Genomic DNA, 144179 nt, shown 5'->3' on the forward strand with positions numbered 1-144179 from the left:
CGTGAATATGCATGTTCCAGCTCATTACTGTTTCAGAATGGCGGCACTTAACCCCTTTCTTTTCGGTTGTAGCTTTGTTGAGAGAATCGACTTGGGACCGGTCGGAGTAGTTGGATTTCATAGCTCGGGTTTAAAGGTCGAGAGTAAGGGAGCGATGCGGTGACTGAAAGAGGTCCCATTCGCAGATTTGAAATGGGCACCAATGAGGGAGCGGCGCGTTTTTTAAATTGAGCGGCAAAGAAAGAGAGAATGACACTAGTTGGATTCCAACACATCCACGTATTCACCTGGACCCTCACCCCTAAATTGTTTGACCTCATCACCCGGATTTTCTTGATTATGAATTGCAGCAAATGATTAGCCAGTAAGTCGGACTTTCTTATTTCAGCGACAGTCATTTTACTCTTATAAATCAATGCTGGAAAATCCTACCCCCTTCCTTCTCCACCACACACCTCGACCCACGTTCGTAATCAGAAAACGATTTGGAGTTCAGGTACTTGCTTTAGGGAGCAAAATGTGGCTGTGGACTGATCCTGGAAGTAATTGCAGGCTGCGTATTGGAACGCGTTCCTGGAGTTCAGTAAGCTGGAGGAGAAGAGAGCACACAGGTCGCCGCTGCTCTTCAGGGCCTGGCCAGGAATTAAATGACATCCCTGTGGTTCACTGCTGCGTTAAAGTGCGATAGGTTTTTGGAGCATTTAGAGACACTGGATTCAGTTCTACGTTTGGAAGATGATATTAGGAAAGGGCAGTCCAGTTGGTGGCGGTAATTCACCTTTAAATTGGACTGCCAACTGCCATTAAAAGACCGAAGAAGTCTTGTCGAGATTTTACCAAAATGACAGCATCGCGACGCTCTCTGCTTACCTCCGTACTTGTCCTTAAAGAACACTGCCGTTTCGTCTGCCGCCGGAAATGAGCAACTTTTATTTAGTGTTTAAGTATAGCTTTCAGCCGTGATGTTGGCATTTAAGCTCCAGTTTGAAGGTTTTAGATAAGGCCCTGCGTTTGGTTTCCTTCCCTTTAATTTCTGCAAAAGTTTTAATTAAAGTAAGCGAACCGTCGACTCGCTTCAGTGTGTCTCTTTCCGCAACCGGGGCCAAATCCGAACGTCCCGACGCTCAGTGAAACGCAGAACTTCTAATACAACTTTCCTTCTAATACAACAAATACGCACCTCGGTCCTCTACGCTGCTCTCCCAATCGGCCAGTAACTGTGGTTCATCAGCAGACTTGTATCTACCAGCATCTCGCAGATCCTCCTTTCAGCTGACGCGACAACCTCGGCCACTAATGCACCACTTCCAGAGCCGATTCCCATGTCCGGGAGGACACTCTGGTGACCCCTGGCGGCTGCAGAAATTTTATTACCCAGTGTCAGCTGACCTTCCAAACCCAGTCAGGTCGGTTTGGTGATCGGTTTGGTGACGATGCGCGTAAATTGTCGTGTAGTGTAAATCTCCACATAGCCTGTTCAAATCTCTAGGGGAGCAAGGTACCCCTTCAGCTGAGTCGTTTCAACATTTTGTTCCCGAGTTATGGTGAGATTTCTAGCTAGGAGGGTTCAGAAGGTTGCTTACCGGCTCCTGGACTTGCGCCAAGGCTGAGGGACGTTGAGAGCCTTTGCAGTCAACTTCCGCACGCTTGCTGTAGAGACAGGATAGAATGAAAAATTCCTCGACGCTGCGTTTTAGCGCGGACTGAGCGCCGTGGTACTGCACGAGGTCGCTGTCTGGCTGGCTTGATTAATCAGGCTAGTCGAGTTGATGAGGGGGTAGCCGAGTGGCGCAGGGAAAGGATGTCCCGAGCTTCCTACTCACCATCTCATTAACAGTCTGTCACCACACTCTTCCCTCATCACCCATTCAAGACAAGACAAGTGGGGCTCTTGCTCCGATCTCAGGAGAGACGAAATTGGCGCAGGAGAGCAGGTTCCTGCCTCTTGTGGTGATCCAGGACATTAGCCGAGTTATGTCCCAAACATCCCGTAAAAGAAGATACCCATCAGTGGGGAGGGGATTACTGACTGCCTTCCACAGCTACCTGTGGCAATGAATTCCACAGAATCACCGCCCTCTGGTGAAAGTAATTCCTCCTCATCTCCGTTCTATATGGCCGTACCTGCATTCAGAGGTTCTGCCCTCCGGTGCTGGACTCTCATCCTCTCCACACGCACTCCATCTAAGCCAGGGGTTCGCAGCCTATTTTTATGCCAAGGAGCAAGGGGTCCTTGAACCCAGTTTTTGAACCCTTGATCTAGTCCTTTCAACATTCGATAGGTTTCAGTGAGATCCACCCCGACCCCATCATCATTTTAAATTGTAGTGAGTACAGACCCAGAACAATCAAATACTCTTCCTATGATATGCCTTTCTTTCTAGGAATTATTTTTATGATCCTCATTTGAATCCTTTCCAATGTCAGCACATCCTTTCTTAGATAAGGGGCCCGGGACTGTAGCCGAATATTTATTCGTCTGATAGTCTGATAGATTGGCTGGATAAGTCACGGTCAGACTTGCACAGTGAAGAGTAGGGCTCTCAAGCAGGTGGTAGAACCAAGGGATCTGCTCATAGAGATCAACAATTCCTTAAAAATGCTGTCACAAGTAGATAGGGTTGTAAAGAAAGCTTCTGACACATTTGCTTTCATAAATCAAATTATTGAACATAGGACTTGGAACCGAATGTTTAAAATAAGAAGTTCACGAGTTGAACTTTGGGGTATCATGTGCAGTTGTATCACTTACCTACAGGAAAGTTGCCGCCGAGATTGAAAGTGCACAGAAAAAGTTTACAAGGATACTGCTTAGACTTGAGAACCTGAGTTATAAGCTAAGATGGAACAGGTTCCTTGGAGAATGAGTGCAGATTTGACAGTGGGATACAAATTTATGAAAAACATATAGAGGGTACATGCAAATAAGCTCTTTCCTAGTGAGTTTGGATGAGACTACAGTTGGAGGTCATAGTGTAAAGGTGAAAGGTGAAACATTTAAAGGAATCTGAGGGGGAAAATACAGTACTTCATTCAGTGCATAGTGTAAATGAGGAATTTGATTTTTTCTGTTCTATGTAAATATAAGGCGGCGAGATCTCTTTTCTCAGAGGGAACTTTCCTCCCCAGTGGTGAGGAGGGCAGAGGATTTTTGACCCAGGGCAAGGTTAGGCATATTACAGAACATAAAGAACATGTGGATGCTTACTGGGGTATCGGGAGTGGGGGATGAGAATACACTCAGGTGAGCCGCGACCATAATGATTGGAGAATTAAAGTGGATGGGCTGTTTCAGCCTCTCAATTTACGTTTGTACGTCTCCCAATACGATTTCCATTTTTAATTCCTCAACCTATAAACAAAGGCTATGCAGTCTGCCTTCAAACTGAGCAGGCAGAATCCCCAAGAGGGCCTCTGAAGATGACCATTAGGAATGGAACAGATTGAAGGTGACCACACACACAGCAGGAGTTGGAGATTTGGAACTGATGGCCTTTAAAACAATATCTCCTTTGCTGGAGGAATGCCAATCACAAATTACATCCCGAGGTACCGTTACCATTTCCATTCTTTGTCATTTCACAATTAATTCATTGAATTAATCGCAATCTCTCACCATGGGGGATTCACTTTACTGATGTAATCGGTTTGTAAATAATTTAGAAATCTTCAGTTTAAAATCTGTTGAAATCTTTCTACAGGGAGATTGTAAATGGTATTATAAAAACTGGGAACGATCTCCCAGAACATTTCATTCTGAGAGATTGCCTGTAACACAGGGAACACATCGCTGGGCGGGGAAAATGAATGATATGGTGTATACGTACCTCAAAGTGGAGAAAATATTCTACATCCATCAAAGTTGCTGGTGAACGCAGCAGGCCAAGCAGCATCTATAGGAAGAGGCGCAGTCGACGTTTCAGGCCGAGACCCTTCGTCAGGACTAACTGAAGGAAGAGTGAGTAAGGGATTGTATCCCTTACTCACTCTTCCTTCAGTTAGTCCTGACGAAGGGTCTCGGCCTGAAACGTCGACTGCGCCTCTTCCTATAGATGCTGCTTGGCCTGCTGCGTTCACCAGCAACTTTGATGTATGTTGCTTGAATTTCCAGCATCTTCAGAATTCCTGTTGTTTGCGTTAAAATATTCTACATGTTCATTGCTGTCATTGGAGTTCCTGGTAAGTGAGCAGAGCAATTTATGTTTGATATCTCTGTGTTAACCATTGTGAACCTCTTTATGATGATTTTACAAGCATCCAGCTTGATATTTGCACAAATATCCATCAGTGATATCCTGCCAATATAGTATTCTGACTTTTTCTCATTCCTGGACAATTGAGATTAAAGCTAGCTTTTTGTGATCTCTCAGGATACACTCGAGTGTTATATATGGCTTTAGTGGCACTTTGTTCACAGGTGTACCAGTGCTAGGGGCAGGCAGATTTCTGGAAAAGTGTGACTGGGCGTGCTTTTCAATTGAATTGTCTTTATTACTTGCATCCTTCACATCAGGAGTAAAAATCTCTATGTTATGTCTCTGTCTAAATGTGCAATTTATAGCAATTTGTAATAAATAGTATGTACAACAGGACTAGAAATACAATTGCATCAGCGTGAAGTAATCAGTCTGATGGATGGTGGAAGGAGCTGTCCCAGAGCCTGCTGGTCCTGGTTTTTATACTGCGGTACTATTTCCCGAATGGTAGCAACTGGAACAGTTTGTGCTTGGGGTGACTCGGGTCCCCAGTGATCCTTCCGGCCATTTTTACACACCTGTATCTGTAAATGTTCTGCATAGTGGGACATTCACATCTACATGTGCACCAGGCTGTGGGCTCCACTCTCTGCAGAGTCCTGCAATAAGGGAAGTACAGTTCGCATACCAGGAAGTAATGCAGCCAGTCAGGATACTCTAATTCTGCCCCTGTAGAAAGTCTTTCGGATTTGGTGTCCCATACCAAACTACTTCAACCATCTGAAGTGAAAGGGGTGTTGTTGTGCTTTTCTCACCACACAGCTGGAATGAACAAGTCACATGAGATCGTCGGTAATGTGTATGCTGAGGAACCTAAAGCTGTTCACCCTCTCAGCGCCAGATCCATTGATGCCAATAGGGGTTAGCCTGTCTCCATTCCTCCTGTAGTCCACAACCAGCTCCTGTGTTTTTGAGACATTGAGGGAGAGATCGTTTTCTTGACACCACTGTGTCAGGGTGATGAGTTCTATTCTGTAGGCTGCCTTGTTATTATTTTTCCCATTATGATATTCACTTTCTGAGTTATTGATCAGATTGATAATCTGGTACTGTGGACACATCTCATTTTGGATTCTGTCACACTTGAGTTCAACACAATTGTTGGTCAATAATTGTCCAATCTCCCGAACCAGTGATTCTGGATGTACTAGCCTGTGTTATCAAACTAAGATGCACTGTGAAATTAATCCATTAACAGAGCTACTCCAACACTGGTTACCAAGTACTCCTTGCCTTCCCTCTGAAAAACTTCTTGGTCCCATTGGAACTTGAGTTTCCAGATTCCATGTTGGTCACGGTTAAATGAGTTTATCCAACCCCATCAACAGCTGCAATCAAGAGTAGCCACCTAATGGAGAAATACGCCACCTACTGCTCTTGGCAGTGTGTTGTGTCAGATGTGGGAATTCTGGGAGACCTTCATCCTCCCAGAAGAGAGAGAGAAGGTTCTTGGGGAAACTGAAAAATCTGAAGGTAGATAAGTCACCTGAACCAGATGGTGTACACCCCAGGGTTCTGAAGGAGGTGGCTGAAGAGATTGTGAAGGCATTAGTAATGACCTTTCAAGAAACAATAGATTTCTGGAATGCTTCCAAAAGAATGGAAAATTACAAATGTCTCTCTTCTATTCAAGAAGGGAGAGAGGCAGAAAAAAGGAAACTATAGGCCATTTAGTCTAACCTCAGTAATTGGAAAGTTGTTGGAATCGGTCACTAAGGGTGAGTTCTCAGGGTACTTGGAAGCACATGATTAGATAAGGAAAATAGGGAAAATCTTGCCTGACATATCTGTTGGAATTCTTTGAAGAAATAACAAGCAGGATAGACAAAGAAGAATTGATTGATATTGTGTACTTGAATTGTGAAAAGTCCTTTGACAAATTACCACACATGAGGCTGTTTAACAAGCTATGGTATCACATGAAAGATTCTAGCGTGGATAAAGAAGTGGCTGATTGTCAGGAGGCAAAGTAGGGGCACAAAGGGAGGCCCTTCTGGTTGGCTGCTTGTGACAGGTTTTTTTCTACTACAGTCTCTTTTGCGACCAATTCTTTTAAGCCATATGTCAATGATTTGGACGAGGAATTGATCACTTTGTTGCAAGGTTTCCAGACGAGATGAAGATAGGTGGGGAGCTGGCTGTTTTGAGGAAGTAGAGAGGCTGCAGAAGAACTTAGTCTGATTAGGAGAATGGCAAAGAAGTGGTAGATGGAATACAGTACCAGGAAGTGTATGGTCATGCACTTTGGTAGAAGAATGGAAAGGGTTGACTATTTTCTAAATGGAGAGAAAATGAGGAAAAAACTAGGGGCAATGGGACTTGGAAGACCTTGTACAGGGTTCCGGAAAGGTTAGTTTGCAGGTTGACTCTGTGGTGAAGAGGGCAAATGCAATGTTAGCATTCACTTCAAGAGGACTAGAATACAAAGCAAGGATATAACGTTGAGAATTTATAAAGCACTGGTGAGGCCTCACTTGGAGTAATGAGCAGTGTTGGGACCCTTATCTTAGAAAGGGTGTGCTGAAACTGGAGGATTCAAAGGAGATTTAATAAAAATGACACCTGGATTGAATGGTTTGGCATACAAAGAGTGTTTGATGGCTCTGGACCTGTATTCACTAGAATTCAGAAGAATGAGGGGTGACCTCATTGAAACCTATTGAATGTTGAAAGACCTTGATCGAGTAGATGGGGAGAGGATGCTTCCTATGGTGGGGAGTCTAAGACCAGAGCGCACCGTCTCAGAATAGGGAGACATCCTTTTAGAATGGAGATGAGGAGGAATTTCTTTAGCCAGTGAGTGATGAATCTGTGGAATTCTTTGACACAAGCAGCTGTGGAGGCAAAATATTTTTGTTTATTTAAGGCAGAGGTTGATAGATTCTCGACTGATCAGGGCATGAAGGGATATGGGGAGAGGCAGGAGATTGAGGCTTAGGATGTTGGATCAGCCATGATGAATTGGCACAGCAAACTTGATGGGCCAAATGGCCTAATTCTGCTACTGTATCTTTTTGTCTTATGGTCTCCGAGATAATCACAGGAGCATTGAGTTCTCTGGTGCTGGGGGTCAGAAGGGAAGTAGGGGAGAGAGGATTACAGTAGTGATAGGGGTTCAAAGTTCAAAGTAAATTTTATATTCAAAGTACATATATGTCACCATATATAACCCTGAGATTCATTTTCTTGTGGGCATACTCAGCAAATCTACAGACAAGTAATGAGAACAGCATCAATGAAAGATCAACCAGAGTGCAGAAGACAACAAACTGTGCAAATGTAAAAATAAATAAAGAGTAATAAATAACAAGGGCATGAGATAATAAGATAGAGTCCTTAAAGTGAGATCATTGGTTGTGGGACATTTCAGTGATGGGGTAAGTGAATGTAGTTATCCCTTTTTATTCAAAACCCAATGGTTGGGGGGTAGTAACTGTTTTTGAACCTGCTGGTGCGAATCCTGAGGCTCTTGTACCTTCTACCTGATTGTAGCAAAGAGAAGAGAGTATGACCTGTGTGGTGGGGATCTCTGATGGATGCTGTTTTCCTATGACAGCATTTCATGTAGATGTGCTCAATGGCTGTGAGGACTTTCGCTGTGATGTACTGGGCTGAATTCACTACCTTTTGTAGGATTTTTCATTTAAAGGCATTCGTGCTTCCAAACCAGGCCATGATGCTGCCAGTCAATATACGCTCCACTACACATCTATAGAAGTTTTTCAAAGTTTTACATGTCATGCTGAATCTCTGCAGACTCCTAAGGAAGTAGAGGCACTGCCATTAGAGTACACACAAGATTCTCTGGATGCGATTGAGACGCCCAGATGGTATGTTGCCTCCCAAGTGCCAGGGTCAGGGTCATAATTAGTTTGTAAATAACTTAAAAATCTTTATTTTCAAATGTGTTGAAATCTTTGACAAGGTGCCACACATGAGGCTGCTAATCAGGGTAAGTTCCCAGGGTATTATTGGAAAGATAATCAGAATTAGGTTTACCATGTTATGAAGTTTTTCACTTTGCTGCAGCAGTGCAATGCAATATATAATAATACAGAGAAGAAAAAACTCCACGTGAGGCATCATTGGAACATTGACTGGTTGGCAGAAGGCATAAAATGGGAATAAAGGGATCCCTTTTGGATTGGCTCCCATGACTAGGGTCTGTTTTGCGACCGTTTCATTTTATGCTGTATGTAAACGATATGAATGATGAGATTGATGGCTTCTTGGCAAAGTTTGTGGATGACGTGAAGATTGGTGGAGGGGTAGGTGGTTTGTGGAAGCAGAGAGGCTGCCGTAGGACTTTAGCAGATTAGGAGAACGGGCAATGAGGTGGCAGATAGAGCAAAGATATACAGTGTGGGGAAGTATATGGTCATGCACTTTGGTAGAACGAATAAAAGGATAGAATATTTTCTAAAGGAGGAGAAAATTCAAAAATCCAAGGTGAAAAAGACTTGGGAATCCTGATGTGGAATTCCCGAAAGGTTAATTTGCAGGCTGCATCAGTGGCAAGGAAGACAAATGTACGGTTAGCATTCAATTCTGGAGTACTGGAGTGTAAAAGCAAGGATGTAATGCTGAGCCTTTCTGAGGCACTGGTGAGGCCTCGCTTGGAATATTTTGAACAGTTGCCTGTCCCTTATCTAAGAAAGGATGTGGTGATATTGAAGAAGGTTCAGAGCATGTGCACCAGATTAATTACAGGAATGAAAGTCTTATTGTATGATGAGCGATTGATGGCACTCAGCCTTTATTTCCTGGGATTTAGAAGAATGGGGGGGATCTAATTGAAGCTTATTGAGTGTTGAAAGGGTTGGATAGAGTGGATGTGGAGTGAATATTTTCTATTGTGGGGGAGTTCAGGACCAGAGGGCCCAACCTGGGAATAGAGAGACCTCCATTTAAAACAAAGTGAGGAGGAATTTTTTTAGCCAGAGGGTGATGAATCTGTGAAATTCATTGCCACAGATGGCTGTGGAGGCCAAGTCCTTGGGTAGATTAAATTCAGAGGCTAATAGGTGCTTGATTAGTCAAGGCATAAAATGTTATTGGGAGAATGCAGGGGATTTGGGTTGAACCGGTCATGATGAAATGGCAAAGAAGACACGATGGGCTAAATGGCCTAATTCTGCTCCTACATCTTATAGTATCCTGGTCGTCTACTCCTCCCGTTGTCTTATATTGCCACCACTGAGGCAGGTAGGTTGGACACAGTTGAACATGTGTCCAATATTGTTGGATTTGCTGCCAGTCACCGAGTCCAATGCTTCAGATTCCATAAAACCAGAATCCCTGTTCAGACTTGGAGAATATGTTCAGTAATACCCAGTCTCTGTTCTCTCCTCTCTTCCAGTGAATTTAGTGGCGATTGTGATCCTATCCCGGGGGAAGTGCGGCCTCTCCACCTGCACCACTCGCTACCTGGTGGCCATGGCAGTGGCGGATCTACTGGTCATTGTGGTTGAGGTCATTTTGTATCAGATCAAATTTCATTACTTTCTGGGGAGTTTCCTGGACATCACCCCCGTCTGCAGTGTTATCGAAGTAATGAAGTACGGAACCACAGATTGCTCCGTCTGGTTCACCGTCACTTTTACCTTTGACCGGTTCATCGCCATTTGTTGCCAGAAGCTGAAAACAAAATATTGCACCGAGAAAATTGCGACTGTGGTTCTAAAAACAACCGGAGATTTTTTCTATCTGAAAAATGTACCCCGTTACTTCATACAGGAACCCCGAGAGATAATTGACAATGTACCACGCTTCTGTGCATACAAGGACAGTTATTTCACTGACCCCGGGTGGGTGGGGTTTGATTGGTTCGACATGATTTTAACCCCATTCATCCCTTTCGCTGTAATTCTGCTGCTCAACACTTTGACAGTTCGGCACATTCTAGTGGCCAGTCGGGTCCGTAAGGGGCTGAGGGGTCAGGGCAGGGGGGAAAATTACAGCGACCCGGAGATGGAAAGCAGGAGGAGGTCTAAAGTTTTACTCTTCACCCTCTCTGGCAGCTTCGTCCTCCTGTGGATGCCCCTGGTGGTGTGGGTAATCAGTTATCAGATTACAGGATCTGGAACGAATTTTAATGATGCTGGGTGGATCTTTGACAACATCATCTTTTTGCTGAGGAATTTCAATTGCTGCACGAACAGTTTTATTTATGCAGTGACTCAGTCAAATTTCAGGGAGCAGGTGATCAGCGCAGTGAAATATCCAGTCATCTCAGTGCTTCAGTTCATTAATAAAGCTGTGCCCTGAGTTCAAACCAGGGGAGGCTGTAGAGTTTTAAGTCCACGCTCCAGTTCCTCATATTCATGCCTGGTCTCCCAGAGGGATTGTCTCATTGACTTCCTGGACATCAGGAACAACATTGGGGCCGGTCAAGTGTAAACTCCTCACTGGGACCCGTAGTTGTGATTCTCCTCCAGTGGGGACCAGCGCAGATGTGGTCCAATACTGTCATAGTGTGGGCGCTGGGAGGTGTACCCAAATGCAAGACACAGACACTGAAGTACAAGGAACAAGAATGGGTTAGTCAAGAAAGCAAGGGAAGTGGGGAAGAAAGGACGCTGGACAAGGTCCCCAAACCTGGGTCTTGACTTGGGCTCGGACCCCGGGTCTAGGTGAAGACATGACGAGGTTTGGGTTCTTCGAGGCTAGGGTACTTTGAGGCTTGGGTATGGACTCCGAGCCAAAGACTGGGCAAGGACCCAGAACCTGGAACTTGACTCGGGCTCGGTCTCTAGAACTAGACGAGGACAAGACATGGCTTCAGGACGAGGAGAGGCAACAGGACTGGATATGAGACTCCAGGACAGGACAAGGGAACCCCAGCACGGGGCTGGGTGAGACACATGGACAAGACAAGAACACAAAGCAATGGCTTGGACAGGGCAAGGATCTTGGATCATGGCTAGGACTGGACGAGACCCTGAAGCCTTGACTAGGTCGAGGGAGAGACAGGAATGTAGAGCCTTGGTCGAGGGAGAGACAGGAAAATGGAACATAGAGCCAGGACCCCTCCTTGGAAACAGGATGTAGGGCCGGGACTCATACACAGAACACAGAGCCAGGACCCCTCCTTGGGTACAGGACGTAGGGCCGGGACTCATTACACGGAATGCAGAATACGATGAGATGGTTCCTAACACTAGGTAGCGGCAGACGGCCGGACCTACCTAGCGAAGGCGAAGACACAAAGACAGATCCCAACACTAGGTAGCGGCAAACGACCAGACCTACCTAGTGAAGGCGTGGACACAGAGACAGTTCAAAACAGCGATAGACAATTCCTTATCTTGTTCCGGCGATAGAACTTGACAGTGGTGCAGGCGAAGGTTGTCAGGCGAGGGTTACAGGCAAGGCAAGGCTCCAGACAAGGCAAGGCTCCAGGTGAGGCGAGGCGAGGCAAGTCTTCAGGCACAGGTTGCAGGGGCATGGCAAGAGTTCAGGAGGAAGGGGCAGAGAAGGGATTCAGACATGGGGTTAGAACAGGAACAATCCAGCAACCAGTGGCTGATCCTAAAGCTATTTATGAAGCCAGCACAAACGAGAATCAGCTGCCTCAACAGAAACTGGGGAAAACTGGAAAACCTGGAATAAGGAACATGGAGCAGACCGTGAAACGGAATGTGGATTTCACGGACCGGACCAAGACAAATACAGGGGAAAAGACATATCATTGGAATCGACACTTCAAGGATACACCTGTATGCAGATTTGGGAGCATTGTGTACACATCAGTATACAGAATGACATTGTTGGATGATGTGTGCACCCACTAGACACCAGTTCTCAGGGAGTGGGGCAGTGCTGGAGGTTGTGTTTACATACAGACAAAAATACACATTGCATAGTGTTGGAAGATGAGGTAGTGTTGGAGACAACACCTTATATTCTTTCAGGGTAGACTCCAACTTGATAGCATGAATATTGATTTCTCGAGGGGGTAATTGCCCTCCACCCCACCGTTCACATTCCTGTTTCCCTCTCACTCCTCATCTCCATCCCTGCCTATCACCTCCCTCTGGTTCTCCTCCCCCTTCCCCTTCTTCCATGACCTTCTGTCCTCTCCTTCCAGATTCCTCCTTCTCCAGCCCTTTATCTCTTTCACCAATCAATTTCCCATCTCTTTACTTCACCACTCCCCTCTCCCAGTTTCAGCTATCACCTACCACCTTGTACATCTTCCTCCACACCCCACCCCCAACTTCTTGCTCTAACTTCTCATCTTTCTTTCCAGTCCTGATGAAGGGTCTTTGCCTGAAACATCGACTGTACTCTTTTCCATAGATGTTGCCTGGCCTGGTGAGTTCCTCCAGCATTATGTGTGTGTTGCTTGGATAGAGTTGGAAGGTGAGTTACGCACCTGGGAATTGTATACACAGCATCAGAATACAGGGCATGGTCTTTGAAGGGGCGCATACACCTCATATATAGTATGCAGTAGAGGGAGTTGGGATACATGTGTTTACACATGAGATGCAGAACAAAAGGAGGACCATGGTGGAAAGTACCTGTACACTCTGGAAACTAGTACACAGTTCTGAGTACACACCTGCCACGAGTATACAGGGGGCTGTGCTATTAAATATAGGTATAGTCCTCACAGAGTAATTCACAGGATAAAGGATTTTGTGTGTGTGTGTGTGCACACAGAACCAAGTTTTCTGAGGCTGAAGGTGTCACAGGAACGTGTATATACTGTACACATGACACGATAGCACATAGAGAATGGTGTTGGGAGGTGTATGTACTGTACACACGACTCGACAGCACACGGGGAGAATGGTATTGGGAGGTGTACACATGCCACAACAGCATGAAGGGCGAATGGTGTTGTGCAGTGTTTGAATGGTATACACGACTCAACAACACACAAGAGGAATGGTGTGAGTGTGTGTACACCAGTACACTTGGGAACTGTTAAGATTTTTGTGCACAGAAGGAAAACAGTTCAAAGGCAAAGAACAGGGTGTGAACACACACCACAAACCAGCGCCAGCACACAGTGGAAAGCTGTTGGATGGTGTATGTACTGTACACTCCAGACGAAAGCACTCAGTGTACGTTGTTGGGAGGACTGTGTACACAACAGGTAAAAGTACCAACGGGGACAGTGTGTACAGATCAGACATCAATATGCAGGGGGTGGTGTTACATCATGTGTGTACACAGCAGACAGATGTATACTGAGCAACTGTCTCAAGATGTTTGCATACACTGGGAGAACAGGACACATGCCAGACATCAGCATAGAGGTGCCGGAGTTAACACCACCACTACAGAGTGGACAGTTTGGGAGGTGTGTCAACACACCAGTACACAAGGGGACAGTGTTGGGAGGTGTGTCTGCACACCAGTACACAAGGGAAAAGTGTTGGGAGGTGTGCTTACACACCAGTTATCTGGTAACCTTGTCAGGATGTTTGTATACATCAGTAAAACAAGTTCAAAAGGAGGCGTATTGTGTGTGTACTCAACACAGCAACGCACAGGCGAACTGTTTTAGAAGGCGTGTGCACACACAAAATACAAACAAGCGATTCCCCATGAAGCAGCTCTGCCCAAAATGTTGGCCGTATATTCCTTTCCATAGACTCTGCCTCGCCTGCTGATCTCCTTCAGAATTTTGTGCTCACGCAAGATACTTGTACATAAGGGGCCATTTTAAGGAGTTGTCTGTGGTGTACAACAACAGACAACAGTACACAGCTGAAAGCGCATGGTGCTGTGTTACCACACCAAACACCAGTACACATTAGATAATCTCCGGAGGTGTGTTAACATACCAGACACCAGTTCACAGGGAATGGTGTTGGGATATGTGGACTCATAGCAGATACCTGGGGGACTGGGCACATCAGACATTCCTACACAGGTGATGGTATTGTCTGGTGTACGTACACAGGAGAGCATTGTTGGGAGGTGTGTGAACACTGGAGAACTGGACACAGCTGACAGTGTTGGTATGCTTGTACACTTACTAGACACCAGTATAGTGCAGGATGGTATTGGGAGGAGTGTGAAGTGGACAGAGGACAGTGTGACAAGAGACCTCGGCAAGGATGGTTGGGCCCAAGTGAGGATGGAATTGAGGCACAATGCAAGAGGGAAAGGAGACGAGAATTTGAAACGAGACACCAGAAAATAACCCAAGTTGAACTACGATTGAACACTGAGCCTCTGTACATGTATTACATAAATACTGAATCCTGGTGCCAAAACAATGCTGCCAATTAGTGAGAGGGTTGTGAGTCCTTAAAGGGACCGTGCCAGTCATCCATATTCCGGGAAGGAAGAGCATGTAAACCGTGGAAGCTTGTGCAGTCGAAATTTATTCGGAATTTCGCCCGATTTGGGTGTTGTCATTTCCTCCGATCCTTTCTATGAGGACGACTCCTGTGGTTCCTTAGCTGGCAGAGGCGATTCGACAGATCTCAGAGGCGCCCTCATAGTCTACTGCACTCGCTGAAATCGGAGTCTAAATTCTCGTCTGTACCCCGTATCCTCAGACGACGGTAACAAAGTGTTACAAATGGCCCCTGTGCCTCTGGGACTAGCTCCATGGCTGGGAGTCTATCCTTTAGTCGGAACCTGGAGATTGGATCACTTCGGCTCAGCTGCTGGAGTTCCAGACTCCTCGGGCACCTCCTTGGTCTGCTCCTGAACTAGACCATCACCTCTCTCTAGTTCCAGCATGCCCCCGAATCAACAGGGTTGCGACGCGCACAGCCCTGCGTGGATAGAGCCAGCCCGGTTGTCGCTGAGGGCAGGATAGAGTCTCGAGAAGACTTCAGGTTAACCCGAACTGGTCTGCTCCCTCGTCGGTCGTTGGTCTCGGGGGAGTCTGGAGGTCGGAACACGGCGCTGTAAACATACCCTCCCAGACATCCCACCCTGCAAAAACTGATTTCAGGGAGGTAGCACCATCAATTTGCGGGAGACTTCCAGGAGAGTTGGGATGTCTGCAATAGAGTAGCTCCTTCGCAGCCAGCCAGCTAGTTCAAATAACGTTAGCTATGCTAATGAAGGAATGACACCTGTTAAACTTACCTCAACATGTCTTTTACAGTCTTAACCCACCATGGGCAATAGAAAAGTCACTGTTGCGAACAGCGCAGTGAACAACATTGTCATTATTTTTGACCCCTATTAGGCAGGGGTACACTTTAGTGTAGTCTGGGGTGACGTACGTTTTATATATTTTTTTGGAACACTCTGCCATGGCGCGCGCGCTCTCTCTCTCTCTCTCGTGGTCGCTCGCGCGCTCTCTCACGCTCTCGCTAGCTTGCTCTCGCGCTCTCTCACGCTCTCGCTTGCTTGCTCTCGCGCTCTCTCTCTTTCGCTCGCGCGTTCTCGCTTGCTTTCTCTCTCGCACTCGCGCTTGTTTGCTCTCGCGCTCTCTCTCGCTTGCTCTCTCTCGCGCTCGCGCTTGCTTTCTCACTCGCTCTCTCGCTTGCTCGCTCTCGCGCTCTCTCTCGCTTGCTTTCTCTCTCCCGCTCTCGCTTGCTTTCTCTCTCGCGCTCTCGCTTGCTTGCTCTCGCGCTCTCTCTCGCTTGCTCTCGCTCGCGCTCTCGCTTGCTCTCTCTCGCTTGCTCTCGCTTGCTTGCTCTCGCGCTCTCTCTCGCTTGCTCTCTCTCACTCTCTCGCTTCCTTACTCTCGCGCTCCCTCTCGCTTGCTCTCTCTCGCGCTCGCGCTTGCTTACTCTCGCGCTCTCTCTCGCTTGCTCTCTCTCGCGCTCGCGCTTGCTTACTCTCGCGCTCTCTCTCGCTTGCTTTCTCTCTCGCGCTCGCGCTTGCTTTCTCACTCTCTCTCGCTTGCTCGCTCTCGCGCTCTCTCTCGCTTGCTTTCTCTCTCCCGTTCTCGCTTGCTTGCTCTCGTGCTCTCTCTCTCTCCATCGCGCGCTCTCAAAAAATTGATTTCCGTGATATTGTATATAATTTGCGGGCATCAGGGAGCCGCTATATGCGGGAGACTCCCGGAACTTCCGAGAGAAATGGGATGTCTGCCCTCCTGCAGTGATTGCGCCAAGAAAGGATCCTCCCTTCCTTTCAGTTCACAGTTCACGGAAGGATTATGCTGGGACAGCAAGGAGTGCCCGAGGATCGGGAGCATAAGGTGAATTGATAATATCTTCCTCCACCTCAACCCCCCATCTTCTTCCTCCACTCCCCCCCCCCCCATCTACTTGCTCTAACTTCTCATCTTTCTTTCCAGTACTGATGAAGGGTCTCGGCCTGAAATGTCGACCGTACTCTTTTCTATAGATGCTACTGTCACGTTCCCCGTGACGGAGTCCAGTATTGCTATTAACTAATAATATTTATTAGTAACTACGCAATACAGTAACATAAATGTAGATAAATCAAACAAGTTAGCAATGATTATATATATAAGTAAGTATATCAGTAAGTGTGGAAATATATGTATGAAAAACCAAGCTTCTTTAAGTCTAGGGGTAAAAAGATACAGTCTTATGATAATGAGTAAAGTTCAGTTCAGTTCAATTTGTGGTATGGAGTTGAGTAGTGATGGAGAGAGAGAGAGAGGGAGAGATTTGAGTCTTCAGGTGAGCTACGCCGTCGATCTTCTCGTTGTCCTTTGAAATCCTTTAAAAATCACCGACTGTGACTTCAACAAAGGGGACCAGATTTTCTGTGGTGCAGCTATCACCCAGGCGAGGGTGGACTCATGGACAACTCCCCACCAGTCAACCCCTTTCCTCTTTCCACTGCAAGAGCAACTGATCGATCCTCAAAACCCCACTTTTTCTGCGGGCACAACAATGCTCATTCAGTGTCCAAGACATGTGTCTGAGGTCTATCATCTGGCCTCCTATTTCATCTTCCCGTGCTGAGCATCAACTGTCATTCAAATAACTCCTCCTTCCTCTCTCTGTGTAAGAAGATCAGAAGCAGGCGAACTGTCCTTGAGAAGTATCAACACACTGCCGAAAATGATAGCATCGAGTGTCCATTAAATAATGCCGCCTTTGGTCACCATAGCAACTTACGAGCTGCTCGGTGCCAGCTCTCTCCAACTCAGCAGAAATCCAAAAGTTACTTCCAGTGCCTTAAAGTGACAGTCCAAAAGTTAGTCTTCATCTCTCTCTATCTCTTTTAAAAACAAGCTGTTGTTGTTAAATAACTCTCTCTTTCTCTTTTCAAAAGCACAGTTAATAGAGGTAAACGAGCACAGTTCATAGGGGTAATTCAGGACCCTGTCACACTGCCTACCCTGCTGAGTTCCTCCAGCATTTTGTGTGTGTTGCTTGGATAGAGTTGGAAGGTGAGTTGCACCCGGGAACTGTACACATAGCATCAGAATACAGGGTATAGTCTTTTAAGGGGTGGATACACCTCATATATTGTATGCAGTGGAGGGAGTTGGGATACATGTGTTTACACACGATATGCCAGAACAAAAGGAGGACAATGGTGGAAAGTAGCCGTACACTCCGGAAACTAGTACACAGTTCTGAGTACACACCTGCCACTAGTATACAGGGGGCTGTGTTAGAAAGTATACTGTATGTATAGTCCTCACAAAGTGATTCACAGGGTTAAGGATTTTGTATGTGTGTGTGTGTGTGTGTGTGTGTGTGTGTGTGTGTGTGTGTGTACACCCAGAACCAAGTTCTTTGAGGTTGGGGGTGTTATTGGAACATGTATGTACTGTACACATGACACAATAGCACATAGAGAATCGTGTTGGGAGGTGTATGCACTGTACACCCGACTCGACAGCACATGGGAAGAATGGTATTGGGAGGTGTACACATGGCAATAGCATGAAAGAGGAATGGTGCTGTGCAGTGTGTGTAAGGTATACACGACTCAACAACACACAAGGGGAATGGTGCTGTGTGGTGTGTGTACACTAGCACACTTGGGAACAGTAAGGAGTTTTGTGCACACAAGGAAAACAGTTGAAAGGCAAAGGACGGGGTGTGAACACACACCACAAACCAGCGCCAGCACACAGTGGAAAGCTGTTGGATGGTGTATGTACTGCACATTCCAGACAACAGCACTCAGTGTACGTTGTTGGGAGGACTGTGTACACAACAGGTAAAAGTACCAACGGGGACAGTGTGTACAGATCAGACATCAATATGCAGGGGGTGGTGTTACATCATGTGTGTACACAGCAGACAGATGTTTACTGAGCAACTGTTTCAAGATGTTTGCATACACTGGGAAAACAGGACACATGCCAGTCATCAGCATAGAGGGGCCGGAGTTAACACCACCACTACAGGGTGGACAGTTTGGAAGGTGTGTCAACACACCAGTACACAAGGGAAAAGTGTTGGGAGGTGTGCTTACATACCAGTTATCTGGGTAACATCATCAGGATGTTTGTATACATCAGTAAACCAGTGCAAAAGGAGGCATATTGTGTGTGTACTCAACACAGCAACGCACAGGCGGACTGTTTTGGGAGGGGTGTGCACACACAAAATACAAACAAGAGATTTCTGATGAAGGGGCTCTGCCCAAAATGTTGGCCGTATATTCCTTTCCATAGATTCTGCCTCGCCTGCTGATCTGCTTCAGAATTTTGTGCTCACACAAAATACTTGTACATAAGGGGCCATTTTAGGGAGTTGTCTGTGGTGTACAACAACAGACAACAGTACACAGCTGAAAGCACATGGTGCTGTGTTACCACACCAAACACCAGTACACATTAGACAATCTCCGGAGTTGTGTTAACATACCAGACACCAGTTCACAGGGAATGGTGTTGGGATATGTGGACTCATAGCAGATACTTTTGGGACTGTATACATCAGACACTACTATGCAGGTGACTTTGTTGACTGATGTATGTACACAGGAGAGCATTGCTGGGAGGTGTGTGAACACTGGAGAACTGGACACAGCTGACAGTGTTGGTATGCTTGTACACACCCAGACACCAGTATAGTGCGGGATGGTATTGGGAGGAGTGTGAACACACCAGACCTTGGTACACAGAGGACGGTGTGACAAGAGACCTCGGCGAGAATGGTTGGGCCCAAGTGAGAATGGAATTAAGGCACAATGCAAGAGGAAAAAGAGACCAGAATTTGAAACTAGACCCTAGACGATGACCCAAGTAGAACTGACGATTGAGCACTGAGCCTCTGTACATTTGCTCCTTAAATACTGAATCCTGGTGCCAAAAAAACAATGCTGCCAATTAGTGAGAGAGTTGTGAGTCCTTAAAGGGACCGTGCCAGTCATACATATTCCGGGAAGGAAGAGCATCTAAACCCCGGAAGCTGGTGCAGTCGAAATTGAGTCGGAATTTCGACCGATTTGGGTGGTGCCATGTCCTCAGAACCTTTCTATGAGGACGACTCCTGTGGCCCCTTAATTGGCAGGGGTGATTCGACAGACCTCAGAGACTCCTTTATAGTTCACTGGACTCTTCCATTGAAACAGTGGCCAAATCAGAGTTTAAATTCCCGTCCGTACTCCGTATCCTCAGACGATGGCAGCAAGGTGCTACAAATGGCCCCTGTGCCTCTGGGACTAGGCTCCATGTCTAGGAGTCTATTCTTTAGTCGCGATCTGGAGGCTGGATCTCTCAGGCTTAGCTGCTTTAGTTCCAGACTGCCAGGGCACCTCCTTGGTCTGCTCCTGAACTAGACCATCATCTCTCTCTAGTTCCAGCACGCCCCCGACTCGACAGGGTTGGGACGCGCACAGTGCTGTGTGGATGGAGCCCGTGTGTCGTTGAGGGCAGGATTGGGTCTCCAGAAGGCTTCAGTTTACCCCCAACTGGTCTGCCCCCTCATCAGTCGTTGGTCTCAGGAGAGTCTGGGGGCCGGAACATGATGCTGACAATATACCCTCTTTGCAGTGACTGGGCCAAGCAAGGATCCTCCCCTCCTTTCAGTTCACGGAAGGGTTATTCTGACATAGCCAAGAGTGCCCGAGGATCGAGAGCATGATGTGAATTGATAATATAGAAACATCACAATCCGTGGGGTTGGGAGTCGTGACTCCCGACACTGGATGTTATTAGCAGTTCTTCCGATGGCTGCAGCTTCTGACATTCGGCTCACAGATTAGCTGCTGCCCTGCAGCTTCGACTCCAATGCTAGGACCTCTCTTGGTGGAGAGTCTTGTGCAGTCGAATCCTTAGCAGGAGACAGGCTGGTCTTTGTCTGAGATCGGAGAGTGGAACTACGATGTATTAAGGCCGGGCTTGGGCAGCCCTCTTCGACTTATTGAAGTACTCCCACTTACACTCTGCCAGACGATTATCGAGACGATGGGCTGGTTGATCGGAACTTCTGCTGGCTCTCCCAAGGCGAGGAAATCCCTTAATTCGCCTCAGAGTCCGTGGCGATATAGAGTGGTCAAAGCTTCGCCATTGCAGCCACTCTCTTGGGTCAAAGTCCGAAACTCCACAGTGTAGTCGGCCACTGACTGACTGCCCTGACGCACAAGACAGTCGGAGACTCAGCTTGCTCTGCTGGGATGGTGGAAAACCTTTCTCATGGCGGCTATAAATTCCTCTAAATCTGAGCAAATCTGACCTTTGTCCCCAATGTGCAGTGGCACAGGTCAGGGCTCTCCCAGTCAGGAAGAGATAATGCAAGTCATCTTTCCGCGCTCTGAAGAAAACGGGGACGGCTAGATTTCAAACACCAATGAGCATTAAGTGAGGAAGCCATGGCAAGAACCCAGGTCACCGTCAAATGTCTCCGGGGTCAGAAGGTGTACTGGCTCCGCAGAGTGAATGACAGCCTCACCTGAGCGACTTTGGCTTCCCCGCTGTGGAAGTTGGTTCACGGCGATCCGGCGGTGGTGTATCTCTAGGCTCTGTCTAGAAATCGTCTTGCCGTAGCGGGTCACAGCAGACAAAAGACTCTGATACGCCACTGGGTCCATGTCTGGCTCAATTGTACTGTGACGAGGATAGTTGAACCCAAGTGCTGGAGTCTCCGAGTCTGAAATTGGGACACGATAAGAGACTGAAATGAGCCAGAATACTAAACTAGATGATAATCCAAGTAAAACTGCGATTGAGCTCAAAACCTCCGTTAAGGTGCTCCTTAAATATTGAATCCTGGTGCCAAAACATGGCTGCAATTAGAGAGGCGACCCTGAATCCTTAAAGAGACCAGGCCAGCTATCCATATTCCAGAGTGTTCGAGCGGTTAAACCGCGGAAGCTGACGCGGTTGAACGTATAGCATAACAGACGTTGGGTTGTGCACAGGGGAGCCCCGTTGGGAGGTGTCTGTATGCAACAGACATCAGTACAGGAGGATACAGAAGGAGGACACTGCCGGAAGGTGTGTGAACACACCAGTCACCATTACACAGTGGAGAAGTGGTGGGAGTTGTGTCTACACTGGAGTACACAGGGTTAAGGCGCCCTGATTTGCATGTACATCTAGGAACCAGCTCAGTGCGGAGCGGGTGTGGGTTGGGATGTGACTGTGTGTACAGTCCACACAGTAATAGACGGGACTGTTGTGTTAGGATGTGTGTGTGTACAAACCCAGAGCGCAGTTCACAGCGGGACAGGAGGCAGTGTTGTGTGTGCATACACACCAGTCAGCAGGGGCAGTGGCGTTGGCATGTGTGTGGAAACACCAGATACCTCTACACAGAGGACAGTGTTTGAATGTGCATGTGATCCATCGGGCACAAGTATGCACACGGAAAGCTTTGGGTGGTGTGTGTTCAGACCAGTTAACAGTACACATGACTCATTGTTGTAGGTGTGTGTACACACAATATTAGTATACAGAGGAATGGCGTTGCGAGGTATTTCTGCAGAGCACACATTAGTACACAGGATTAATGTAGTATCAAACAACAGGAATTCTGCAGATGCTGGAAATTCAAGCAACATACATCAAAGTTGCTGGTGAACGCAGCAGGCCAAGCAGCATCTATAGGAAGAGGTACAGTCGACGTTTCAGGCCGAGACCCTTCGTCAGGACAGTCTGAAGGGTCTCGGCCTGAAACGTCGACTGTACCTCTTCCTATAGATGCTGCTTGGCCTGCTGCGTTCACCAGCAACTTTGATGTATGTTGCTTAATGTAGTATCATGTGTGTTTACCTAGATCCATTAGGGGGCGGTGTTGAGACGCATGTATAGACACCGGGTACCGGTATTCAGCAAATGGGTTATGACTCGATGAGGTACTGTATGTGTGCACACCAGACAGCAGTACACTGAGGGACAATTTGGGAGGTAACAACGCTATAATTAAAGCTATAAATACACAACCGTCACTGTTAGAATATTTGTATATACCATAAAACCATTACACTGGTGGACGGTGCTAACAAGTATGTGTACACACAAGATACCAGCACACAGGTGTTAAACTTGCAGACACCTGTACAGAGTGGACCGTCTTGGACTGTGTGTATACACATCAGGGTCCAGTACACAGGAAAATACGGTATGTTGAGCATTGTGTGCACACACCAGACAACAGTAAACTGTGGGCAGTGTTGGCTGGCATGTTTGCACACCAGTCACTTGGACACAGTGGGACGGTGTTTGGTGTTGTGCGTACACACCAGTCACCTGTACATAGTGGGATGGTTAGGACATTGCTTGTTCACGCCGGTCACCTGTTCACAAGGGGCGATATTGGGAAGTATCTGTACACACCCTACAAACGTGCTCAGGGTTACATTACTTGCGTATATGTGAGAGCCGTAACGTTATAGAACTCTGCAGTGCAGGATAGGCCCATCGGCCCATCTGATCCCTGCCAATCCCTTATACTGTCTAGTCCCATCAATTCACACCTGCATCATAGCCCTTCATACCCTCTCTATCCATATCCTTATCCAACATTTTCTAAAATGTTGAAATTGAACACGCAGCCACCTCTTCCACTGGCAATTCATTCTGTATTCATACCACTTTCAGAGAGAAGACGTTCCTCTTAAATATTTCACCCTTACCCTCTAATTCTAGTCTCACTCAACCTCAGTGTAACCTATTTGCATTTACCATATCTACTGTATATCCCTCATAATTTTGTGTACCACTATCAAATTTCCCCTCATTCTCCTCTACTTCAGGAAATAAAGGCATAACCTATTCAATCTTTCCACATGACTCAGTTTTTCAAGTCCCAGCAACATCCTTGTAAATTTTAACTACACTCCTTCAAGCTTACCGAAATCCGTCCTGTAGGTAAGTGACCAGAACTACACACAATGCTCCAAATTGGGCTTCAGTAACATCTTACACAGCTTGTACAATTTACACAATAGGTTCCCAGCGTTTACTCACAGCTCTCAACAACATCCCCCTGTGTACCTGTGCTTTTTGTATACACATATTATTTCTTTAATTACAGATACAACATGGCCGTTTGAGCAATCCTCAGTTTAACTCACGCCGAATCAAAGGACAAATACGATGACAAATGAGCCTTCTATTCGTTACGTCTTTGGAGTGTGGGAAGAACTCCAAACTCCGCCCTGAGATGTAATACTGTCATGCTAATCGCCGTACCACTGTGGCACCTCTCAGCTCCGCCACTCCCCCTGTGTACTGGAGCTTGATGAATATACGAACCTGCTAACACCAATTTACATAACGGTCCAGACCATTTGGGCTGGGAGAGTGAACAATGATACAGGTTCCACAGGCATGTCAGTGTTACAGAGGTATGGCTACACAAGAGTGTAATGTAGCCTTTTTATATGAGGGAAGACTTAACAGCAGTACACAGAGATAACAGTCTTGGAGATCAGCCAGTGAGGACACATGTGTACAACTTGGAAAAAAGCCGTTAAAGACAGAAGTCAAAGTAAATTTATTATCAAAGTATGTACATGCCATCATATATTGCAGGTTTTTATATGAAAATAAGGAAATACAATAGAATTTATGAAAACAATACAGAAACCAACAACCTGTGTACAAGGGAAAATAAATACTGCACGGAAATAAATAAACAGATAGATAAATAATATTGATAACATGAGTTGCAGAGTCCTTGAAATTGAGTCTGGAGGCTGTGGAGTGAGCTCAGTGTTGAGATTTATGAAGTTCTGGAGCCAGAAGGTTGTAAGTTAATAAGTTCTTGAGCCTGGTGGTGTGGGACCTAAGGCTCCTGTACCTCCTGCCTGATGATAGTAGCGAGAAGAGTTCATGGTCATAATGGTGGGAGCCCTTGCCCCTTGTAAATGTGCTCAATGGTGGGAAGATTTTGTCTGTGATGGACTGGGCTTTATCCACCAAGTTCTGTCGACTTTTTCATTGCTGGGCACTGGTGTTGCTATACCAGGGCATGAGGCAACCAGTTAGAATGCGCATCTATAAAAGTTTGTCAGAGTTTTAGTTGATGTGCTGACTCTACGCAAACACCTAAGAAAGTAGAGGCGCTGTCATGCCTTCTCTATGATGGCACTTATGTGCTGGCCACAGGACAGGTCCTCTAATATGATAATGTCATATTAGAGTTATAAATGAATTTGAAGTTACTGACCCTCGGTTTCTGTTTCATATGATACTGTTTCTGGATTTCCATTTGACATTCAACTCTATTGTCCCACAGACCTTGGTACAGTAACTCTTACTACTCAGTCTAAGTACACTACTGTGCCCTACTCCTTGGTCTAATGTGCAACTGGGTGTTGGAGTTCCTAACCAAACGATGCCTGCCTGTCAGCAATGCTCAACTGCTCCTCCTTCCCACCATCCTCAACAGCGTAGAGCCCACTGCAGTACACTCTGCTTACACATGACTGCACTGCTGAACATCCAGGCGATCAGGTTGTCAAGTTCACTGATGACACGACTGTGATTAGGCTCACAGAACGGCCTATGAAAGGAGGTGGAAGAGCTCGAGGCCTGGTACCATGCAAATAACCTCTTCCTTAACGTCAACAAGATGATCATGGACTTCTGAAAAACTGGTACCACTCACCACCCCCCCACCCCCACTTGGCATCCAACCTTTAAGTTGGACTGCCAACTGCCATTAAAAGACAGAAGTAGTCTTGTTGGGACTTTACCAAAAGTACAGCATCGCGACACTCCCTGCTTACCTCTGTACTTGTCCGCAACGAGGACTGCCATTCCATCTGACGCTGGAAAGGAGTTACGTTCATTTAGTATTTAAATATTACTTTAACTTCCAGTTTGAGGGTTTTAGAACGGCCCAGCTGGCCCTAGTGTTTGTTCTCCTTTTCCTTTAAATATTGCAACAGTTCTCATTAAGGTCAGCGAACTGTCAACGCGATTCAATGTGTGTCTCTCCATACCCGGGGTCCTGACACTCAGTGAAACAGACAACGCAGCAATCTCTCTTTTCCCTCCAAAAGAGCAAACTTGCACTTCGGTCCTCTACCTTGCTCTCCCAATTGGCCAATAGCAGTGATTCGTCAGTAGATTTGAATGCGCCAGTATCTTGTAGATCATCCTTTTCTGCTGACCCCACAACGCCGGGCACTAATGTCTCACTTCCGCATGTACATGAGAACTGACTCCGAATCCGGACCAGAACTAAGTATTCCACCACCGGGGAAATACTCTGGTGACCCCCACTGTTACATAAATTTCATTACCGAGTATAAGCTGACCTTCCAAGCCCTGTCAGTTCAGTTTGGTGATGATGCACATAAGCTGGCGTACACAGCAAGTCTCCTGGATGGATCTCTGCTTAGCTTGCTCAAATCTCTATGGGAGCAAAGTACCCTTACAGCTGAGTCATCCCGAAAATTTGTTGTCGAGTTAAGGAGAACTTTCCTGTCAGGGAGGCTGCTCACTGACTCTTGGACTTGCGACAAGGTAGAGGGACGGTGAGAACCTATGCAGTCAAATTCCACACGCTTGCGGTAGAGCCGGGATGGGACGAAAAATCCCTCGACGCTGCCTTCCAGTGCGGACTGAACGCAGTGGTCAAGCACGAGATCGCTGTCCGTGATGAACAGGACAGTCTTGATGACCTGATTAATCTGGCTAATCGAGCTGACGACCAGGTAAATAAGTGGTCCCGAACTTCCTACTCAACCTCTGATCACAGTTTGGCGTCACACTCTTCCCTCATCATCCAGCACCCAGTCTTCAGAGCAACCTATGCAAGTGGGCACATGCACCTATCTCAGGAGGGACGAGATCGGCGCCGGAGAGCAGGTTCCTGCCTCTATTGTAGGACATTTCCCGGCATCATGACTCAAGCGTCCAGTAACAGAAGATACCTGTCAGTGGGGAAGGGATTCCTGACTGTTCATCTCTCCCTGCAATCAGCTTTCCCTAATTGTTTAAAGTTCCCAGCTTCTTTGTCGTGAGGGTTTCGGAGCCATGAACTTAGGGCATTTATTGACTCTGACGCTGCCTGGAATCTCGTGGATACCCAACTGGCTCAAAGATCGGAAGTTTGGACTTAAGAATGAAGAGAAAAGATCAACGTCAAAGACCTGGGTGGTCGACCGCTCGACACCTGCCCGATTTATCTTTCAACCGAGCCCCTCCAAATGGAAGTGACCATAGGGAAGAACTCTCCTGCTATCTGGTTCTTTCACTGGAACTGCCACTGGTGCTTGGAGTACCCTGGTTATCCTGACATATCCACGGATTGATTGCTCTCTAAAATCACTTCAAGCGTGGGGACTGGCATGGCTGTCCACCTGTTTGATTCCAGCTCAGTTTCCCTTCCATGAATCCCTTCCTGTGTCAGATAAAAATATGGTCCTGTCTAGGATTCCGACTGAATATGCCGATCTTCTTGGTGTTTAGTAAAAAGGCCACCCTCCAGCCTCCACACTGGCCATAGGACTGCGCCATTGACCTCCTACCCGGGGCCGGCTCTTTCCACATTCTCGTCCTGAACGGGCGGCCATGGCCATGGAAGAATACATCTAGGAGGCATTGGCCTGGGCGTTTACCCGTCTGTTAACTTCTCCGATCGCAGAGGGCTTCTTTTTTTGTGTGCCTGTGAGCAAGAAGGAAGGCGAGTTCCGTCCCTGCATTGATTATCGGCCTTTAAATAATATCACTGTGAAGAAACACTATCCTCTTCTCTTGTTTTCTTCTGCGTTCGAACTTGTCCAGAGAGCAACCATATTCTCCAAATAAATCACAGTCATAGAGGAATAGAGCACAGCTCATTCAGATCTATTCCCGTTCTCACCCGGAACACGTCCACCATGTCCGGAGGGTTTTCAGACGGCTCCTCGAGAATAAACTGTTCGCCAAGCTAGAGAAGTGTGAGTTTCATAAAGACCAGGCATCGTTTTGGGGCTATATACGTACCCTTTCCAGTGTTCAAATGGACTCGAGTAAAGATCAGGAGGATACGGAGTAGCCCAAACCATCTGCAGTCAAACCGCTTCATCCGAAATTTCAGCTCTACGCGGCCCCAGTTAATGTGCACTCACCAGGAAGAACTCTGCGGGATTTCACTGGACGAACTAAACCGACCAAGCATTCTCGGAACTAAAGCGATGCTTCGCCGCTGCCCCAGTGCTTCAACACCCAGACTTGTCTCGGCTAATCATTGTCGAGGAAGATGCATCTGATGGCGGCATTGGAACTGTACTCTCTCAGTGCTCTTCTGCGGATAGCCGGCTGCATACTTGTATCTTTCTTTCCCGTCGATTGTCTCCGGACGAGAGTAACCTCTATGTCTGGAACCGAGAACTACTGGCTGTCAAAGAGACCCTGGGAGAATGGCAACACTGGCTGGATGGTGCAGAGCATCCTTTTTTAGTTTAGACAGATCATAAGAACCTTTCCTTCATTGAGGACGCAAAGGGACTCAACTCCCGTCAAAAATGTAGGCTCTCTTTTTCATGTGGTTTAATTTCATCCTCACCTCTCCTCCCGGCAGTATGAAGGCCACCGCTCTCGGCCGGCAGTTTGACAGGTCTGAGGACAATATCAATCCAGAATTCTCGTGAACTGCTGCTCCGATGATTTGGGGGCAGTGGTGAGGGACTCCCAACAGTCGGATCCAGGCCCGGTTGGGGGACCTCCCGACCGGCTATTTGTCCCTGCTATAATGCCCTCCAAAGTGTTGGAACAGGGTCACCCCTCCCGTCTGGCTGGCCATCCGGGAACTCAATGGACCCGGGAGTTTATCAAGAGACGATTTTGGTGGCCATCTATGTCCCAGGATGTCCACAACTTCGTCTTTGCCTGTCCCACTTATGCTCAAAACAAAATATCAGGCAAGCGTCCTACCGCTCTGTTATATCTGCTGCCTGTGCTCCACTACCTGGTCCCACCTCTCAGTGGAGTTGATCACAGGGCTGACCCCGTCTACTGGTTCAATGTGGTTCAAGCCGTGTGGCTCCCCTCAGGACATATGCCTGACTGAGGACCACTGTTCGCAGTGGGTTTTTGCAAGGCTTTCTGTTATCTTGTGGAGCCACAGCCAGCCTCTAGTCTGGTTTCTACCACAAACTAACGGCCAGACTGAGAGAGTGAACCAGTAGTTGGAAACAACCCTGCGCTACCATGTCTGTTCCAACCCCGCCATCCCCTTGGAGCTCCCAATTGGCGTGGGCAAAGATTGCTCACAATAAACCACCAGTTTTCTCCTCTGGTACGTCCCCCATTTGAATGCCAGAAAGGATTCCAGCCATCTCTCTTCCCTGACCACGAGATGGTGTCCCAACCAGGGATTCGGCAGCACAGTAGATACTGCAATTGCGATTGTGAATATGCACGTGTCAGCTAACTATTATTTAATCGTGATTGTATTTAGCTCCATTCTTGTCGTCGTAGTGCTTGTCGAGTCTTGGACAGAGCATAGCAACACTTCGCCGCCTGTTTGCATTCCGCTTTCCCTGAGAAATTGGACTGTCGAGTCAACTGACTCTGAAGACTAGCGGTATTCGTTTAATGTTTAGATGTTCTTTTCAGCTGCAGTGTAGGTTTCGTTTTCCATTCGAGAGTTTTAGTTAACGGCCCTGTTTAGCCTAGTGTTTATTGTTTATTTTCCCCTGTAACACTGTTCGCATTAGAGTATGTGAACTATCGACCTGCTTCAGTGTCCCTTACTCCGCACCTGGTCATATCCGAAGCTGGTAACAGATAGACATGGGAGTTCCTACTGCTGCACAGCTGATCCAAAGCTGCAAGCACACGAGGAGACAAGCCAGGCGTTCTGTGCTGCGCGCTCATAAGCAACATACCCGGCATGCTGATCAGCGACGGGCGAAGTCTCTCATACTAGGAGAGAAGCTTTGGCTGACATCAAGGGATCTTCCCCACAAAATTGAGAGCCGCTAGTTTGTAGTGGAAAGAGCTAGCAACATCATTGTTGCGCCTACCATCATCAATGAAGACTCGCCCAGTATTTCATGTTTCCCAGCCCGAACCGGTTACTACTTCCTATGGGGCTCTCGCAGGCGGGCTGCGAGGCAGTCAGCAATTGCGCTCCTGAGTATGCACGCTCCAGCTCATTACTATTTCATTATGGCGGTACTTAACGTCCTACCTTTCGTTGTAGTCTTGTCGAGACTTGACCATGAGCACAGCTTCGTTATGCTCCCTGTTCACCCTTGTACTTGTCCAGGGAAAAAGGACTGCCGTTTCGACTGGCGCTGGAAAGGGGCGGTTTTCATTTCGTATTTAGATATTGTTTCCTGCCGCGGTGTCGGCACTTCACTTTTAGCTTGTAAGTTTTATTTAACGGCACTATTGGCCTAGCGTTTGCTTTCCTTTTCCTTTAAATTCTTCAATAGTTCTCATTAAAGTCAGTGAATTGTGGACCCGCTTCGGTCTCGCTGTCTCCGCGCCTGGGACCATATCCGAACGTCCTGATACTCAGTGAAACCGAGTGCAGCAATTCCTCTTTTCCCTCCAATACGGCTTGCTCTCCCAATTGGCCAATAACAACGGTTCATTGGCAGACTGGAATATGGCATTGGAGCTGCACTTAGCTTCACCGCCAGTAGTAGAAAACGAATAGAGAAGGGGCCAAGCACACAGCCTTGTTGTGGTGCACCTAAGCTGATGGTGATTGAGGAGCTGTTGCTGCCAATCCACACTGACTGGAGTCCGCAAGTAAGGCAATCGAGGATCCAGCGACACGAGGATTTATCGAGGCCTGAGATTTGGAGCTCACAGAATAGTTTTGAGGGGGTGATGCTGTTAAATGCCGAGCTGTCGTCAATGAAAAGAATCCTCATTGTCTAGATGTTCTTGAGCTGAAAGAAGAGCCAATGAAATGGCATCTGCCGTTGACCTGTTGTGACGGTAGGCAAATTGGAGAACACCCAATAGTCAGTGGAATATAGAGGAGTAAATCTGCAGAGTTATGGAATCAGAATCAGGTTTATTATCACCGGCATGTGTCGTGAAATTAGTTAACAGCAGCAGCAATGCAATGCAATACATAATATAGAAGAAAAAATATAATAATAAATAAGTAAATCAATTACAGTATACCCTACATTGAATAGATTAAAAATGTGCAAAAACACGGGAGTAATATATATTAAAGTGAGGCAGTGTCCGAAGGTTTAATGACCATTTAGGAATTGGATGGTAGTGGGGAAGAAGCTGTTCCTGAATCGCTGAGTGTGTGCCTTCAGGCTTCTATATCTCCTACCTGATGGTAACAGTGAGAAAAAGACATGCCCTGGGTGATGGCAGTCCTTAATAATAGATGCTGCCTTTCTGAGATACTGCTCCTTGACGATGTCTTGGTTACTTTGTAGGCTAGTACCCAAAATGGCGCTGACTAAATTTACAACCCTCTGCAGGTTCTTTCAGTCCTGTACAGTAGCCCCTCCATACCAGACAGTGATGCAGCCTGTCAGAGTGCTCTCCATGGTACAAATATAGAAGTTTTTGAGTGTATTTGTTGACATACCAAATCTCTTCAAACTCCTAATGGAGTATAGTCACTCTTGCAACTGTCTGTACAGCAGACAGACGCAAAGGAGATCTAACGCGACGGTAGGTTATTTTTAAAGTTCCAGATTGACTGGTATTCCCACACTGTAAAAGGTTTGGATGGGATATGAGTTTGTCAAATTGTTCAGAAATGTTCCCTTAATCAATTTGCATTGGTCCCAAATAGAGAGGGTTCGATAACCGAACTCTTCCAAGGGAATGAGATAAGGCACGTGACAGAAGTGTGTGTAGGGGAACATTTTGGATCTGGTGATCATAAGTCCATTAGCTATGAGATGATTATGGAGAAGGATAGGCCAGGTCATCAGCAGAAAGCTGAATTTTGATGGCATCTGAAGGGGTCTAGCAAGGGAAGATTGGGATATGTTGTTTTCTGTCAAAACGATGCTTGGTAAGTGGGAAACCCTCAAAAGTGAAATACTGAGAATACAGAATCTGTATGTGCCTGCTAGAATGCTTTGATAAGTTCAAAGTGAATCTTTGACACCATATACTAATGTGAGATTCGTTTTCGTGTGGACATTCAGAGTAAATCCAAAGGAGGAGGACTTCCGGTAGAGCTCATGGAGTGAAGTTGTGTTCTTGACTCGCTCCATTACCTCTGAGTTTTTTCCTATGATCAGCTACATTTAAGCCAACCATTAAGGCACCGATTTTCATAACTCCTTGCAACAATTTGGATGTTTTTAAGGTCTGCTATGTTTAAGAACGGGAAAGACGGCAAACCTCCGGTTAGACTGAAAGTTACGGATCCTCCTCCGACTGAACCAGCGTTAACTTTGAAAGCTATATCAGATCTGATTCAAACAGAAATTTGAACTACTATAACGGATCTGATTCGTGTGGAAATTTCAACTAAACTGCAGAAAATTATTGATGTAATCGATAAAATGGAAACATCTATCACGGAACATCAGACTGCTATATCTAATCTTCAAAAATCCACGCAACAAAATGAACTCAAGATGGGGAAAATTGAAGAAACAATTACTGGAATGAAGAAAAAACTTGACTTTCTGACTTTTAAAAACTCTGACTTAGAATGCAGAATGCAATGACAGAATATTCGAACTATTGGTATTCGTGAAGCTGCTGAATCTGATGACCCTGTAAAGTTCTTTTCTCAACTTTTAAAAGATGCATTCCCTACCTTATTTCCTGACCAACCACCACTATTGGATCGGGCTCATAGAGTCCCATTATATTCATCTAAGTCAGATAAACCTCGGCATGTTATTTTACGATTTCATTATTTTCAAGACCAGGAGAAATTGCTTCGATTCGCTCGATCTAAGGGTTACATTGATTACTCGCAGCTTCGGTTCAGACTGGTAGAGGATTTTAGTAAGCCGGTTCGGGATCAACGTGTCCGTTATAGATCTGTGATGTCGGAACTTTATAAGATGGATTTAAAACCAGTGTTGCTTTATCCCGCACGTTTGAAGATTCGCTTGCCTGATGGGTCTTCCTGTTTTTTCGACTCTCCATCGGAAGCCCAGAGTTACCTGGATCAATTTTCGCCTTCAACATCTTAATCACAATTATTAAATCATCTCTGTTTGTTCGGAGGCAGTTAATCTGTTTGGTTTAATTTTTTTTTTGCTTTATATGAGGGCAGAAAAGTTTTTGTCGGTTTAATTAATATGGTTGCCAATTTTTTTTTTGTCTAATTGCGTCATTCCTTTCTTTTTCCCTTGGGATTCTGGGTGGTTATTTCCTCTGCATCATTTTACGTATTTCCTTTGAGGCCTTAAATTTTGTAGTTTTCAAACGTACTTTTTGTAGTTTTCCTCGCTAGTCTATGTTAATTGTCTCATGTTCTTGTTTAACTATACGGTCTGCTGTTGGTTAACGGTTTTCTTTATATTTACCTGTTTTTTCTTTGTATTATATCGGGTTTGCTTTAATCGGTGCACTTTTTAAAATTTCTCTACTGTTTTATAACTTGAGCTGATCCTCTTATATATACACTTTTTTTTAGTGAGCGTCTATCGGAAGTCATGGGGGTAGTTCTAGTGCTTGCTTCTTTCTGGCTGGTCTATCTTAGATTTAGCTTTGGGGGTTTGGGGGGGCGGTGGGAGGGGCTTCACTTTTTAGTTTTTTTTTCTTGGGCTACTTATATTGCTGAACTATTGGTCGCGTTCTCCTTCCCGTTATCTCTTGTTTGTTCTGTTCCCTTTCCGGGTGCGTGGGTCAAACCTATTGTCAACCCTCCTCTTTTTGTGGGTTTATGGAGTCTACTGTTAATTTTGTCTCTTGGAATACTAATGGTCTTAATCATCCAATAAAAAGGAAAAAAAGTCTTTAAAGTATTCCGGAGACTTAAAGCACATGTTCTATTTTTACAAGAGACCCATGTGCGGAGGGGGGACAGATTACGCTTTTTCAAATTCTGGAAGGGTCAACACTTCCATTCGAATTCCAACACTAAGATTCAAGGAGTTTCTATTTTTATAGATCCCTCAATCACTTTTGTACAACACGATATTACTTCTGATCTGAATGGCAGATTTCTATTGGTTAGTGGTTTACTTTTTAATAAAAAGGTAGTTTTGGTTAATGTTTACGCTCCCAACATGGACTGTCCGGAATTTTATAAATCATTATTTAATTTGTTCCCGATTTTGAATGAGTTTTCACTAATTTGGGGCGGGGATTTTAATACTTGTTTATCTCCATCTTTGGATCGTTCAGCTCCCTTACGGACCTTACCCAATAAATCTGCAACCTTGATTAACTCATTCCTTTCAGATTTCGGGTCGACGGACATTTGGCGTTTTTTGCATCCTCAGGAAAAAGATTTTTCTTTTTTTTCACATGTTCATCGTTCCTATTCAAGGATTGATTTTTTTTTATTGACTCTCGTCTTATTTCTTCGGTGGTCAAATGTGAATATGACTCTATAACCATTTTGGATCATGCTCCACTTTCTATTAAAATATTGGCCAACACACAAAATAATAGACAATGGCATTTTAATTCGCTGTTGCTTCAGGACTCGGATTTTGTTAACTTTATGAATGAACACATTGATCTCCTTTTTACAATCAACTATGCAGAAGATATTTCTATTAACATCCTTTGGGACACTTTTAAAGCTTATATTCGTGGTCAGATCATCTTGTACTCTGCTGCTTTAAGGAAGAGGTTGAAGGACGAGGAGCTGGTTATTGTAGACAAGATTAAGGAAATTGATAAGATATACGCTACAGCTCCCTCTGAGAAGTTGTATAAGCAAAGAACTGAACTTCAAATGGAACACAGTTTATTACTTTCGTTCTCGATTGCAAATCAATTAATAAAAACAAGAAGCGAATTTTATATACATAGTGACAAAGTTGGTAAACTGTTGGCTAACCAGTTGAAGACTAATTATTCCAAATTTCAAATTGATCAGATTTATAATCAAAATGATCAACTGATATCTGATCAAGCTGAGGTTAATCAATCTTTTTTGGATTTTTATTCCTCCTTATATCAATCAGAGTTTCCACGAGACTCTAAAGATATGTATGACTTTTTAGGTAACCTAGATTTCCCAAAGATTTCACATGATATATCTTCTATGCTTGACACTTCCTTTACAACTGATGAGATTAAGAATGTTATTTTCTCTATGAGCCCGGGGAAAGCTCCTGGTCCTGATGGGTTTACCGTGGAATTTTATAAATGTTTTGCATCTTCATTAATCCCTTGGTTATTCAGGGTTCTGGAGGCCTCATTAAAACTTGCTAAACTTCCTGAATCCTTCTATAGAGCATCAATCTCTTTAATATTAAAGAAGGATAAAGATCCTGCTCAATGTGCATCTTATAGACCAATATCCTTATTAAGTGTTGATTCTAAAATCTTTTCTAAATTATTAGCAAACAGATTAGAAAAAGCACTTCCTTATATTATTTCGGAAGACCAAACGGGTTTTATTAAAGATCGTTACTCTTTTTATAACATTGGCACACTGTTAAACATTGTTTATACCCCCTCACAAAATGATCCTGAGTGTGTCATTTCCTTGGATGCTAAAAAAGCCTTCAACAGAGTTGAATGGCCTTACTTATTTAAGGTGCTTGAAATGTTCAATTTCAGTCCGAAATTTATATCCTGGATCAAATTGTTATATCATTCTCCTATGGCCTCAGTCCGTACTAACTCTTTAAGCTCACCTTCTTTCCCTCTTTTACGAGGTACCAGACAAGGTTGTCCTCTTAGTCCTTTATTATTTGATATTGCATTAGAACCTCTTGCAATTGCTATTTGAGAATCTTCAAATATTATTGGGATAACTCGGGGTTTGAAGTCCCATAAAGTATCACTCTATGCTGATGACTTACTTTCATATATTTCTAACCCTCAAAAATCTATCCCTGCTGCTTTAGATTTATTAGCACAATTTAGTCTTTTTTCAGGTTATAAGTTAAATCTCGGTAAGAGTGAACTTTTTCTGATTAATAAGCAAGTTCCCTTATATCAGAATCTTCTGTTTAAATTGGTTAACAATCATTTTTCATATCTTGGGATTAAAATTACCTGTAAACATAAAGATTTATTTAAGACTAATTTCCTACCCTTAATTGGTCACATTACTCAACTCTCATTTAAATGGTCTCCATTTTATTTAAGTTAGTCCTGACGAAGGGTCTCGGCCTGAAACGTCGACTGCGCCTCTTCCTATAGATGCTGCCTGGCCTGCTGCGTTCATCAGCAACTTTGATGTGTGTTGCTTGAATTTCCAGCATCTGCAGAATTCCCGTTGTTTCCATTTTATTTAACTTTGATTGGTCGTATTAATGCTGTTAAAATGTTTATTCTTCCAAAATTTTTATATGTATTTCAGGCACTACCGATTTTTGTTCCAAAATCCTTTTTTGATAAAGTTGACTCTAAAATTTCTTCATTTATTTGGCAAAATAAAAACCCGAGATTGGGTAAAATACATCTACGGAAAGCTAAGAGAGATGGAGGTTTGGCATTACCTAACTTTAGATTCTATTATTGGGCAATTGATATTCGACACATGAAATTTTGGTTACTTGATCAAGATACACTATCCACTCCTAAATGGGCAGTATTGGAATTACAATCTGCTCAAGGTTATGCACTTGGCTCCATTTTAGGTTCTTCTCTTCCTTTTGATTAGAAACGCTACAAACTGGTTTGTAACCCGATAGTTAAATATACCTTACATATTTGGTTTCAATTCTGAAAATTTTTCGATCTTAATCAATTTGGGCTTGCGATTCCTATTTTAGGCAACCTCTTCCATGGACTGTGCCTTTCAAATTTGGAAGACTAATGGTATCTCACGGTTTTTGGATTTATTTTTAGATGGTTCCCTTATGTCTTTTGAACAATTATCTAATAAATATAATTTATCAAGAATACATTTTTTTAGATATCTCCAAGTTAGAAATTTCCTAAGTACTATACTCTCTTCCTTTCCGACGCTACCTCCTACATATATTTTAGCTACTATAATTAACCTTAATCCATGTCAGAAAGGTGTAACGGTTATTATTTATAATACTACTATGAAACTTAGGAAAGCTTCATTTGATAAGATTAGGTCAGATTGGGAAAAGGAGTTGGGTTTTATTATTCCGGCGGATGACTGGGCACATATTTTACAACTAGTCAATACTTCCTCTATCTGTTCTAAACACTCCCTAATTCAATTTAAAGTTGTCCATAGAGCACATATGTCTAAAGATAAATTAGCTTGTTTTTATTCTCATATTAACCCTCCTTGTGACAGATGTCATGGGGAGATAGCTTCCTTAACTCATATGTTTTGGGTCTGTCCTACTTTGGAAATTTTCTGGAAAGACATTTTTAATATTACTTCAAAGGTATTGAATATAGATATTTCTCCCCATCCTATTACTGCTATCTTTGGATTCCCTAAAATTTCCTGTAATCTCTCCCCTTCAGCCCGTAGATTGATTGCATTTCTTACTTTAATGGCGAAAAGCTGTATTTTACAACATTGGAAGGAGATTAATGCTCCAACTACATTCTTTTGGTTTTCCCAGACGATACTATGTTTAAATTTGGAGAAAATTAGAAGTAATCTTTATGATTCTTCAGTTAAATTTGAACAGACTTGGAGATCTTTTATTCAACATTTTCATTTAATGTAACTTTTTTTTTCCTCTGGTCATATCTACATTCCCTTCCTGCTTTTTAACTGTTTTTAATGGAGGTCGGGTTTGAGGACGTGATTGTTTTGAGTTGTTTAACTCTGCTTGATACCTAGTTAGCCCATTGCTTTGCTTTGCTTTTTAGATTAGTTTCACGGTGGTTTTTTTTTTGTTTTTTTTCGTTTTCCTTATTGATATGTTTGAAAATTAGTATACTATTATATTACCTTGTTATTTTATATCTAAACTGCACTGTTTGTACTAACTTCTTTTTATGTATTAATATCTCTTGTAGAGTTATATTGCAACTGTGTATCAGTGCCTATATGGTTTACCTGTGTACTAATTCAACAAAAAGATTTAAAAAGAAAAAAAAAACAGTAACTACAAAGGAACACAATAGTATCAAATGAAAGTCTGCACATAAAGACAAACAAACAATTTGTAAAGGGCAATAAGTTGTGAAAAATCAAAAGGTATAAGTGAAACAGTAATAAGAAATGAATAAATAAATAAATAGATGAATAACACTGTGCACGTGAGTTCTTGAAAGTGAGGCCATAGGTTGTGGAATCAGTTCAATGCTGGAGTCACTGAAGTTATCCATACTGGTTCAGGAGCCTGAATATTGAGGAGTAATAACCATTCCTGAATCTGGTGGTGTGGGCCCTAAGGGTCCTGTACCTCCTTCCTGATGCCAACAGTGAAAAGAGAGCATGGTGAGGTTCTTTGATGATGGATGCTGCTTTCCTGAGACGCACTCCTTGTAGATGCACAATGGTGGGCAGATTTTTACCTGTGATGGACTGGGATGTATTCACTACTTTTTGTAGGCTTTTCCATTCGAGGACTTGTGTTTCCATATCAAGCTGTGATGTAAGCAGACAGTATACTAGCCACCACACAACAGGAATTCTGCACATGCTGGAAATTCAAGCAACACACATCAAAGTTGCTGGTGAACGCAGCAGGCCAGGCAGCATCTCTAGGAAAAGGTATAGTCGACGTTTCAGGCCGAGACCCTTCGTCAGGACTAACTGAAGGAAGAGTTAGTAAGAGATTTGAAAGTGGGAGGGGAGGGGGAGATCCAAAATGATAGGAGAAGACAGGAGGGGGAGGGATGGAGCCAAGAGCTGGACAGGTGATTGGCAAAGGGGATATGAGAGGATCATGGGACAGGAGGTCCGGGGAGAAAGACAAGCGGGGGGGGGGGTAACCAGAGGATGGGCAAGGAGTATAGTCAGAGGGACAGAGGGAGAAAAAGGAGAGAGAGAGAAAGAAAGTGTGTATAAAAATAAAAAACGGATGGGGTACGAGGGGGAGGCGGGGCATTAGCGGAAGTTAGAGAAGTCGATGTTCATGCCATCAGGTTGGAGGCTACCCAGACGGAATATAAGGTGTTGTTCCTCCAACCTGACTGTGGCTTCATCTTTACAGTAGAGGAGGCCGTGGATAGACATGTCAGAATGGGAATGGGATGTGGAATTAAAATGTGTGGCCACTGGGAGATCCTGCTTTCTCTGGCGGACAGAGTGTAGGTGTTCAGCAAAGTGGTCTCCCAGTCTGCGTCGGGTCTCGCCAATGTATAGAAGGCCACATTGGGAGCACCGGATGCAGTATATCACCCCAGCCGACTCATAGATGAAGTGTCGCCTCACCTGGAAGGACTGTTTGGGGCCCTGAATGGTGGTAAGGGAGGAAGTGTAAGGGCATGTGTAGCACTTGTTCCGCTTACAAGGAGAAGTGCCAGGAGGGAGATCAGTGGGGAGGGATGGGGGGGACGAACGGACAAGGGAGTCGCGTAGGGAGCGATCCCTGTGGAAAGCAGGTGGGGGGGGGGAAGATGTGCTTAGTAGTGGGATCCCGTTGGAGGTGGCGGAAGTTACGGAGAATAATATGTTGGACCCGGAGGCTGGTGGGGTGGTAGGTGAGGACCAGGGGAACCCTATTCCTAGTGGGGTGGTGGGAGGATGGAGTGAGAGCAGATGTACGTAAAATGGGGGAGATGCGTTTAAGAGCAGAGTTGATAGTGGAGGAAGGGAAGCCCCTTTCTTTAAAAAAGGAGGACATCTCCCTCATCCTAGAATGAAAAGCCTCATCCTGAGAGCAGATGCGGTGGAGAGGGAGGAATTGCGAGAAGGGGATGGCGTTTTTGCAAGAGACAGAGTGAGAAGAGGAATGCAGTCGTCAATGTAGCGAAGGAAAAGTGGGAGACAGATACCAGAATAGGCACGGAACATAGATTGTTCCACGAAGCCAACAAAAAGGCAGACATAGCTAGGACACATACGGGTGCCCATAGCTACACCTTTAGTTTGGAGGAAGTGGGAGGAGCCAAAGGAGAAATTATTAAGAGTAAGGACTAATTCCGCTAGATGGAGCAGAGTGGTGGTCGAGGGGAACTGATTAGGTCTGGAATCCAAAAAGAAGCGGAGAGCTTTGAGACCTTCCTGATGGGGGATGGAAGTATATAGGAACTGGACATCCATGGTGAAAATAAAGCGGTGGGGGCCAGGGAACTTAAAATCATCGAAAAGTTTAAGAGCGTGAGAAGTGTCACGAACATAGGTAGGAAGGGATTGAACTAGGGGGGATAAAACCATGTCGAGTATGCAGAAATGAGTTTGCTTGAGCAAGCTGAGACAATAGGTCTGCCAGGACAGGCAGGTTTGTGTATCTTGGGTAGCAGGTAGAAATGGGAAGTGGGAGGTGTGGGAACTATAACGTTGGTAGCAGTGGATGGGAGATCCCCTGAGTGGATAAAGTCGGTGGTGGTGTGGGAGACAATGGCCTGGTGCTCCTTAGTGGGGTCACGATCGAGGGGTAAATAACAGGAGGTATCTGCGAGTTGTCGCTGTGCCTCGGCAAGGACCATGCATTCATTCAACTTTGTCATGGTTTTAGATAACATGCTGAACCTTTACAAACCTCCAAGAAAGCAGAGGTGTTGCCACACCTTCTTTGTAATGACACTTGCTACTGCACCCAGTATAGATCCACTGAAATGATACCGCTGAGGAATTTAAATTTGTTGGCCCTCTCCTCCTCTGACGAGGACTGGTTCGTGGACCTGTGGTTTCAATAATCATGTCCTTGGCTATGATGACATTGAGTAAGAGGTTGTTGTGGCACCATTCAGCCAGATTTTCAATCTCCCTCCTTCATCACCTCCTTTGATTTGGTCAACAGTGGTTTCATCGGCAAACTTAAACAGAGCATTGGAGCTGTATTTAGCCTCACAGTCGTAGGTAAGGCAGGGAGCTAAGGACACAGCCTTGTGGTGCCCCTGTGCTGATGGTGACTGTGGAGAAGATGTTGCCAATCCAAACTGACAGTCTTCAAGTGAGGAAATTGCACAATGAGTTATTGAGGCCTAGGTCTTGGAGCCTATTGATTAGATTTGAAGGGATGATAGTATTGAATACAGAGCTATACTCAATGAAGAGTATCCTGATGTATGCATCCAGAATGCATCATGATGCCCTTCATTGTAAGGCAATACTAGCAGGTTCAAGAAAAATTGGCTTTGAAGAGATTTTGAAGCATATATCAGGTATAGGCTGTTAGGATCAGAGGAGGTGCTTGAGGTGTCGTGGCATTCGGATTTGTCCCAAATGCAGAGAGAGAGAGAGAGAGAGAGAGAGGGAGAGAGAGAGAGAGAGAGAGAGAGAGAGAGAGAGAGAGAGAGAGAGAGAGAGAGAGAGAGGGAGAGAGTGAGTGAGAGAGAGAGAGAGAGAGGGAGAGAGTGAGAGAGAGAGAGAGAGTGAGAGAGAGGGAGAGAGTGAGAGAGAGAGAGAGAGAGAGTGAGAGAGTGAGAGAGAGAGAGAGAGAGGGAGAGAGTGAGAGAGAGAGAGAGAGAGAGAGGGAGAGAGAAAGAGGCACTGAAGTGGTTTGATAGCTCACAGACTTTAATACAATCAGGAATTTATGGGAAAGGGAAACAAACATTATTAACTAAAACTCTCAAATGGAAATTAGATATCAACACTGCATCTGAAAGTAATATCTAAATATAAAATGTATATATCGCTCATCTCCAACATCAGTCAACTCGATAATCCACTTTCTCAGGCAAGGCTGAATGCAAGCAGGTAGCGAAATGTTGCCATGCTTTGCTGAAGTCTTAACGAGCACTACAACAAAAAGAAGGGAGTTAAAGACCACCATAATGAAAGAGTAACTAGCTGATACTTGCATATTCATGACCCGAGTTGCTGAAACTGCTATGCAGCCCACCTGTTGTGTTGTGTAGACCCTGCAGCAGAGTCCATGGGTGACTTGGCAGTACAAGAGGCAAGAGAAAATCAAGGAGGCAATAAGAGCATGTGTGGTTGCTCTGGCAGACAAGGTGAAAAAGACCCCAAGGGGCTCTATAGCAACATTAAGAATGAAAGCATATCTAGGAACAAAACTGGCCATCTTGAAGATCATTGTGATCATCTATACATGGAGCTAAAAGAGATAGGAAAGATCTTTAATTCTTAAACACAAAATAATCTGCAGATACTGGGGTCAAAGCAACACTCACAACATGCTGGAGGAACTCAGCAGGTCAGGCAGCATCCACAGTCATAGTCATACTTTATTGATCCTGGGGGAAATTGGTTTTCATTACAGTTGCACCATAAATAATAAATAGTAATAAAACCATAAATAGTTAAATAGTAATATGTAAATTATGCCAGTAAATTATGAAATAAGTCCAGGACCAGCCTATTGGCTCAGGGTGTCTGACCCTCCAAGGGAGGAGTTGCAAAGTTTGATGGCCACAGGCAGAAATGACTTCCTATGTGCCCAAGCAGTACATTATGTAGTGGATGGGAGACATTGTCCAAGATGGCATGCAACTTGGACAGCATCCTCTTTTCAGACACCACCGTCAGAGAGTCCAGTTCCATCCCCACAACATCACTGACCTTACGAATGAGTTTGTTGATTCTGTTGGTGTCTGCTACCCTCAGCCTGCTGCCCCAGCACACAACAGCAAACATGATCGCACTGGCCATCACAGACTCGTAGAACATCCTCAGCATCGTCCGGCAGATGTTAAAGGATCTCAGTCTCCTCAGGAAATAGAGACGGCTCTGACCCTTCTTGTAGACAGCCTCAGTGTTTTTTGACCAGTCCAGTTTATTGTCAATTCGTATCCCCAGGTATTTGTAATCCTCCACCATGTCCACACTGACCCCCTGGATGGAAACAAAAAGGTCGGGCAGCATCCGTGGCATAAACACAAAATAATCTGCAGATGCTGGGGTCAAAGCAACACTCACAACACGCTGGAGGAACTCAGCAGGTCGGGCAGCATCCATGGCGTAAACACAAAATAACCTGCAGATGCTGGGGTCAAAGCAACACTCACAACACGCTGGAGGAACTCAGCAGGTCGGGCAGCATCCATGGCGTAAACACAAAATAACCTGCAGATGCTGGGGTCAAGGCAATACTTTGCATTCGTATTTACTTAGAGACAAACACAGACCATATAACTGAGGAAAAAGAGGAGTGAGGTCATGGACCTTGTCCAAGTTCCTAAAGAGGAAGTGCTGACAATCTTGTGATGTATTAGTTTGGATAAATCCTTGGGCCTTGACGAGGTGTTCCCTTGAAATTATGTGAGGCCATGGCAGAAGTTGCATTAGGGTAGAGATGTCCTTGATGATGGGTGAGGTTTCAGAGGACTGGAGGATATTCTATTCTCCTGTAAAAATGCTATTCCCCTTTCTCAGTTTCTTTGCCTCTGCTGCATCTGTTTCCAGGATGCGGCTTTTCATTCCAGGACTTCGGTCATGTCCTTACCTACCACCATCAAGCACTGTATCCAACACATTTTCCTCCAAAACGTCCACCATCTCCAAAGGGATCCTACTGCCAGATGTATCTTTACTTCTCCGTTTTCTGCAGGGATCACTTCCTCCACGACTCCCTTGTCCATTCACCCATCCCCACTAATCTCCCTCCACGCAAGCCACCTGAGTGCTACACCTGCTTCCTTCCTCACCTCCATTCAGGGCCCCAAGCATTCCTTTCAGGTGAGGCAACACTTCACCTGCAAGTCTGCTGAGGTCATCTATTGTGTTCAGTGCTTCCATGTAGCCTCCTCCACATTGGTGAGATCTGTTGTAAATATGGAGGACCACTTCGTCGAGCAGCTCTGAACGATTTACCACAAGCGGGACCTCCCAGTGGCAAATCATTTTAATTCCCATCCCCATTCCTGTTCTGACTTGTCGATCCAAGATGAGGCCACTCTCAGGGTGGAGGAGTAGCACCTTATGTTCCATTTGGGTACCCTTCAATCTGATGGCATGAACATCGATTTCTCTTCTGGTGAACAAATTTTGTGCACCAGCCTCTTTATTCCAGACCCCCAGCTTTCACATTTTCTCACCTACATAATACTTCCCCCATGGATCCCCTTCTCCTATTACCCTCTCTCCTCTCCTGTCAGATTCTGTCATGGTCCGGTCCGCGAAGCCTGCATTCTGGTTCATGGTCTGGTCCGTCATTTCCTTATTCCGGGTTTTTCTGTTTTCCCTTATTCCATTGGGTGCCTTAATTGAGGCATCTGATTCTCATTTTGGGCTGGCACATAAATACCTCTCAAACCAAGGATTCCCTGCTGGACTGTTCCCTTCCCCTTCCTTCTGAATCCTTGCCTGCAACCCCACCTGCTGCCTTTGTATGCTACTTCGTCAGAATCCCCGTCAAGTTAACCCGCCGGAGAGAGACCAATATCTTGTTGCGTCAAGATAAGGAACAATCTATTGTTGACTTTGGAACTGTCTCTTTGTGTCCTCGTGTTTAGTGTTCTGTGTCTAGAAGAGTCCCAGCCCTAAGTCCTGTTCCCAAGGAGGGGTCCTGGCTCTGTGTTCTGTGTACAACTCCTGGTCCTACATCCTGTTCCTAAGGAGGGATGCTGACTCTGTGTAGAGACCTGGCCCTAAGTCCTGTACCCAAGGAGAGATCCTGGCTCGATGTTCCGTGTATGAGTCCTGGCCCTATGTCCTGTTCTCAAGGAGGGGTCCCGGCTCTGCGTTCTGTGTTCCTATGTTCCAAGTTCCAGGTGCTGTGTTCCAGTCCTGTCCAAGTCAAGGCTTCATGTACTCACCCAGCCCAGGAATTCCTTGCCCAGCCCAAGCCACGTCCAAGAACCTCGCCCAGTCCCAGTAAAGGCTTTGTATTCCCAGTACTATCTAGTGTCTGGTCTGTTCTTAGTCCTGAGTCCTCGCCAGGTTCAAAGCCTGAGTCAAGACCCATGTTCCAGGTCCCTGTCCAGTCTCTGGCTTGGAGTCCTAGTCCAGGCTCCTAGTTCCAAGTTCCTCGTCCAGGTCCCGCTTTCCTGGTCTTAGTCCGAGCACAGACCCAGTGTCCTTGTCTCATCCAGGGCCTGTGTCCATGTCCAGCATCATTTCTTCCCTTGCTTTCTTGATAATCTTCGTCCAGTTCCTAGTACTTCTGTGTTAGTGTCTTGCATTTGGGTCCGCTACCAGTGCGCCCCCGCCCCCTGTAACAGATTCTTTCTTTGGCAGCCCTGACCTTTTCCACCCACCTGGCTTCACCTGTTACCCTCTAGCTAGCCTCCTTCCCGTCCCCCCTCAGTCTCTCTATTTAGATGGTCCATGATTCAGCTCTATACATTAATGTGGGGGGGGGGGGCGTGGGAAATGACTGCCCTATAGTCCTAAAGTTTTGTTTGGACCTCTAGGTCGGGATCTTCAGACTCTTTCCCTGAATCTTGCATCAGCTCCACTAGCACTGCTAAGGTAGTGGTTGATCTCTGAGTCAATGTCTACTTTTGAGAAGAGAATGCTGCCAAGGTGGAGGAAAGCAGTCTACATTTTCAAGGGCAATATTGCCAACTGTTATGGAGGACTGAATAAACAGCTGATTGGGTGGTGGTTGATATAACATCTGTTTCATTTTTATATTCAAAGCAAGATCCAGGGCTCTACATGCCTTGGCAAAGGTATTCAGGATACACTGGAGGTCTTTAGAGTGAGCAGGAATGGCTTAGTCATTTGCATACTAAAGCTCTATGATAAAAGTGGTGCTGACATTGTTCTTGGCCTGAACTAATTGATGTTGAAAAGCCTGCTGTCCATTCTATACATTATTGGGATTCCCTGTGGCAGTTTTGGCCTCTGAGGTGAAGGAAGGCAGCAATAAAGACGGCAAATAGGGTGGGTGCAATGATACAGCTCTGTTCGATTCTTGTCTTGACAGTGAATCAGTGAATGTTCTGATTCAGTGCCAATGTTGCTGACTACTGTGGCTGACATGCCATCATGTAGTAACCTCAGCATGTTTATGTACTGTTCTTGTCAGGACAGCCATGTCTTGATAGTACAGACCAGAGAGCTTCGTGGTCTACACTGTATCAAATGCTTTTGTTAAATCTGTGAAAGCTAAGTACAAGGGCTGCCTTTGTTCGGTGTTTTTCCTATAGTTAGCATGCTGTGAGTACTGCATTGAAGAACTCTATAATTTGAGGCTTGCAATGAACACTTCAATTGTTTTGCTAGGTACATTAAAGATGAAATGTAAATGTTCAATAAGCAGCTTTTGGTCATTGGTCACAAAGTGAGAAAGTTGCAGCATCAGGAATGCATATCATTAATATGTTGAAAGATACACTCCAGACTATTTTGTAGGGATACAAATAGATCTATTAAGGTAACTAAGATACAAACAGCTCAATAGCAACTTACTATCAGAAGATCTGTGAGCTTGTGTGATCAGTCATGTAGCCCTCTCTCCTGTAGTGTATGGAGAATTCTGTTCGTCTTGAGTTGGAGTGCAGTTAGTGTCTTGTCTTAGCAATGAGCCAAATATAAATTCTTGGTGCGTGGCTGGAGTTGGACTCGGGGTCTTGGGACCCAGTTGCTTTTGATCAGCATTTATTCCTTAAAATAAAGTTACGTATACCTGCACAATATTTCCACATACATAATCAACTTGTTTGGTTGGTAAGTTATAGCAGCTGTTACTTTGACTTGTGTCTGGTATTGTGGAGCTGGGGTCCAAACTATGGACTGGGCTTGTATCTGAAGCCAGGGGTTGGGGGATGGATGTGGGTGGACTCAGGATATAGATCGATTTGCAGCTAGGGCCTGTATTGGGAACACTGGAGATCAGGAATCAGGGTGGGTTTGCTGCTGGGTCTGTGGTCTGGCAGGTAGGTAACTGTGCTGACAACACTGCTTGCTATCCACTCACTATTATGGATGGTCAGAGAAAACCAGAACTAGTCAATCTCTTCCCAGTAAGGCTGAAGGAAATCAAAGGCCCAAATTTACAAACTGAGAATTGCACAGGTTTTTATAGTAACAGAAGAGATGACTGTTGAATGTCATTGCATTGAATGTCCTTGCTAGAAACTTTAGAAATACCTGCATCTGATGCAATCTACAGGAAGCCTTTTGCCATCTCTCATGGATAAACTGTGGGTTAACTCAACTTCACTTGCCCTATCATTGAAATGTTTCCGCAATCTATGGACTCGATTTCAAGGACTTATCATCTCAAGTTCTCAATATTTATTGTTTATTTATTTATTATTATTGTTTCTTTCTTTGTACAGTTTGTTGTCTTTTGCACATTGGTTGAACACCCAAGTTGGTGCAGTCTTTTATTGATTGTATAATGGTTATTATTCTATTATGGATTTATCAAGGATGCCCACAAAAAATGAACCTCAGAGTTGTATATGATGGCATGTGTGTACTTTGATAATAAATTTATTTTGAATTTTTGCACTTAGGAACAATCTGCTGGAGGATCTCAGTGCATCGGGAAGCATCTGTGGAGGGTAAAGGAATTGTCAAGTTTTGGGTCCTGATGCAAGTGTTGACCCAAAATATCAATATAGCAAATTAAACTGCAATTCCTTATGCATTCCAACCCTTATTGTGCTCATCAGTCCTGTAAGGCTTCCAACAACCCTCTCCAAGAGCAACTAAAAACACCAGTAAATGATAAAGAATGTAGGCAGGTTGAAATGAGTGCCACTCCACCCTAAGTACCTGTATGATATGTGTTTAACAAATCAGATAACCCATCCTGGGTCCAGCACGTAGGTGAAATCATAAGGGAAGTATGACAGTGCTTTTACTTTCTGAGGAGTTAGAGGTTTAGTTTGTCATTGAACTTTATCAGATGTACTGTTGAAGGTATCCTGACTGATTGTATCAGGGTCTGACGTGAAAATTCAAATGTGCAGGATGTAACTATTCACTATTAGATGGTTAATCTTGTAAAATAGCAAAACTGGTTGCAGTTTCACTACTTTTGAAGTCATATCCATTAACAAAATCACAAAACACCATTATTGAATATTGAAAGCTTAATATGCTAAGATGAGAATGAAATTCAGCCTTTAATGATTATGTTGAAAGAAATCTTCATTTTATTGCATCCTTAACCATCTCTGTATTATCTTTCAAATGAATAATTTTCAATAGTAAATTTCTAATAATCCGAATCCCCTTTAACAGCACTCCTTATTCTGTGAGATTAGGGTGTGCATTTCTGATCACTGCCCGTATACCAAGGATATGACTTCACAGGGAAATGCGGAGAGGAGATTTCATAGGATGTTCCCAGGAACGTGATGTTTCTGTTATGGGAAAGACTGGAGGGACTCGCTTTTTTCCCCCTTGGAGTAGAGAAGGCTGAGGGAGTCCTGACAGAGATATACAAAATTATGAAGGGTATGGGGTACTGGAGATAATAGGAAATATTTCCCATAGCAGTGGTATCTAAAACTAAGGTAAGAGGGAAGAATTTTCGAGGGGATCTGAGGAAAAATTCTTTCCTGAAGAGCATGCTGGAACTCCACAGTGCAGTGCCAGAAGAGATAGTGGAGGCAGAGACACTCACAAACATTGAAATATTATGTGGATGAGCGACAGTTACTGTAGCATACAGACCATGTGCTGGTGAACAGGATTACTGTGGCTGGGTAATTGATGGTCAACTCCCTAAAGGGACTTTTTTTTGTGATGAATGAGCAATTCCAAAGTACTGTGGTGTGTTACTGCCCTGCCAAGTTAAATTCCTCAATGTTTACATCCCCAAGAACCAGATAAATATGGTTCATTTGTGTCTTTCACTTGGCAGTCAGAAGGACTTTGGTTGAGAGCTTTGGCCCTTAACTGCGGCCACACTTCCTTTGCAACACTGAAGAGGATGCTGCATTCTCAGAGGTCGAGGCTTTTGATTGTGATGTTAACCCAAGATGCCAATTTGTTCTTTGACACCAAATGCAACCACACCAACACCCCCACCCCTCCCCCCATGACTCTGCTCTGAAGGTGACATGGGCAGTATTTGCTGAGATCCTGGCCAAGATGAGTTAGGGTTAGGCCATACACTACTGTAATTCCATTGTTTAGGCATTGTCGTCTTTTTGTTCTGGAATCTTGCTGTAACCTGCCTTGTTTCATATTCCAAAAAAGAAATACTTCATTGGCAGTGAAAAGACTTAAGATCATGAAAAGGTGAAGACTTGCAAGTTTCTTTGTCCATTCATAATTTTTTTAAAACTATCAACTAGGACTCAGGAAACATGCAAACTTTAAGTTCCATTCCTGTCCTCAACTGACCAAGGTCACAGTTGTAGAGATGGCCAAACTTCAATAATTAATTTTTACTCCAAGAAAATAGTCAAATGTTTGATACTGGTCAGTCAGACTACTGTAGTTGAGAGGTCATGATGTGGTTGTACAGGATGCTGAGGCCACTCTTGGAGTAGTGTGTTAAGATTTGGTCATATTGGTGCAACAAAGATATTATTAAACTGTAAACAGTGCAGAAAAAGATGTTCCGATACTAATTTTTAGGGAGAGCTTGGATAGGCTAGGACTTCTTTTTCCTCAGATAGCTGGAGAATGAAGGGTGATCTAATAGAGGTGTATAATATCATGAAGGGCATAGGTGAATGCACATGTCTCTTCTCACGGTTTGAGGAATCAAGAACTAGAGGGCATTAATTTACGGGGAGAGGGCAAAGATTTAATAGGAACTTAGGCAACTTCTTTCACACAGTGGAAGTGGTCAAGGCAGGTTTAGTAACAACTTTAAAAGATAGTGTACAGGTACATAGATATGAGATTTAGAAAGTTATGGGCCAAATGCTGGAAAATGGGACTAGCTTGTACACGGCATGTTAGTTGGCTTAGTTTGGACCATTTGTGTCAAAGGGACTATTTCTGTATGACTCTATAAAGTATATATCTCTTGGACAAAATCAGATAAGTTTGACATTACTTCAGAAGATATCGGTTAATATTTCTCACCACACTTTAGTCAGAACAAGTAATTTCAGGCATCCCTGGCAATCAATCCAACATTTCAATCTAAATTAAAACAGTAACAGGAAACTGAAAACTAGCAATTTTGGCGTGAAGTGAAGTCTGGTACTGTGACTTGGTGCCATGTGTTCTCATCTTCAGATACATTGAAGGGTTTGAATTAATAAAATGCTTTGCCTGTCAACATTGCCAGGAGGGAAAGAAAAATTCCACCACCTGTGAGAAAGAGATATTAAACATTACTTGAACTGAATCGTTCAGAATGCAAACCACAATATTCGGCTCAGTTACAAAGTGACAGCAGCTTGGATGTAGATTTCTCTTGCAATGTAAATAAACATTCTGAGCACACAACAACTTTTTATTGAAGAAAGTTTGACATCCATATGCATCAATGATATCAAATGACCAAAAACTTTGAAAAAGGCAAGTTTTAAGGAATGTCAAGAGTGGAAGGAGCATCTTAGAGAGGCAAATCTAGAACGTAGGAACCCAGGCACCTGAACTCATGGGTACCAATGGTGAATCAATTAAAATCAGGGATGATCAAGAGGCTAGAACCAGAAGAATACAATCATCTCAGAGGGCTGTGTGGCTGGTTGAGGTTACAGTTTTGGAAAGTATACAACCATGACAACTATTGGCACATGGAAGTCTATAAAAATGTAAATACTTTGAAGACACAACTTGAAGTTGTAAAATACATAAGGTTACAGGCGCATCAGGAGCAGTCACTGACTAGATTCAGTAGTCAGTTTTAGAGGTACTAGACATGTGTCCCATTACAGAAAGAATGTGAGGGCTTTAGGGAGATGCAGAGAGGTTTACCAGGATGATACATTGATTAGAGAGAATGAGTGATAAAGAGAGGTTGGATAAACATGTTTTTTTTTGGAGCATTGGAAGTAGAGGCGAGACCTTATAGAAGTTTCTAAAGTTATGAGAGGCACAGACAGGGTAAATAGGATCTGTTCCCCAAGTAGAAATATCAAATATACTGTAAGAGGAAGTGCAGTTAATGATAGAGGAAAGCTTAAGAGAGATATGTGAAGCAAGATTTTTTTTTAAACACAAAGTGGTGGATGCCTGGAATGCGCTGCCAGGAGTGTTGGTGGAAGTGGATACGATAGAATGCTTTGAGGCTGTTAGGTAGACTCATGAATATGATTCATGTGTAGGAAAATATTTAGCTTAATTTGGCATTGTGTTTGGGGTAGACATTATTTGCCGAAGTACCTGTAACCATACTGTTCTTTGTTGTGTGACAGAGTGGGAGACAGGAGTTGTGAGTTGTGTATAGCTTGGCTAAGGTGGTAAATAGGGAGAGGAAGAGGGGCAAGGGTCAGAGTTCGTCAGGATATCTATGCTGCAGAAAATGTTTAACTACCTGTAATAGATGTCCCCTCGTTGCCTGGAAGAGTCATCTTGTTGTTGCACAAGTTGGAATCACAGCAGACAATATAATTAAGCTTGATTTGTCCATTGGTGCCTCCAGCAGACTTGCAGTCCTGTTGTGTTGCACATCCTTTGAAAAGATAAAGACCTACAAAGAAAACAACACAGTTAGGTCATTTGTATTTTGACTGTGACAAATTGTGTAAAATTGCAGCAAATTTTCCTGAACTTCAATTGCAATTCTTTGAGGGGCTGTACAAACAGCCCTGCATTGAAATTATGAAACTAAAAGACTGAAACAAAAATAAAAATGTCAGACATGTTTTTATTTTGGGTTCCAAAAACTGCAGTTTCATTTCTTTTCCAAACTGAAGCATTGACTTATAATGAACATAAGCTCCAAAGGCTGGGATTGGAATTTGGCTCTAATACATGTTTGTAGGATTCCACTCATACCCAACCTGTTATAGAACAAGTGGCAAACTGCCTTGAGTGAGGCAGAATCCTCAGATAGAGGACTAATCTAGGAGGTGAACAAAGAAGAGAGGTTACAAAACATTTGTAATCATTAATTACAAAAATCCCCACACATACAGCATTCTCTTAAGAAACATAGAAACCCTACAGCACAATACAGGTCTTTTGGCCCACAAAGCTGTGCTGAACATGTCCTTACCTTAGAACTACCTAGGCTTACCCATAGCCCTCTGTTTTTCTAAGCTCCATTTACCTATCCAGGAGTCTCTTAAAAGACCCTATTGTTTCCAACTCCACCACCGCCGCCGGCAGCCCATTCCATGCACTCACCACTCTCTGCGTTTATTTAAACAAAAACTTACCCCTGACACCTTCTCAGTACCTACCTTCAAGCACCTTAAAACTATGCCCTCTCATGCTAGCCATTTCAGTCCTGGGAAAAAGCCTTTGACTATCCACACAATCAATGCCTCTCATCATCTTATACACCTCTATCAGGTCATCTCTCATCCTCCATCGCTCCAAGGAGAAAAGGCCGAGTTCACTCAACCTATTCGCATAAGGCATGCTCCCCAATCTGGGCAACATCCATGTAAGTCTCCTCTGCACCCTTTCCATGGTTTCCACATCCTTCCTCTAGTGAGGCAACTAGAACTGATCACAGTACTCCAAGTGGGGTCTGACCAGGGTCCTATATAGCTGCAACATTACCTCTCGGCTCTTAAACTCAATCCCACGGTTGATGAAGGCCAATGCTCCGAATGCCTTCTTAACCACAGAGTCAACTTGCAGAGCACCTTTGAGTGTCCTAGGGACTCAGACCCCAAGATCCCTCTGATCCTCCACACTGCCAAGAGCCTTACCTTTAATACTATATTCTGCCATCATAGTTGACCTACCAAAATGAACCATCTCACACTTATCTGGGTTGAACACCATCTACCACCTCTCAGCCCAGTTTTGCATCCTATGAATGTCCCACTGTAACTTCTGACAGCCCTCCACACTCAACACCCTCAACCTTTGTGTCATTAGCAAATTTATTAACCCATCCCTCCACTTCCTCATCCAGGTCATTTATAAAAAATCACGAAGAGTAGGAGCCCCAGAATAGATCCCTGAGGCACACCACTGGTCACTGACCCCCATGCAGATTATGACCCATCTACAACCACTCTTTGCCTTCTGTGGGCAAGCCAATTCTGGATCCACAAAGCAATTTCACCTTGGATCCCATGCCTCCTTACTTTTTTAATAAGCCTTGCATGGGGTACCTTATCAAATGCCTTGCTGAAATCCATATATACTATATCTATGGCTCTAGCTTCATCAATGTGCTTGGTTACTTCCTCAAAAAATTCATTTGGGCTCGTAAGGCACGACCTGCCTTTGACAAAGCTATGCTGACTATTCCTAAACATATTATGCCTCTCCAAATGTTCATAAATCCTGCCTCTCAGGATCTACTCCATCAACTTACCAACCACTGAAGTAAGACTCACTGGTCTATAATTTCCTGGGCTATCTCTATTCCCTTTCTTGAATAAGGGAACAACATCCGCAACCTTGTAATCCTCCATAACCTCTCCCGTCCTCATTGATCTTGCAAAGATCATCGCCAGAGGCTCAGCAATCTCCTCCCTTGCTTCCCACAGTAGCCTGGGGTACATTTCGTTAGGCCCTAGTGACTTATCCAACTTGATGCTTTCCAAAAGCTCCAGCACATCCTCTTTCTTAATATCTACATGCTCAAGCATTTCAGTCCACTGCAAGTCATCCCTACAATCACCAAGGTCCCTTTCCATAGTGAATACTGAAGCAAAGAATTCATTAAATACCTCTGCTATCTCCTCTGGTTCCATACACACTTTTTCACTGTCACTCTTGATTGGTCCTATTCTCTCACGTTTTATCCCTTTGCTCTCTACACACTTGTAGAATGCCTTGCGGTTTTCCTTAATCCTATCCACCAAAGCTTTCTCATAGCCCCTTCTGGCTCTCCTAATTTTATTCTTAACCTCCTTCCTGCTAACCTTGTAATCTTCTAGATCTCTATCATTACCTAGTTTTTTGAACCTTTCAGAAGCTCTTCTTTTCTTCTTAACTAGATTTACAACAGCATGGTTCCTGTACTCTACCATCCTTTCCCTGTCTCATTGGAACGTACCTATGCAGAACCTCAAGCAAATATCCCCTGAACATTTGCCACATTTCTTCTGTACGTTTCCCTGAGAACATCTGCTTCCAATTTATGCTTCCAAGTTCCTGTCTGATAGTCTCATATTTTCCCTTAATCCAATCAAACGTTTCCCTAACTTGTCTGTTCCTATCCCTCTCTAATGCTATGTTAAAGGAGATAGAATTGTGATCACCATCTCCAAAATGCTCTCCCACTGAGAGACCTGACATCTGACCAGGTTCATTTCCCAATACCAGATCAAGGACAGCCTCTGCTCTTGTAGGCTTATCAACATATTGTGAAAGAAACCTTCCTGAACACACCTAACAAACTCCACCCCATCTAAACTCCTCACTCTAGGGAGATGCCAATCAATATTTGGGAAATTAAAATCACCCACCACAACAACCCTGTTATTATTACATCTTTGCAGAGTCTGTCTCCATATCTGCTCCTCAATGTCTCTGTTACTATTGGGTGGTCTATAAAAAACACCCAAGAGTTATTGATCCCTTCCTATTCCTAACCCCCACCCACAGAGACTCCGTAGACAACCCCTCCATGATTTCCTCCTTTTCTGCAGCCGTGACACTATCCCTGATCAACAGTGCCACACCCCCACCTCTTTTGCCCCCCTCCCTTCCTTCTTTCCCTGGACGGAACAAGATTGGAATTCCCATAATTCTTACTTTTCACACCACTAGCCTCTACATTCATTAGATTTTCCTTCACAATTTCTACCAGTTCCAACATGATTCCACCACCAGTCGCATTATTTCTTCCCCTTTCAGTATTTCATGGGAATTGCTCCCTTTGTGATTCCCTGTTCTCTCTTCCAGTCCAGGATGTCACCTGCCATAATATGCCACTTTTCCTAGCAAGTGAAGGAAGGGCAACATCTGCTCTGTTACCTCATTCCTTCCAGTCATCTCACCACCCAAACAATCTTTCCAAGTGAAGCGGCAATTCATTTGTAACTTTTCAAATCTTGTGTGTTGCATTCAGTGTTCACAACATGGTCTCCTTTATATTGTAGAAACCAAATGCAGGTTGCATGACTGTTTAGCGGAAAACCTGTGATCAGCTGGAGGAGTGACCCTCAGTTTTAAAATCACTATCTCTTTCCCATTCTGAACTCTCTGTTTGTGGTTTTCTGCAGAATTTCAAAAGATTCAAAACAAACTCGAGAAACAACATCTCACTTGATACATTGCAGACTTTCTGGATTGATATAAAACCTTTGGACTTTAGATAACATTACAAACACAAGGAAAACTGCGGATGCTGGGAATCCAAGCAACACACACAAAATGTTGGAGGAACTCAGCAAGCCAGGCAGCATATACGGAAAAGAGTAAACAGTCGACATTTCAGGCCAAGACCCTTCATCAGGAGATGTTCTTTATTTCTGCTTTATAAGAACCATTGCCTGTCTAAAATCATTTTTTTTTTTCATTTTTCTCTCTATGTGTAGTCTGGGCTGCTGAACATACTCCAAGATGACAGAACCTTGATCAGCAACAAGTTATACTAAAATATTATCCCTCAAACAAATCCCTTGGTTTCACCCACATTTCACTGCAACCTAGATTAGTTTATTCCTCTCTCAGATTCAACGAAGGGACCTTCACCTGCAATAGTAAATATTTCTCTTCCCACAGATGTTGTCTGACTTGCTTACTTTTTTTTATACCATTTTCTTTTCATTTTCTTATTCTACACCTGTTTGATAGGCCCCTCATCTAGTACTGTATTGATGCACAGCAGCAGCAGTTCACACTATCTGCAGATGCGCTGCAGCATCTCACTAAGATTCCCTAGACCACATCTTCCAAACCCAATATGTCTTCCAGCTGCAAGGGCATGGACAGCAAAAACATGGGCATACTACCACCTAGAATTTGTTCTCCAAACCACAAATCATTTTGACTTGGAAATATATCACTATTCCCTCACCATTACTGAGTCACAATCCTGGAACTCCCTCCCAAATAATATTGTGGGCATTCCAATACCTCAAGGAGTGCAGTGGTTCAATAAAAAAAAATCACCACCTTCTCAAGGGCAGCTAGAGCTGGGAAATCAAATGCTGGCTCATCCTGTGAAGCTCACACCCATTAAGGCTACGTCCAGACTAGACTGGATAATTTTGAAAATGCTGGTTTCGAGTAAAAACAATAGGCGTCCACACCAGGCATTTTTGAAGATGCCTCCATCCACATTAAAACGGGTACTTGGGCGAATCTCCTGCTGCTGGGCATGCACAGGACACATCCACAGAAAACAAGCGAAGAGGAAACGGTATACTTGGTGCGCGTTTGTCCAGTTACAGACTAGAAAAACTTAAAAGGAAATTGCCAAACGATGGACAGCTGTTGGCTCTCGCACAGGAGGACTTAAAACTTAAAAAACAAATACTGGAGCGTATGGAGGCAACCAACAGGGAGTTCATGGACAGTATGACCCGGCTGACGACGAACATCGAAAACCTGACTAACTCTGTTACAGAGGGATTTGCAATGATGAGGAATATGATGGCTCCCCCCAGTACTTTTCACCACCACAATACCAGCCTCACAGCCACTACAATAGCTACACATACGGACACACAGACCCCCAGGTGGCCCCTCCAACATCTTCACCACTCCCACAGAGGGGTCACCCTGGAAACATTTACTTCAGCCATAGACTCTTCACCGATGAAAGGGACGACAGGGTTTTTTACACCTCCGGTTACCCCGTACACACAACAACGCCCAATTGGCGTTTTCAGATTTAAGTGCTCTGGAGAGCGTTTTAGAAAAGTTCCAATTTCGGGGGATGAAAACGCCGTTTTAGTGTGGACGGAGAGTCAAAACAAAGAGGAAAAGCTTCAGTTACTGATATACCCGGTCTAGTGTGGACGTAACCTAAGTGAGTAAAGCAATTGCAAATGCCCAGCCTGGCTGGAAGATCTAAGTGCCTTACCATTAACAATTTATAACACACACCTAAAACATTTAATGTGTTGGTAACTGTCTTCATTAAGTCACTTTGTCGCATCCTATCACATTGTGTGTATACATTGTAAATTATTCATTTTGCTCAGTGGCATAGTGATAGCAAAACCAGAATTGTGCCTTGGGCTGGGTGATGAATGATGGATCAGAAAAAGTTAAATTTTAACTATATATGAAGTAATTAAATATCATCCAATTTTCAATATAAAGGCTCAAAATTCACTTTTAAAACACAAACACGAGGAAATCTGCAGATGCTGGAATTTCAAGCAACACACATAAAAGTTGCTGGCGAATGCAGCAGGCCAGGCAGCATCTCTAGGACGAAGGGTTTTGGCCCGAAACGTCGACTGTAGCTCTTCCTACAGATGCTGCCTGGCCTGCTGCGTTCACCAGCAACTTTTATGTGTGTTGCTCAAAATTCACTTGACTTTCTATGTCAAAATGCTACATTGTGCGATAGTTTCATCCCGACAATTTAGTTTTGCAATTAACAGAAAATACATTCGAATTACATTCATCTTATTTGTATTGGCAAATAAAGAATCACTATAAAAGTTCAAAGGTAAGAAATTAGCAAATTAACTTACTTCCATAATTTTCCATAGCTTGAACTAGGGTGACCATGTCTGCGCAGCGATCCTCACCAACTTTACATCGGTTTTCCTTCAGTTTTATTGTACCTTCTCCATATGTAAATGAATAGCATTTCAGGGTAGTTTCTGTGAGTTGCGGGTGAAAAATGAACAAAGATTATTAAGGATGTTAAGAGCAGTGATGTGGTAATGAATAGCTTCCAAATCCACAAATTCATTAAAAATGGAATAAGTAAAAAGTATCAAAAACAGAATAGCAGGAAGATGCCATCCAGGCAATTATATACGACTCAATTCCTTGGCAGAAAATTCTGATCATTCCTTTTCCAACAAAATATATCAAGGTAGATCATCTTTTTAGATTAGATTAGATTAGATTATGAGGACACGCAGTCCTCTTTTATTGTCATTTAGTAATGCATACATTAAGAAATGATACAATATTCCTCCGGTGTGATATCACAGAAACACAGGACAAACCAAGACTGAAAAATGGACAAAAACCACGTAATTATAACATATAGTTACAACAGTGCAAGCAATACCATAACTTGATGAAGAACAGGCCGTGAGCACAGCAAAAAGTTCAAAGTCTCTCGAAAGTCCCACATCTCACGCAGATGGGAGAAGGAAGAAAACTCTCCCTGCCATACCCAACCACAGTCCGACCCTGAGTCGTCCGAAAACTTCGCGCTCCAACCAGCCCTCCGACACCGAGCACCATCACTGCTGAATGCTTTGACCCCAGCCCCGGTTGCCAACAGCAGGCAAAGCCGAGGATTTTGGGGCCTTCCCTCTGGAGATTCTCGATCACACAGTAGCAGCGGCAGCAAACCAGGCATTTCAGAAGCTACTCCAGATGTTCCTCTGTGCTCTCATGGCTGTCTCCATCAAATCAGAATTGTGCACAGTCCCTATTTAACAGATACGATATAATTTCACCAGAGAGGCTACGCGCGCTGCATCGCGCCACCATCTTCTCCTCCCTCCAAAATCAATGTTCCTTTTGTCTGTCCCATGTTATATTATATGCTTTGATGTGGTGCTGACATAGTTCAAAGTAAACTTAGCAGTCCAAGTTATATTTATTATCAGAGTACACATATACTACCATTTACAACCTTGAGTTTTATTTTCTTGCAGGCATTTACAGGAAGAAAAGAAGTATAATGGAATTATATGAGGCACTCTACATACAGTGGCAAAGACAATGTGCAAAAGAAAGCAAACTGTGTAAATAAAAAAATATTGCTGAGAAAATTATTTGTAAAGAGTCCTTGAAAGTGAGTCTGTTGATAGCAGAATCTGTTCAGAGTAGTGTTAGATGAATATCCACATCAGTTCAGGAGCCTGTTGGTTGTAGGGTAATAACTGTTCTTGAGCCTGGTGGTGTGGGACCCAAGGTTCCTGTACCTCCTGCCTGATAGTAGTAGCAAGAAGAGAGCATGGGCTGGATGGTGGGGTACCTGATGATGGATGCTGTTTTTTTTTGTAGCAGAGCTTCATGTAAGCGTACTCAGTGGTAGGGCGGGCTTTATCTGTGATGGACTGAGCTGTATCCACCATTTTTTTTGTGGCATTTTCCATTCTTTGACTTAGGTGTTTCCATACCAGGCCATGATGCAACCAATTTTATACTCTCCACTGCACACCTATAGAAGTTTTTCAAAGATTTTAATAACAATTTTTATGTTTCCAGTGGGGATTTCAGCCAGCAAGACTTCAATGTGACAGGATGCCATGATCAGCTGGACATATAGAACCATTGATAGGCAGTGGATCCCTGTTATTACTGTATCCCTTGCTGCATCTTCTCAACTTGTCCCCTCTCCTACCTCATCACCCCTTACACCCAGATATGTGACCAGTGTCAAAGTTCTCAGAGGTCAGAACAATTAAATATTGTGAATGTCTTCTGTAGAAACATCATTAAAAGATTAAAAATCCTCAAATTCTTTTTACATTAAGGTGTATTCACTAAAACTAAAAACACGGCACATTTCTCCCAGCTATCAATGATTCCCATCCAGTTAGCTAGTAGTTTCTGTGCTTGTGCTAGATTTAACACAGTATAGGCTCAATAGCAGGTCTGTGAAGTCTGCAGGAGATTGTGCCATGCTCCTGGCAGTGGCAGGGTGGGAGGTGCAGGAGCCATTGTAAACGAGCAGGATTTCTGTGAGGAAATGGGGGCAAGCTCCAGCACTTGCTCTGCAATCGTATCATCAGATTTATCCTTTCAAATCTCTCACTTATTGAAGTATCAGCATAATGAATACTTTGATTCAATATTCACTAGTGAGAGGGACCTTGACATTTGTGAAGGCTGTGTAGGACAGGCTGATATACTTGAACGTTTCATAAAATGTCAGGTCCTGATGGTGTACCTGGTAGGGCATTGAAAACCTATGCCAACCAACTGGCCGGAGTGTTCAAAAAATCTTCAATTTATTATGTAAACGGTGAAATATTTGCAGCGTGCTGTTGTGCAGAGGAACTTGGGACTGCTTGTGTCTGAATTGCAAAATGATTGGTTTGCAGGTACAAAAGGTGATCAAGTAGGCCTCCGTTGCTAGAGGGATTGATGGAGTACTATGTACAACTTCTGGTCTCCTTACTTGGGAAAGATATATTGGCTATGGAGTGTTGTGGAGGGGGTTCACCAGGTTGTTTCCAGAGACGAGGAGAGTTAACCTTTGAGGAGAGATCGAGTCTCCTGGGACTGCACTCACTGGAATTCAGAAGAATGAGAGGGGATTTTGTAGAAACATACAAAACTATGAAAGGTCCAGATGACATAGAGGCAGGAAAGTTGTTTCCATCGGTGAGACTAGAACTACGGGACATAGGCTCAAAATTTGGGGAACAGATTTAGGATGGAGATGAGGAGAAACCGCTTTTCCCAGAGAGCAATGAATCTGTTGAGCTCACTGCCCAGGGAAGCCATAGAGACTACTGATTACATTTAAGACACAGTTAAGATATATTAAAGCTTATGGGGAAATGTCAGGTAGGTGGACCTGAGTCCATGGCGAGATCAGCCATGAGCTTATTGAATGGTGGAATAGGCTCGATGGACCATTCGACTGACTCCTGCTCCTAGTTCTTACATTCTAACATCAATGCATGGAGAGTTGTGGGACTCAGCCTAATCCATCCCTGGTACAGCTCTACCCAGCACTGAGGAACATGTAACATGTGGCAATATCTCAGAGGCAACATCCCTCATTACGAACTCCCCCCGCCACCCCACCTCACGATCCTGGCAGTGCCCTCAGGTAAGAGGTACAGGGGGCCTGAAGAGCCTCACCTTGGGGTTTGACAACAGCTTCCTCCCCACTCCCATCAGGTTCTTGAACTGACCGGAAATAGCCTAACTCTACCTGGGACCAGAACTCCTTTCCCCCTCATTCAATTGCTATTCTGCTTAGTTTGTCAGGCAAGTTATCATAATTTATCTAAGTTTGTGTTAACTAATGTTTCTCATATTAAAATCAAATTTATTATCAGTGACATATGACCGGGGGCCATGGGTTGAGGGTGAAAGGTGAAGAGTTTAAGGGGAGCATGAGGGGAAACTTCTTCACTCAGAGGGTGGTGAGAGTGTGGAACGAGCTGCCAGCACAAGTGGTGCATGTGAGCTTAATTTCAATGCTTAAGAGAAGTTTGGATAGATACTTGAATGGTAGAGGTATGGAGGGCTATGGTCCCAGTGCAGGTTGATGGGAGTAGGTAAGTTAAATGGCTCGGCGCGGACTAGATGGGTTGAATAGCCTCTTTCTGTGCTGTACTTTTCTATGATGCTCACTGTTGCAGTCAGAGATTCCCAACTACTTCAAAAGAGTAACAATTATACCAGTTCCCAAGAAGAGCAGGGTGAACTGCTTCAACAACAGTTGCCATGTTGCACTCTCATCTATTGTGATGCAGTGCTTTAAGATATTGGTCCTAGCCAAAACAATCTTCTGCCTAAGCAAGGAACTGGACCCACTATGATTTGTCTATCACCACAATAGGTCTACAGCGGATGCAATCTCACTGACTCTTCAGTCAGCCTTAGAATACCTGAACAATAGCATTACCTATGTCAGTATGCTATTTATTGTGTATAGCTCAGCGTTCAGCACAATCATGCCCTTAGTTCTAATCAAAAAGCTCCAAAACATGTGCCTTTGTAACTCCCTCTCAAGTGGATGCTTGATTTCCTCATCAGGAGACCACAGTCAGGGCGGATCAGAAATAACATCACCTCTTGCTGACAATCAGCACTGGCGTATCACAAGAATGCATGCCTAACTCACTGTTTATTTTCTCTACATCCATGACTGTGTGCTAGGCACAGCTCAAATACTATTTATATATTTGCCAATGACACAACTATTGTTGCCCGAATTTCGGATGATGATGAGTCGGCATACAGGAATTTGACTTGTTGAATGGTGTTGCAACAAAATCTTGCACATATCAGTAAGATCAAGGAATTGAATGTGGACTGTAGGAAAGGAAAGTTGAAGGAACACATACCAGTCCTCATCGAGGAATTAGACCATAGACCATAAGATATAGGAGTAGAATTAGGCTATTTGGACCATTGAATCTGCTTTGTCATTTCATCATGGCTAATTCATTTTACCTCTCAGTCCGAATTTCCTGACTTCTTCCCATATCCCTTCATTCCCTGACTAGTCAAGAATCTCTCAACTTCTGCCTTAATGTACCCATCTACTTAGCTTCCTCAGTGGCAACAAATTCCTCAAATTCTTCACTCTCCGGCTAAAGAAATTCCTCATCTCCGTTCTAACTGGACACCCCTCCATTCTGATGCTGTGTCCTCTGGTCTTAGATTCCCCCACCATAGAAAACATCCTCTCCATGTGCACTCTATCAAAGCCTTTCAACATTTGATACATTTCAATGAGGTCACCGCTCATTCTTCTGAATTTCAGTGTATAGAGGCCCAGAGCCATCAAACGCTCCTCATATGACAAGGTTTTCAACTTCAGAATCATTTTCACAAACTTCCTTTCAACCTTCTCCAATATCAGCACATCCTTTTAGATAAGGGGCCCAAAACTGCTCACAATACTCCAAGTGAGGCCTCACCAGTGCTTTCTAAAACCATAACATTACATCCTTACTTTTACATTCTGGTTCTCTCGAAATGAATGCTAATATTGCATTTGCCTTCCTCACCACCGACTCAACCTGCAAATTAACCTTTAGGGAATTCTGCACAAGGACTCCCAAGTCCCTTTGCACCTCAGATTTTTTAAATTTTCTCTCCATTTAGAAAATATTGAACCCGGTCATTTCTTCTACCAAAGTGCATGACCGTCCACTTCCTGACACTGTATTCTATCTGCCACTTCTTTGTCATTCTCCTAATCTCTCTGTCCTTCTTTAGCCTCTCTACTTCCTCAAAGCTATACACCCCTTCACCTATTTTCATATCCATCAGCAAACTTGGCCACTAAGCCATCAATTCAATCATCCAAGTGATTGACATAGAACATAAAAAGAAGCGGGCCCAACGCAGACTCCTGTGGGACACAACCAGTCACCATCAACCCAGCAGAAAAGGTTCCTTTTATTCTCATTCTTTGCTTCCTGACAATTAGTCAATGTTCTATCCATGCTAGTACCTTTCCTGTAATATCATGGGCACTTAACTTGTTAAGCAGCCTCATGTGTGGCACCTTGTCAAAGGCCTTCTGAAAATCCAAGTACACAACATTTACTGATTCTCCTTTGTCTATCCTGCTTGTTATTCCTTAAGTAATTCCAACAGATATGTCAGACAATACTCCCCCTTAAAGAACTGATGCTGACTACAGCTTATTTTATCACGTACATCCGAGTGAAGCAAAACCATATCTTTAACAATCAACTCCAACATCTTGCCAACCACTGAGGCCAGACTAACTGGCTTATAATTTCCTTTATTCTGCCTCTCTATGAGTGGAGTGGACAGTGGAGTCACATTTGTAATTTTCCATTCCTCCACAACAATGCCAGAACTAATTGATTCTTGAAAGATCGTTAATGCCTCCACGATTACTCCAGCCATCTCTTTCAGAAACCTGGGGGTGTATATCATCTGTTCCAGGTGACTTACCTATCTTCAGACCTTTCCGTTTCTCAAGAACCTTCTGCATGAGAAAGGCTGAGCAGTTTCAAGTTCCTGGGTGTTAACAATGCTGAAGATTTGCCCTGGACTCAACATATTGGTGCAATTACAAAGGAGGCATGACAGTGGCTATATTTCATTAGAAGTTTAAGAAGACTTGGTATGCCATAGAAACATAGAAAACCTACAGCACAATACAGGCCCTTCGGCCCACAATGCTGTGCCAAACATGTAGTTTAGAAATTACCTCGGGTTACCCATAGCCTTCTATTTTTCCAAGCCCCATGTACCTATCCAGGAGCTGCTTAAAAGACCCTGTTGTATCCGCCTTCACCATCATCGCCAGCAGCCTATTCCACACACTCACCACTCTGCATAAACAACTTACCCAGACATTTCCTCTGTACCTACTTCCAAGCGCCTTAAAACTGCGTCCTCTCATGTTAGCCATTTCAGCCCTGGGAAAATCCTCTGTCTATCCACACGATCAATGCCTCTCATCATCTTAAACACCTATATCAGGTCACCTCTCATCCTTTGTTACTCTAAGGAGAAAAGGCCAGGTTCACTCAACCTAATCTCAAAAGGCATGCTCACCAATCCAGGCAACATACTTATAAATTTCCTTTGCACCCTTTCTACAGTTTCTACGTCCTTCCTGTAGTGAGGTGACCAGAACTGACTACAGTACTCCAAGTGAGGTCTGACCAGGGTCCTATATAGCTGCAACATTACTTACCGGCTCTTAAAACTCAATCCCATGGTTGATGAAGGCCAATACACCGTATGCCTTGTTAACCACAGAGTCAACCTGCGCAGCTGCTTTGAATGTCCTATGGACTCAGACCCCAAGATCCCTCTGATCATCCACACTGCCAACAGTCTTACCAATAATACTGTACTATATTCTGCCATAATACGTCAACATTTTTTTTACTGCAAGCATCATTTTAAACGCCTGGACGAGGTGGGCGGATGACGTCATTTTAACAAAAAGCAGACAGGTTTCTGGGACATTCAGCAGAGAAGGAACAGTGGACTACAAGCTACCAGCAGGAGAGCGAGCTGGGTGGAGAAAGTTGAAGAGTTCGTCACAGCAGCGGGTGAGACTAATTCTTCTCCATGTCCAAAGGATTGTGATAATTAGTGGCATCCAGTGCATACTGGATACGTGACTGTCACTTTACATGATCCATACTTGGATTTCTGGAGTATTCCTGTGGCGACCATTTTTTGCTAACCCATACATGGATTTGGGTGTGTTAGGTGGCAACAACTTGTGTTAAGGAATATTCTGTGACTGTCACCTTGTAATATCCCTAGGTGGATTTTGAAACACTACTCAATGTCTGGAATCTGCTGTGACAATTTGTTTTCCCAGCGTGGATCCTCTGGAATTTTCCGTGATTGCTGCCTCGTGTCATCTTAGTGTGAATTTACAAGTTTCTTTCCCTCACCTATTTCCATGGATTTCTGGAATCATCTGGATTGCCATTTCTGGGTCTGCGTTTGAGTAAGATTTGAGAGGAACTGTTCCCAAACCTGACACTGTTTGTGAGCTACAAATGCGTAGCACTGTTAATTTTTGTTTAGGGGAGTAATTTTTTAAATTGTCTGTATTTTGGGTAGATACTGAAAATATAGTTGTTTAACATTAAAACTGAGTCTGCGGTCTATTGCTGCTGGCACATAACAACATAAATCGTGCCTCTCAGGATCTTCTCCATCAACTTACCAACCACTGAAGTAAGACTCACTGGCATTGATCTTGTGGATCGTCAGGGCTGAAGTGGCTAGCAGGAGAGGGCATAGCTTTAAGGTGCTTGGAAGCAGGTACAGAGGAGATGTCAGGGGTAAGTATTTTTTTACGCAGAGAGTGATGAGTGCGTGGAATGGGCTGTCAGTGGCGGTGATGGAGGTGGAAATGATAGGGTCTTTTAAGAGACTCCTGCATAGGTACATGGAGCTTATAAAAATAGAGGGTGATAGGTAATCCTAGGCAATTTCTCAGTTAAGGACATGTTTGGCACAGCTTGTAGGCCAAAGGGCCTGCATTGTGCTGTAGGTTTTCTATGTTTTCTAACTTACCAACCACTGAAGTAAGACTCACTGGTCTATAATTTCCTGGGCTATCTTCACTCCCTTTCTTGAATAAGGGAACAACATCCGCAACCCTCCAGTCCTCCGGAACCCCCCCCCCATTCCCATTGATGATGATCATTGCCAGAGGCTCAGCAATCTCCTCCCTCGCTTCTCACAGTAGCCTGGGGTACATCGCATACGATCCCAGCGACTTACCCAACTTGATGCTTTCCAAAAGCTCCAGCACATCCTCTTTCTTAATGCCTATATGCTGAAGCTTTGCAGTGCACAGTAAGTCATCCCTTAAGCCAAGATCCTTTTCTGTAGTGAATACTGAAGCAAAGTATTCATTAAGTACCTCTGCTGTCTCCTCTGGTTTCATACACACTTTCCCACTGTCACACTTGATTGGTCCTATTCTATCATGTATTATCATCTTGCTCTTCACATACTTGTGGAATGCCTTGGGGTTTTCCTTAATCCTTTCCGCCATGTCCTTCTCATGGCCCCTTCTGGCTCTCTTAACTTCATCCTTAAGCCCCTTCCTGCTGGCCTTATAATCTTTTAGATCTCTATCATTACCTAGTTTTTTGAACCTTTCGGAAGCTCTTCTTTTCTTCTTGACTCGATTTACAACAGCTTTCATACACTACGATTCCTGTATCCTACCATCCTTTCCCTGTGTCATTGGAACGTACCAGTGCAGAACACCATGCAAATATTCCCTGAACATTTGCCACATTTCTTCTGTACATTTCCCTGAGAACTTCTTTTTTCAATTTATGCTTCCAAGTTCCTGCCTGAAAGCCTCATATTTTCCCTTACTCCTGCTGTGTACATACATCTATTGATGCTTCTGGACACGTCTTCAGTGATGTTCCTGGAATCATCGGGTGTTTCACAATTAAATGTTTCCCTAACTTCCCTAACTATCCCTTTGTGGATCCAGAACTGGCTTGCACACAGAAAGCAAAGAGTGGATGTAAATGAGTCATATTCTGCATGGAGGTTGGTGACCAGTGGTGTGCCTCAGGGATCTTTCCTGGGACTCCTACTCTTCGTGATTTTTATAAATGAGCTGGATGAGGAAGTGGAGGGATGAGTTAGTAAATTTGCTGATGACACAAAGGTTGAAGGTGTTGTGGATTGTGTGGAGGGCTGTCAGAGGTTACAGTGGGACATCAATAGGATGCAAAACTTATAGATAAGCCTACAAGAGGAGAGACTGTACTTGATTTGGGTTTGGGAAATGAACCCGGTCAGGTGTCAGATCTCTCAGTGGGAGAGCATTTTGGAGATAGTGATCATAATTCTATGTCCTTTACAATAGCATTGGAGAGAGATAGGAACAAGCAAATTAGAAAAGCGTTTAATTGGAGTAAGGGGAATTGTGAGGCTATCAGGCAGGAACTTGGAAGCTTAAATTGGGAACAGATGTTCTCAGGGAAAGGTACGGAAGAAATGTGGCAAATGTTCAGGGGATATTTGTGTGGAGTTCTGCACAGGTACGTTACAATGAGGCAGGGAAGTTATGGTTGCGTACAGGAACTGTAGTGTACAAAGGGTCTAGTAAATCTAGTCAAACAGGAAAGAAAAGCTTATGAAAGGTTCAGAGAGCTAGGTAATGTTAGAGATCTAGAAGATTATAAGGCTGACAGGACGGAGCTTAAAAAGGAAATTAGGAGAGCCAGAAGGGGCCATGAGAAGGACTTGGTGGGCAGGATTAAGGAAAACCCCAAGGCATTCTACAACAATGTGAAGAGCAAAAGGATAGGATGTGAAAGAATAGTACCTATCAAGTGTAACAGTGGGAAAGTGTATATGGAACCGGAGGAAATAGCAGAGGTGCTTAATGAATACTTTACTTCAGTATTTACTATGGAAAAGGATCTTGGTGATTGTAGTGATGACTTGCAGCGGACTGAAAAGCTTGAGCATGTAGATATTAAGAAAGAGGATATGCTGGAGCTTTTGGAAAGCATCAAGTCAGATAAGTCACCAGGACCGGATGAGATGTACCCCAGGCTACTGTGGGAGGCAAGGGAGGAGATTGTTGAGCCTCTGGTGATGATCTTCGCATCATCAATGAGGATGGGAGAGGTTCCGGAGGATTGGAGGGTTGCGGATGTTGTTCCCTTATTCAAGAAAGGGAGTAGAGATAGCCCAGGAAATTATAGACCAGTGAGTCTTACCTCAGTGGTTAGTAAGTTGGTGGAGTAGAGTTATTGACCCTTCCTGTTTCTAACTTCCGCACACAGAGTAGACAAGACCTCCATGACTTCCTTCTTTTCTATCTCTATCTCTGATCTGCAGTGCTATGCCCCCAACTCTTTTGCCTCCTTCCCTGTCCTTTCTGAAACATCTAAAGCCTGGCACTCTAAGTAGTCATTCGTGCCCCTGAGCCATCCAAGTCTCTGTAATGGCCACAATATCATAGATCCAAGTATTGATCCATGCTCTAAGCTCATCTGCTTTGTTCATGATCCTTCTTGCATTAAGATAGACACATCTTAAATCATCAGTCTGAGTGCATCCCTTCTCTATCAGCTCCCTATCCTCCCTCTCACACTGCCTACGAGCTTTCTCTATTTGTGAGCTAACCGCCCCTTCCTCCATCTCTTCAGTTCGATTCCCACCCCCCAGCAATTCTTGTTTAAACTCTCCCCAGTAGCCTCAGCCAAGGGAATTAGCCAATCCCCTTCCGATTCAAATGCAACACGTCCTTTTTGTACAGGTCACAGCTGCCCCAGAAGAGGTCCCAATGATCCAGAAATCTGAATCCCTGCCCCCTGCTCCAAACCCTCAGCCACACATTTATCTTCCATCTCAATCTATTCCTATACTTACTGTCATGTGGCACAGGCAGTAATCCCGAGATTACTACCTTTAAGGTCCTGCTTCTCAGCTTCTTTCCTAACTCCCTGTAGTCTGTTTTCAGGACCTCCCGCCTTTTCTTACCTATGTCGTTGGTACCAATATGTACCATGACCTCTGGCTGTTCACCTTATATTGTGGACGCAATCAGAAGCAGCATGGATGCTGGTACCTGGGAGGCAAACTACCATCTGTGTGTCTTTCCTGTGTCCACAGAATCACCTGTCCGTCCCCCTAACTATAGAGTCCCCATTCACGGCTGCCATCCTTTTCCTTTCCTTACCCTTCTGTGCCTTGTTTTCCCCAAGTAGGTCGTCCCCCCCCCAACAGTACTCAAACAGGAGTACTTATTGTTAAGGGGGGCAGCCACAGGGGTACTGTCTAGTATCTGACTCTTGCTCTTCCCTCTCCTGACTCTTACCCACTTATCTATCTCCCGAGGACCCGGTGTGACTACTTGCTTATAGCTCCTCTCCATCACCTCCTCACTTTCCCTGACCAGACAAAGGTCACCGAGCTGCATCTCCAGGTCCCTAACCCAGTCCCTAAGGAACTGCACCTGGCACAGGTGTGGCTGTCCGGGGGCTGGGAGTCTCCCAGACATCCCACATCTGACACCCAGTGCAGGACACTGGCCTTACAGGCATATTTCCTGTTCCTATTCTTCACAGGTAACTTACCTCGCCTCGACACGTTATTGCCGAAGCCCCATTGAGTCAAAGCCCTCCTACTTTAATATAGCTGTTAGGGAGGGTTTAAACTAAGTTGGCAAGGGGAAGGAAACCAAGGTGTTGGGATCGAGGAAGAGAAAAATAGAAATAAGTCAAAAATACTGTGCAGCAAAGATGGTAAGAAGGACAGGCCGGTGAATATACAGGATAATTTGCTGCAAAATAGAATTATAGCACAAGTGGCAACAGGTACCGATCTAAATGTACTGTACTTAAATGCATGCAGCATTAGAAATAAAGTGGGTGACCTTGCTGCACAGCTGCAGGTTAAAAGGTATGACATTGTGGCCATCACCGAGTCATGGCTAAATGATGGATGTGATTGGGAGCTGAATATCCCAGGATACACAGTGTATAGGAAAGATAGGAAGGTAGGTAAAAGGGGCGGCGTGGCCCTGATAGTAAGTAACGATATCAAATCAATAGAAAGAAGGGAGATAGGATCAGAAGAGGTAGAATCCTTTATGGGTAGAATTAAGAAATGGCAAGGGTAAAAAGACACTAATAGCAGTTATATACAGGCCTCCAAACAGCAGTCGGGATGTGGACTACAAGTTGCAGCTGGAAATAGAAAAAGTGTGTCAGAAGGACAATGTCAAGATAATTATGGGGGATTTTAATATGAAAGTGGATTGGGAAAGTCGGGAAGGTAATGGATCTCAGGAGAGGGAGCTTGTAGAATGCCTACAGGATGGCTTTTTGGAGCAACTTGTCCAGAAGCCCACCAGGGGACCAGCTGTTTTGGATTGGGTGCTGTGTAACAAAGCTGAGGCGATTAGGGAGCTGGAGGTAAAGGAACCTCTTGGAAGTAGTGATCATAATATGATTGAGTTCAGTTTCAAATTTGAAGAGGAGAAGCTGGTATCAGGTGTATCGATATTTCAGTGGAATGGGGGAAATTACAGTGGTATGAGAGAGGAACTGGCCCAAGTCAATTGGAAAAGTAAACTAAATGGAGGGACAGCAGAGCAGAATTGGATGAAATTCCTACAAGAAATAAGGAAAATGCAGGAAAAATATATTCCAAGAAAAAAGAAAATCATGAATGGAAAAATGGCACAAATGTGGCTAACAGAGGTTAAGGCAAAAATAAAAGCAAAAGAAACGGCGTACAAGGAAGCAAAAATTAGTGGGAAAAATGAGGACTGGAAGACCTTTAAAAACTTACAGAAAGAAACTAAGAAAGTCATTAGGAAAGAAAAGATGAATTATGAAAGGAAGTTGGCGATTAACATAAAAAAGGATACTAAGAGTTTTTTAAAATATATGAAGAGTAAGAGTGACAAGGGTAGATACGGGACCGATTGAAAATGATGCTGGAGTAATTATAATGGATAACAAAGAGGAGGAACTGAATGAGTATTTTGCATCAGTCTTCACAGTGGAAGACATGAGCAATATACCTGATAGCCAGAAGTATCAGGGAATAGAATTAGGTACAGTCAAGATAACTAGAGAGAAAGTGCTTGGGAAGCTAAGTGGACTAAGAATAGATAAGTCTCCTGGCCCGGATGAGGTGCACCCAAGGGTTCTGAAGGAGGGGGCTTTGGAGATTGTGGAAGCATTGGAAATGATCTTCCAGGAATCAATAGAGTCTGGCATGGTTCCAGAGGATTGGAAGGTCGCAAATGTAGTTCCACTATTTAAGAAAGGAAGGAGGCAGCAAAAAGAAAATTACAGACCTATTAGTCTGACATCGGTGGTTGGAAAGATATTGGAGTCAATCCTCAAGGACGAGGTTATGAAATACCTCGAGATGCATGACAAGATAGGCTGAAGCCAGCATAGTTTCATGAAGGGAAGATCCTGCCTTACCAATTTATTGGAATTTTTTGAGGTAATCTCAAAATAGATTGACAAGGGAGAGGCTGTGGATGTTGTGTATTTGGATTTTCAAAAGGCCTTCGATAAGGTGCCGCATATGAGGCTGCTTAATAAGATGAGAGCCCATGGAATTATAGGAAAGATATTGAAATGGGTGGAGCATTGGCTGATAGGCAGAAAGCAAAGGGTGGGAATAAAGGGATCCTATTCTGATTGGTTGCCGGTTACTAGTGGTGTTCCGCAGGGGTCAGTGTTGGGGCCGCTTCTTTTTACGATGTATATCGATGATTTGGATTATGGATTAAATGGTTTTGTGGCCAAATTTGCGGATGACACTAAGATAGGTGGAGGAGCAGGAAATGTTGAAGAAACGGAAAGGTTGCAGAGAGACTTAGTCAGTTTAGGAGAGTGGGCAAAGAAATGGCAGATGAGATACAACATTGACAAATGTACGGTTGTACATTTCGGAAGAAGAAATAATCAGGCAGATTATTATTTAGATGGGGAGAAAATTCAAAAATCGGAAGTGCAAAGGGACTTGGGGGTCCTCGTGCAGGATACCCTAAAGGTTAACCACCAAGTTGGATTGGTGGTAAGGAAAGCAAATGCTATGTTGGCATTCATTTCAAGAGGAATAGTGTATAAGAGTAAGGAGGTGTTGATGAGGCTCTGTGGGGCATTAGTGAGACCTCATTTGGAATACTGTGTGCAGTTTTGGGCCCCCTATCTTAGAAAGGATATACTGATGTTGGAGAGAGTTCAGAGAAGACTTACGAGGATGATTCCTGGAATGCAGGGGCTAACATATGAGGAGTGTCTGTCGGCTCTTGGATTGTATTCATTAGAGTATAGAAGAATGAGAGGGGATCTCATAGAAACGTTTCGAATGTTGAAAGGGTTGGACAGAGTAGATGTGGAAAGGTTGTTTCCCTTGGTGGGTGAGTCCAGGACAAGAGGCCATAGTCTTAGAATTAGAGGGTACCCACTTAAAACAGAGATGAGGAGAAATTTTTTTAGCCAGAGGATCGTGGATTTGTGGAATTTGTTTCCACATATGGCTGTGGAGGCCCAATCATTGAGGGTGTTTAAAGAGGAGATTGACAGGTATCTAATTAGTCAGGATATCATGGGATATGGGGAAAAAGCTGGAAATTGGAACTAGATGGGTGAATAGTTTAGCTCATGGGGGAGCTGCGGAGCAGACTCGATGGGCCGAATGGCCTACTTCTGCTCCCTTGTCTTGTCTTGTGATCTACTATGACTCCTTCTACATCGTCACCTGCTCCTCCAATGCCCGCCCTATGAGGCTGTCTGCGTTTTGAATCCTTCCCACCGGTCTGATTTGCTGACATCCACGTGCTTGCACAGTCATGCCTTAATCAAACCGCTGAAGAAAAAACTCTTCTCCTTTTAAATCCTTCTCACTGGTCTAACTTTCTGATATCCACGTGTTTGCAGAGCCGTGCCTCAATCAAATTGAAGACTTCTGCAAATCTCCACAGATGTACCGCAGAAAGCATTTTAACTAATTGCGTTACCGCTGCACAGGATTGGAAAAAGCTGCAGAGAACTGTAAATTTAGCCTCCTCCTTCATGGGCACTAGCCTTTTCGATATTGAGAACACCTTCAAAAGGCAATATGCCTCAAAAAGGCAGCATTTATCACTAAGATCCCCAATCACTCAGGAAATTCACCCTTCTCATTGCTTCTCATAAAGGAGGAGCTTGAAAACACACTTAACATCTTAACAACAGCTTCTTCTCCTCCACCATCAGATTTCTGAGTAGAAAATGAACCTATATACATCATCTCACTATTGCCTTTTTTACACTACATTTAATTTATACACACACACACACACACACACACACATATATATATACACATATATATATGTATATGTAGGCAGCATCATATGAAGCTATGGGAGCAAGACATATGGGCAGCTGGTGTATATCACAAGTCTTGTTCATGTGACCACTGATGCCAAGCAGACAATTTCTGAACAGTAGCGTAAATGGCTTGAGTCACCCATCTTGTAATGTCACCGCCTAGAAGGCAGCAATGGCAATGTAGAAAAAATTGCTAAGAACAGTTGTGGTCACGGAAAGACAACAAACAAGAGAAAATCTGCATGTGCTCGAAATCTAAGTCATACACACAAAAAGCTGGAGGAACTCAGCAGGCCAGGTAGCTTCTATGGAAAGGAGTAAGCAGTCGATGTTTTGGGCTGAGACCCTTCATCAGGATTTGGAAAAAAGAGATTTGAAGCCAGAGAAAGTGGAGAGGAAGAAGCAAAAGGTATAGGTGACAAGTGAAACAGGGAGGGAGTGAAGTAAAGAGCTAGGAGGTCGATTGGTGAAAAAAAAGGGTTGGAGAAGGGGAACTCTGATAGGACAGGGTAGAAGACCACAGAAGAAAGGGAAAGGGAGGAGCTCCAACAGCAGGTGAAAGGCAGGTAAGGACCTCAGGTGAGAGAGGGAAATGGGAATGGGGAATGGTAAAGGAGAGGTGAGTTAGCAATTCCCCAAAGTTTGAGAAATCGATATTCATGCCATCAGGTTGGAGGCTACTCAGACGAAATATAATGTATTGCTCCTCCCACCTGAGTGAGGCCCCATCGCATCATTTGAGGAGGCCATGGACTGGCATGTCGGAATAGGAATGGGAAGTAGAATTGAAGTGGGTGGCCACCGGGAGACCCTGCTTTTCCTGGTGGATGGAGTGTAGGTGCTTGACAAAGCAGTCTCCCAATCTATGTCAGCGGATACAGCAGATGACCCCAACGGACACACAGTTAAATATCGCCTCACCTGGAAGGACTGTTTGGGGCTCTGAATGATACTGAGGGAGGTGTAGGGGCAGGGCTGGCACTTGCTCCACTTGCAAGGATAAGGATCAGGAGGGACATCAACGTGGAGGGACAAATGTACAAAAGAGTGGTGTATGGAATGATCCCTGCGGAAAGCAAGAAAGGGAGGGAGGTGGCATGTAAAGATGCGCTTAGTGGTGGGAACCTGTCAGAGATGGTGGAAGTTACAAAGAATTACGTGTTGGTGAGGTGGTAGGTGAGGACAAAAGGAACACTATCCCCATAGTGGGGTGGTGGGTGGATGGAGTGAGGGTAGACATGTGTGAAATGGAAGAGATGCTGGTGAAAAGAGCGAAGATATGGACTTTTAACATCATAAACCAGCGGGTTGTTGTTATGTCTCCCGCTCGCTGTGAAAATGAGTGACACCATGCTCTCCTTTGCCAGGGAAAGAGAGAACTTGTGGGTTGTCGAATTTCAGATGAAATGCGAAGCCTTTGGGGTAACTTTGGTCTGTGTCTTTGCTTAGCACACGCTTGGGCTCAATGAAGGTACCGATGAGTGTTTATTTTTGCTGGTGGGGGGAGTGGGGGAATCATTGCTTGCTGTCACAGGAAGGGGGAGCTGGAGGGGACTTTGTGGTTCTCATGTTTAAATGTTGTTCATTCTTTGGGACACTTCTCTGTTTTCGTGGATGTTCGTGAAGAAAAAGCATTTCAGGATGTATATTTTATACATTTCTCTGACATTAAATTTGACCTTTGAACCTTTGAGGACAGCATTGATGGTGGAGGAAGGAAAGCCCCTTTCTTTGAAGAAGTACGATATTTCATTTGTTCTGGAATGAAGAGCCTCATCCTGGGAGCATACTGAGTGAAGACAGAGGAATTGAGAGAAGGGAATGGTGTCTTTACAAGTGACAGGGTGGGAAGAGGTATAGTCCAAGTAACTGTGAGAATCAGTGGGTTTACATCCATAGATCCCTCAAAGTTGTCATGCAAGTTGACAGGATTGTTAAGAAGGCGCATGGTGTGTTGGGTTCATTAATCAGGGAATTGAGTTCAAGAGCTGCAAGGTGATGTTGCAGCTCTATAAAACCCTGGTTAAACTATACTTGGAATATGGTTTTCAGTTCTGTTCACCTCATTATAGGAAGGATGTGGAAACTTTGGAGAGGGTCGCAAGAAGATTTATCAGGAATTAGAGAGCATGTCTTATGAAGCTTGGCTGAGCAAGCTAGGGCTTTTCTCTTTGTGAAGGAAGATGATAGAGTCTCCAAGATGATAGAAGGTATAGATCAAGTGAATATCCAGAACCTTTTTCCCATGGTGGAAATGGTTACTACAAGGGGGCATAACTTTAAGATGACTGGACATAAGTATAAGGTGTTAGGGCTAGGGTCAGAGGTTAGTTCTTCACACCACAAGTGGTGGCTGCATGGAACACCCTGCTAGGGGAGATGGTAGAAGCAGACACTTTAGGGGTATTGAAGAAACTCTTAGATCAGCACATGAATAATAGGAAAAATGATGGGCAATGTAGGAGGGAAGGGTTAGAGTGATCTTAGAGTAGGTTAAGAGGTTGGCACAGCATTATGGGTTGAAGGGCCTGTACTGTGGTGTAATGTCCTATTTTGTATGTTCTATTTTCTGTCTGCATTTTCTTAATAATCAAACAATAATATTCTCACCAACCAGCTACAACTCACAGAGAAATTGAATTAATTTCATCAGCTGCCTCTTCCCTGCAATATGTGTACTGATTTTTTTCAGGATAAAAGCTGTGAGTTATCTCTGTGACTGTAATAGTGTTGGTTTACAATAGCATTCTGTTGAGACTTTAGAGATGTGTGTGAGATACAGAACAAAGCATGATGGAAATACCTAATGGGTCCCCTTTACATTTTCTGCATTTGCAGCTTTTCCCATCTCCTCATTCCTGCTACAGCTACTGTAATATCTTACCTCTTGGATTTTGACCATTACACAACATGTCGCTGCAGCAATCTTCCACCACCACGTGTGTTCCATTCTTGTAGGAAGTAGGTTGGGAGCAAGTTGAACATCCTCTGTAATACTGTACAGGAACTGTTGCACCTGTAAACAGAGAATATTTTTTCTTTTTACTATCTAGAGTCATTCTATATACTACACATTATTATTGTGAAGGCTTTCTGAAATATATAACATTACACCCAATCCCCTGTCCACTGTTATCTACCTTTCTGTCTCAATTAAAGTCAAAGACAGGCAACACACACAAAATGCTGGAAGAACTCATCAGGCCAGGAAGCATCCATGGCAAAGAGTAAACAAACAATGCTTCGGGCCAAGACGGCCTCGGATCGAAACATCCGCTGTTTACTCTTTTCCATGGATGCTGTCTGGCCTACTGAGTTCCTCAGCATTTTGTTTGTGTTGCTTGGATTTCCAGCATCTGCAGATTTTCTCATTTTTAAAGTCAAAGACAAGTTTATTTTCATACGGACAAGTACACGGTACAGGTGCAGTGAAAATTTTACTTGTTAACAACATCACAAACTCAAAGCAACAGACACAATATTCAAAAGATAAATTATATTGTAGCTGCCCCCCCAACCCCCGGTAAGCCTCAGGCTCACTCAACTCACTTTCGCCTAGGGGGAGCAGCCTTTGGCCCCACCAAACTGGGTAATCAAGTTTGTGTGGATGCTGTGTGATGTACCCCCACCCCGCCAAATAACAGACAATACACCATATGCGATTAAATGATTACACTTTATAGCTCTTACTGGAACGATGTGATTAATAGAGATAACAGATAAAAGGAAAATAAAATGCGCCAAACTTATCAAAGTTCAACCACTTCGTGCACAACAGTTGGAGCTCAATTAATGGAGTCTTCTTTCCACCATTCGATCCTCTCCGACCCCCTCGACCCACCGCCTGGGACCAACCACGGTGGTCGACCAGATACTCCACACGAGTCTGCCTTTGTCTCCTCTTCTTGCCGAAGACCCTGGGCCTTGGACTCCCACTCAGGGTCGGTCCTGCCACCCAAGGTCACAGCATCGCGTCTCCTCTCTCTGTCCCCATCGCGCCTTCTGACCAAAGCACGTGAAAACAATAGCTTACAGACACACAAGAAAGAATAACATCTATCCCAACTGGTTAGCAAATGAATACAATTCTCTTTTTTTCAAATCTTTTTATTATTCTATTATTCAAAATATACAACAAGTACATCAAAGTAACAACACCTACAATGTTTCAGGAAAAAAAAATTACCTTAAAGATTGAAAAATTTTGTGATAATAAAAAAAACCCTACTAAGCAGAAAAAGTGGGAAAAGAACCTATTAGGTGTACAACCCCGGAGCCATGCGTCATACAAAAAATTTCTAAAAATAAACATCAAACCGCCTGCAAGAAAGAAAAATATACCAAAAAATTTACAATTAGATCGTGGAGAGAATCTGTCATTTAGCTCAAGTGATAATAAAGAGCAAATGAGCCCCATCTCTTCTCAAAATCAAATAAAGGTTCAAAGGTTCGACTTCTAATTTTCTCCAAACTAAGACATAGCATCACTTGAGAGAACCATTGTGACAAAGTGGGAGCTGATGTATCCTTCCACTTCAACAAAATGGCCCTCCTAGCTATCAATGTAACAAATGCAATAACATGTTGGTCAGACACAGAAATACCATGAATATTTTGAGGAATTATTCCAAAAAGCACAGTTAATTTATTAGGTTGTAGATTAATTTTAAGTGCTTTAGAAATTGTCAAAAAAACTGACTTCCAGAACTGTTCCAGTATAGAACAAGACCAAAACATATGTGTCAGTGTCGCTATCTCAGTTTTACATCTATCACAATAACTATCAACATTAGGAAATATTTTAGAGAGTCTCTCCTTCGTCAAATGGTAACAATGTACAATTTTAAATTGAATCAGTGAATGACTAGCACAGATCGAAGAAGAGTTAACCAGCTTCAGAATCCGCATCCAAACCTCCGTCATAAAAGTCAAATTGAGTTCCTTTTCCCAATCCTGTTTAGTCTTAAATAAAGGACCTTATCCCATAAGACCGTAAGACCATAAGACAAAGGAACAGAAGTTGGCCATTCGGCCCTTCGAGTCTGCTCCGCCATTTTATCATGAGCTGATCCATTCTCCCATTTAGTCCCACTCCCCCGCCATCTCACCATAACCTTTGATGCCCTGGCTACTCAGATACCTATCAATCTCTGCCATAAATATTTGGCCTGGCAACAAATTCCATAGATTCACCACCCTCTGACTAAAAAAATTTCTTTGCATTTCTGTTCTGAATGGGCGCCCTTCAATCCTTAAGTCATGCCCTCTCGTACTAGACTCCCCATCATGGCAAACAACTTTGCCACATCCACTCTGTCCATGCCTTTCAAATTTCGAAATGTTTCTATGAGGTCTCCCCTCATTCTTCTAAACTCCAAGGAATACAGTCCAAGAGCGGACAAACGTTCCTCATATGTTAACCCTCTCATTCCCGGAATCATTCTCGTGAATCTTCTCTGTACCCTCTCCAACGTCAGCACATCCTTTCTTAAATAAGGAGACCAAAGCTGCCCACAGTACTCCAAGTGAGGTCTCACCAGCGCCTTATAGAGCCTCAACATCACATCCCTGCTCCCATACTCTATTCCTCTAGAAATGAATGCCAACATTGCATTCGCCTTCTTCACCACCGACTCAACCTGAAGGTTAACCTTAAGGGTATCCTGTACGAGGACTCCCAAGTCCCGTTGCATCTCAGAACTTTGAATTCTCTCCCTATTTAAATAATAGTCTGCCCGTTTATTTCTTCTGCCAAAGTGCATAACCATACACTTTCCAATATTGTATTTCATTTGCCACTTCTTTGCCCATTCTTCCAATCTATCCAAGTCTCCCTGCAGACTCTCCATTTCCTCAGCACTACCGGCCCCTCCATCTATCTTCGTATCATCAGCAAACTTAGCCACAAAGCCATCTATTCCATAATCCAAATCGTTGATGTACAATGTAAAAAGGAGCGGCTCCAACACAGACCCCTGTGGAACACCACTGGTAACCGGCAGCCAACCAGAATAGGATCTCTTTATTCCCACTCTCTGCTTCCTGCCAATCAGCCAACTCTCTATCCACGAATGTAACTTTCCCGTAATTCCATGGGCTCTTATCTTGTTAAGTAGCCTCATGTGCAGCACCTTGTCAAAGGCCTTCTGAAAATCCAAATATATAACATCCACTGCATCTCCCTTGTCTAGCCTACTTGTAATTTCCTCAAAAAATTTTAATAGGATTGTCAAGCAGGATTTTCCTTTAAGGAATCCATGCTGAGTTCTGCCTATATTGTCCTATTGTAATAATAACTTATAAATTCTTCCAATAGAATCCTTCATTGAAGGGTTCATACTCATAATAATATCTACCAGATCAGCCTCCAATATGTAACGAAAATTACTTAAATATTTTTGTAAGAAATGTCTAACTAGAAGGAATTGTAAAAAGTGTGAGTATGAAAAAGAATATTTATCAACTAATTGTTCAAAAGACATCAATCTATCTTCTTTAAATAAATCCAAAAAATAATTAATACCTTTGTTTTTCCAAAGTAAAAAAATTGGATCACCCAAAGAAGGCTTTAAAAAGTAATTTTCATAAATTAAACTACAAATTTTAAATTTTTTAAGATTAAAAAAATTGCGGAACTGGAGCCAAATTTGTAAAGAATGCTTAATCACAGGGTATAAGGTTTAAATTAGCAACTTTAGCTAATTGTATAGGTAAATTAACTCCCAATAATGAGGTTAAATAAAACTGTTTCACAGTTTTCAGTTCCAGGTCTACCCAAATTGGCCGATTGTTCTTATCAACCCAATATAACTAAAAGGACATGTATCACACATTAACAGCCCAGTAATACATTCTTAGATTAGGCAAAGCAAGACCTCCATCCTTTTTCAACTTTTGTAAGTGATATTTACTAATTCTTGGTCTTTCTTTATTCCAAATAAAAGATAGGATAATTGAATCAATCCAATCAAAAAACTTCTTAGTCAAAAAAAAACAGGGATATTCTGAAATAAATATAAAAATTTTGGTAAAATCATCATTTTAACTATATGAATACGACCAACAAGTGAAAATATAAGTGGACTCCATCTACTACATAAATACTTCATAGAGTCTAATAAGGGAACAAAATTGGCTTTATAAAGATCCTTAATTTTTTTTTGTAATTATAACACCTAATTATCTAAAAGAATCTGTGACTTTAAAAGGAGTGTTACCATAAATAGAAACAGTTTCATTTAAAGGAAACAATTCACTTTCACTAAAATTTTTTTTTAGATCCTGAAAAATCTTCAAATTTGCTGAATAATTTTAGCAGGGCAGGAATAGATTCGTTGGGATTAGATATGTAAACCAAAAAATTGTCAGCGTAAAGAGAGATCTTATGCATGGTCTCATTCACAAAAATCCCATGAATATTTTTAGCTTCACAAAGAGCAATAGCAAGGGGTTCTAATATTAAATTAAATAACAAAGGACTTAATGGACAACCTTGTCTTGACCACTTGAAAACTGAAAAAAAGGAGACCTACAGTTGTTAGTGACAACAGCAGCAATCGCAGCTTTATATATCATTTTAATCCAATTATTAAAATTAACAGCAAAGCCAAATTTCTCTAAAACATTAAATAAATATTTCCATTCGATGAGATCAAACGCTTTTTCAGCATCCAAAGATTTGACGCATTGTGGAGTTTTAAAAGAGGACAAATATATAGTGTTAAATAGTTTCTGAACATTTGAAAAAGAATAGTGACCCTTTATAAAGCCTGTTTAAAAATAATTTTACCCAAAATATTCTCCATCTGAATGGCCATTATCTTTGACAAAATCTTAGCGTCAACATTCAGTAATGAAATAGGTCTGAATGAAGCACAGTCAGTAGGATCTTTATCTTTTTGAGAATTAAAGAAATAGAAGCATCATAAAAAGTAGAGGGTAAATCACCTTTCACAAAAGAATCCTTAAACATTTCCAACATATATGGAGAAAGCAATTCTCCAAATTTTTTATAAAATTCTGCAGGATAACCATCAAGTCCAGGGGCCTTACCAGATTGCATTGAAAATATAGCTTTATGAATTTCGGCTTCAGTAATTTGGGCACCAGGAGTTTTGCGATCCTCAACAGAAATTTTAGGAAAAGCAATCTTTCGTAAAAAAGCATTCATCTCAGAACAGTCTACTGGACATTGAGATTTATAAAGTTCAGTATAAAAATCTTGAAAAATCTTATTAGTTTCTTCATATTCCCAAGCCAAGGTACCATCTTTCCTATGGATTTTCAAAATTTGCCTTTTGGCTCCAGCTGTTTTTAATTGAGATGTGAGCAGTTTGTTATTTTTATCTCCAAACATATAAAATTGGCTTTTTAACTTAAGCAAATAGCCTTCAATGGGATGAGTTAATAATAGGTTATACTGGACAACGGGGTGACCCATTGGGGCACCCTTTGAGAGGAGGGTAGTGCAGTCTGATGTGACCAGAATGAACATTAAATTTTCCTGAATGCTATTACTATCTCTTTGATTTGGAAATCAAAGAAGAAAAACTCAGCTTATTAAAGAAGAAAGACGCATAGCAAGAGAAATATGTGACCAGAATGAACATTAAATATCCATGAAGTAAATTTGAAGGAATCGGGCTTGCTGGGTCAGGTATGGAATTAAATGTCCGATGTAATGATGGATTTGGCCTGGAATAATCACAAAAGGATTCCATTGATTCCTAGTTGGAATGACTTCTTTCGCACCAAAGGACGTCATTTGGAAGAGGCAATAGTATTGTCTGATGTTCTTCCTGAACTCGTTTGCAATAGGTTCATCATTGCTGTACAAATTGAGGAGTTCATTAGGTAGAGGCTGCAAATTGCCTATCCTGACCTTTCTCTTCATACAGCAGAAATGTAAGGTTTCTTCAGTGGACAGGAAGGCACAAAAGCGAGGGCATACTCTGGTCATCGAACCAATATCAGCAGAAATGTGACAGCATGAGAGTCACACATTTTGCCTTGCTCTTTCTGTCGACGTATTGTCGAACGCAGCCATTGTCGTCTTCAGCAACTCTCGCAATGATTACTCTGTGCCGCATATTCTCGAGTTGATCTTTCCTTTTCTCCTCTGTCTTTTCCTCTCTCCTCCTTTTCTGCCTGTTTTTGTCATTCTGGAGACACGCAGCCCTTTCATCCTTCGTCTGTTCATCGCTTCTACCATTTGTTATTTCTCTCTGATCCTGGAGTCGTGCGGCCCTGGCCTGATTGGATTCTTGTTCCCTCCTCCATCTGTGCCTCTCGTTGTCATTCTGGAGATGTGCAGCCCTTTCATCCCCCATCTCTTCTCTCTTCTGCTGTTTGTTGTCTGTCTCTGTTCCTGGAGATGTGCATGCCTCTCCTTCTCTGTCTCTTCTTCTCTCAACTCTTTTTGTCCTGACTCTTTGATCCTGGAGTCGTGCGGCCCTGGCCTCATCTGATTCTTCTTCTCTCCCTCTCATTGCCGCTTCCTGACGACGTTTGGCGTCATCTCTTGATCATAATGTCCCCCTTTCCTTTCCACGCGGCATAATTAGGCTGACCATTTTTTTTTACCCTGATGCTGGATAGAAGATGTGAAGCAGTAACACCAAAGGATGCTGATTATTCTTGATGATGTGGTTGGCGTTCTCCTAAATGGACGTGATATAGTCACCGCTGTCCTTTGACTGCAGCAAAGGGTTTTATGGGTGTCTGGAAGTACATCATTACAATAAGATTTAATCATCTCTTATTGATGGGTGGCAGTTAGATCTGTCCTAATCCTGCACATGCTGATGGTGGTGATTAGCAAAATGTGACCCCTGGAAATAGAGCTGCCCTGTCCTTTTTCTCCAGTAGGTGACGCTGCTGAGACTGGCCGTGCGCATGCATCGGGCTGTCGCGTCCCGATTTCCATGATGGCCGATTGGGTCTTGGATGAAAGCCAGCCTGTTGATTTTTGGCGAATGAGCAATTTTATGCGAATGTATAACCCTGAACTTTGCTTGCATTTTGTAAGTTAGCGCATTTTAATTCAATTTAGCCAATAAAAAGTGCCACTGTAATGCAGCGTTTGCGCTAATTGGAGGTCACATACAGACAGACAGACAGAGCATGAGAGTTTTAGTATTACATAGATAGATTGTGATTGAAGTTCCACCCTTTGTTTGAATAAATCAATATTAGGGGAAATTGTATAAATATTATCTAAATCTTTAATTTGTTTTGAAATTTTATCTAATTCTACTTTAGTCTGTTTTTTAAGTTTAGCTGAATAAGAAATAATCTGACCACGTAAAAATGCTTTAAATGTATCCCATATAATTAATTTGGACTATATTTAAGAGGGAGTTAGATATGGCCCTTGTGGCTAAAGGGATCGGGGGTATGGAAAGAAGACAGGTACAAGGGCTCTGAGTTGGATGATCAGCCATGATCATACTGAATGGCGGTGCAGGCTTGAAGGGCTGAATTGCCTACTCCTGCACTTATTTTCTATGTTTCTATGTTTCTATGGACGTACCCCCTATATTATTAAAAAGAAAAAAATTCTTTTATATGGTTTTCAATAAAACTGACAGAGTTTTGCAATAATGTCTGAGACGTGCGCCATGGTGGAGGGGCAAGAGTGACATCATCAAATTCAAAGGACAAACTCAGAGGCGCATGATCAGATATAGCAATCGTGTCATATTCACAATTCTTAACACTAGGCAAAAAGCAGGGATCAATTATAATATAATCAATCCTCAAATATTTTTTATAGACATGTGAAAAGAAGGAATATTCTCTGTTATCGGGGTACAGATGCCTCCACAACTCTATCAACCCAAAATCAATCAAAAAGGAGTTAATAAGTGATGCGGAACAATTCGGAAGTCGCTGATTTGTTGAGCTCTTGTCAATCATAGGATTTAAACAACAACAGTTAAAATCCCTGCCCATTATCAACATATATTCATTTAAATCAGGCAGAAAAGCAGAAATATCTTTTTGAAAAAAGGATCATCTAAGTTAGGACCATACAGATTGACCAAAACAACTTTTCTGTTACAGATCACTCCTTTAACAATTAAAAATCTACCATTAGAATCTGATTCAATATCCTTTTGAATAAATTTATTGGATTTAATAAAACTAGACACGCCTTTAGTTTTACTCTGAGAGGTACAGTGGAATTGCAAGGTTCTCCACCATCCAAAAGATCTATTTTGATCTCCCGCCCTGATACGTGTCTCCTGAGCAAAAATTATATCAAGTTGGAATCGATTAATAACTTTTAAAGTCTTTTTTCATTTGATAGGATGATTCCAACCACATACATTCCAACTTATTACATTAATCCGTTTAAATACCATCCTATAATTTTATTCTACTTTATACATGTGCAGAGCACATACCAATACCGGGTAATCAAAAATGGTGCTGATGAAGAACACAACCACATAAAAAACATACATGCTCTGGAAGCACCCAATGGGAAAAATCTCCTAACTCTAAGCCCACCACCCCACCAGAAGCCCGAAAAAAAGGGCAAGCAATCTATGATAGAATACAAAGCCAAGGACCGCTCTGTCTGTATTTTCTTTCCCTCCCCCTAGTTAGTAAAAAGTAGAGTGACCTTGTAAGAAAGATGACAAAGTCTCAACAAAGGAAAGTATTTACATTCCATCATCTATTAAACAAGAAAGAACCAAAATAATGTTATCTCTTAGAGAGAAAAAACAGCGCCATCTTTAAGATTAACATTAAATCCCTAAAAAAACTTTAAATTTGGTTACAAGACGCTATTATGAAACAGAAAAAAGTTAATAGTATATATAACCCAGCTAAATTTTCAAAAATACTAATTAATAATATCATACGTAATTAAACCCTCCAAATATATATATAAAAAGAAACCCTATTAGTAGGGAACAAACTACCAATTAGTTAATTAAGAAAGAAACAAAAAAAAATCAAACCAGGTATTAGGTTAAAAGAACAAATCCCTTTATCTTCTTTTCTCAGTCAAATGTCCTGTTACGTACCCCGTAACTGGGTTGCCAAACCAGCAGAAATGGATCACTCAGTTGGAGTCTGGAGTACTAGAACTAAGAAAGTTTTATTACAGAAACAAGCAACACAGTAATCGAAAGGATAATAAATGCAACAGTTCAGTGATGATAAACACACATGTGCACAGAATTAAGATAACAGCATCAATCAAGCTCTATCGTTGTCTAGGGGTAAATGACCAATTTCAAAATGACTCAAAGTTCAGTCCAGTTTAGTAGTTCAGTTCGCAGTAATCGTTGCCATGGCGGTGGACAACGTGGGGGAAGAGAGACATAGAATAGGAACAACTCATCATTCAGCACAGCTTCACTCACAGACCAGCGAGATGGCTCACAAACAGCATTTGGGCGGGTCCTTGGTGATGTCACCTGAGGTCACCGACTGTGACCCCTCCTCCAGATGCGGTCGATCCTCTGCAGTGAACCCGGCACCCAGGCAAGGGCGGACACACACCGGGTTCCCGCTGATCGTACCTTTCCACCCTGGTCGTTGTCTGGCACTTCTCACCCACTCGTGAGAAGCGTACCGCTTCCAGGGTCTCGTTACCTCGGGTGGCGTGTGTGTCTGTCTTAGCGAACCTGTCCCTTTTTATCCCCCTGCTGGGGTATCGCCTGTCCATCACTTCAAACAGTTCAGGGTTCAAAGGGGGGAGCCGCTCCAGACAGCTCTTCCTCCCACATCCCTTCATTACACATCTCCAGACGCTGCTCCATTGTTCCTTATCTCTCCTTCCCCTGAGGGCAGGTGGCAGACCAACTGCTGATGCCACTGATGCTAGCCCAGGCCAGCAAACATCTTAATTTTATGTGTATTCTCGTAACAGTCCGAATAACCATTTAAACAGTCATACTTGAACCATAACTCTTCTTTCCAAAAGAAAACAAATAATATGCAATAATGAACAAATCTCCTTATCTCCTTTCATTAGTCTCTCAATGGAATATCTAAATAACCTTCATAAATCTTCTTTCCTAATGTAAATAATATACAGATAACCAAACAACCTTTCAGATAGTTCATTCAGTAACGGCATCGGTAGCGGCAGCAGGTATAGTCTGAATGAAGTCCAGCGCAGCTTTTGGATTAAAAAATGCACAAGGAGGAGAGTTAGGAAGAAAAACTTTAATTCTTGTTGGGTAATGCAGAGAAGGAAACAGTTTCTTATCATATGCCTGTTTCATTACCAGAACAAATCCTGATCTTTGTTCCATTACCTCCTTCAGATAATCTTCATAAAAACGGAGCTCAGACTCCTTAAATCTAAAAACTCTCTTTTCTTGCTTGTCGCATTATCTGATCTTTAATTTTAGAGTGATGAAAGCAAACCAGAACAGATCTTGGTTTATTTGGATCCTTAAATTTCGAAGTAAACGCTCTGTGTGCTCTTTCTACAGTAGGCGGCTGTGATAAAATGGTAGGAAATGAAGTATGAAAAGGCTTACCAAAGTAAACAGTTAAATCTCCATCTTCAGCTCCTTCTTGCAGCCCAACAATTCATATATTCTTTCAGCGAGACCTAGTTTCCAGGTCTACAATCTTATTTTGATATCTTTCCAAACGGGTTGTAGCTTCAAACAATTTTTGCTTAGTTATCTTCAATTCCTCTTCATTTGTAATAACTTGAGTTTCCAGGTCTTTAAGTTTTCCCAGAAATGACTTCACTTCATTACTATTCTTTTCCAGTTGGTCTTTAATTGACCCATTCTGATCTTTAATTGAATTCAGTGTCCGAACGATATCTTGGTGACATTTCATCAGATCTTTCCTTTGGCATCTTTCCTTTTCCATTACCTTTGTGACTAGGTTCAGACAGGTTCTTCCCACTCCTTGTAGACATAGACATATGATTCCCCCTCAAGAATCAGCAAATAAAAATTTTAAATTCTAAGTTTAAACTGGGGGAGAGAAAGAAAACTAAGAGCAGAACAAAATTGCTGCTACTCCATTTGCAGATAGGGGCGGTCTCCAATTCTCTTTATAACCCAAACAAGCTGCTAGAGAGAGAACTTTCTCAGCAGTTATTATTACAGAAAAGCCATTTTAATTATAACATAACAAAGAAGCCATTTTGTTAGCCTTTGCAGTAACACAAAAGAAGAAACCCCTCACAATATGAAATTTTACAAGAAAGAACATAATTAGAACAAAAAGAAACAAAGTCAATTGTAGAGGAAAACAAGCAAAAAGCTGCAGATGCTGGAAATCCGAGCAACAAACACAAGATGCTGGAGGAACTCAGCAGGCCAAGCAGCATCTATGGAAAAGAGTACAGCCGATGTTTTGGGCTGAGACCTTTTGGCAGGACTGGAGAGAAAAGATGAGAAGTCAGCGTAAGAAGGTGGGGGGAAGGGGAGGAAAAATACAAGGTAATTGGTGACAGGAGAAACTAGGAGAGGGGGAGGTGTGAAGTAAAGAGCTGGGAGGTCGTTTGGTGAAATAGATAAGGGGCTGAAGAAGGGAGAACCTGATAAGGAGAGAACAGAAAGCCATGGAAGAAAGAGAAGGGGGAGGAAATGGGCAGGTAGGGGAATGGAGAATGGTGAAGGGGGACATTACCAGAAGTTCGAGAAATCTCACCAGAAAAAAGCAGGACCTCCAGTGGCCAGCATTTAAATTCTACTTCCCATTCCCATTCTGACATGTCAATCCATGGCCTCCTCTACTGCTGTGATGAGGCCACACTCAGGTTGGAGGAGCAACACTTGTATTCTATATGTGTAGACTTCAACCTGATGGCATGAACATTGATTTCTTGAAATTCTGGTAATGTTCCTTCCACACCGGCCCCCCCGCCGCTTCACCGTTACCCATTCCTTTATCCTTCTCTCACCTTAACTCCTTACTGTTCATCACCTCTGGTACTCCTCCTCCTTCCACGGCCTTCAGTCTACTCCTATCACATTCCCCCTTCTCCAGCTCTTGGTCACTTCCACCAACTGACTTCTCAACACTTTACTTCACCCCTCCCCCTCTCCCAGTTTCACCCACCACCGACTACCTTGCATTTCTTCCTCCCCTTCCTCCACTTCCTCCACCTTCTTACCTCGACTTCTCATCTTTTGTCTCCAGTCCTGATGACCTCGACCTGAAAATCAACTGTTTACTCTTTTCTGCAGATGCTGCCTGTCCTGCTGAGTTCCTCCAGCATCTTTTGTGTGTCAGTTGCAGAGGAAAGTAGTTATAGAGAGTTGCAATACTGAGGTAAGGGTTAGGATTGTGCAGTTTGGTTGAATTAAATAACTGAATTGAACTAGCTACTCCTGTACCTGGTGGTGTGGGACTTCAGGCTTCCATACCTCCTGCCTGATGGGAGCTGTGAGAAAATGGTACGCCCCGTATGGTGGAGATCTTTGAGGCTGGATGTTTCCATCTTCAAGCAGCATCCCCTTTAGATACTATTGATGGTGGGGAGGGACATGCTAGTGATGCATTGGGTTGAGTACAGTATTCTATTCAGCTTCTTATGACCCTGCACACTTGAATTCCATACAAGACCATGATGAAACCAGTCAGGACACTTTCAACAGGATATCCGTAGAAGTTTGTTAAGAGTGTTTGATGACAAGACAAACCACCTTAACCACTCAGTTATGATGCATCGTCCACTCAGGCAAAAGATTGAAAATTGTTAACTTAATATAGAGGAAGATATTATTGGTTTTATATCAAGTATTTCTCTTGTTCTTCTCCCTGTTCTGCCCCTTCACCTACCCCATGTCAATGTACCCATATATCAGACCAATTCCTTTCTCCCTTTACTTCAGTCATACAGGGTGAGAAAACACTAGTCTATGGTGGGATCCATTGGGTCACTGCTGCCTATGGCAAATTGTAGCCAAATGTCACTCTTGAGGATGTGTTAATGATCTGAATTCATCCTAGTTGTTCAGAGACAAAATAAGTATAAAAGTTACCTGATTCCACACTGAAAACAGTTCTTGTCATACATTTCTCATCACCTGTTACTGTGTATGTCTTTTGGTTATCACAGTTTCCATCTGAACTGGAACAAGAGTAACACTCAAGGGCCAAAGCTGGAACAAGGGAGGAAACTAATTAGTCACCTCTCCAGACACATTAAGCAGACATAAATGAACAGAGCTTGATTATTATACCAAATGCACAGCACAGTATGAAGCCATTTGGTCCAGCTGTTCCATCCAACTCTTTAAGCAATGGTCAATAATTCTCCCACCTCTCTTCATCTGACCCTATCACCCATGTCTATCCATTCCCTTGCTTTTCTGAGCCTTTCCATATTTGCTTTAAATGGGGCTTTCCTAATTACCTGGCCCTTCCTCATACTGGTGAATTATATAGCTGATGCGTAAAATATATGAGCAGAGAGGTTATGCTGGAACAGCACCACATTGGTTTGACCAACTTTGAATAATGGAAACATTCAGAGCCAGGAAAACTAGAAATATTCCTCAGGGACAAGGATTACTGCTTGTTGAATGAAAACCTAGGAGCTCAGAAACATCTATTGTGTAATACTCCTATTGCCTTTCTTCGTCCAGTCGGCCCTAAACAATGAATGCTAGAATAGAATGAGAACAATTTATCAGATGAAAAAAAAGTCCTTTAGTTAGGCATCCTTGGGACCTGACTGGTGCTGGACCACAGAAAATATAGCATGACATAAATTGACCCCTGATCATCTTTCTTGGAGTAGGAGAATAATTAATTAAAATACAAGACACACCATAGGTTAGATAAGGACGTTTCAGTAAGCTGGAAATACTGCCAGCTGAGATCACAAAAATTGCACTGGTCGTTTAATTAGGTACAGGTTACTACAGATCTTAATTAGATCTTAGTTGGAATTAATTAATTATTACAGGACTGTATTACAGATCAAAATCATGCTGGACCAGAGAGTTTCAACTTTATTATGTTTGGGACATTTATCTATAATGAATCAGATAAGATATATTTTCAGTTCCAAAACATCCCTATATTTTGACCTTCTTTTCCCTTTACATCATTCATTAGCCCTCCAAGATGTCTAATATCCTTCTATTCTGATCTACGTTTGTATTTCCAACTTCCTTTGTCTCATTTTTGAATCTCATATCATCAGCTGTGAAGAGTCCAATCTCTTGATGTATCCCTCTCAGACTCCGATCGTACCCTCTTTCCTTTTTAGAGATGGTTCCCAAAGTGTTTGAGGAGTCAAGTGGAAGTCTTACTGAATAAGAGCACATACAATGACCTGAATAGCCAGCAGCTTCTGCCATTTCATAAACCTTTAAGATTTCATAAATCTTTCTGTTCATATGTATGATGGTGTTGTACTTGGTTCTGCTGTGACACAACTCCAGGACACAGTCCTGACTTCAAGTGCTGTCTGTATTAAGTTGGCCAGATGTCCCTGTGACCACGTAAGATTCCTCTGGATGCTCTGGTTTCCTCCCACATTCCTTAGCTGGCTTACCACTACCCTCAAGAGAAACTAGTATCTACATTAAATACAGATTTTACCAGTTAAATCTACACTCTGAGAATGAAATTCAAAATAAAGCACACATCAGTGTAATATTATGTGCCAGCATATTTCACACTTATACTTTAAGTAGATATTATTAAATCAATTACACAGGTTAATGTAATCACCCTGGAGGGGATAAATAAATGCACCTTTCTGTTAAAAATACTCACCTTCAGTGATGAGAGCAAACAGAATGAAAATGCTCTGTAGCAGCTTCATCTTTGCTCAAATCTGTGATGTTCCTCTTGTAGAACAGAGACACAACCCTTTCCTCCACACAGCTCCACGAAATGGATCTACTAAGTGACAGACACACACACACATATATATACTGTATCTGCACCAGATACAATGTTATCTCTAGCACTTCCATTGGTTGCCTTATATTCTTGTATATGTTAATCATTAACAATCAGACTGAAATTCTGTTGGCATAGATCCCTGTCAATTAAATTCTGTGTGTATTACTCAAGCAATAAAATTCACACCAGTTCAACAGAATCATTTAACAAGGCTACGTGGGTTGAATCAAAGAACACGATAAAATGGATAATTGGACTGTTGGGTGTGTGTTGTAGACCTCCAAGGAAGATGGTAGACAAATTTCAGTGAAGTGCAAAAGCCTTAGATCATTAAGGGTGAAAATTTCGGTAATCTTAATATTAACTTAGGTGATGTTATTATGCAAAATCTAGAGAAGAGAATTGCACAGCATTCCGATTAGTTTTATCTCATATATAACACACTCAACAGGTGCAGATCTTAGCTTTAGGAAATGAAGTTGGACGGGTGCAAGAAATATCCATGGGAGAGCATTTTTTTAGGAAAAGATCATAATTCAGTCAGAGTAAACCATGGAACAGGACAAAAATAAAATAGGATAAAAGGTTTATTTCACCTGAATGAGAAATGATCTGCAAAGGTGGACTGGGAACTTCAATTGTCATTCAACCATACATGAATATCCATGGGGACATGGGTAATAAATAGTGCAAAAGAATGGAATGACAAGGTAGCGTTCATGGATTCATGGACCATTCAGAAACCTGATGATGGAGGAGCAGAAACTGTTTTTGAGTTACTGAGAGTGGGTCTCCAGGCTCCTGTGACTTCTTCCTGGTCGTAGTAATGAGAATGGTGCAATTCCCAGGTGGTGAGTGTTCTTAGTGATCAATGCCACTTCTTGAAGCACCACCTTTGAAAGATGTCCTCAAAGATCCGGTAGGTTCCAAGATATAAAAGTTACTACATAGAAGAAAATGTCGAATAATCACAGCTACAGTCCTCTGGTTGACAGCATATATAAAAGTTTAGGAATAATCGGATAGAGAAAGTGTTTTGCTGTCCAACATTTAGAGATAAAATTAAAGAAAAAGTATAAAAAAGGGGAAAGAAATTTCTTTGAAAATACACTAAAATAAAAGAAAAATGGAATTGGCATGTCCACGAAGACCGTCACAAACTTTTGCAGATACACAATAGAAAGTGTACTAACTAGTCCCATCTCAGCCTGATATGGTAACTACTCTGTACTGGACAAATGGAACCTGCAGAGAGTAGAAAACACTGCCCAGTCTGTCACAGGTTCATCACTTCCTTTCATCCAGTATTTCTTCACAGTGTATTCAGTAAGGCTAACAGCATCATCAGGGATACCTGCCACAGATCATTCCCTTTTCTCACTTCTACCTTCTAGAAGAAGATACAGAAGCTTCAAAGCTCAGACATCCAGAAAACTATTCCCCACTGTGATTAGAATTCTACATCAAATATCTCTTTCACATCTCCTTCCTAATGGTGCTGGCACGTTCTTGTACTCTTAATTCTACCGCTGTTATTCTGTTGTCATTTTATCAAATGGATAAAACAAAATGAATGTCTTTAATAGATAAAATGTTGCATTTGTTGCAAATTACATTCAGACTTCAGTTGTTCAGGAACTAGAGGGAATATCCATATCATAAAGTAACCAGTTCAGTATCTGTGTGTATGGTTAACCAGCCATATTGTCTGCCAACTGCAGGAACACAATGTGACAGAGACCACATTGAGAGTAAACTCATTCAGCTGATCCAAGTAACTGGTATAACTGTCACAATGACACACATTTCTCACATCAAGTATGATTCAAACTCTATAAGGAACAGTGACAGGACAACAACAGTCCCCTCTCACTGGTTGTGCATTTGCCTGGAGTCAAGTCAGAAGATGGATTAGGGAATCCACACTGACCATCCAATAACAGACACAATAACAGCTTTGTATGTGGCACTGCGATAGGAGAGAATTAACCGTCATACTCCTGAACAGTACCAAACAAAGGCCTGCTGAAATTCCAAACGTTAGTACAAACAAAGTTAATGACTGGGAGTGGGTGAGATAAGCTAATCAGAATTTAACAAATCAAACAGTGTTACTGAAATGATATTTAAAATAGTGATTGGCACTGCAGCTGTTGTGGAGAAAATAACCGAGATTCACATTGCATATGATTGTGTAGATGTTTACAAGGACATCCCCATTGGAAAGATTGCCTTAAAAATTTTTGATGTTTGTCACAAAAAATTACACCATAGAAACAGACCATATGCCTACCTACTTCAAAAGGGCATCAATCATACAGGTGCCCAAGAAACAGAAGGTGAACTACCTCAACAACTGTTGTCGGGTAGCACTCACATTTACTTTGATGAAATGCTTTGAGAGGTTAGTTATGGAGAGAATTAGATTCTGCCTGAGCAAGTATTTGGACTTGCTACAATTTACTCACAGCCGCTACAGATACAGCAGACCCAATCTCACTTACTCTTCACTTGGATTTTTAGAACATCTGGACAACAGCAATATTATATCAGTCTGCTGCACGACTTCAGGATTGAAGAATGTCCTTTTAGAACTGATATGCGGAGAAATTACTTTAGTCAGAGGGTCGTAAATCTGTGTAATTTATTGCCATGAGCAGCTGTGGAAGCCAAGTCATTGGGTGTATTTAAGGCAGAGATAGATAGGTTCTTGGTTAGCCAGGGCATCAAAGGGTATGGGGTGAAAGCAGGGGAGTGGGGATGACTGGAAGAATTGGATCAGCCCATGATTGAATGGCAGAGCAGACGTGATGAGCCGAATGGGCTACTTCTGCTCCTATATCTTATGGTCTTTTAACACCGTCATCTATTCAGTATTAATCACCAGGCTTTAGAATCTGGGTATCTGTACCTCTTCCTGCAGCAAAATTCTTGGCTTCCTTATTAGGAGACCACATTCAATGTAAATTGGTAATAACATCTATTCCTTGCTGACAATCAAGAATGCATACTTGGTCCACTGCTCTACTCTCATAATCATGTGGCTAGGCACATGGTTATGAAAGTCTATAAATTTGCCAATGACACCATTGCTATTGTCAGAATATCAGATGGCAACAAAGAGGCATGCAGGAGTGCAATAGGTCTGCAGGTTGAGTGGTGACACAACAACAATCTTGCACTCAATGTCAGCAAGACCAAGTAACTGATTGTGGACATCGGGAATTGGAAGTTGTGAGGACATGTACCAGTCCTCACTGAGGGGTCAGCAGTGGTGTCACAGACCCCGTGATGGGAATAAAGAACCAGCAGAGATGGAAAACACTTTGGAGTCTCGTATTGCTATAAACTAATGATATTTATTAGCAACTACGCAATACAGTAATATAAATGTAAATAAATCAAACAGGTTAGCAATAATTATATATAAAAGTAAGGTGGAATATATATGTATGAAAAACCAAGCTTCTTTAAGTCTAGGGGTAAAAAGATACAGTCTTACGATGTTGAGCAAAGTTCAGTTCAGTTCAGTTCGTGGTATTTAGTTGAGTAGTGATGGAGAGAGAGAGAGAGAGAGAGAGAGAGAGAGAGAGAGTGAGTTGAGTCTTCAGGTGAGCTGATGCTGTCGATCTTCTCGCCGTCCTCCGAAATCCTTTACAAGTCACCGACTGTGACTTTAACCAGGGGGACCGGTCTTCTGTGGTGGAGCTATCACCCAGGCGAGGGTGGACACATAGACAACTCCCCACCAGTCAATCCCTTCTCCTCAAACTGGAATAGCAACTTGGATCAAACTGCCTGATCGATCCTCCAAAACCCATTTTCTCTGCAGGCATAACAATGCTCGTTCAGTGTCCAGATCATGTGTCCTGAGGACTGTATCATCTGACCTCCCATTTATTTCACCAGGCTGAGCATCACCTGTCATTCAAAGAGTCCCTCCCTCCTTTGTCTGTAAAGGAGTGCAAGCAGGCAGCATGTCCTTGAAAGTAACATCAATAACCAGCCTTTGGTCACCATAGCAACCTTCGAGCTGCTCGGTGCTGTCTCTAATTCCAAACTCAGTAAAAATCCAAAGTTACTTCCAATGCCTTAAAGTGACAGTCCAACCGTTAATCTTTGTCTCTCTCTCTCTTTTTTTCAAAAGCAACATATCGGTGGTAAATAACTCTGTCTCTCTCTCCTCTCCAAACAAACCATCAATGATAAATGTCTCTCTTCAAACAGTTAATAGGGGTACTCCTGGATCCCCTCACAAGTGGAAAGGGTGAGCAGGTTCAAGTTCTTGGGCGTCTACTGCACATCTCAGAGGACCTGTTCTGGGCCCTGTTACTGATGCAATCATGAAGAAGGCACAGCAGAAGCTCTGCTTCATTGGGAGCTTTAATAGATTTCCTAGGTCAGCAAAGTCTCTTGTAAGTTTGTACAGCTGAACGGTGGAGAGAATTCTGACTGATTGCATGCACTGCTTGATATGGAGGATCCAATGTGCAGGATCAAAAGAGGATGCTGAGGGTCGTAAACTTAGCCAGCTCCATCGCGGGCATAATCCTTTCCATTATTGAGAACATCTTCAAGAGATGGTTCCTCAAGAAGGCAGCATCCATCACTAAGCATCCTCACCTTCTGGGACATTTCCTCTTCTCATTACTACCATTGGAGAGGAGCTATAGGAGGCTGACAACCTACACTTAATGGTTCAGGAACAGCCTCTTTTCCTCCACATCTAATTCCTGAATGGTTCATGAGCACTAATTTCTTATTCTTCTTTCGCACTATTTATTTATTACTTACTTGTAACTTACAGTATTGTGTAGTCTTTCACTGTACTGCTGCCACAAAACAAAAAAATATCATGACATATGTCAGTGATAATAACCGTGATTCTGAGTCTCTCATTCTGTACCGACTGGTGCCCACTTACATGAATCCTCCACTAATAACATGTTATTAGCACCACAGTCCCAGTGCTGAGGGTTGTAGACTTGACCATAGACTGCAGGCTGCCCAGAGCTTAAATTCCACCACCTACTTTAATGAGAGACCATTTACAGTGATTTTGGAGCTGTAGGACTGACACTACCAGATTCAGGAAAGGTTAATACCCCTCAACCATGAAGCTCTTGAACCAAAGGGGACAACTTCACTCAATTTCACTTCCCCCATCATTGAAATATTCCTACAACCTATGGATTCACTGTCATGGACTCGTAATCTCATGTTCTTGGTATATATTTGTTATTTATTTATTTATTTATTTATTTATTTATTTTTGTCTTTGCACAGTTTTTTGTCTTTTGCACACTGGTTGAACACTCAGGTCTTTTATGGATTCTATTATGGATATTGTTCTATTATGGACTTATTAAGTATGCCCACAAGAAAATAAATCTCAAGGTTGTATATCGTGACATATATGTAATTTGATAATAAATTTACTTTGAACTTTGGAACTTGGTCAGAAATTGAAACGTAGGAAGAATGTGCAGCATTACTGGCACAATGAAGCAGCAGATCAACTGGCTGTGCTGGGCTGTTAATCAAAGTTCAAAGTTCAAGGCAAGTCTATTATCAAAATACATATATGTCACCACAAACTACCCTGAGATTCATTTCCTTAGAGGCATTCATGGTAGAGCAAAGAAATACAATAGAATCAATGCAAAACTACATATGAAGTCTGTCAAGTAACCAATGTGCAAAAGACAAACTGTACAAATACAAATAAATAAATAAATAATCAATCAATCAATCAATCAATCTGAGAGCATGAGTTGTAGAGTCCTTGAAAGTAGTCCATAGGTTGTGGTTAAGTTCAACTTCTAGTTCAAGATTAAGTTTAATTGTCATTCAACAATACATGAATGCCCATGAATGCAGGCAACTAAAGCAGCCTTATTTGACACTGGTGTTTAGTGATCAACTCAGTGTTATGGTGTGTTCAGGAGCCTGCTGATGTCAGGTAGTAACTGTTTCTGAACCTGCTGGTGTGGGACTTAAAGCTACTACACCTCCTTATTGATGGTAGCAGTGAGAAGAGGTCATGGACTGGATGGTGGGGGATCTTGATGATGGATTCTGCTTTCTTGTGGCAGCCCTCATTGTAGATGTGCTCAACAGTGGTTAGGGCTTATCCTGTGATGGACTGGGCTGGGATGTGCCCATCGTCTTTTGTAGGCATTTCCGTTCTTGGACATTGGTGTTTCCATACCAGGCCTTGATGCAATCAGTCAGGATACTCTCCACTGTGCATCTGTAGAGGTTTGTCACCACTTTTAATACATCCAACAACAGTAGTGTCATCAGCAAACTTAAATATGGCATTGGATCTATACTTAGCCTCACAGTCCTAAGTATAAAGTGAGTAGAATAGGGCACCAAAATGATTCAAGCCTACTTGAACCAGGTGGGTACATCAAGCTGTTGAAACAAAAGCTTAAAGATGTCAGTAAACACTGCAGCCAATTGATTAGCATGAGTCTTCAGTACACTATTTAGACCAGATGCTTTAGATTGGTGACTGTTAGAAGTGTTCAATTATCTGGTGTACATTTACTTGTTATATTTTATCTTGTAAAAGGCTCTCCATACATGTAACAATAATTTTCAAGACAAATCAATCTATTGGGAGGACAGTATACATCCAGTGAGTCAACAATCCTCACTGGAGGAGAGTAGTTGTATTCAACTCCTGCTTGAAAAGTGACTTAGATGCAATCAAATTTCCTTACTATCCCAACAGGTTCACAGCAGATGCCATTTTATTGTCTCTTCACTCAACCCTGGAATATCGGGACAGCAAAGATGTACACATTAGGATGCTCTTTATAAACTACAGCTCAGCAGTCAATACTATCATCCACTCAAAACCAATCAAAATACTTCAAGACCTTGACTCAACACTTCCTTGTTCAGTTGGATCCTCAATTTCCTCACTTGCAGATCCCAGTCAGTTCAGATTGGCAACAATATCTCCTCCATGATCTCCATCAGCACAGTGCACAATAAGGCTGTGTGCTTAGTCCCCTGCTCTAGTCACCTTGTACTTAAGGTTGTAAGGATAAGTACAGCTCCAATGCTATATTTAAGTTGGATGATGAGACCTTTGTTGACACTATTGACGAATCAAGGGTGGTGATCAATCAGAGGGAGATTGAAAATTTGGCTGAGTGGTGCCACAACAACCTCTTAATCAATGTCATTAAGGCCAAAGAAATGCTCATTGAAACCAGAGGTCCATGAACCAGTTCTCATCAGAGGATCACAGCTGTTGAGGGTCAGCAACTTTAAATTTCTCAGTATCATTATTTCAGATGACACGTCCTAGGCCCAGCACACAAGTGCCATTACAAACTACGCACTTCCTTAGAAGTTTGCCAAGATTCATCATGAATCATGACATCTAAAACTTTGACAAACTTCTGTACATGTTTGGTAAAGAGTATATTTACTGGTGCATCACAGCCTGGTATGGAAACACCAATGCCCTTGAATGGAAAATCCTACAAAATAAGTGGTTATGACCCAATCGATCAGAGGTAAAGACCACCCCACCGTTGAACACATCTACATGGAGCCCTGTAGCAAGGTAGCATCCATCATCAAGGACCACCACCACCCAGGTCATGCTTTCTTCTCACTACTGCGATCAGGAAGAAAGTAGAGGAGCCTCAGTAGCCACACCACCAGGTTCAGAAACAGTTATTACCCCTCAACCATCAGGCTCTAGAACCAGATGGGATAACTTCATTCAACTCCACTTGCCCCATTACTGTACTGTCCCCACAACCCTTGGACTTGCTTTCAAGGACTCTTCATCTCATTATCTCAATATTTATTACATCTAAATTGAAATTTTTTTCTTTGGTATTTGCACAAGTTTGTTGTCTTTTGCACATTGATTGTCTATTCTACTGGTTGTGGTCTTTCATTGATTTCATGGACCATAGACCATCAGTTTTCTGTATGGTCCATGAACCAACAATCACTACCTTGTTATCCCTCTTCTGCACTATTTAATTATTTATCTGTTACTTCCTGTAGAGCCTTGCACTGTACTGCTGCCGCAAAACAATAACTTCCACGAAATATGTCGGTAATAATAAATCAGATTCTGATTCTGAATCCGCACTGTCAGGTTCCCATTTACATCAGCAACTCACTCAAAATGCTGGAGGAGCGTAACGAATTGGGCAGTCTGTGGATGACCTACCCACGTCCACCCACTCTCACTGGAGCTATTTCTCAGTTACATGCTCACACTTCATTTCTGCATTATTAAAAGCTGCAGAAATAATCAGAGGCTTTGACATTTCAAATAGCTAGGGCCTGCCAAGAATGAAAAAAAACATGGAAGTAAGGTTGAAACTGCCAACAAACACCAACCTGTAACAAACCAGAAATATCACAGTTGTGCTACAACTCCACAACAGGTGACAAATGATTTAAATAAGGTTGCTTGCACTTCTGTGTGAAAAGGTGTATAAACCTTTCAATGGCCAAAGGTCAATGGTCAGTACTAATAAGAGGTCTGTCAATTTCACCAGAAACAGGACAAGTAGAATCTGGACTAGTGATCAGACTGCATCTGGAATGTGGTGGGACAAAGGTCTTGAGGTAAAAAGAGTAACAAAATTAAATCAGCAATGTTTTATCAGGATAGCTTTTTCTATTAATCAGTGATAGGAGTATGTACCGAAAACAGTAAGGACCTGGCAAAATATCAGAGGAAAGGGAGTGGATTATGGGAATTAACTATATGTTTTACAGGAAAGTTTGATAACCGTATGTGTCCAGTAAACAGCAATACAGTGTAACAATAAAAAATGAATAATTGTCTGTCAAATGTAGGAGGGTGATAGGTTCAGTTGTGTGATTTTGAGCAATTGCATGTAATTTATTAACCTCATGGAAATAAGACTATTAGACCATAAGACTTTGGATCTGAAATGCACATTTACTGTTCACTAAAAATATTTTAATGTTATTCATCATGAAATTAACATTGTGTCCCAAGAAACAGAGAAAGGGAGAAAAATGTTTAAATTATCAGAGCACAGTCTTTCAGGAGGAAAACTGATTTAGAAACCCTCATGGTGAATTTGAAATAGTGGTTCCACGAACCCCTTAGATATTGATAGAGGTCTATGGCATTAAAAAAGGGTTAGGAACCCCGATTTAAAACAATAATATACCTTTGTAACAAATCAAAGCTGGGAGAAATATTTGTGTAGAATTTAAACAGGGACATGTGAAAGCTGAAGAAAGGATCACCTGCTGACTGGAGAGAAGTTTAAAAATTACTGAACAATCTTTTGCTAATTTTTGTAAAGAGGTAATGAAGATATTTTCAGTGCATTATTTATAGTATTGTATTCACAAATCAAGCAGGTGAGAATGTGACCCAGAAATTGTGAAACTGGTCAAGTGGTAATTGAAACCACTCAATGGCATCTCTTATTCCTAACTTGGAGGAGCACATAGATTCTGAGTAACGTGTTATTAATTACAAACGTTTGTAGTTAGTTATTGATTAGCTAGCAGAGCTAAAATGAGGTATGATCAGAATATTGTAACAGTAATTGTCAGGGTATGAGGGAAGTCGGGCAGAGCAATGGGAGTTAGATTTTTTTCCTATTAAGTCTGAGGTGTTGCATTTTAGGACTTCTAATAAGGGTAGGATCTACTCAATGACTGGTGGGGCTCAAGAAATTGGTGCACAAGTCTACTCATAACAAAAGGTAGTACACAGGTAGATAAGCTGATAGATGGCTGTCACACAATCATCATACAGTGAAATGTGTCACTTTGTGTCCATGACCAACACAGTTGAAGATTTGCTGGGGGTAGCCTGCTAGTGTCACCATGCTCCTGATGTCAACATAGCATACCCTCAACTTACTGACCCTAGCCAATACATCTTTGGAATGTGAGAGGAAACCTGTGCCATCATGGGGAGAACATCCAAAATCCTTCTGGACACCAGTGGGAAGTAAACACTGATCTTCTGATTACTGGCACCATAAAGTGTAATGCCAACTTCTATGCAACTGTACTGCATCTATATGCTATTGTGCGGCCTCTGTAAGCTACCATGCCAACCCTCTACACTAACATGCTTTCCCTGATCTACTCATTCCTCTCCACTCATCCCTCTCTCCTTCAGGCACTTGACCCTGTACAAGAGCCCTTCCAGCTGAGGCAGTCTCTGACATGCATATCACCCCAATGTTATTTATGGTATGTGTTGCTCCCCTTTTGGCCTGCTCTGCATTGGTAAGTCTGTTGGAAGAGTGTTCAACTGCTTCACCAAGCACCCGTGTTTGTTCTGTCTTCTGAAGCTGTTTGGATTTTCCGATGGCCAGTCATTCTGATTCTCTGCCCATTCCCATACTGAGATATCTACCTTCTGCCTCTTCTACTGGCACGTTGAAGCCAAATGCAAACTCAAGGAATAGAATACACAAGAGATTCTGCAGGTGCTGGAAAAATTGAGCAACACACACAAAATACTAGAGGAACTCAGCAGGTCAGGCAACAACTATGGATGGGAATAAGTAGTCAAAAATTTGGGTCAAGATGCTTCATGAAGACTGTTTCATCTACCTGATCAAGGGTCTTGGCCCAGAAATAAGCACAGAGGTTATGTGTTTAGCGCACTGCTCTACTTTCTTTACACTCACAATTGTGAAGCTACACGTAACTCAAATGCCATCTATAAATTTGCTGATGACACAACTATAGCTAGCAGAATTTCAGGGGGTGACGAGGAAGTGTACAGGATTGAGATAGATGTGCTGGTTGTATGGTATCGCAGCAATAACCTTACACTTAGAACATAGAACATAGAATAGTACAGCACATTACAGGCCCTCAAACCCTGCCTCCCATATAACCCCCCAACCTTAAATTCCTCCATATACCTGTCTAGTAGTCTGTTAAACTTCACGAGTGTATCTGCCTCCACCACTGACTCAGGCAGTGCATTCCACACACCAACCACTCTCTGAGTAAAAAACCTTCCTCTAATATCCCCCTTGAACTTCCCATCCCTTACCTTAAAGCCATGTCCTCTTGTATTGAGCAGTGGTGCCCTGGGGAAGAGGCGCTGGTTATCCACTCTACCTATTCCTCTTATTATCTTGTACACCTCTATCATGTCTCCTCTCATCCTCCTTCTCTCCAAAGAGTAAAGCCCTAGCTCCCTTAATCTCTGATCATAATGCCATACTCTCTAAACCAGGCAGCATCCTGGTAAATCTCCTCTGTACCCTTTCCAATGCTTCCACATCCTTCCTATAGTGAGGTGACAAGAACTGGACACAGTACTCCAAGTGTGGCCTAACCAGAGTTTTATAGAGCTGCATCATTACATCGCAACTCTTAAACTCTATCCCTTGACTTATGAAAGCTAACACCCCTTAAGCTTTCTTAACTACCCTATCTACCTGTGAGGCAACTTTCAGGGATCTGTGGACATGTACCCCGAGATCCCTCTGCTCCTCCACACTACCAAGTATCCTGCCATTTACTTTGTACTCTGCCTTGGAGTTTGTCCTTCCAAAGTGTACCACTTCACACTTCTCTGGGTTGAACTCCATCTGCCACTTCTCAGCCCACTTCTGCATCCTATCAATGTCTCTCTGCAATCTTTGACAATCCTCTACACTATCTACAACACCACCAACCTTTGTGTCATCTGCAAACTTGCCAACCCACCCCTCTACCCCCACATCCAGGACATTAATAAAAAATCACTTAATGTCAATAAGACCAAGGAATGGATGGTGGACTTCGTAAGGGGAAGTAGAGTGAACACACAGTCCTCACCAAGGGATCAGAAGTGGCAAGCATGAGCAATTTCAAGCTCCTGGGTGTCAACATCTCCAAGGATCTATCCTGGGACAAACATATTGATACAACTACAAAGAAGGCATGACAGTGGCTATATTTCATTTGGAGTTTGAGGAGATTTGATATGTCATCCAGGATACTCACAAATTTCTTCAGATATACCATGGAGAGCATTCTAACTGACTGCATGCCATCTGGTATGAAAGGGGCACTGAACAGGATGGAAAACCTGCAGGAAGTTGTAAATTCAGCCAACTCCATATCTGGCACCAACCTCTCCAGTATCCAGGACACCTTCAAAAGGCAATGCCTCAAAAACACACCATCCATCATTAAGGACACCCATCAGCCAGGACATGCCATCTTCTGGTTGCAACAATGAAGGAGAAGTTACAGGAGACCGAAGACACACACTCAACATCTCAGGAACAGCTTCTTCCCCTCTGCCATCAGGCTTCTCAGTGGGAAATGAAGCCATGAACACCTCCTCAGTACTTTTGTGCTTCTCTTTTTGCATGCATTACTTATTTATTTTTATATGAACTTATTGTAATTTTAACTTTTACGACCACGCATTGCAATTACTGCTGCTGCAAAACTACTGATATCATGATGTACAGGTGATATTAAACCTGATTCTGACATAGACTGTTATTCCCCTCCATAGATGCTGTCTGACTTGTTGAGATCCCCCAACATTTTGTTGGTGTTGAAACGGCATCTCATATTCCACCTGGGCAACGTCCAACTGGAGGTATGATCAATGAATTCTCAAACTTCTGGTAAATGCTCTTCCTCTGTCCTTTTTTCTCTCCACTCCTGATCTACCTGGCACACATCATCATTTCTTTCCTTTCTCTATCCTCACCTTCTTCTATCCTTTGGTTTCCCACTCCCACAACTCCCATCTACACTCCCTTTATTCTATACATAGTGCCCTTGTAAAGGTTTCACTACTAATGCTGTAGGGTATTTCATGTAATGGTATTCCTGTAGAAGCAGTGTTTGGGTTATGGTTAGAGATAATGGGTGCTTCGTAATGTGAGCCATTCAATCAGGGGAGCGGGGTTATTTTTTGTGCCTGACACCAGTGTGAGCTTTGGTTTTTGTTGGCTGGAGATGAAGAGAGAAGATGCTGGAGAGAACCGTTTGTAGGATTTGATTCAGAGGGACCATGATTTGATAAGCCAGGTGCAAGAGTCTTCTGAGGATCGGTGAATATGACTGTTGGAAGAGTTGAGCTCCAGCCTGTGCATATTTGACTGTTTAATTACATGGACCCTCTTTTGTTTTATTCCTTTCTTTTCTTTACTAACCATTGAGTGAGGTTAATATTCATAAATGTACCTCCTTCGATTATATGCAGTGTGTGGTCTGTTATTCACTGGCAGTGGTTTGTAACAGAGCAGCAAATCACAAAGCATTCACACAAATCAGGCTTGGGTGGGAGAGACATTCCCATCTCACAGATTTGGCGGGAGTAGAGTGTGTATTCCCTTGATGTATGCGACCTGAGAACAGCGGGTTTTTCGGTGACGTGTTGGGAGACTGCCAGCCTTTTCCAGAGACACCTGAGAAGATGGACGTTCACATGTTTCACCATTCTCTCCCATCAGATTTAACCATCTTCAGGCCTTTGTACTTCTACCAATTACCTCCCAGATACTGGAAGTATTTACACTTTCTCCTCCCCCATCTGCCTGTCACCACCCACAGCCCTGACTTAGATCCACCTTTCACATGCCAGGTCTTGTTCCAGCCCTCCTTCCATCTTTTTTATACTGGCTATCTTCCCTCTATCTGGCAGAGTCCTAGAGAATGGAAACAGGACCGTTGGCCCAAATGTTCCATGCCAATTCCAAACAAGATTCCCATCTAAGCAAGTCCCATTCGCACCTGTTTGGCTCAAATCCTTCGAAGCTTTTCCAATCCATGTACTTTTCCAAATACCTTTTAAATATTATCCATGTACCTGTCTCGACTCTGTCAGATCATTTCATACAGCCCTTTGAGTCTGCTGTGCCATACAATCATGTCTGATTTTTCGCCGCCCCATTCTCCTGACTTCTCCCCATAACTATTAGCCCTCTTACCAAACACGAACCTTTCGACTTCTGGCACAAGAACACCAATGACTTGGCCATTACAACACTATGTGGCAATAAGTTTCACAGATTCATCACCTGCTGGCTGACCAAACCCCTCTGCATCTCAGTCTTAAATGGAGATCCCTCTATTCTGAGGCTGTGTCCTTGGAGTCTGGACTCTTCTACAAATGGAAACATCTTCTCCACATCCATTCTGTCCAAGTCTTTCAATATCCAGTAGGTTTCAATGTGATTCCCCACCTCCCCCCACCCCATGTTTCTGATCTTCAGTGATTGCAGGCTCAAGACATCAAATGGTGCTCACTTGTTAGGCCTTTCTTTCCCCAGATCATTCTTGTGAATCTCCTCTGAACCCTCTCCAGGGCCAGCACATTCTTCCTTAGATACAATGCTCAGGACTGTTCATAATAATCCAAATGTGACCTGACCAATGCTGTATGAAGCCTCAGCAATACTTCCTTCCCGTTACATTCTAATCCTTTCATAATGAATGTTAAGATTGCATTTGCCTTTGTTTCTGACTCAGCCTGCAGCCTGTCTATTTCCTTCCACAGATGCTGTCAGACTTGCCGAGTTCATCCAGTAGTTCGTTTGTTGTTCAAAATAAACTGTAAAATTTGTATTTAAAATCAGACATCAACTAATAATTTAACTTCTGGGCTACGTTTTTCACCAAAGTCACCCTGTGCATTGCTTTGTGCCCCTGGAAAAACATTGCTTGCACTACAGCATCTGTATGATAACAATGTAGCAGCTCTCTGCTTCTAATCATTATTGCTGTTCAGCATTATGAAAGCAACAAACTGTAGGAGGAACTCAAGCCCTCCAGCAGTTTGTTTCTTGCTCTGGATTTCAGCATTTGTAGTCTCCTATGTTCCCACTGATCTTCACAACGGAAGAGTACAGCACAGAAGCAAGCCCTTCATCCCATGGTGCTGTGCCAAACTAATTAAACTAGAAATTAATTAGCTTGGCACAATGTCCATGTGTCTCCCATTCTCTGCATATTCATGTGTCTATCAAGAGCCTCTTAAATGCCTCTGATAATCTTATAAACCTTAGACTCTACCACTCCAAAGTAAACACCCTGTCTTTGTCCAACCTTTCCTCAGTGCATTTGCCTTCTACTCCGGGCAGCTTCTGTGCTCTATCCACAGGCTCCAAATCCTCTTTTTATGGAGTGATCAGAATTGAATTATCTGAACTGTGGTACTGCTGTCATGACTTCCTCCGGTCTTCAGGAATATGATCTTGCTGCCCTCCCCCCCACTGTCCCCCTTTCTCCTCTTCCCACTGAAAATGTTCATATTTGCTGTTTCCTAAACCATCAAATTTGTCACTTCACACTCCCTCCTCACCCTGAGGATCCTGGTGTTCCTTAACCCCCCACCCACCCTAGATTACATCATGTGGTTGACAGAGTTACTCATGTGTGATTTTTACATCGAAGCATATGCTGAAATGCATCATTTGTGGCAACAACCAACACACCAAGGTTGTGCTGAGGGCAGCCCACAAGTGTCACCACACATTTCAACGCTCGCAGTGTTCAGCAGAATAATACAACAGCAATGAAACAAATCCCTTTTCACCCACCCACTCACTCACACAGACATTGCTCCAATCCTAGGACAGGCCACCTCCAGGCCTCCAACAGACTCATGGACTCATAGACCTCAGGCTTCTCACTTCCCCAGTGGACCACAGACACTGGACTTCAGCCACTGGGCCTTGAATTCTGGACTTCCAATTGACACTTGGGTGTTGATCTTCTGTACTGAGCCCAGGACACGCTGGTAATGGAATCCCGGAACCCTGAACTCCAAGCCTCAATCTGAAGGCTTGCCAGCGACGGGTCCCCGTCTTCAGTCCTCAAGTTCTGGTCTTGGTGACTTGCATACTAGATGTCACAAGCCCTCAAGTAGTACAAAAAAAGCATTCCAGAATCTTTGTATGTTCACCACCCTGACTATGTGGCATCTCAGGTAGACAGGGTGGTGAACACACTGGTCTTCATCAGTCAAGGCATTGAGTATAACACTTAGGATATTGTTTTGCAGTCGTACAAGTCACTATTGAGGCTGCATTTAGAATGTTGCATTCAGGTTTGGTCATTCTGCTTTAGAAATGAATGCAATTAAGCTGGAAGGAGAGCAGTGGAGATTTATAAGGATGTTACTGGGACTGAAGGACTCAATTATAGAGAGACATTGAACAGGTTAGGCAACACAAACAAAATGCTGTTGGAATTCAGCAGGCCAGGCAGCATCTGTGGAAACAAGTACAGGCGACATTTCAGACCAAGACCCTTCATAAAAGAGGCATTCGTTAATCTCGTGAGACTATGGATTTGCGCCTTGGAAGGCTTCCAGGGTGCGGGTCTGGGCAAGGTTGTATGGAAGACCGGCAGTTGCCCATGCTGCAAGTCTCCCCTCTCCACACCACTGATGTTGTCCAAGGGAAGGGCACTAGGGCTGATACAGCTTGGCACCGGTGTCATCGCAGAGCAATGTGTGGTTAAGTGCCTTGCTCAAGGACACAACACGCCGCCTCAGCTGAGACTCAAACTATCGACCTTCAGATCACTAGGCCGATGCCTTAACCACTTGGCCACTCGCCGAATGGGAAAAAAGATGAGGAGTCAGGGTAAAAAAGTAGGGGCATTTCAAAATATTCCTATTTTTTTAACTAAGAAGTTTTTTGATCAGGTTGATTCTATTATTTCATCTTTTGTTTGGAATAATAAAAGACCAAGAATTGGAAAATATCATTTACAAAAATCAAAAAAGGATGGAGATCTTGCTCTGCAAGAATGTATTATTGTATCTTTAAGAATGTATTATTGGGCATAATTTAAGAATGAATATCTTTAAGAATGTATTATTGGGCGGTTAATATACGTTATGTGTGTTCTTGGTTATATTGGACTGATAAAAATGAACGACCACCTTGGGTTGATTTGGAATTGAAAGCTGTGAAACAATTTTACTTAACTTAATTATTAGGAGCCTCTTTACCTGTACAACTGGCCAAAATTTCTATTCTAAATTGATATCCTATGATTAAGCAGTCATTACAAATTTGGTACTAGTTTTGTAATTTTTTTAATCTTAAAAAAATTAACCTCCTTAGTTTAATTTATCAAAACTATTTATTTAAACCTTCACTTAGTGATCCTATCTTTTCTCTTTGGAGGAATAAAGGAGTTTATTCCTTCATGGATCTGTTTCAAGAAGGCTGATTGATGTCGTTTGAGAAATTAGTAACTAAATATTCTCTCTCGTACTCACATTTCTTGCAATATCTTCAGGTCGGACATTTCTTACAAGAATATTTAAGTAATTTTCCATATATACAAGATTCTGACCTGTTAGACATTATTTTAAAAATTAATCCTTTAGTGAAAGGTTTTATTGGAAAAATTTATAATTTACTATTACAACAGTATAATTATCCCTTACTTAAGATTAAGCAAGATCATGGGAAAGAGAGCTTAACATGATCTTGATAACAGAGGATTGGTTGCAAATTTTGAAGTTGGTTAACTCTTCTTCGATTTGTGCCAGTCACTCTCTAATTCAATTTAAAATTGTACATCATTACTATTTGACAAAGAAGAGACCGTCTAAAATATTTCCTAATGTTGATAGTCAGTGTGATAGATGTAAAACTGAGACAGCTACATATATGTTTTGGTCGTGTTCTGTATTGAAACAGTTTTGGAAATCTATTTTCTCTATAATTTCTAAAGCTTTAAAAATTAATTTACAACCTAATAAATTGACAGTTTTGTTCAGTATAATTCCTCAATATATTCACGGTATTTCTATATCAGACCAACATGTAATTGCATTTGTCACATTATTGGCCAGAGGAGCTATTTTATTGAAATGGAAAGATGCCCCTGCTCCTACTTTGATACAATGGTTCTCTCAGGTGATGTTACGTCTTAGTTTGAGAGAGCCATGGTTTTCAAGAGATATTGGAAACTTGGTTTGGGAAAAGAGAGGGATCTTCAATAAATATAGGCAGCTTGGAGTTAATAAGGTACTCGAGAAATATAAAAAATGTAAAAAGAATCTTAAGAAAGAAATTAGAAAAGCTAAAAGAAAATACAAGGCTGCTTTGGCAAGTAAGGTGAAAATAAATCCAAAGGGTTTCTACAGTTATGTTAGTGGCAAAAGGATAGTGAGGGATAAAATTGGTCCCTTGGAGAATCAGAGTGGATGGCTATGAGTGGAGCCAAAAGAGATGGGGCAGATTTTGAACAATTTCTTTTCTTTGGTATTCACTAAAGAGAAGGATATTGAATTGTGTAAGGTAAACAAGAAGGGTAGTTATGGAAAGTATGACAATTAACGAAGAGGAAGTACTGGTGCTTTTAAGGAATATAAAAGTGGATAAGTCTCCTGGACCGGACAAGATATTCCCTAGGACCCTGAGGGAAGCTAATGTACAAATAGCAGGGGCTCTGACAGAAATATTTCAAGTGTCATTAGAGATGAGGATGGTGCCAGAGGATTAGCATATTGCTCATGTGGTTCCATTGTTTAAAAAGGGTTCTAAGAGTAAACCTGGCAATTATCGGCCTGTAAGTTTGACGACAGTGGTGGGTAAATTGATGGAAAGTATTCTTAGAGATGGTATATATAATTATCTGGATAGACAGGGTCCAATTAGGACCAGTCAACATGTATTTGTGCGTAGAAGGTTATGTTTGACAAATCTTATTGAATTTTTTGATGAGGTTACTAAGAAAGTGGACAAGGGTAAAGCCGTGGAAGTTGTCTATATGGACTTCAGTAAGGCCTTTGACAAGGTTCCACATGGAAGGTTAGTTAGGAAGGTTCAATTGTTAGGCATTAATATGGAAGTAGTAAAATGGATTCAGCAGTGGCTAGATGGGAGACACCAGAGAGTAGTGGTGGATAACTGTGTGAGGGGATCCAGGAGTGCCCCTATTAACTGTTTGGAGAGAGACATTTATCATTGATGGTTTGTTTGGAAAGGAGAGAGAGACAGTTATTTACCACCGATATGTTGCTTTTGAAAAGAGAGAGAGAGAGAGACGAAGATTAACTGTTGGACTGTCACTTTAAGGCACTGGAAGTAACTTTGGATTTCTACTGAGTTTGGAGTTGGAGACAGCACCGAGCAGCTTGAAGGTTGCTATGGTGAGCAACAGGACATTGTTGATGTTACTTCCAAGGACTTGTTGCCTACTCGCATTCCTTTACAGACAAAGGAAGGAGGGACTCTTTGAAAGACAGTTGATGTTCAGTACCGTGAGGTAAATAGGAGGTAGATGATACAGACCTCAGACATATGATCTGGACACTGAATGAGCATTGTTGTGCCCGCAGAGAACATGGGTTTTGGAGGATCGATCAGGCGGATTGATCCAAATTGCTATTCCAGTGGTGAAGAAGGGGTTGACTGGTGGGGAGTTGTCTATGTGTCCACCCTTGCCGGGGTGATAGCTCCACCACAGGAAAACCGGTCCCCCTGGTTAAAGTCACAGACGGTGACTTGTGAAGGATTTCGGAGGATGACGAGAAGATCGACGGCATCAGCTCACCTGAAGACTCAACTCTCTCTCTCTCTCTCTCTCTCTCTCTCTCTCTCCATCACTACTCAACTAAACACCACGAACTGCACTGAACTGAACTTTACTCAACATCGTAAGACTGTATCTTTTTACCCCTAGACTTAAAGAAGCTTAGTTTTTCATATATCTATTTCCACACTTACTGATTTACTTACTTATATATATAATCATTGCTAACCTGAACCTGTGTGATTTATCTTCATTGATATTACTGTATTGCGTAGTTACTAATAAATATTGGTAGTTTATAGCAATACCGGACTCCAAAGTGGTTTCTATTTCTGCTGGATTCTTTATCCCCGTCACGCGGAACGTGACAACTGTGTGCCAGATTGGAGGACATAGAAACATAGAAAACAGGTGCAGGAGTAGGCCATTCGGCCCTTTGAGCCTGCACCGCCATTCAGTATGATCATGGCTGATCATCCAACTCAGAACCCTATACCAGCCTTCCCTCCATACCCCCTGATCCCTTTAGCCACAAGGGCCTTATCTAACTCCTTCTTAAATATAGCCAATGAACTGGCCTCAACTGTTTCCTGTGGCAGAGAATTCCACAGATTCACCACTCTCTGTGTGAAGAAGTTTTTCCTAATCTCGGTCCTAAAAGGCTTCCTCTTTATCCTCAAACTGTGACCCCTCGTTCTGGACTTCACCAAGATCGGGAACAATCTTCCTGCATCTATCCTGTCCAATCCTTTAGGATTTTATACGTTTCAATAAGATCCCCCCTCAATCTTCTAAATTCCAAAGAGTATAAGCCTAGTTGATCCAGTCTTTCATCATATGCGAGTTCTGCCATCCCAGGAATCAATCTGGTGAACCTTCTTTGTACTCCCATTATGGCAAGGATGTCTTTCCTCAGATTAGGGGACCAAAACTGCACACAATACTCCAGGTGTGGTCTCACCAAGACCTTGTACAACTGCAGTAGTACCTCCCTGTTCCTGTACTCGAATCCTCTTGCTATGAATGCCAGCATACCATTCGCCTTTTTCACCGCCTGCTGTACCTGCATGGCCACTTTCAATGACTGGTGTATAATGACACCCAGGTCTCGCTGCACCTCCCCTTTTCCTAATCGGCCACCATTCAGATAATAATCTGTTTTCCTGCTTTTGCCACCAAAGTGGTTAACCTCACATTTATCGACATTAAATTGCATCTGCCATGAATTTGCCCAATCACCTAACCTATCCAAGTCACCCTGCGTCCTCTTAGCATCCTCCTCACTGCTAACACTGCCGCCCAGCTTCGTGTCATCGCAAACTTGGAGATGCTGCATTTAATTCCCTCATCTAAGTCATTAATATATATTGTATACTACTGGGGTCCCAGCACTGAGCCTTGCGGTACCCCACTAGTCACTGCCTGCCATTCTGAAAAGGTCCCATTTATTCCCACTCTTTGCTTCCTGTCTGCCAACCAATTCTCTATCCACATCAATACCTTACCCCCAGTACCGTGTGCTTTAAGTTTGCACACTAATCTCCTGTGTGGGACCTTGTCAAAAGCCTTTTGAAAATCCAAATATACCACATCCACTGGTTCTCCCCTATCCACTCTACTAGTTACATCCTCAAAAGATTCTATGAGATTCGTCAGACATGATTTTCCTTTCACAAATCCATGCTGACTTTGTCTGATGATTTCACCGCTTTCCAAATGTGCTGTTATCACATCTTTGAGTGGACAGAGTGTAGCAGAGTGCCTCAGGGATTTGTACTGGGTCCAATGTTGTTTTTCATATATATTGATGGCCTGGATGATGGGGTGGTAAATTGGATTAGTAAATATGCAGATGAAACTAAGATAGGTGGTGTTGTGGATGATGAGGTAGGTTTTCAAAGCTTGCAGAGAGATTTAGGACAGTTAGAAGAGTAGGCTGTGTTACGTACTCTGTAACTGGGTTGCCAAACCAGCAGAAATGGAACACGTGTTGGAGTCTGTGATTACTAGGAACTAATAAAGTTTTATTAAAGAAATAAGTAATACAGTTCACTAATCGCAAGGATATAAATGTAACAGGTTAGCAATTACAGTATACACATATACACAGAAATAGGGTAATAGGAATCAACCAAGCTCTATTGCAGTCTAGGGGTAAAATGATCAGTCTTAAGTGAAGCAGAGTTCAGTTCAGTCTAGTGCAGTTCGAAGTAATTGCTGTTGTTGTACCATTGGAGATAGAGAGAGAGAGAAAGAGGGGGAGAGGGAGAGAGAGTGAGAGATGCAGTTGGTTTCAGGCAAACCTTTTCGATGCCTTCTGATCCAGCTGTGGTCACCGACTGTGACCCCTCCGTTCCGGATGCAATCATTCTTCCGTGGTGAACCCGGCACCCAGGCAAGAGCGGACACACACCAGGTTCCCACCGATTGTACCTTTACACCCTGTGAGCCACCTTGTGGGGCACACTGCTCTTTCCAGGGTCTCGAGGCGTGTGTGTCCCGTGCCTTAGCAAACCTGCTATTTTTATCCCCCTGCTGGGGTATCACCTGTCCATCAAACTTCAAACAGTTCAGGTTCAAAACAAACGGACTGTCGCAAACGCCAACATTGGAATTGTGTTTCTTTCTCGTTAATCTCTCTCTTCTCTCTTATTAGCATTTTGAATGTTTCTCCATTGTCTTCCGTTATCTCTCTCATTAGCATTATCCGTCCTGTAGCTCTGCTTGGCATCACACATGACACTCCCACCCTTAAAAGGATTTTTACCAGGGTAAAAACTATGGGCATGAATGCACATTATAAGATACACACTAATATACAGGTAGTCATCAGCTATTCGGTTAATACAGAGAACTTCAAGTTTTAACACCTGGACAGACAATCAGCAATCACATTGTCAGTTCCTTTTATATGTTTTATCTTAATATCAAATTCCTGTAATACCAGGCTTCAACTTAACAAGCGTTTGTTTTTATCCTTCATTGTGGCCAAAAACACTAATGGATTGTGATCAGTGTAAACTATCAGTGGTTTCCGTGCAGGACAAATATAAACCTCAAAATGTTGTAATGCCAGAATGATTGCCAGTAATTCCTTCTCCACAGTGGAATGATTTCTCTGATGGACATTAAACTCTTTAGAAAAATAAGCCACTGGGTGTTCAATCTCCTCTTTGTCTATCTGTAACAGCACCACCCCTGCCGCTTCGTTGCTAGCATCTGTTGCTAGGGAGAAGGGTTTTGAAAAGTCAGGTGCATTCAATACAGGGTGGTGACACAGAATTGCCTCAGACCCTCGAAGGCTTGTTGACAAAGATGGTTCCACACAAACTTCTCATTCTTTGGCAAGAGCTTAGTAAGAGGGAGGGTAATATCCCCAGAGTTTTTGCAAAACTTTCGATAGTACCCCACCATCCCCAAAAACCTTCTCAGGGCCCTCTTGTCCATCGGGATGGGAACTTCAGAGATAGCCTGCACCTTAGCCTGCATCATTGCCAGCTGCCCCTGTCCTACCACATACTCCAGATATGTGACTTAGCGTGGCTGAACTCACTTTTCGTGAGGTTCACTGTCAGGTTGGCTTCAGACAGCTGTTTAAACAGTTCCTCTACTGCCACAATGTGCTCCTCCCACGTGTCACTCCAGACCACTAAATCGTCAATATACGTTTCTGCGTTCTTTAACCCTTTTATCACTGAATTAATCATCCTTTGGAAGGTCCCTGGGGCATTCTTCATGCCACAAGGTAAAATATTATACTCGTATAACCCGGATGGAGTGACAAATGCTGAGATTTCTCCCCCGGTTGGTTAAAGGAACACACCAGTACCCTTTCAGCAAATCGATCTTTGTGATGTACTTAGCTCTCCCCACTTTATCGATGTAATCATCTACCCTTGGGATGGGGTAAGCGTCAGTTTTTGTGAAGGCGTTCACCTTACTGTAATCTGTACCGAATCGGATGCTCCCATCGGGTTTCGGGATAACCACACAGGGAGAAGCCCATCCCGATTTGGATGGCCTAATAATACCTGTGGCTAGCATGTGTTCAATTTCTTTCTCCACTAGCTTGCCCTTCTCCAAGTTCATCCTGTAGGGATGTTGCTTAATAGGCTGATCTGATGTAACAACAACGTCATGTACCGTCCCCTTGCATCGCCTCGGGAGATCCGGACATACATCTGCATGCCGGTTAATTAGCTTTATCAGCGGCTCGCTCTGTTCAGGGGTTAAGTGAGAGACCTTATCAGCAAAGTTGGCCAAAACAATAGAGTTCTCCAATCTGGTCGGCACCATATTTATCTTTTCAAGATGGGTTTTCCCCTTATCATTTGGCACCCCAGCCTCATTTATTTTTGTGATAACACCGACTAGATCTGCTTTCTTATCGTGGTAAGCTTTTAACATATTAGTATGCACTAATTGTGTCAGCTTACGTCTGTCCGACATTTCAATAACATAATTCAAAGAGTCTATCTTTTTAATCACTTTGTACGGACCATGGAATCTTGCCTGGAGGGGGTTGGTTACCACTGGAAACAGAACTAAGACCCTATTACCCACTTGAAACACTTGTTCGCAGGCTTGTCTATCATACCACTTCCTCATCAGTACTCCTTCCTTCACGTAATAGCCCACTGGTTCCCTTTTTATTTCTGTTTCGGAGAGAGCTGTCTCCATCAAAACCATCAGCTCCTCATCTCGTTCCTGTGCCTGTATAAATTCCTTCCTCGCTAATGATAAATCCACCTCAACTCCCTCACTTCTTTCCGCACCACTATGCTCCTTCTTCTCACTTTCTAACCCCTCCTGGTACAAGGCTGGTAAAAACGTCTCAGCTAAATCCACATTCGCTTCAGCAGCCTTTCTCGACGTGCGTCGAGTTACTGTGCAAACGGGGTAAACCTGTGAGTCCATGGGCGGGGCCTCAGTCCTGGCAGGCTTGCTCGTCAGCTTTACTGCTGGGTACACATCTCCACCTGCAAGGTTGTTACCGAGTAAGACCTCCACGTCTTCCATTGGTAATTCGAGCCTCACTCCTATCGTGACCGGTCCAGAGACCAAGTCACTTTTCAGGTATATCTGGTGCAAAGGTACTGCTTCAGTCCCTTTCCCAATGCCTTTCATCACACTAACCTCCCCAGTCTGGGTCTCTGAACTAAAGTCTAACACCCTCCTTAAGATCAATGACTGACAAGCCCCAGTGTCTCTCCAGATCTGTACTGGAACTGGGGTTGATCCCTCCTTCACCGACACCAATCCGGCCAAAATAAACTTCTCGCACCCGTCCTGAACTCTATCAGACCTCTTCTCCCCTAGCACTTCGTTTGCTGGCTCAATACAGCCAGTCAGAGTTGTTGTTTTTCCTTTCCTCGTCTCCTTCTTTGGGGCAAAACACCTGGACGCAATGTGACCAGCTTTCCCACAATTATAGCATACAACCCCAGGAGACTTCCTACCAAACTGCTTCCCGTCTTCCTTATCCTTCTCACTAGTCCCCGGCTTACTTTCTGGCTTTTCCGGCGGACTTTCTCTGCCCTCTCGACTACCCTTCTGGTAGCTCTTGCTCGGGGTAAACTTTGCTTTGTGTGTTAACACGTACACATCCGCTAACTTAGCAGTTGCGGCTAAGGTTTCTGCCTCTTTCTCATCTAGATAGGGCCTCATACCTTCAGGGACACAACCTTTAAATTGCTCAATCAGTATTAGCTGTAGCAGTTTGTCATAATTCCCAGTGACCCCTTTCGAGGCGCACCAATGCTCACAATACATCTGCATCTCACGGGAAAACTCTAAATACGTGCGGCCCCACCGCTTCCTCACATTCCGGAACCTTTGCCAGTATGCCTCCGGGACCAACTCATAAATCCTGAGTTTAGCCTCTTTCACTACATCATACCTCTGGGCATCTTCTGCTGACAATGCTGAGTAAGCTTGCTGAGCCTTCCCCTTAAGCACGCTCTGAAGCAAAACAGCCCACTTATCTCTCGGCCAGTCCTGACTTGCAGTGACTTTTTCGAAATGTAGAAAGTACCGATTAACATTGGCCTCCTCAAATAGGAGAACCAACCTAACCTCCTGGGTTGCCCTGAACCCTCCACCTTGGTCCGGCATTTGGCCCCTCTCTAGCACCATCCTTAACTTCTCCAGCTCAAACTCCCTTTCCTTCTTTCTCTCTTCTCGTTCTAGCTGCTTTACTCTCTCTTCCCGTTCTAACTGCTTCATTCAGAACCCATGTTCGAGCCTTAATTTTTCCATCTGCAGCTGCACTGCCTCCCCACCAGGTTTTCTCATAGACACCACCTCCTGCTCCCCGTGGGGAAACACACCTTTAGATACATAATGCTCAACGATAGCTCTGTGCATCTCCGTTCTCCTCATTGTCGGTTTCCCCTTAAAAAGATTCAACCGTTTTGCAAAGTTGCCAATTCTGATTTCCTGGCATCCTCTAATGCCTCCAAGGTTGGCGCCTTTAGAAATTCCTCAGTCTCCATTTCTGCTGTTTGCTCTTTTTTTTTTCTTTTGAGAATTTTAACCCAATCAATTTACCCAGTCCCAATTTTGGCATTCAAAATCCCGGACGAGATCCCCACTTACGTTACGTACCCCGTAACTGGGTTGCCAAACCAGCAGAAATGGAACACGTGTTGGAGTCTGTGATTACTAGGCACTAATAAAGTTTTATTAAAGAAGTAAGTAATACAGTACACTAATCGCAAGGATATAAATATAACAGGTTAGCAATGACAGTATACACATATACACAGAAATAGGGTAATAGGAATCAACCAAGCTCTATTGCAGTCTCAGGGTAAAATAATCAGTCTTAAGTGAAGCAGAGTTCAGTTCAGTCTAGTGCAGTTCGCAGTAATCACTGTTGTTATACCATTGGAGAGAGAGAGAGAGAGAGAGAGAGAGAGAGAGAGAGAGAGAGAGAGAGAGAGAGGGAGAGAGAGTGAGAGATGCAGTTGGTTTCAGGCAAACCTTTTCGATGCCTTCTGATCCAGCTGTGGTCACCGACTGTGACCCCTCCATTCCGGATGCGATCGTTCTTCCGTGGTGAACCCAGCACCCAGGCAAGGGCGGACACACACCAGATTCCCACCGATCGTACCTTTACACCCTGTGAGCCTCTGACCGATTCCCGCAAACCAGTCCTCCAAACTCCCACCACCTTGTGGGGCACACTGCTCTTTCCAGGATCTCGAGGCGTGTGTGCCCCATGCCTTAGCAAACCTGCTATTTTTATCCCCCTGCTGGGGTATCACCTGTCCATCAAACTTCAAACAGTTCAGGTTCAAAGCAAATGGCCTGTCGCAGACACCAACATTGGAATTGTGTTTCTTTCTCGTTAATCTCTCTCTTCTCTCTTATTAGCATTTTGAATGTTTCTCCATTGTCTTCCGTCATCTCTCTCATTAGCATCATCCGTCCTGCAGCTCTGCTTGGCGTCACACATGACAGCTGAAAGATGGCAGATGGAGTTTAGTGCTGAAAAATGTGAGGTGCTACATTTTGGTAGGACTAATCAAAATAGGACATACATGGTAAATGGTAGGGTATTGAAGAATGCTGTAGAACAGAGGGATCTAGGAATAATGGTGCATAGTTCCCTGAAGGTGGAATCTCATGTGGATAGGGTGGTGAAGAAAGCTTTTGGTATGCTGGCCTTTATTGATCAGAGCATTGAGTATAGGAGTTGGGATGTAATGTTGAAATTGTATAAGGCATTGGTAAGGCCAAATTTGGAGTATTGTGTACAGTTCTGGTCACCAAATTATAGGAAAGATGTCAATAAAATTGATAGAGTACAGAGGAGGTTTACTATAATGTTGCCTGGGTTTCATCTCCTAAGTTACAGAGAAAGGTTGAACAAGGTAAGTCTTCATTCTTTGGAGCATAGAAGGTTGAGGGGGGACTTGATAGCGGTGTTTAAAATTATGAGGGGGATGGATAGAGTTGACGTGGATAGGCTTTTTCCATTGAGAGTGGGAAAGATTCAAACAAGAGGCCATGAGTTAAGAGTTTAAGGACAAAAGTTTAGAGGTAACATGAGAGGGAACTCCTTTACTCAGAGAGCGGCAGCTGTGTGGAATGAGCTTCCAGCAGAAGTGGTTGAGGCAGGGACGATGTTGTTGTTTAAAGTTAAATTGGATAGATTATGGACAGGAAAGGAATGGAGGGTTATGGGCTGAGTGCAGGTCGGTGGGACTAGGTGAGAGTAAGAGTTCGGCACGGACTAGAAGGGCCGAGATGGCCTGTTTCCGTGCTGTAATTGTTATATGGTTATATGGTATGTTCCTGTCAGAAGAAAAGGCAAGGCTAACAGGTCTAGGGAACCTAGGTGTTTGAGAGGTATTGAGGCTCTGCTTAAGAAAAAGGAGAAGGTACATAGCAGGTACAGTCATAAAGGAGCAAATGAGGTGCTTGAGGAGGAGATAAAATGCAAGAGAACACTTAAGAGGGAAATGAGGAGAGATAAAGAAGGCATGAGGTTGCTCCCGCAGACAAGGTGAAGGAGAATCCCAAGGGCTTCTACAGAAATATTAAGAGCAAACTGATGGCAAGGAACAAAATTGTTCCTTTGGAATTTTATGCATTGCAGTTTATGAATGGAGCCAAAAAAGATGGGGAGATCTTAAATGGATTCAATTATAGAGAGACATTGAACAGGTTAGGCAACACAAACAAAATGCTGTTGGAACTCAGCAGGCCAGGCAGCATCTGTGGAAAAGAGTACAGGCGACGATTCAGGCCAAGACCCTTCGGCAGGACTGGAAAAAAAGATGAGGAGTCAGAGTAAAAAAGTAGGTGCGTGGTGGAAGATCTGAAAGGTGACAGGTGAAATGGGAGTTTGGGGGGGAATGAAGTAAAGAGCCAGAAAATTTATTGATGAAAGAGATAAAGGGCTGGAGAAGGCGGAATCTGATAGGAGAGGACAGAAGCTCAGGGAGCTTTGTATTTGAACTTTATAACAGCAAGGTAAAAATTGTTCCTGATCTTTTCTACCTTCAGGCCGAAGGTACCTCGAATGCTTCGATGTCTAGAGTTAAGAACAGCTTCTTTTCTCTTCTATTGCACTTCGACATCAAACACCTCTTCTGCACTCCCTTCCCAGTAGTGTTGCCAAGTTTTTCAACTCTTAACTCTACCTCTCTGGTTTTGTTATTTTAGTATTCCTTTTCTCACTACTTCACATTGCACTACAATTCTTGCATCAGTTTGCACTTGTATTTATTGTTGTATAAATTAAGCTGACGTAATCTAGACAAATAGAAAGATGGAGATATCATTGCAATTTATCATTTGTGAATTAGAGGAGTAGTTTAATTGATAGTTACTGGCAAGGTTTATGAGTGGGTGTGTTGGCTCTTGACGGGAAATCTAAAAGAGCTGGACGCGGGGGTTGGTGGGGGTGCAGGGAACAGAGAGAATCCACAGGAAACAATGGGAAGCTTGAACTGCAAGGCAGAAAAATTAAAAGACCACAGCATATCAGAGAATGGAAGTCCCATTTGTACTGTATTAAAACATCAGCCATACCATAGATAGTGCACACTGCAATTCTGGTAATCACGTTGAAGGGCATGATAACTCCACAGAGGATGGGAGGGGGTGTGGTGAGTGATGTTTAACAAAGGTTTGTGGTGAATAAAGTTGAGACAATGAAAGCAGGAAAGATGTACCTTCCATAACAGCAAGGAGAAGATCTTGGATTAATGGAGGAGAATGCACTCTGAGGTAATGGGTAGCAAGTGGAGCTGAAGGATTAACTTCAGATTGTGGACCAGCTCTGTTTATTTGCTCTGTGTTGAGATGAGGAGGGCTATGTGGAGTGGGGCACCAAAGAAGCGCTGTAAATCTCTAAGAAGAGTTGTAGCTTTGGGAGGTTTGTGGTATAGTGAGCAGCTTTAAGTTCCTGGGTATGAACGATTCTGAGGTTCTATCCTGAACCCTGCACATATTTGTAACCATAAAGGTGGAACACCAGTCTCACTACTTTCTTACAAGTTTGAGGATATTCAACATGTTGTAGAAGGCTTTGACAAACATCTGCTGGATCTCCTATAACAGCGTGACAGGGCAGGTGATAGAATTATGTGTGGAGGAAACTCTTTAGATCTAGTGATCATATAGGTATCTGTTAGTCTCGTGAGACCATGAATTTGCACCTTGGAAGGTTTCCAGGGTGCAGGCCTGGGCGAGGTTGTATGGAAGATGGGCAGTTGCCCACATTGCAAGTCTCCCCTCTCTGCACCACCGATGTTGTCCAAGGGAAGGGCAGTAGGGCCGATACAGCTTGGCACTGGTGTCGTCGCAGAGCAATGTGTGGTCAAGTGCATTGCTCAAAGACACAACATACTGCCTCAGCTGAGGCTCCAACTAGCAACCTTCAGATCACTAGACTGACACCTTGACCACTTGGCCACGCACCAACATGTGATCTAGTGATCATAATTCCATTATTTCATGATAATTATGGAAATGTATAGGTCTGGTCCTCGAGATTCTAAATTGGAGAAAGGGCAATTTTGATTACATCAGCTGGATTTGGCAAGGGTCGATTTAGATAGATTAGTTTCTGGCAAAAGGATGCATGGTAACTGGCTGCAGAAGGACTTAGACAGATTAGGAGAATGGGTAAAGAAGTGGCAGATGAAATACAGTGTCATGAAATGTATGGCAATGCACTTTGGTCGAAGAAAGAAAAGCATAGACTATTTTCTAACTGAGAAAATTCAGAAGTCAAATATGCCAAGAAACTTCCCTAAAGATTAATTTTTAGGTTGACTCAGTGGCAAATGTAACGTTACCATTCGTTTTGAGAGGATTAGAATATAAAGGCAAGGATGTAATATTGAGGGTTGATAAGGCACTGGTGAAGACTCACTTGGAGTATTATATGCAGTTTTGGGCCCTTAATCTAAGAAGGGATGTGCTGACATTGGAGAGGGTTCAAAAGAGGTTCACAAAAATGATTCCAGGATTGAGAGGCTTATCATATGAGGAACATTTGAGAGCTCTGGGCTCTACTCACTGGAATTCAGAAGAATGGGGGGTGGGATCTCATTGAAACATATTGAATGTTGTAGGGCCTCAATAGAGTGGATATGGAGAGGATGTTTCCTATGGTGGAGGAGTCTAAGACCAGGGGACACAGCTTCAGAATAGAGAGATGTTTTTTTAGAATAGAGAAGAGGAGGAATTTCTTCAGCCAGAGAGTAGTGAATCTGTGGAATTTGTTGCTACAGACAGTTGCAGAGGTAAAGTATATTAAAGGCACAGGTTGATGGTTTCTTGCTGAGGCAGGTCTTAAAGGTTATGGGGAGAAGGCATGAGATTGGGGCTGAGAAGGAAATGGATCAGCCATGATCAAATGTCGCAGCAGATGTGATGGCCGGATAATCTAATTCTGCTTCTATATCTAATGGTCTAAGTGGGTGGCCTTCAGAACTGAAGTTTTGAAAATACAGTGTTTGTATGTTCCTGTCAGAAGAAAAGGCAAGGCTAACAGGTCTAGGAAACCTAGGTGTTTGAGAGGTATTGAGGCTCTGGTTAAGAAAAAGGAGAAGGTACAAGGCAGATACAGTGATAAAGGAGCAAATGAGGTGCTTGAGGTGGAGAAAAGATGCAAGAGAACACTTAAGAGGAAAATGAGGAGAGCTAAAAGAGGGCATGAGGTTGCTCCCGCAGACAAGGTGAAGGAGAATCCCAAGGGCTTCTACAGAAATATTAAGAGCAAAATGATGGCAAGGAACAAAATTGTTCCTCTGGAATTTTATGCATTGCAGTTTATGAATGGAGCCGAAAAAGATGGGGAGATCTTAAATGGATTCAATTATAGAGAGACATTGAACAGGTTAGGCAACACAAACAAAATGTTGTTGGAACTCAGCAGGCCAGGCAGCACCTGTGGAAAAGAGTACAGGCGATGTTTCAGGCCAAGACCCTTCGGCAGGACTGGAAAAAAAGATGAGGAGTCAGAGTAAAAAAGTAGGTGCGTGGTGGAAGATCTGAAAGGTGACAGGTGAAATGGGAGTTTGGGGGGGAATGAAGTAAAGAGCCAGAAAGTTGATTGATGAAAGAGATAAAGGGCTGAAGAAGGCGGAATCTGATAGGAGAGGACAGAAGCTCAGGGAGCTTTGTATTTGAACTTTATAACAGCAAGGTAAAAATTGTTCCTGATCTTTTCTACCTTCAGGCCGAAGGTACCTCGAATGCTTCAATGTCTAGAGTTAAGAACAGCTTCTTTTCTCTTCTATTGCACTTCTACATCAAACACCTCTTCTGCACTCCCTTCCCAGTAGTGTTGCCAAGTTTTACAACTCTTAGTGGGCATGCAGGTACAGCAGGCGGTGAAAAAGGCGAACGGTATGCTGGCATTTATAGCGAGAGATTCGAGTACAGGAGCAGGGAGGTACTACTGCAGTTGTACAAGGCCTTGGTGAGACCACACCTGGAGTATTGTGTGCAGTTTTGGTCCCCTAATCTGAGGAAAGACATCTTTGCCATAGAGGGAGTACAAAGAAGGTTCACCAGATTGATTCCTGGGATGGCAGGTCTTTCATATGAAGAAAGACTGGATGAACTGGGCTTGTACTCGTTGGAATTTAGAAGATTGAGGGGGGATTTGATTGAAACGTATAAGATCCTAAAGGGATTGGACAGGCTAGATGCGGGAAGATTGTTCCCGATGTTGGGGAGGTCTAGAACGATGGTCACAGTTTGAGGATAGAGGGGAAGCCTTTTAGGACCGAGGTTAGGAAAAACTTCTTCACACAGAGAGTGGTGAATCTGTGGAATTCTCTGCCACAGCAAACTGTTGAGGCCAGTTCATTAGCTATGTTTAAAAGGAAGTTAGATATGGCCCTTGTGGCTACAGGGGTCAGGGGGTATGGAGGGAAGGCTGGGTTCTGAGTTGGATGATCAGCCATGATCATAATAAATGGCGGTGCAGGCTCGAAGGGCCGAATGGCCTACTCCTGCACCTATTTTCTATGTTTCTATGTTTCTATGTTAACTCTACCTCTCTGGTATTGTTATTTTAGTATTCCTTTTCTCACTACTTCACATTGCACTACAATTCTTGCATCAGTTTGCACTTGTATTTATTGTTGTAGAAATTAGACTGACGTAATCTAGACAAATAGAAAGATGGAGATATCATTGCAATTTATCATTTTTGAATTAGAGGAGTGGTTTATTTGATAGTTACTGGCAAGGTTTATGAGTGGGTGTGTTGGCTCTTGACGGGAAATCTAAAAGAGCTGGACGCGGGGGGTGGTGGGGGTGCAGGGAACAGAGAGAATCCACAGGAAACAATGGGAAGCTTGAACTGCAAGGCAGAAAAATTAAAAGACCACAGCATATCAGAGAATGGAAGTCCCATTCGTACTGTATTAAAACATCAGCCATACCATAGATAGTGCACACTGCAATTCTGGTAATCACGTTGAAGGGCATGATAACTCCACAGAGGATGGGAGGGGGTGTGGTGAGTGATGTTTAACAAAGGTTTGTGGTGAATAAAGTTGAGACAATGAAAGCAGGAAAGATGTACCTTCCATAACAGCAAGGAGAAGATCTTGGATTAATGGAGGAGAATGCACTCTGAGGTAATGGGTAGCAAGTGGAGCTGAAGGATTAACTTCAGATTGTGGACCAGCTCTGTTTATTTGCTCTGTGTTGAGATGAGGAGGGCTATGTGGAGTGGGGCACCAAAGAAGTGCTGTAAATCTCTAAGAAGAGTTGTAGCTTTGGGAGGTTTGTGGTATAGTGAGCAGCTTTAAGTTCCTGGGTATGAACGATTCTGAGGTTCTATCCTGAACCCTGCACATATTTGTAACCATAAAGGTGGAACACCAGTCTCACGACTTTCTTACAAGTTTGAGGATATTCAACATGTTGTAGAAGGCTTTGACAAACATCTGCTGGATCTCCTATAACAGCGTGACAGGGCAGGTGATAGAATTATGTGTGGAGGAAACTCTTTAGATTTAGTGATCATATAGGCATCCGTTAGACTCGTGAGACCATGGATTTGCACCTTGGAAGGTTTCCAGGGTGCAGGCCTGGGCAAGGTTGTATGGAAGATGGCCAGTTGCCCACACTGCAAGTCTCCCCTCTCCGCACCACCAATGTTGTCCAAGGGAAGGGCAGTAGGGCCGATACAGCTTGGCACTGGTGTCGTCGCAGAGCAATGTGTGGTCAAGTGCCTTGCTCAAAGGCACAACATACTGCCTCAGCTGAGGCTCCAACTAGCAACCTTCAGATCACTAGACCGACACCTTGACCACTTGGCCACGCACCAACATGTGATCTAGTGATCTAGTGATCATAATTCCATTATTTCATGATAATTATGGAAATGTATAGGTCTGGTACTTGCGATTCTAAATTGGAAAAAGGGCAATTTTGATTACATCAGATGGATTTGGCAAGGGTGGATTTATATAGGTTAGTTTCTAGCAAAAGGGTGCATGGTAACTGGCTACAGAAGGACTTAGACAGATTAGGAGAATGGGTAAAGAAGTGACAGATGAAATAGAGCGTCATGAAGTGTATGGCAATGCACTTTGGTAGAAGAAGGAAAAGCATAGACTATTTTCTAAAAGAGAAAATTCAGAAGTCAAAGATGCCAAGAAACTTCCCTAAAGATTAATTTTTAGGTTGACTCGGTGGCAAATGTAATGTTAGCATTCATTTTGAGAATATTAGAATACAAAGGCAAGGATGTAATATTGAGGGTTGATAAGGCACTGGTGAAGACTCACTTGGAGTATTGTATGCAGTTTTGGGCCCTTAATCTAAGAAGGGATGAGTTGACATTGGAGAGGGTTCAAAAGAGGTTCATGAAAATGATTCCAGGATTGAAAGGCTTATCATATGAGGAGCATTTGAGAGCTTTGGCCTCTACTCACTGGAATTCAGAAGAATGGGGGGTGGGATCTCATTGAAACATATTGAATGATGTAGGGCCTCAATAGAGTGGATATGGAGAGGATGTTTCCTGTGGTGGAGGAGTTTAAGACCAGGGGACACAGCCTCAGAATAGAGAGATGTCTATTTAGAATGGAGATGAGGAGGAATTTCTTTAGCCAGAGAGTAGTGAATCTGTGGAATTTGTTGCCACAGACAGTTGCAGAGGTAAAGTTAAGTAGAGGCACAGGTTGATGGGTTATTCATTAGGCAGGTCTCAAAGGTTATGGGGAGAAGGCAGGAGATTGGGGCTGAGAGGGAAATGGATCAGCCATGATAAAATGTCACAGCAGCCGTGACGGCCAGATAGCCTAATTCTGCTTCTATATCTAATGGTCTAAGTGGGTGGCCTTCAGAACTGAAGTTTTGAAAATACAGTGTTTGTATGTTCCTGTCAGAAGAAAAGGCAAGGCAAACAGGTCTAGGAAACCTAGGTGTTTGAGAGATATTGAGGCCCTGGTTAAGAAAAAGGAGGAAGCACAAGGTAGATACAGTGATAAAGGACGAATGAGGCACTTGAGGAGGAGAAAATTGCAATAGAACACTTAAGAGGAAAATGAGGAGAGCTAAAAGAAGGCATGAGGTTGCTCCAGCAGACAAGGTGAAGGAGAATCCCAAGGGCTTCTACAGAAATATTAACAGCAATATGATGTCAAGGAACAAAGTTTTTCCTCTGGAATTTTATACATTACAGTTTATGAATGGAGCCGAAAAAGATGGGGAGATCACAAATGGATTTTTTTGCATCTGTACTTTCTCAGACACAGGCAAACACAGAGTCTATAGAACTGAGCCAAGACAGCAGGGGCATCATAGACCATATGTAGGTTATAGAGGATGGGGTGCTTGATGGGTTGAGGTAAATTCGGCTGGATAAATTTCCAGGGCCTAACTAGGTGTTCCCTTGACCTTGTGGGAGACAAGCACAGAAATTGCAGCAACCCTAGCAGAAATATTTAAAACATCTTTAGCTATGAGAGAGGTGCCAGAAGATTGAAGCATTGCTAATGTTATTCCCACGTTATTCCAAGAAAGGCTCCAAGTATAAGCTAGAAAATTATAGGTGGGTGAGCCAGATATCAGTAGTGGGTAAGTTATTGGAAGGTATTCTAAGGGACCAGTTATTTAAGTATTTGGATAGACAGGAACTGATTAGGGATAGTCAACAGGGCTGTGTGTGGTAGGTTGTATCCAATCAATAGTATAGAGTTTTCAGGACTTTACTAGGAAAGTTGATGAAGGAAAGGCAATAGATACTGTCTACATGACCTTTAGCAAGGCCTTTGCCAAGGTCACACATGGGAGGGTCATTCGCTTGGCATTCAGGATTAGATAGTAAATTGGATTTGACATTGGACTCACAAGAGAAGCCAGAGACTGGGATTAGATGGTTGTCTCTCTGACTGGAAAACAGTGTCTTGTGAGTGCCACAGGGATCAGTACAGGGTCCGTTGTTGTTTGCAATCTATATTAATGATCTGGATGATAATGTGGCAAACTGGATGAGCAAATTTGCAGATGGCACCAAGATTTGGGACATAGTAGATAGCAAGGAATGCTATCAAATCTTGCAGCAGGAGCAGGATCAGCTGGAAAAATGGACTGATAATGGCAGATGGAATTTAATGCAGACAAGTGTGAAGACAAACAATGGTCAGGCTGACACGGGGAACAATAGGGCACTGAAGAGTGTGGTAGAACAGAGGAATCTTGGAATACAGATCAATAATTCCTTGAAAGTGTTGTCACAGGTAGATATTGTCATAAAGAGAGCTTTTGGCACATTGCCCTTCCTAAAGCAAAGTACTGAGAACAGCTGTTGGGATGTTATGTTATAGTAATATAAGATGTTTATAAGACATCTGTGAGACCTAATTTAGAGTATTATGTACTGTTCTGGTCACCTACTTACAGGAAATGTATCAATAAGATAGAAACATACTTGGTCCATTTCTAACTCCTGTCCCCACTTTCTTGATCTCCCTGTCTTCATCTCTGGAGGTAAGCTGTCTAATGACATTTTTTATAAGCCTACTGATTCCCATGACTAACTTTTCCCACTCCCGTCTTCTATAAAAATGCTATTCCCTTTTCTCAGTTCCTTTGTCTCTGCTGCATTTGTTCCCAGGATGAGGTTTTCCTTTCCAAGACATCAGAGATGTCCCCTGTCTTCAAATAACTGGGTTTCCCTTCCTCCACCATTGATGCTGCCCTCACCTGTATCCCCTTCATTTCCCAGACATCCACGTTCGCCTCATCTTCCTGTCAGCTTAGCAGGGATCAAGTTCTCTTTATCCTCACCTACCAGCCCATGAGCTTCCGCATCCAACACATCATTCTCCACAACTTCTGCCACCTTCAATGGGATCCTACCACCGAACACGTCTTTACCTCTCCTCCCACTCTCCACTTTCTTCGGAGATTGTGCCCTCTATGATACTCTTAAGTATTTGTCCCTCCCCACTAATATCCCTCTTAGCACATAGCCCTGCTACACCTGCACATTCACCTCCTCCCTTACCTCCATTCAAGGCCCAAACAATCCTTCTAGGTGAGGCAACCTGCAAATCTGTTGGGGTTGTCCACTGTATCTGATGCTTCCAATTTTGCAGCTTTCCATACATTGGTGAAACCTGTTGTAAATTCGGGGACTGTCTCATCAAGCATCTCTGCTCCATCCACCAAGAGTGGAATTTCCTGGCAGCCAACCATTTTAAATCCTATCTCCATTCCCATTCTTATAGATTGGCCCATGGCATCTTCTTTTGCCATGATGAGGCCACTGTTAGGGTGGAGGAGCAACACCTCATATTCCATCTAAGTAGCCTCCAAACTGATGGCAAGAACATTTTGTTAATTTATTTTTCACCTCTCCCTTCCCTCCTCTTCTATTCCTCACTCTGGCTTCTTCCTCCTTCTCTTTACCTGCCTATCACTTCCCTCTGACACCTCTCCTTCTTCCCTTTTACCACAGTCCACTCTCGTCTTCTATCTGATTCCTTCTTCCCCAGCTCTTGATCTTTCCCACCCACCTTCCAGCTATCCTCCTTCCTCTCCCCCCACCTTTTTATTCTGATGTCTTCCCCCTCCTTTCTAGCCCTTAACAAGGGTCTCAGCCAAAAATGTCGACTGCTTATTCATTTCCTTAGATGCTGCCTAACCTCCAGTATTTTGTGTGCATTGCTCTGGATTGCCATCAAATGCAAAACCTCTAAGGTTGAAAGACTGCAAAGAAAATTTACAAGGGTGTTGTTGGAAATTACAGACCTAAGTTATAGGAAAGGCAGATTAATCTAGGACTTTATTCCCTGGACTGTAGGAGAATGAGGGGAGATTTAATAGAGGTATACAAAATTAAGATGGATACATGAAGCGTAAATGAAGCAAGCTTTTGCCACTGAGGTTGGGTGACACTAGAACTACAAGTCATAGGTTAAGGGTGAAAGGTGAAATGTTTAAAGGGGACATGAGGGGAAACCTCCTCACTAAAAGGGCAGTGAGTATGTGGAATGAGCTGGCAGCAGAAGTGGTGAAAGCAGTTTCTATTTCATCATTTAAGAGATCTTTGGATAAGTGCATGGATAGGACGGACTTTGAAGGCTATGGTCCACTTGCAGGTCAATGGGACTAGGCATAATAATAGTTCAGCACAGACCAGATGAGCTGAAGGGCTTGTCTCTGCTCTAGTGTTGAATAGTGTTGACTGGTTGAATAGCGTGGTATGGCAACTCTGATGCACAGGAATACAAGTGGCTGTAGAGAGTGGAGGACTTAGACAATTCATTATGCGTATATCTCTCTCCACCATCAAGGACACTGACAAGAGGCGATGTCTCAGGAAGGTGACATCGGCCATTGACAAAGCCAACCCTTCAGATTTAACAACAGCTTTTTCTTCACTGCCATCAGGTTCTTGAACCGACCTGAAAAGACCTCAAGTACAGTCTCCTCAACTTGCATTGAAGTTATTATGTTTATTATGTTGTGTAAACTATGTAAAATTTATATGAAGTTTATGTAATGTCATATTTTGATGAACTGTTTGGCTACTACAAAAGGCTAATTTTCAATATACCCTGGGTATAATAAACTTCAACTTGAATTTGAACCTGAAACCACCCTGGAAACTAGTCTTGGTACGCGGTGCTAGGACAAAAGTAAAGTCACCAAAAAGAGGGTAGCAGCAAGTAAAATGCTCATCCGAAGACTAAAATAGAATATAAGTACGGCTTTCTCCACTATCGAGGACACCTGCAAGAGGTGACTTCTCGGAAGGTGACATCTGTCATTGACAGCCCTCACCCCTCAAGGTACAACTACTCTGGTTTCCCCTTACATCATAAAAATAGTTTGACGGGTTAATTGGTTACTGTAAATTGTCCCTGAAGTGGTAGAATTTGAGGAAAACCAATGAAAATTTTGTGAAAATAAGATGTGATTAATACAAGATTAATGTAAATGGCTGCCTCCTGGTGATTATGGATTTGGGGGTCACAGAGCCTATACTGTGCTCTGTGACAATGATTCAACGTTCTTCTGGTTACAAATTAGCAACAAATCCCCTTGCAGTCAAAATACAAATTATCTGAATGAAATTATTAACTAAGAGATAAGAAAATTTGATTGATCTCAGTCTGTACTGACTGCAGTTTAGAAGACTGACAGTTATCTCATTGAAACAACACACATAAAAGTTGCTGGTGAACGCAGCAGGCCAGGCAGCATCAATGTTGCTTGAATTTCCAGCATCTGCAGAATTCCTGTAGTTATCTCATTGAAACCTGTTAAATATTAACAAGGTATAGTGAAAGAAAACTGCAGGTGTTACAGTTTTGTGTAAATCGTTAGTGAGTGAAGTGTAGGAGATTCTCAGCTGCTGCAGGTGGGAGTTCTGACAGAGAAAGTACAATAACATGTGAGAGGGGCTACATAAAAAGTCTGTGTGGGTGGGAAGAAGATCTTGAGGTGGGAAGAAGATCTTGAGATGGAAAGAAAAAGAGACCTAAGTTAGCAAAGGGAGAGACCCATCAGAATGGCAAATTTATTAACCAGTTATAGAGAAATGATATAGAAAGCAATTAAAATGTTGCAAAATATTGCAGTAAACGAGGAGATTATGGTACCGAATTACACAAGGTTATAAGAAACATTGACACCCATGATGATAATGAAACAGCAGTAAAAATATATTGCAAAATGTAATTAACTTTTGCCAGTGTACAATGTTGTGGTGAACACAACAAGGCACCTTCCATCATCACAGTGGTGGGTAGTTGGTGACAAAGGTTATGGGCAGAAAGCAGGAGAACGGGATTGAGTGTGACAATAAAACAGCCATTATGATATGGCAGAGAATACCCAATGGACCAAATGACCTCAGTCTGCTCCTATGTCTTATGGTTTCAGGGACGTTCTCCAAACCTGACACAGTTATGCTTGTTATCTCTGCTTTGCGTTATAACATGGTATGTTGTTCTTGCTTACATGAAGGCTTCTGTCTCCACATGATGAGTGCTCATAATTTACCAACCTGAAGACTACTTGGTTTTGTCCCCGAACCCATCCCAAGACAATCACAGGCATAAACATGACAGGCAGAAATGTTTCTTTTTGCGTTTGTTTCTTCTGAGTCCAGCTTATTCCTTGTATGGATGTATACCCTAACTCACAGGGTCTAATTAGTTGCGTGTCAACAACTTTCTCAGAAACTGTGAGTACGTAATACAGAAATTGATGACATAGGACTAAATTGTGCCCATGGGAAAACCTTGCTGTTAAACAGAAAGAAATCTCCCTTGAAGCATCTCCAACTCACAGACTTTGTCAAAAAACTATTTCAAACAAAGGTGATGTGGTCTGTGGCAGCATGCTTCCAAGAATTATAATTAATCAGCAGTTAAATGCACATCTTCCAAAGGCAATGCCTGCAGAAGACCCCATGTAAACAAACAATTTCTTGGCTTTTCAGGGTATTATTCATGTTTAACAGGCTTCTCTCAATCTTCCCCAGACAGAACTTTGAGCTGCTTCTTCTGTCATCAATTCTCTATCATTGTTGGATATAGGAAACAGATCACAACAATTAATCCACATCAAGCACATACAAATCTTCTCCACAGGTTCACAATAGAATATAGAATTGAATGGCTTGTGATATGAAGAGCATTTGATGGTTCTGGACCTGTATTCACCAGAGTTCAGAAGAGTGAGAGGTGACTTCATTGAAACCTATCGAATGGTGATAGCCCTTGAGAGAGTGGATATGGAGAGGACGTTTACTATGGTGGGAAAGCCCAAGACCAGAGGATACAGCCTCAGACTAGAGGGGCATCATTTTAGAATGCAGATGAGGAGGAATTTCTTTAGCTGGAGAGTGGTGAACTTGCAGAGTTCTTTGTCTCAGGCAGCTGTGGAGGCCAGTGTTTACGTTTATTTAAGGCAGAGGTTAATAGATTCTTGATTGGTCAGAGAATGAAGGGACACGGGAAGAAGGCAGGAGTTTGGGGCTGAGAGTAACATTGGATCAGCCATAATGAAATGGTGGGTCAGACGCGATGGACCAAATGGGCTAATTCTGCTCCTAGATCTTATGGTCTAATATTGTCTGAGACCTGTTGCTCAGTATCATGCATTCCCAAAGTTCACTCACAAGCCATCACGGCTTTGTAGCAACCATCATTATACCAGCGGTGTCTTCCAATGCATCACAGCCACACTTCCTAACTTCAAAATCAGGTTAATCCATGGGTAAATTTTTGCTCCCCTAAATGCCGGTAACTAATGTGGGTAATTACTGGCCTATCTCCTAGGGGCCTTTACACCACTGTTCCACTCAGATGCCATACAGAAACTTGCCATCCAACCCCACCCTCACTCCTTCCCCTTCTTCCCTCCATTCCCACAATTACCTTCCCTTTGGTGACCATTCCAACCCTCGATAAACCCCACCCAACAGGCACTGCACACTGCCAGAAACGATCTCCGAATTTGGAGCCCGTGCCAACAAAGAAATTTCAACTGATTTTGAGTTATACAAGAAAAAGAACCATTCAAAAAGAAAACAAGATCAATGCTACACCTAACAGAGATTGGCAGAGAAGACAGATTTTGGACGGAATCAACTGAGGACTGAGCAGAGGTAAAATTAATCACCACGTCAGGGATTGGCAGGTTGGAGGCCTGATGTCTGTGGGTCTGAGAGTGTGGGGCAAAGGACTGGAAGTCAGGAGGCAGCCTAGTCTGGGGTTGAACACCTGTTTGTGTTTGTGGGTTGGTGACAAAGAGTTTAGTTTGCTGTTGTTTTGTTTTGTTGTTGCTACTTATGTTGTTCTGCTAAGCATTGTTGGCAATCTATGTTGGCACTGGAAGGTGTGGTGATACTTGTGGGCTGCCCTAGCTCATCCTTAGCTGTTCTGGTTGTTCACACAAACGATACATTTCACTGTATGTTTTGACATACGTACATGCGATAAATAAATCTGCATCTGAATCTGAATCTGTGCATTGGAGATGATTCCAGTGAGATTATCTGAATGAAAAGTCAAAGGAAGATGCACAGGACTCCTGCGCAACAGGATTCTGGAATACTTGAGAGAGAGTTAAGAAAGGGGTGAGGATACTAACTTGGACTATGGACAATGGACTTCTTTTTCTGTCTTATTGTTTTTTTATATTGTGTTTTTCACCCAATCTTTCTCATTTATTTGTGCAGGAGAGGGGGATTTGGGGATCGATGTACTTGTTCTTCTTTTGTTTGTTTTTGTAACTGTAATTGCAACAATTATAAACGTAATTGTAATATGCGGACCATTTGCACACAGCAGTGTTTGTTACCTGTAATAGTGGCCCCCCTCATTGCACAGACCATCTTCACAGCATATAGGAGTAGCTAGTGGGAGCCCCAGCTTGGCTAGAAAGGTAGGTTCACAGAGGTTCTTGGATACACAACCTTTAACAGCATTCTGGTTACCGGCTGTTGGAAACAGAAAGAGACAAGTAATTGGGTAGTGTGACACAATGCTCTGGAATTGTGATTGTGAAGACAGCATACTGCCCAATCACAATACAATGATTATTTATCTTAAAAACAAAACTCTAAAAACCCCAAACAGGTTGTGCTCATGCTCAGAGTCATAGAATCAGGCCCTTCAGCCAAGATTCCCTTTGTTTATTTGGGACACTGTGACTGTTGCCAAACAGTTTTTAACTAGCGTCAGATGCACGCACTTGTGTGACCATTACACTACACTGTGCTTAGAGTGAACAGCTTTTAAATAGTGTCAATTGTGTGTGCTTGTGTTCAAAAAGCAGTGATTTTTTTTGGCCTTTGATAAGTTGGCAAGAAATAAGCAGTAAGACAATTCAAAACTGTTTTGCTCACTGTAGTTTCAAGCATTCAGGCTTGGAGATGGCAGAAATAGTTGGGAGTGAAAATTAAATGATTTTACTACTATGAAGAATTTGAAGGTATTGACAATCATCTAATATGTTCCAATGAAAATGAAGACTTGGAGGATGCAGTCATCGAAAACGTAGTTTGAAGGCGGTCCTTTATCTGCACTCGGTGTCTGCACTGATTTTGTTTATCTATAGTCAAGCAAAAGAACAGGACAGCGTTCACTGAATCTGTTGACAAATATAAAGAACTAATACACAGTTTTATAGTACTGCCGTAGTATTGGTAGTGTTCTAATTAATTAAGTGTTTCATTTAAATGCATAACATGTTACTCAGTTAAATGGTAGTTTGCCTATTTGCATGAAACTTTTTGCTGATTGGGACAGCTGCTGAATTGGGTCAAAAGTACTGGTCCCAATGTACCCAATTAATCAGAATCCACTGTATTACTCTATGTTTTGTATATGGGTATATGTACTGTGTTGTGCAGCTTGGTCTTCAGGAATGTTGTTTTGTTTGGTGGCATACATGTATATAGTTGAATGACAATATACTTGAACTTGAAGGTGTCATCCAGATGTGTCAAGAGAGTCCCAAAAAATTGTGCTGATTTATTTATTCCTCCCCCAATACAAAAACACAAATTCTATGATAGAGAATTAAATTCTCTATCTAAAATTTTGGGTAGTGATCTGTGAATATAGTAAGGGCAATTTTCTGTAACCTGAACAGCTGTATCAGGGGATTCCCCAGTAGAAAATAAGTTAAAAGTTCTAAGTTCAAAGTAAATTTATTATCAAAGTACATTTGTACATACTGAATACAGTATGTCACCATATACTTTATACTTTATACTTCATTGTCGCCAAACAATTGATACTAGAATGTACAATCATCACAGCGATATTTGATTCTGCGCTTCCCACTCCCTGGATTACAAGTCGATAGTAAATATTAAAAATTTAAATTATAAATCATAAATAGAAAATAGAAAAATGGGAAGTAAGGTAGTGCAAAAGAACAGAGGCAGGTCCGGATATTTGGAGGGTACGGCCCAGATCCGGGTCGGGATCCGTTCAGCAGTCTGATCACAGTTGGAAAGAAGCTGTTCCCAAATCTGGCCATATGAGTCTTCAAGCTCCTGAGCCTTCTCCCGGAGGGAAGAGGGATGAAAAGTGTGTTGGCTGGGTGGGTCGACAGCTCCGACAGCGTGCGGTGTAAAGTGAGTCCAAGGACGGAAGATTGGTTTGTGTGATGTGCTGCGCCGTGTTCACGATCTTTTGCAGCTTCTTCCGGTCTTGGACGGGACAACTTCCATACCAGGTTGAGATGCACCCTAGAAGAATGCTTTCTACGGTGCATCTATAAAAATTAGTGAGGGTTTTAGGGGACAGGCCAAATTTCTTTAGTTTTCTCAGGAAGTAAAGGCACTGGTGGGCCTTCTTGGCAGTGGACTCTGCTTGGTTGGACCAAGTCAAGTCATATTGATTCCGAGGAACTTTAAGCTTTTGACCTGTTCCACTTGCGCACCACCAATGTAAATTGGTCATGCGGTCCGCTACTCCTTCTGAAGTCAACAAACAATTCTTTCGTCTTATTGACGTTGAGGGATAGGTTATTGTCTTCGCATTATGCTACCAGGTTCTTAATTTCCTCTCTGTACTCAAACTCATCATTACTCGAGATACGGCCTACAATTTGTTGTCATTGTTGTAGCATGGTTGAAATTACTGGAGAGACAGTCACTGGTAGATACAAAGCAGCTTCTTTATTCGACACAACAAAGTACAGCAGGCATCTCGAGATGCTTTCTACAGAAAGGTCTGCTAGCTAAAATGTGGGCTCGATATTTATATGCTAAACACAAAGGCAATCGCTACTTAAAATTTACAGACAATGCTTCCTTTTGAAGTTACATACAAACATCACACCTTCAAATTTCATCCTTTCCTTTTGACGCCAGCATGTCTGTATTGGTATCCACAGCCTTTAGTTCAATCCACAACACATTTATTTGGCATTTTACGTGCTAACATAGAAGATAATTAATATTTATAATCTATAGATAAGACTGTCTTCGAAACTACAGCATCAGGCACCAGAAGCATCTGGTATTTACACCTTTTAGGAAGCCCATTGTGGTGGACTCAATCCACAGTCCTTTGTCAAAGAGTTAAAATAGAAGTCTGGTGGCCAAAGTCATTTAAATGTTAACAAATCATCTACCCAGAAAGAAATCTACTCTAACAGTCATCAGCAAACTTATATATTGGGTTCGATGGAAACTTGGCTACACAATCATGGGTGTACAGTGAGTACAGCAGGGGGCTGAGTACACAGCCTTGTGGGGCACCAGTGTCAGAGTGATTGTAGAGGAGAGCTTGTCCCCTATTTTTACAGTCTGGGTCCTGTCTGTGAGGAAGTTGAAGATCCAGCTGCAGATCTGAGTGCTAAGGCCCGAGTTCTGGAGCTTAGGAATCAGTTTGTTTGGAATGATGGTATTAAAGGCAGAGTTGTAGTCAATGGAAAGGAGCCTTACGTATGCGTCTTTATTCTCCAGGTGTTCTAAGGAGAAATGTAGGGCCAGAGAGATGGCATCTGCCGTTGACTTGTTGCTCCGGTAGGCGAATTGCAAAGCGACGAGGTTGACCGGTAGGCTGTGGTTGATGTGTGCCATAACCAATCTCTCGAAGCACTTCATAGCAATTGATGTCAGAGCCACAGGTCGATAGTCATTCAGGCATGCCACCTTGCTCTTCTTCGGCACTGGGATTATCGTTGCCTTCTTAAAACATGAAGGGATCTTAGACTGAAGCAAGGAGCAGTTGAAGATGTCAGCAAACACTCCAGCTAGCTCACTTGCACAGACCCGGAGAACCCGTCCTGAGACACCATCTGGGCCCGTCGCCTTCCTTGGATTTATCTTCAGGAAGGCCCTTCTAACGTCCTCCTCAGTGATGACGAATCTCGATGCCACCAGGTCCGGTTCATCCGGAGGGAGCAGGACACTCCTCTTCTGTTCGAATCTTGCGTAGAATACGTTAAGTTCATCAGGAAGAGAAGCACCCTCGAGATTCATTTTCTTGTGGGCATATTCAATAAATCCTATAACCATAATGGATTCAATGAAAGACCTCACTGACAGGGTAGAAAACCAGTGTGCAAAAGGAAACAAATTGCGCAAATACAAAAAGAAAGAAAAAAATGTAATCAGACTTGATGTTAACAAGGAAGTGTCGAATGCATGGCTCAGATTTGGAGACCTCTTACCAGAAACAGAAAGGTTTCTTGTGGCAATACAGGGCCAGGTGGTTAACACAAAATATTATCAAAAATACATAATAAAAGACTGTCACGTACCCCGTGACGGGGATAAAGAACCAGCAGAAATAGAAACCACTTTGGAGTCCAGTATTGCTATAAACTACTAATATTTATTAGTAACTACGTAATACAGTAATATAAATGTAAATAAATCACACAGGTTAGCAATGAATATATATAAAAGTAAGTGTGGAATAGATATGTATGAAAACCAAGCTTCTTTAAGTCTAGGGGTAAAAAGATACAGTCTTATGATGTTGGGTAAAGTTCAGTTCAGTTCAGTTCATGGTATTTAGTTGAGTAGTGATGGAGAGAGAGAGAGAGAGAGAGAGAGAGAGAGAGAGAGAGAGAGAGTGAGTTGAGTCTTCAGGTGAGCTGATGCCGTCGATCTTCTCGTCGTCCTCCGAAATCCTTCACAAGTCACCGACTATGACTTTAACCGGGGGACCGGTTTTCCTGTGGTGGAACTATCACCCAGGCGAGGGTGGACACATAGACAACTCCCCACCAGTCAACCCCTTCTCCTTCGCTGGAATAGCAACTTAGATCGATGATCAATCCTCCAAAACCCACTTTCTCTGCGGGCACAACAATGCTCATTCAGTATCCAGATCATGTGTCTGAGGTCTGTATCATCTGACCTCCCATTTATTTCACTAGGCTGAGCATCACCTGTCATTCAAAGAGTCCCTCCTTCCTTTGTCTATGAAGAAATGCACAAGCAGGCAACAAGTCCTTGAAGAAATATCAACAACCTGCTGAAAACCATAACATTGAGTGTCCATTAAATAATACCGTCTTCGGTCACCATAGCAACTTACGAGCTGCTCGGTGCTGTCTCCAACTCCAACTCCAACTCAGTAAAAATGCGAAGTTACTTCCAATGCCTTAAAGTGACGGTCCAACCGTTAATCTTCGTCTCTCTCTCTCTCGCTTCAAAAGCAACATATCGGTGGTAAGTAACTCTGTCTCTCTCTCTCCTTTCCAAACAAACCATCAATGATAAATGTCTCTCTCTGTCTCTCTTTAAACAGTTAATAGGGGCACTCCTGGATCCCCTCACAAGAGCAACAAATTCAACAGGATAAATGTAGAAAATGCCGAGACAGGTAACCACATTCTTCTTAGGCTCTGGTGTAACTGAAGCCTATTTGAAGCAGGTGGGTACTTCAGACTGTCGATGTGGAGGTTAGAGATCTCAGTGAACACTCCAGCCAGTCGATCAGCACAGGTCTTTAGTATTTGACCAGGCACCCCATCCGAGCCGGATGCTTTTCATGCGCCCCCCTCTTGAAGGATGCTCAGTGCTGCAATCTGCACTCCGGTAACTGAGTGTCACCTTGCCAGTCTGAAGACTGCTGTAATTTGTAAGGATGAGGTCAAGTTGGTGCCAACGTCTCCATGACACTGTGCTGAGGCTTGGTGTTGAAGAAGGTGTTAGTGATACAGAGGTCATGTTGGCAGCAGAGGTCAAGGAGGTGCTGGCTGTTTTCATTCCTCTTTCCAGTTCTGAACTGTCCCAGCAGGAGGGCCAGCTGTAGAGACGGCTGCAAGCTCTTGTGTTAAAGACACCAAGAATGAATAGTGGTTCTTGAGAAGGGACTTCTTTAATGGCAGTGCTGAATTCACCCCTAGAACTTGTCTTTAGCTTCTTGGGTAGAGATTAATGTAGGTGCATAAGCACTGATATGCTATCCAGGCCCACAGATGTTTGAACCTGAATCCTGAGCAGACTTTCAGTTCCTTCAGTTGGTGGTATGATGGCATCAACTGGACTGTTTCTTATGGCAAAGCCAACACCATGTGCCCAGGGCTCTTCTGATGGCTTTCCATGCCAGGTGAAGGAGAAGAGAGCCTTGTTCCTTGAACAGTGACGATGTCCATCTGCAGTCTGCTCAGTTCATTGTCGATGACTGCAGTCTTGCAGGCATTGCTCATATCTTGCAGGTCTTCTGTAAGGCCTGGTGTCATGGTTCGTACATTTCAAGCACCTATCTTGAGGGCTGGATACTTTTGAAGTTTCCTTTTTATGCCAGCTGTGAGGTTATCGATCCACCTGTCGGAGGTTCCCTGAGCCCCACACACCCAGTGGAGCAAGTGGACCGTGGTGAGACAGCACCTATTTGACTGGGGACTGCCCAGCTTGAGACGGGCAGTAGCTGCCCATTGAGGTCCTAGGACCTCTCTCACTGTTAGAAACAGCCCCTGGCACCTCACTCTACACCAATCGAGTGCAGTGGCTTATCACTGGTGACTGCTGCTTCTCCTGTTGGCTCAACGCTGAGTAGCGACGCTGGAGTGCCCTCTCCAGGGCACAAGCCTGGGCGGGAAGATTTGAAGAACCGGATGTTGCTCATGCAGCGGGTTCCCCCTCTCCATGTCACTGATGTAGTCCAAGGGAAAGGCAAGCGCCGATACAGCTTGACACCAGTGTCGTCGCAGAGGTTGCCAGAGGGAAGTTGTAAATGACATCAAACTGCCTCAGGGACCCTGGCTCTGGATTTCTTCTTTGGGGTTTACTCCCGAAGCCTTTCCCATGGGTGGATATGTCCGCAAGGCAGCAGAGGTTTAAAGTCAGAGTTTTCCTTCTCCTAGGGCAGGCTGCTGTCCAAGGCTGACAAGCTCCACCTGCAACTGGTTTTGAGGTGCCAGTGGTCCGCCTTTGCCCCTTGTCAGTAGAAACATTTCCACTGGACCCAGTAACTAAGCCACACGTGAAGGCCAAGAGTTGAATTTGGTTGTCAGAGGCTGTTAGAGACGCACCCTATTTGGAGCACTTTATAGGGAGTGGGAGCTTATCCCCACTACCACCACCAACTATGACAACCTTAAGAACTAAGCTAGTCCCATTTGTCAGCATTTGACCCATATCCCTCTATACCTGTCCAATCGATATATCATCCAAGTCTTTCAACAGTGTTATTGTTTTTTCAGAATTCTTTCCAATTCTAAAGGGGCGGGTTACACCTGAACCCAAAGGGGTCCAATATCCATGCGGGAAAGTTTGATAGCGCTCTTGGAGTGTTTAAACTGATTTGACAGGGGGATGGGAAACTGAGTGATAGGGCTGAGGCTGGGGCAGTTGGTATACAAGCAGATACAGTGTGTAGTGAGACTGTGAGGAAATGCAGGCAGATTAGGGAGTTTAAGGTAAAGGAATTCTTAGGAGGTACTGATCATAATATGATAGAATTCACCCTGCAAATAAGGAAGGAGAAGGTAAAGTCAGATGTATCAGTATTACAGTAGAGTAAAGGGAATTACAGAGGCATGAAAGGAGTTGGCCAAGATTGGATGACGGCAGAGCAGCACTGGCTGGAATTTCTGGAAGCAATTCAGAAGGTGCAGGATATACACATCCCAAAGAGAAAAAAATGTTCTATAGACCGGATGACACAATGGTGGCTGACAAGGGAAGTCAAAGCCAGCATAAAAAGGATAATAGAGGGATATAATAGAGCAAGAATTAGTGGGAGGTTAGAGGATTCGGAAGCTTTTAAAAATCAACAGAAGACAACTAAAAAAGCCATAAGGATCAAAGAGATGAAACATCGAGGTAAGTTACCCAATAACATCAAAGAGGATACCAAAAGTTTTTTCAGACATATAAACAGTAAAAGAGATAAACACGAGGAATTCTGCAGATGCTGGAAATTCAAGCAAAATGCATCAAAGTTGCTGGTGAACGCAGCAGGCCAGGCAGCATCTCTAGGAAGAGGTACAGTCGACGTTTCAGGCCGACACCCTTCGTCAAGACTAACTGCATCTCTAGGAAGAGGTACAGTCGACGTTTTGGGCCGAGACCCTTCGTCAGGACTAACTGCATCTCTCGGAAGAGGTACAGTTGACGTTTCGGGCCGAGACCCTTCGTCAGGACTAACCTCTTCCTAGAGATGCTGCCTGGCCTGCTGCGTTCACCAGCAACTTTGATGTGTGTTGCAAGTGTAAAAGAGAGATGAGATTAGATATCATATTGCTGGAAAATGATGCTGAGAGGTAGTAATAGGGGACAAGGAAATGGCAGATTAACTAAACAAAGTATTTTGCCACAGTCTTCACTGTGGAAGACACTAGATGTTCAGGAGTGTCAGGGGGAAGAAGTGTGTGCAGTTGGTATTAATAGGGAGAAGGTGTTTGGGAAGCTGAAAGATCTGAAGGTAGATAAGACACCTGGACCAGATCAACTACACCTGAGGATTTTGAAAGAGGTAGCTGAAGAGATTGTTGAGACACTGGTAATGATCTTTCAAGAATGACTAGATTCTAGTATGATTCCGGAGGACAGGAAAATTGCTGACGTCACTCCACTCTTCAAGAAGGGAGGGAGGTAGAAGAAAGGAAATTATAGGCCAGTTAGCCTGACCTCTGGTTGCAAAGATGCTGGAGCTGATTAAAGATTGAGTTTTCGTAGCACTTGGAGGCATATGATAAAATGGGCCATAGTAGAGCATAGTTTCATTAACGGAAAATTTTACATGACAATTCTGCTGAAATTCTTTGCAGAAACAACACGTAGGGTAGACAAAGGAGTATCGGTGACTTCTGATTGGCTGGCAGTGACTAGTTGTGTTCTGCAGGGGTCATTGCTGGGGCTGCTTTTTATTACATAGTATGTCAATGATTTGAGTGATGGAATGGATAGCTTCGTGGCTAAGTTCACAGGTGATATGAAGATAAGTGGAGGAGCAGGAAGTGTTGAGGAAGCAGGGAGGCTGAAGAAGGACAGATTAGGAGAATGGGCAAAGAAGTAGCAGATTGAAAGTTCAAAATTCAAAGTAAATTCTATTATCAGAATACATACATGTCACTACGTACAACCCTGAGATTCTTTTTCTGCAGGTATATTTAGCAAACCTATAGAACTGTAAACAGGATCTGTAAACATACTGTGCAAATGCAGATAATAAATAAATAGCAATAAATAATGAGCAAGAAATAACAAGATAAGAGAGTCATTAAATGAGTGTAGTTAGCCCCTTTAGTTCAAAAGCCTGATGGCTGAGGGGTAGTAACTGTTCTTGACCCTGCTAGCGAGAGTCCTGGGGCTCCTGTAGCTTCTACTGGTGCCTCAGCTTCAGATGGCGGCAGCAAGAAAAGAACACAGCCTGAGTGGTGAGGATCTTTGATGATGGATGCTGCTTTTCTTCAACAGCATTTCATGTAGATGTGCCCAATGGTTGGGAGGGTTTTACCCTTGAGGGAGGGTTTTTGATAAGTCTGTGCACGAAATGTGATGGGGAGAACGCAGGTTGAGAGGGAAGTGGATCAGCCATGATCAAATGGTGAAGCAGACTCGATGGGCCGAATGGCCCAATTCTATTCCAATATCTGATTATCTTAATGATATCTTTCTTATAGCAGGATGTCCAGCAGTAAACACAATATTCCAAGTCTAGTTTGCCAGCATTCTGTACAAATACACTATGACCTCCAAACTTTTCAACTCAATACTCTGACTTATCAAGGCCACTGTGCCTAAAGTATGCTTCACCACCATGTCTACCTGTGACTCCTATATTAGTAAACTGGAACTGTAAGCTCTGTCTTTTCTACAACACCCCCAGGGACTTGATGTTCACTGTGAAAGTCTTTCCTGGATTTGACTTTACAAAATGCAACACATTACACTTACTTGTCAAGAATTTCCTGCTACTAGTACATATACTGTAGTACAAATGCTGTAATATTGCATTATATGTGCTATATTTAGGACAACCTGTTAGATATGTAGCACTTGTGAGATATCTATAAAGAAACCATATGCCCCATATTTAATTCAGTTTGGGCACATGTGTAAAAGACACTATAATACAAAAGTATGATATACACACACGGGTAGTCCATACAACAGAGTCATAGTGGCTCATAGACCACTACAACATTGAAACAGATCCCTTAGCCCATCTAGTCCATGCTGCACTATTGATCTGCCTAACCCATATATCAGCACCTATCAAATATTGAAATTGAACCCACATCTATCTCTTCCGCTGGCAGTTTGTACAACACTCTCCACACCCCGAGTGAACATTAGATTAGATTCAACTTTATTGTCATTGTGCCAAGTACAGATACAAAGCCAATCAAATGCAGTTAGTATCTGACCAGAAATGCAAAGAATAGTGTTATTTACAAAATAACTGCGAGTAAAAAGTAAGTGCTACAGCACACAAATATAAAAGTACTGAGACAGTACAATATGGATGCAATACTGCTTAGCGCTGTGATGTGAGGTTCAGCAGGGTCACAGCTTCAGGGAAGAAGCTCTTCCTGTGCCTGCCGGTGCGGGAGCAGAGGCTCCTGTAGCACCTACCGGATGGGAGGAGAGTAAAAAGTCCATGGTTAGGGTGAGATGCATCCTTGATAATGCTTTTCGCCCTGCCCAGGCAGTGTTTATGGTAGATGTTCTCAATGGTGGGCAATTGGGTGCCGATAATCTGCTGGGCAGTTTTCACCACACGCTGGAGTGCTTTGCAGTCCGATATGGGGCAATTGCCATACCACACTGAGATGCAGTTGGTGAGTATGCTCTCAATGGTACAACAGTAAAAGTCCGTCAGTATCCTGGGACAGAGGTGAGCTTTCTTGATGCTCCGCAGGAAATAAATGCGCTGTTGCGCCTTTTTGATGAGGATGGCGGAGTTCAGGGCCCCCAGGTGAGATCCTTGGAAATGTGGACACCAAGGAATTTGAAGCTTGATACATGCTCCACTACAGCTCCGTTGATGTAGATGGGGACCTGAGTGTGGTTATTAGCATGCCTGAAGCCCACAATGATCTCCTTGGTCTTCTGGGTATTAAGGGCCAGGTTGTTGTCAGCACATCATGCGACCAGGTGCTGGACCTTGACCCTGTAGGCCGAGGTCCAGCACCCCTCATATTGAACTGCTGCTGCTAAGTTAACAAATTTCATGACACATGCTGGTGATAATAAACCTGATTTTGATTCATATTCCCCTTAAACATTTTATATTTCTTCATTAGCCCATAGTTTTAGTTTTATCTAGTTTTAGACTCACCCAACCTTACTGGAAAAAGCCCGTTTGCATTTACCCTATCTATACCCCTTGTGACGAGAATACACATAAAATTAAGATGTTTGCTGGCCTGGGTTAGCATCAGTGACATCAGCAAGTGGTCTGCCACCTGCCCTCAGGGGAAGGAGAGATAAGGAACAATGGAGCAGCGTCTGGAGATGTGTAATGAAGGGACGTGGGAGAGAGAGCTGTCTGGAGCGGCTCCCCCTTTGAACCCTGAACTGTTTGAAGTGATGGACAGGCGATACCCCAGCAGGGGGATAAAAAGGGACCGGTTTGCTAAGGCAGGACACACACGCCACCCGAGGTAACGAG

The 144179-nt window shown here is 43.1% G+C and overlaps 2 protein-coding genes across 2 annotated transcripts; one reads left to right on the top strand and one right to left on the bottom strand.

Moving 5' to 3' along the window:
- Positions 1-6568: 6568 nt before the first annotated feature.
- On the top strand, positions 6569-10523 carry LOC134351203 (probable G-protein coupled receptor 139). Its single transcript, XM_063057313.1, has 2 exons — positions 6569-6605; positions 9616-10523. Exons 1-2 carry the CDS (start codon positions 6569-6571, stop codon positions 10521-10523), a joined length of 945 nt encoding a protein of 314 aa, XP_062913383.1.
- A 36300-nt stretch (positions 10524-46823) lies between these two features.
- LOC134350248 (urokinase plasminogen activator surface receptor-like) lies at positions 46824-90594 on the bottom strand. The gene is made up of 6 exons (XM_063055263.1): positions 90478-90594; positions 88731-88850; positions 75635-75766; positions 57217-57348; positions 50964-51119; positions 46824-49792 (listed from the first exon to the last, which is right to left on the bottom strand). The coding sequence occupies exons 1-6, from the start codon at positions 90524-90526 to the stop codon at positions 49737-49739; spliced, it is 645 nt and encodes a 214-aa protein (XP_062911333.1). The 5' UTR covers positions 90527-90594; the 3' UTR covers positions 46824-49736.
- Positions 90595-144179: the final 53585 nt, after the last annotated feature.

This window comes from Mobula hypostoma, chromosome 8 (genome assembly GCF_963921235.1).
Source record: "Mobula hypostoma chromosome 8, sMobHyp1.1, whole genome shotgun sequence".
NCBI classification, from domain to species: domain Eukaryota; kingdom Metazoa; phylum Chordata; class Chondrichthyes; order Myliobatiformes; family Myliobatidae; genus Mobula; species Mobula hypostoma.

Coding starts and splice junctions, on each gene's coding strand:
- LOC134351203 (XM_063057313.1), top strand. CDS start 6,569: ATGGGACTTGGAAGACCTTGTACAGGGTTCCGGAAAG. Junction 6,606..9,615: donor TTGTACAGGGTTCCGGAAAG/GTTAGTTTGCAG, acceptor CCTCTCTTCCAG/TGAATTTAGTGGCGATTGTG.
- LOC134350248 (XM_063055263.1), bottom strand. CDS start 90,526: ATGAAGCTGCTACAGAGCATTTTCATTCTGTTTGCTCTCATCACTGAA. Junction 51,120..57,216: donor AGCTATGGAAAATTATGGAA/GTAAGTTAATTT, acceptor TTTTCTTTGTAG/GTCTTTATCTTTTCAAAGGA. Junction 49,793..50,963: donor CGAGGGGACATCTATTACAG/GTAGTTAAACAT, acceptor TCTTTCTCACAG/GTGGTGGAATTTTTCTTTCC.